We start from the raw sequence: 128,137 nt of genomic DNA, 5'->3' as shown, positions 1-128,137 counted from the left end.
CGCTGGGAGCTGTAGTCCGTACCCCGGAGCCGGAGAGGAGGGCGGCCGGGAGGGGACACACTTAGTGAGCTCCCGAGCGCTTGTTGCGCTTTTCCGGGTGCAGGTGTGCGGAGCGGGTGGGGCGCTGCGTGTAGCTGCGGCGCCCACACGTGCGCTCCTGTGCCGTCCCCGCTCTGCTCAGCCCGGCGTGAACGCTGAGGCAAGGCTGCCCTGTGTCACCGGCAGGCACCCGCGGAAGGACGCTGCTCACAGGGGCCCGGTGCTGCCACCGGACCTTGTCCCGGCACTGGCGGCCACCTCCTCACAAAGCTGCCTGGCTCAGCTCAACAGGTTGTCCCCGAAAGGGACACGGCAGGTGGCCAGGGCATGGTATGGCAGCCAGGCCCCATCCTGCACCTCACTGCTGTTGCGCAGCGTGGGTCTAAAGTGCGGTGAGCCCCGAGGGCTTCCTGGGCATGGAGGTTTCCAAACACCATAAGCCTGTCTTCCCAGCCAGCAAGCCCCTGCAGACGTGGGCACATGGGCTCTGGCTTCAAGCATGAGTCACTGTAGCCAAGCCTGGGTTGGTGGCAGTGCTCTGTCTGCTCTTGGAACTTCCTGGGCCTTGTGGAGCTCGATGTACCCTCAACAGGCTTTCACTTCTCGAGCAGCTATGCCTGTCTGCCTCTCCAAGAGGTGAGCTATCTAAAGAGAGGTGTTCCCCAGCTGCCAGCTGCTGATAGCACAGAAACAAGACGTGAGGAGACACCAGAGCGAGTTCTTAACCCAAATGGTCCCTCCTGCTGGTGCTACGTAAGGAGATAATGAAGGAACGGCGCAGGCACTGGCATTATCTCCAGTGGCCATCTGAAATGATACTTCACCGAAATGAAGGGAATAAGGTTCACAACTTCCAGCCTAATGACAGTGGGCTGCAGGCAGTTCCGTGCAGACAGCTCAAGGAGAGTTCCTGTCAGCGTGCAGGCTTTAAAAGTTCTCTGGAAGCCATTCCAGATAGTTATCCTTTAATAAAGGAAACCAAAAGCTGGAGTCTCCTTCTCTGGAGACATTCCAAACCTGCCTGGTCATTGTGATCCCGGGCAGCCTGCAGTGGGCGCCCCTGCTTTAACAGGGGTTGGGCTGGATGATCTCCAGAGGTCCCTTCCAGCCCTACCATGCTGGGATTCTGGGAACTTCTAGAGGACAAGGTAGCACCTCACTGGGTATTACCAAGTACCAGAGCAGTCCAACCCTACAAATACAGGGGGGAAAATGACAACTTCCTCCCTCCTCTGTCATCCCAGTCCCACCAACCAACCACCTGCCACTGACCTGTTCTGTGGGCACCCAAACAATTTAAAGTTAGAATTAAAATCACAGAGTGCCCTGTGCTTGCACTTGCCAATACAAAGGGCACGTTCCACTCTCATTAATCCATGAAAAGTCCTTTAGGAAGCAGTTTAATAAACTCTGACATTTCAATTACAAATACTCAAATGATTAATGCATACAAAATAGTTTCTTTTCTATGCTTTATTACAGGTTTAAGGAAGAAAAATGCCTGCAGGCCTGGCAGAGTGACAGCAGTGCCACCTTCCAGTGACGGCGGCGGAGCTGTGCATGCTCAGTCCCTCTCAGAACAGTAATTTGTATAGCAAAGCTCTGTGTGTGTGTGTGTGAATGTGTGCATTGCCCAGCAGAACCTCAGATCTGATCTTTCCAGATCCAGGGCAGGATTGAAGAGGAAAGGGTGAAACCAATGAGAGAGATTTTCATTCTTGCCTGCTGCTAGTTCGGTTGTGTGTGTATGACAGTAAGGTAACAGCAGCAGCAGCTCCATAATCCTGCCAGTGTGCCCTGTTCCGGGGCTAGAGCAGCAGCCTGTGCTCATTCATTTCTTAGGCTTCCCTTCATAAGCAGCAGGAAGGCAGTCAAAATGCAAATAGGGAAGCCTCTGTGCTCTGAAACTGTGGCAGCTATTGAGAGCAGGCACCATTCAGGCAGCGGGCGGTGGCAATCCTGTGCTAACCCAGCCTGCATTTGGAAGGAATGGCAGAGAATTTGAATGGCAAAGAACTTTTCTGGAACGTTGCTGGCCTCTGGAGCAACCCATTTCATCCTGTGGGAAATGAACACTCCTGTCTGAGTTTGATAGGGCTTTGTGTTCAGAAACAGGTAGCAGCCTGCTGAAATACTTGGCTTTTGCTGTCAAAGCCAATGGAAACGTTTTGTTTACTTATCTAGCCAGGTGTGTTTATGAAATCACTTGATAAACCATGAGTGCAAAGGCAAAAGCATTCCTCCTGCCTGCTCCCAAGCTAACTTCATTGAGAAATGATTGTCAGTAGAGGAATCTATCTGTTATAGTGACTTGACCCGAATTAACATGCTTCTGATGAATGCCATTTGTAAGTATTCCAGCTCAGTGCAGGCTGATCATCACGACTGATGGCCCAAGCAATCTCTGCAATAATCAACTTTCATTACAGAATCTTTGACAAAAATCACAATGCTCTGGTGAGCCAATCACTCATGCAAATTAAATACATCTTTATTTACAAGCTTTATGCACTGTATCTGCCCAAGAAGAGAAGGAAGTTGTGTGTGGCATCACTGGATCCTGCCAGAGATCACAGCAATAGCCACACCATTTTCACAGGCAGTGCAAAGAGCAGCATCAGAGGAAAGCAAGGAATGCTTTCAGATCTGCCACATCCTCCAAGATCTCACTGACTGCAAAGTTAAATCTCATTATAACAGGTCAGCAGAGTGATTAATTGTCAGCAACATGATCTGTTTGAACCCTGCTTTGGTGGTGAGACCCAAGCACTGCCAGGCATTCGTTTCACATCTAAGATGTCAAGTTGATCTTCACCCAGTGCTATTCCCTCTCTTCTTTGTCATTTGCCCTCAGGAAATGGGTCATTCCCAGGGGAAAGCAATTACTTCCCACAGGGACTTGTTTCTTTGGGAGAGCAATGGCAGAGGTTTCCAGCTGAACACAAACAAAGGGCTTGTGCAGCGTGCCAGAGTGTGATGAACTAGGAGATGCTCTGCTTTGTCAAACTGTGGAAGTTATCACCAACCTTCAGCTACAACTTGTGTGCTCTCCACACCATGCATCACAGAGAAAGGGGAGCTGAAAGGCTGCTGTTATCTTCATTGCATCCCCAGCAGAACTCATCCTGCCCAGCCTGCGAGGGCAGCAGTTTTGCCTGACCTGGCCCTAACAGCAGTCTGCATTTCAGACTGAAGCTGAGAAAGAGGAGAGGGAACACAAGTCTGAGCTGGAGGGAAGATGGCCACATCATCACAAACCAGAACGAATGCAGCTCTTTATTTAGCTCACAGATTCCCAGCATGGTGGGGGACTGGAAGGGACCTCTGGGGATCATCTGGTACACCTAAAGCAGGGCTGCCCAGAGCAGGTTGCCCAGCATCACATCCAGGTTTGCAGTCTCTCCAGAGAAGGAGATATGACACCAAACTGCTGCTGAACTGCATCTGCATTGCTGTCCTTCTCTTGAGCAGGCATTGCTGGAAGCCTAGGCACCAACCACCACACACACTGGGATGATGAAGGGGTGCTGGTCACAGGCTTCCTCACCTCCTTGGCCTCAGAAGCAGCACACAGCCAAACACAGAGTTCTGGAAGGACAGGAAGCACCACTGAGCAACTCCAGCTTTCATAAACTCCTGGGTTAATTAACACTTAGTCAATGGTGGTTAGAAAACAGCATCTGGCTTTATTTTGAGGACCTGGACTGGTATCTCTTGTCCTGGGTATGTCCAACTGGACCACTTCCATATCCCTCCTCTGCTGCTTTCCAATCATCTCCAGGATGTTTTTCTCCAGTGTTTTCACAGTCAGAGCATGAACTGCTGCCACTGCAACAGGTTCTGCATCTCACTCCACTCACAGCTCCCCTGGGGAGCACTGATGTTCCTGCACACGAGACCAGAGTGGGGCTGCTCCAGATGTGGGCTGTGTGTTAGCAAAACATCAGCACCTTCAAGGGAAATTCTGGGCTGAGGCTCCTCTACTAATTACAACATTCTAAATGACCTGCTCAGAGGCTTTGCTGCTGCAGAGTCAATGTTCCAGTGCTGGCTCAGGGACAGCCTTGTTGGGTAAGCTCCACATCCCACTCCATGCAGGGATAATCTCAGCATCCAAGACAAGCTGCTCAGTAGCTACACTGGGATTTCATTCACCTATGCATTCCTTTCTTGGCTCACAATCTAGTTCTGAGGCCCCATTTTTCAAGACAATTAAATGCAAACTCCTTTGCAAAATTAAGGCCCTGCAATTTTTACTCTGAATGTCTCTTTGCAGAACTGGCAGGCAAAATGGATTCATCAGGGCAGCCAGTGTCCAGCAGCTGTCAATAGAAAATCAATCTTCAGGGCAGTCATCCATTAAAAAAGAGGAGAATGTAAGTGTTGTGAGCTTAGATGTGTAACCTGATTACATGGAAGTCTCAGTGGCAATTACTGGGAGTGTTTATCTGCTTCCATAGTGCTCTCTCAAATCCCAGTTGCTGGAAGGGTGCAATCCTATTACACTGCAAGATAAATACCTCCAGAGGCTGGCAGCTGACACCCTCACTGCCATATTGATCCCTGTGTACACAGGCACTGAGCTCAGCAGCTCTTAAAGCTCCACTTAAACCCACAGGACATTTATGTGTGTTTAAGTGTCCCAGTTTATGGGCTGGTCCCTAGTGGAATTCTCTCTGCAAATAGCCAGGTTAGTAAAGAACCCACAGACACTGCCAGTGCAGAAGAGTCCCAAGTCAAGGATTTAAGTGGGTGACAGGGAGCACAGAGCAGCACTGCCTGGCTTGTGATTGTGTTTGACTTTGAAAGCATTGGACAGGTGGAAGGCCTGTCTGTGCCAGAGGTGAAGACACAGGACGTGAAGTGGTGGGAGTGGATCGATGGGCTGAAAAACAACAAAGTCTGCCCTCAGAGTTTCTCCTGAGGCCTTTAACCTCAGCATTATTACAGCTCAAAGATAAACTGGATGAACCCTTCAGACTGGTTTGTTGCCCTGTCCTCCAGCAACTGAGCTGGAATCATTAAACACCATCACCACCAGCAGCCTGATGTTGTCCTAGCTGCTAGTTCTCTGATAGCTCAGGAGGTTCTTAGTCTTTTATATACCCACAAAGGTCTGAACTGTCTGCAGGAATTTGTTGAATTCATTAAACCTAACAGCCTGTCAGTCTGGGGGATCTTCTGGCCCCCTTCCTTGTCCTGGAGGGGATTTCTGGTGCTGGCAGGTACTGAGATAGGTGAGAAGGAGGTCTGCAAAACCAAAGAAACAGGTCCCTGCTGCTGGGCAGGGGCTGCAGTGAGGAGAATTGGTGTCAAACCATGCACATTACCAGTGAAGATGTGTCCTCTGTTGGGGGGGGAGGGAGGGAAAGTTACATCCTTCTTGTCTTTGAGATGTTTTTACTCCCAGCCATAAATTCATTAACTTCTCTCATGGAAAATGCACAAAGTGACTTTAATTAGCTCTTGTCCTTCACTCATTTCACAAGCAAGCAACAAAACGTCCCAGACTTCTGGATATTTGCCATTTCTGGTCTGTATTACTCCTATTTCTGTAAAACTCGGGACGGTGTTTATCTCTTCAAGCACAGCACTGCCTGTCCCAACCCTGAGCTGCACACCGGGAATGCTGTGGGGCAGCGTCAAAGCCTTCTCCGTTCCTTTGCTGCGTTCAGCTCTGGCAGTAGGTGTCAGCAGAAGCCAAACGAGGGAACCTTCTACTGATTCCCGGAACTGCCTCAGTGCTGAAGGCTCAGCGACTTTGTCCTTTATCTGACTAATCACATAAAGAGAACCAGAGGGTCCAGCTGCTGAACGTCCTAGGGCAAGGTGGGGACTGGTCTCTTCTCCCAAGGAAAAGGGACCGGACAAGAGGAAACAGCCTCACGTTGCACCAGGGCAAGTTTAAGTTGCCCATGAAGAACAATTTCTTCCCCTTGAGGATTGTCAAGGCATGGCCCAGGCTGCCCAGGGCAGTGGTGGAGTCCCCATCCCTGGAGGGGATTCCAGGCCGTAGAGTGGTGGTGCTGAGGGACATGGGTTTGGAGTGCTTGGAGGAGAGCAGAGGAGCCACCTAATCTGGCACGTCTTTCCTCACAGGCTCTCGCTTTCTGTCATCTTTCTTTACTGAGATCCTGACTCCTGCTCCCAGCCCATGAGGACATCCATTCTCCCTCTCACACCTATGTTCTTTTTCCCAGACCATGGTTTTCTTTTGTTCCTCCAGCTCGTTCCCCTCCCCGGTGGCTCACAGGCTTGGTGAAGTCAGGCCGCAGCTCAGGCTGTGCCTGCTGCCAGCTGCCTTTTGTCTTACCTGTGACGCTCAGGCTCTGACTCCTTCCCAGGGCTTTGCTTTTGCAGCACATGACTCAGGTGGTGATTCACTGTGTGCCCCAAACCTCTCTGAAGATTGTTTCCAATAAATGTGCTCCCTTGTCTCATGACTATATATGGGACTAAGGGATTGTCTGTGCCCGTTTCCAGTCCCATTTATTTCCCAGCTCTTCCAGGTGATTGTGAGCTATAAAATTCTCCCTCTGAGTGCTCGCAACTCTGTTAGCTTAGTGTGTCCCGTAAGTTTAATCATCTTGCAGATGAGGAGGCTGAGGGCAGAAGCCTGTGTGACCCCATCTGGATGTGCTTGCCCAGTGTGCTGGTGCCCAGCTGCTCTGCATATGCCATGCTTACATAAGCCCGTGCTAATCCGGCGGGCACAGCAGTGTCTGGCCAGCACGTTTCCCGCTGCCTCGGCTGAGACGTGCTGTGGGAGGACACTCAAACCCACACCAAGAGAAGAACACCATCACTTCTTCTCACCCCTGTGGCCTGCTCTCACTGAGAGAAAGCAGGTGACCATACTGGGCTGGCACTGTCACCATTCCTCACAGTCCTTGTGCTTGTACCTTGTACCCCCCGAATCGTGCCTTGCTTTCCGCTGGGGCACCCTTGGGGGTCCTGACCATATTGTTTTCTCTTTGGGACTTTGATTTACTTTATTCTTTTTTGCTTCTTTTTTAGTTTTGGGGTCACTGACATTTTTTAACCAAGGTGATTTTTCTGCACTTTCTGACTCCCTGGCCACAGGTAACCTCTGATTTTTGCAGAATGACTTCTGGCTTTTACTTTCTTCCCATGAGATCTTATCCAGCAATGTGGAGAGCTTCCAGGGTGCTTCATTAAAGTCCATTGTCTTTCTTTATCTCTCTTGCCATTTCATGAACAGTTGTGCAACTCATTTGCTGCTTTTGTTCACTCAGCTCAGCTTGCTCAGGCTCAGATCTTAGAAAGCCATCTTTACATCCTCTGTATCAACAGAATCTCTCTCAAGCTTTCTGCTCGTTAGCCAACTTCCTCCCACTGTCCTCATTTACCAGCAGATTTCAGTAGTGAACCTGGTGGTAATGAAGGACCTTAGCAGGGGTTTATTTGAAATCCTCCCCTTAAATGACACCCCCTCCCTTATGCAGTACTCCCTAGTAAAGCCATAGCATACTGAGATCATTTCTCTTTCTCTTCCCCCCCATGTCATTGCAGTTATTTGAGGTCCTGAGGAGTTCTAGACCTCAGAAGAGGATTCAGCTTCTCAAGGTGCAAATCACAGTTTCCTGCCAGTCTCCAGCACACAAAGTTCTTCTGTATCAGAGTGTGTCTTGTGAACTGCCTTACCATGTCAAGAGGCAAGACTTGGCAGGTGTAAGCTTTACTGACCCCTCCACTTCACTTGGAACTGGGGAACTTTGATTCCTCACAGCCTTCTGCTCCTGCCTGCCCCAAAGCCTTGTTCTCTTTAAAAGCCTTTACACCCCAGTTCCTGTACTGAGACAAACCAGAACATCTCCATCCCTTTGTGCAAGGTTTTGAGAGGTTCTTTCTGGGAAAGCTGTTGCCTCATCTTTGGTACTTCCTGATCACTGATGGGAAACATCTGAGGCAGGAACTGTCTTGTTCCCCAAAACAGCAACCACAGCTGGAATGAAAACAAAAAGAGAGAAGGAACAGCCCCCCCACTTCATTCAAAAAATCTCTTTCCTAAGCAGGTCTCCTTGCACTGAAGCTTTGGTGAAGTTCATTCCATTTCAGCTTCTTGGAGACTCTTTCTTATATCACATGATGGGTTTTTTCTGCACCACTTAGATTTAATCCCAGCTTGCTCTATAAAACTATTTTAAGATGCAAAAGTAGACTTGGAGTTTGGCTTAGGGCCTCTCACTAAAATGCTAGGGCCTCTAACATCTCCTTAATTATTATGTGTTGCAGTGAGCAAGATAACTATTCATCCTCTGCTGTAAGATGACTGCATGTCTCCTGTTTTCTTTCCTGTATCCTTTGGTGTTCCCTTTGAAGGGTACCCAGACAGAATCATTCTGTAGCCCCTTGCCAAACATGCCTTAATTACTTAGTTATTTTCCCCTCCTTGTACCTTTTTGTAGAGAAATAGCTTCGAATTCTTGGCTGGGTGTCTGAGAAGTAGCTTCATTATTGTTCAAGCAGTTTCTTACAGCTGTGAAGCATACCCTGCCCTCCATCCCTGGAGTTAATTCTACTTGCAGAGGAGATGCTGCAGCCAGTGTGAGCAGTGCCTCACATGACACAGTGCACAGCAGCAGGATCCTGAATGCAAAACCTGAGCTCTGCTTTGTCTGCAGGAATACAGCAGGCTGGCGGTGTGAATGGGTGAGCTTACAGCATGCCCAGGAACAAAAGCTGCAGGGCACTGAACCTTCTGGTCTAATTAACCTTCAGCTTTATACAGAACAAACTTAAATGCTGAATAATCCCACAGCAGCTGAGTAAGAGGAGATGATAAAAGAGTAACAACTTGATGCTTCGGAGGAGGGAGAGGAAATGAAGCGTCTCTACCAGCGGCCTAGACAGAGGATCCTGTGCTCAGCTTCTTCTCTCTCACATTTCAGGACAAGAAAGGAAAGCTGCTCCTCATTAGGGGCAAAGAGGCAGTGCTCACATGCCCTGAAATATCACCCACAGACTTGGGCACGCCTCCTCCCACTCAGCTCAGCAGTGTGGTCTTGCCTCATGAGCACAGTCAGTGGCAGCTGAGCGTCCTGTCACAACAAGCCTTCCTCGCCACGGAACCACTGAGTTATCTCCTCGCTGGGACGTGGCTGTGGGGGAGACAACTCGCCTGAGCGTGTCCTGTCAGGTGTGCTGAGCAGATGATCTGTGGAGAGAGGCCACCTGCTACAGCCTTCAAAACTTCCTGAACTTTTTGTATTCCCTTTGTCCTTACTCTGTTTCTTCTCTCCCAGCTTTGGCTCGCAGCCCATGGCACGAGGAAGCTGTCTGCCGGTCCACATCAGATAATGACCCTATGTGGCTGCCACTTTCCCTCCTGCACTCTTAGGCAGCTTCTTGGTGTGGGAGGAGGTGAAAGTAGGATGTATGGAGGCAGAGTTGCCATGGGGAAGAAGAGCAAAGGGAAGAAAGGTGGAGACATGCAAATCGGTGAAGCAACAAAGAGAATGAAAGAAGGAACGGTGAGAAGCAGAGTGGTGGCCTCAGAGATGTTCTTTTGGAGACATTCAAGGTCAGCGTTGATGGGGCCCTGAGCAGCCTGATCTGGTTGGAAATGTCCCTGCTGACTGCAGGGGAAATGGACAAGATGACTTTCAAGGGTCCCTTCCAGTCTGATACAAGCTGTGGTTCTATGGTTCTGTGTGATCTTCTTGGTGATTTGATCTCTCCCAGTGAGGAGAATACATCATCTGCACAGCTCCTCAGTGACTGCACAAAGGGTGCCCTGACCTCAGTCAGCACCAGGCTGCTGATGGAGTTCTGTTATGCTTTAGAAGCAGGAGGTCATCCTCACCTGTTTTCCCCCATTTTCTCTTTCTGCATTGCTTCTGGGTGAGCTGTTCAGACATTGACCTGTGTGTGGCCACACAGCCAAGCCTGTCTGCAAAGGGCCTGTGTAGGGACAGCAAACAAGCCAGGGAGCAGAGGATGGAGGAAATGAGGCTCATCTCTTGGCTGTGTTTGCTCAGCAGCAGGGCTAAGAACAACCTTTGAAAGAGTCTCTGGGTTTAGTGCTTCCTAGGGGAGCGTGAGGGACCTTGAGCCTGCACTTATGTCCTCGTGGAGGAACACCAGAGCAAGAGGAAAACAAGAGGATGCAAGAAGAGAAAAAGCTGACTGGAGGAAAACCAAATTGTCCTCTTTTTTTTGGAGAGGATTTAACCTTGGGTGAAATTTGCTTATACTGAAGGGGAGTTGGTTGAGACCCTCAGGTTCTGTGCTGTGGCTGTTCAGGAGTGTGACAGCTCAAGCAGCCACAGGAGAGGCTCTAGGGGAGAGAAGTGAATGTGAGAAAAGTGTGGAGTTACAGCCAGCTAGGGGCTGCGCCCCCACAGCAGCATCACGGAGGGGTCAGGAGGCTGTCAGCAAACCAGCCCAGCACGGAATGGTAGGGCTTGGAAGGGCCCTCTGGAAATCACCCAGTCCAACCCCCTGCTCAAGCAAGGCACCCACAGCAGCTTGCCCAGGAGCACAATGGCTGGGGGGGCTTGCAAGCTCTCTGGAGGAGACCCCACAGCCTCTCTGGGCAGCCTGCTCCAGGGCTCCAGCAGCCTCACACCAAGAAGCAAGACCATGCAGTAGGACCATGTCCTCCTCAAGCCACCTGGTTTGTAGCAAACTGCATGGAAAGCAGGAAAAATGGATTCTGCCAGACTGAAGAAAGATTTGGAGTGGTTTTCACACATGGGGAAAAAAAAGAAGAGCCTTGCAGTGAAAGGGTTATTTATCCTGCAGAAGAAGAGCCTGGGGGGAGACCTCATGGCCCTCTACAGCTCCCTGAAAGGAGGCTGGAGCCAGCTGGGGCTTGGTCTCTTCTGCCAAGGAACAAGTGACAGGGCAGGAGGAAACGGCCTCGGGCTGCTCCAGGGCAGGTTTATGTTGGACATGAGGAACAATTTCTTCCCACAAAGGCCTGGCCCAGGCCGCCCAGGGCAGTGCTGGAGTCTCCATCCCCGCAAGGGCTTCCAAGCCGTGCCGGAGCTGGCGGGCCGGGATTCCGCACCGGTGCGAGAGAGCAGCCGGTACCCCGGCCCCGAGCGGCACCGCCGGGCTCGGGAGCAGCGGGAGCAGCCCGGCCCGTGCCCGGCGCTCGGGGCCCGCCCGGGGCGGAGCGGGGCGGGGCCGAGTCCCCGCCTGACCCCGCGGCGGCCGGCCCGGGAAGGCGCTGCCGGGAGCGGGCGGGAGAGGCGAGGGAGGCTGCGGCACCGGCACCGGTACCGACACCGACCATAGCACCAACATCGGCACCAGCAGCGGCACCACTACCGACACCGGCGCTGACATCGACACCGAGGCAGCTACCGCCACCGGCCCCGCCACCGGCCCCGCCACCGGCCCCGCCACCGGCCCCGCCACCGGCCCCGCCACCGGCCCCGCCACCGGCCCCGCCACCGGCCCCGCCTGCGCCGGCAGCGCGGGGGAGCCTGTCAGCCCGGGGCGGCGGCGGCAGGAGCGCGGCTGACGCGGCGGGGGAGAGGAGGAAGAGCCCAGCGGAGAGCACGGACGGACGGACGGACGGACACCCCCTGGGCCGCCCCGGGAGGGAAGCAGGTACGCGGGGTCCCGCGGACCGGGCACGATGGCCGCTTGCAGGAGGCCCGGCCGGGCGGTCACCGGGGGCACGACCCGGGGCACGGGGCCGTTTTGCCTCCCTTTTTTTGCAGCCCGAAAATGGCTTTTTTCCTCGGCGGGTTCCAGGGGGGCGTTCAGTGAGACCCCCTCCAGCCTTCTGCGGGAGGTGCGTGGGTCCAGGGTCCCAGTTAGGGACTGGGAATGAAGTGCTCCCAGAGAAACGAACAAACATGGAGCAACTTCTGCTTTTTGTTGTTGTTGTTGTTCTGCCTCCCCCCCCCTCCCCCGCTCCAGTTGTAGATAATTCCCTTTGCAAAGTCATTCTGGGTGTCACACTCTCCTCTCGTCTGCTTTTCACCCCCACCCCCCCCAACAGCGGACCTGCTCCTACCCGCATGGGGGTTTGCTCATGCCCTAGCATTTTGGTGCCTCGCTCGGTGTCTCCGTGGTTTTACAGACGATGCTTTATTTCGGCTGGCTGTGGGAGGGTTTGGTTTATGGGTTGTGACTGTGGACACCACCAAACTCATTTCAGCTCACCACCCAGTCCCACATGCTGGGAAGGTGACATTTAATAGGTAAGGGCTTGGTGCTTGCATTGATCAGGTGGAAGAGCCCTTTCCAGAGAGCCTGTTCTCTGTGCCCCGGTAGGATGGGGACACGCTGGCTTGCTTTGCTTTGTGCCCCGCAGAGGAGAAATTAACACTGCCCAGGTCAGCACTGTCTCTTTCTGGCGGTCTCTGTGCCAGAGAGACAAGGACTAGAGTTGCCTCTTACCCCTTAATACCTTCAGTATCAGAGAGGGATGGAGTCAGGGAGAAGAGGAGAGTGGTGTTTTCTCCTCCTGTGCAAAAGGAGCTGCAGAGTGTGGGTGCTTCCTGCACGGATCTCCTGCAGGAAGGTAAAATCCTGACACAGTCTTGGAGGATTTGCATCAGGGGGAGAACTGGTGGAGCCTGAAAGAGCTCCCGCAGCATTCACCTGCATGACTGGACATGCTGTTCCAGAGTACTGGGTCCAGGTCTGGGCTCCCCGGTTCAAGAGAGACAGGGAACTGCTGGGGGAGTCTACAAAGATGCTGAAGCATCTCTGAGAGGGGGAAAGGCTGCGAGCCCTGGGGATGCTGAACCTGGAGAGCAGCCCCTGAAGGGATATGAGCAATGCTCAGCAAGTCATAAAAGGTAGGGTGCAAGAGGATGGGGCCAGGCTCTTGTCAGTGACAGGACAAGGGGCAGAGGGCACAAACGAGCCGGGGAGGTTCTATCTGAATGGGAGGAGAAACCTCTTCGGTGTGAGGGTGCTGGAGCCCTGGAGCAGGCTGCCCAGAGAGGTGGTGAAGTCTCCTGCAGAGAGCTTCCAACCCCCCCTGCCATTGTGATCCTGGGCAAGCTGCTGTGGGTGGCCGTGCTGGTGCAGGAAGGTTGGACTGGTTGATCTCCAGAGGTCCCTTCCAGCCCCCCAACCATGCTGGGATTCTGTGACTATTTGCAGGATGTTTTTGGCTCAGTTCCTTCATGAGTGTTGGTCAGCACTCCCTGGCTTCCCCTTGCTGAGACTTCAGAGCTCCTGCAGAGCTGGTTTTGTGTCGGAGTTCTGCCTGGCTCTTCCCCTTAATTTTTGGGAGGTTAGAGAGCAGAGCACTAGCTGGCAGCAAGCATCAGTTTGTGATCTCTGTCTTTCTCTCTAGTAAGTGCCACAGCCTCTTTGTTAGGTGCTCCGAGCATTGCCGTTTCTGTTGAGCACTCCGAGGAGATGCTGACAGCCCTGGTGCTTCGTTGCTTTCATGCTAATCTAATAAATTCCGTGTCTTTTGTTATCTTCAAAGAGGATTAAGCATCTCCTGAGGGGAAGGAGAGTTAGGTGGATGGCTGCGTGCAGGGGCTGCATCCAGCGTGCCGCGGGACTTGGAGTTCATTGGCTGTGTTGTTCTGAGGGATCTTCATTCTGGCAATCGGCAGCTGGTGGGAGCTGCTGCTTTTTCCTTGTGCTCTCTGCATTTTCGCTCTCTGAGGACAGGTTTCTCCCTGAGGAGCCTGACAAACCTGGATGTTCGTCTCACCCAGCAGAGATCTGCGAAGAACCTTGGGGGGACGTGAGCTGGGCAGCTCCCAGCCCACTCTGCCTGTAAAATGATGTAGGGAGCCAGTAGTTCAGGTTTTAAGATGTGGGCACTTTAAAATTACTACTGTCTTACTTTTTCAACTTGTCTAAAGTCAATCCAGAAGTAGGAGGATAATTTGCCTGTGTTTAAAATAGGGATTGCTGGAGTTTAATGTGCAGAATCACTTCAGCCTAGCTCGCTGGAGTAGCTGCAAGCCTCCAGAGCTGCCCTGACCTAGCAACGAGATATTTCAATAGAGTATGCTGAGAGCCAGAAGTAAGTGTAGGGGATGAAGTCTCACGGGTACTGGCAAACAAACAAACAAAAAGATGCAAAGCAGCTCCTGCCTCCCCTGGGGCCTAGGATTTAGGGGGGGAAATCATCTGCCCTTTTATCATGCTAATTGCCGGTTGGTGTTATTCACCCCCGGTGTGAGGGGGTTTGTCACATCTTGTTTTCCATCCCATCCCCAAAGGATAAGCTTCTAATGAGCTGTGATCCTTCAGCCACATCCACACACGAGCTCAGTCCTGGGTTCCCTGCCTGGATCCTTTTCCAGATGGTTTCAGTTTTATGATGTGCATGCAAGTCCCAGGGCATTTCTGTCCCACAGCTGTAACCCATTTCAGACACAAATGCCCTGCGTCTCTGGGCCTAAACTGAGATCAGGTTCCACACATTTGGAGTTGTAAATGATTCTTTATTTTGGGCTAATTGGTCCTGTAGGAAAATGTTATCTTTGGGGAGTGGACACTTCCCCAAAGGCAAGTCAGGAGTGGCTGGCTTGGGCCTTTGCTTTTGGACATTCTTATGCCACCAAAGACTTACACTGCTGTAAATGATTTTTGATTGTAGACCTAGGAAGTGGCATAAGTAATCTGTGCAATCATATAGCCTGAGCTGCAGTACAGCAATATGTTGTTTTTATTTGAAGCTAGCACTTGGAGTGTTTGCACTGCAGGATCCATTTTGCTCTCCTTTAAGTAGTATCCATATGCCAAAATAACCTGCAAGGCAAACACTTGGGCTTTCCAGTGCAGAACTGAAGGGCTTCAGCACCCTGTGAGAACGTTTGGCCACCGTGTCCCTGCCTGCATTGCTAATTCTCAAACAGAACTGACCCCCCCCAATGTTCCAAACCACCTAACACAGTGTCTGCCTGACTCTGAAAGTGTCCTAAACCTGTCGGCTCTCCCTCTTTAAGCAGAAAGTTCTTAAGCGCCTTATCCGGAGCTGCTGTCGTTGAGCATCAAAGCCCTGAGGAGATCAGGAAAGTAGGACACCTGGCAGGCAGGCTGTCGGCACCCCTGCTGGTGGGCCTGCTGCTGGCCCAAGCAGCTCTATGGGGCTTGCTTTTTGAAACATGGCCAGAAAGGGAGCCAGAGCTCACCCCTCCCTCAGAGCTGCTGCTGCTGGGACTCATCCAAATTGTCTTCCAGCAGCTGAAACCTGCCACCCTGGTGCCTGTGCCCAAGGACTCCAAGCCCACAACCCCCCCACCTCTGCAGCTGTTGTGTAGGCTGGAGTGAGTGAGTGCTTCACCTGGGCCATCTCCTGGAAGATGCATCAGGTTGGCCGAGACTGAGGTGAGGGAGCACCAGAACCTGACCCTGTTGCAGCAGTTTGGGTGTTCCCCTGGGAGGAGGGAGCTGGGATCTAGTGCTTGGTTGCTGATGAGGAGGCTGTTCCTAGAGGTAAGGATTTCCATGACATCCTCCATGTTCAAGAGAGGAGCAACACTTGACTCCTTGCTCTAGAAGACTGGGCCCAGGAGAAGAATGAGCTCTGGGAGCTGGAGTGAGTGCTGCTGGCTGTTTGTAGTCCTGGCTTAGGAGCTTAAGCTCTAAAGTTGGAGTGGGGAGAGTGTCCAGTCCTTGCTACCAGAAAGCCCCCATTCCCAGTGCAGAATCTCCACCCTGGACCACCTCTCTGGTGGTGTATCTGTGTGATAGGTGCCAGCCTGGCGGGTTTGCACCCCACAGGCTTTCAGGTGTTGTAACTGATCCATGGCACAGATTCAGGTGGCCATGACCTGACCTGTGGCTCCATTCCCTCACCCAGTTCCGTGTTGAGAGTCTTCCTCCCTAGCCTTCAGCCAGGGAAGAGGTAGGGCTGAACCTTCGTGTGATGGTGCAAGCACCCTCTGAGGAGGGGAATTCCTCATTCCCTCCTATCTGGAATGCTTTGCTTTGCCACTCCAGTGTTTCTTTGTTGTAGGGCAGGAAAGCACCTGGGGGGGGCAGGGGGCTGTGTGGAGAAGCAAGATTGGTGTCTGCCTGGATTGCAGAGCTCCTTTGTTCAGAGAGCTGTCACCTCTTGTTTCCTGGCAGTCCTGTTTCACACTCTGAGGGCGACTGGCAAGCTGCTGGTGCTGAGAGCCTTGCCAAATGCTGTTGCCAAACGCTGCCAGTGCTGGAGTTGTGCAACTTTAGAGACCGTTAGGTTTCCCTGCAGCAAACCGGAGGCTTAGCAGCTTCTGATCCTTGGCCTCCACAGAGAACAAAGACCAACACCTTCCCATCTGCTTCCGAGGCACCAGCACCAGCTTTACTGCTGCTGCCTCCTCCAGTTCTTGCAGTCAGTGCTCCTTCAGTGGCATTTCTCCATCCCTGCTTCACTGGTGTGGAACAGCTGAGAAAACAGAAGTGCTTTAAATCTTTTCGTTGTATTCTCAGTTGCAAAACCTTTTGGAGCAGCCATCAGACCCAGGCTCTGATTCTAGACTCAACGTTGCTTGTGTAGCAGGTGCCTCAGAAGAGATCAGCAGTGCCCCAGGGAGTGACAGCTCACCTCTGAGTGTTTGTTGAACAGCTCTGCAACGGAAGTCACTCCCAGGTGTTTATGTTTGTCACTGTAAAGCAGGATGCAGCAGCTGATACCCAAATACATGCAAACCCTGCTGATTTCTGAGCTCCCCTAACTTGCTGTTTGCTGTTAAACCAAGGCACTGGTTAGAAACACAGGTCTGATTCTACAGAAACTGTCTTGGCAGCTCCTTCAGGGCTTTGCATTGTTAACCTTTGCTCTAATTGGTATTAAGTGAGAAACTGTAAGTGTCTGGGGGACTTGTAAGGCTTCTTATCCTGTGATGTTGTCCCTGCAATGCAATGCTGTGTGCATTTCTGGACTCAGCTAGGAGGATGTGCCGAGGGGGTGAGTGCTGCTCAGGGCTAAACCTTTTCAATCATGCAGCTATTGCAGTTAGAAGGAACGCTGGGAGGTGTCAAGTGTGGCCTCCTGCTCCAAGCAGGGTTGTCCTAGGTTCAGGCAAGGTTCCTCAGGGCTTTGTCTAGCTGAGGTTTGGAAACAGTGCACAGACTCCCTGGGCAACCTATCCCAGTGATGATCCTCACAGTGATTCCCCTGCTTGTGCCATGAAACACAGCACAGAGTCTGCCTTGGGAACCTTCTCAAAGACACTGGCAGGCTGCTGCTAGGTGCCTCTGAAGCCTCCTCCTCACAGGTGAGTTCAGTTACCTCTGACTCACCTCCTAGGACACATACTGCAGCCTTAGACCATCTGTGCCCTGTGCAGCTCCTGCTGAAGTGCAGGAGTGCCAGACACATGCAGTGAGATGCCAGTGGACTCAGTCTGCAGGGCTCTGGCAGAACTGCTGGATTTAGATCTTGATAGTTTAGGGTTAGGCTTTGGTTTTGGCAACTCAGTGTTAGGTATTTATGACCTGGTATCACTGTCAAGCCCTGAAGTATGTTGCATCCTAAGTTTAGCAACTAAGTAGGGACTGAGCACTCAGAAAATGAATGCTTTGAGTTAAACACTGTGGAATTTCCAGCCTATGGTGTGTGTGTTTTGTTCATGCTGGGAAGAGCCTGGAAGAGGGATAGGAGGTAATTAAATGAAAAAAAAGACAACTTTTGTTCTGTTTTTGGATGAGCTCTAGCCACCATACCTTGCAGAGTGGCTGTTGAGCAGATGCATTAAAGCTATGAGTTTGGAATGCTACCAACAGCTACAGAATGGAGAGAATTTAGAGCAGTGCAGAACTAGAAAGCTGCCTGGCAGAGGGACCCAGATTGTCAAACGCCTGAAGACAAAGGCATCAAAGATCTGGGAGATTGCTGCTGCCTTGCTGCAGGGCTGAAGGTGCAGTTTGATTACACTGAGAAAAAGGGAAAGAAAAAGGCTGTGCTTTCAAAGCAGGTAAGCAAAAGGAGCTTGCAGCATTAAAGACATACAGCAGCGTTTTATGGGAAGCAAGACTTGAACCAGGAGGGGGTTCTGTAGAGTCACAGTAGCTGCTGACAGATCAGAATCCAATTTGCCTCCTGATTTCTTTCCCCTCCTGTTTCATTTCAGTAATGAATCTAATGGTGTTCATGTAATCTGCTGGTGCTCACAGCAAATGTCTTGTACATAACCACATTATGTGGTCGATTGCTCTTGCAGGGGGTGCTGGGCTTTCAGGCTGGCATGGAAACAGCCCAGCAGCATGTTCAGATTTAACCATCTGCATTTCAGCCTCCCAATCAGCCCTTGCTAAAAGAATGGCTGGCATCTCTGGGGTTGTTGGGTCCATCAACTCTTTCTGGCCATCACAGAATGGTTTAGGTTGGAAAAGCCCTTTCAGCTCATCCAATCCAACCATTCTCTGACTCCATGAAGGCTGGGGCTAAACCATGGTGCTCAGAGCACATCTCTGCCTCTTTTCAACACCTCCAGGGATGGGAATCCAACCACCTCCCTGGGCAGCCTGTGGCAGTCTTTGAGGACCCTTCCAGTGAAGCAGTTTCTTCTAGTAAGTGAAGGAGTTGCATTCTATTCTCAGAGCCCTGACTGAAACCACGCAGGCTTTCTCTGTCAGGGTCCCCAAAACTCTCCCTTGGTGGTGTCCCTTGAACATCATGAGGTATTTGCAGTGGCTCTGCTGGGAGCAAGCATGGCCAGCGTGCTCTGCATGTTCAGCTGCCCTGGTGTCAGGTGTTTGTACCAAGAGCAAAGGGTGCTGTTGCCAGTGAGGTTTAGCATCCTGTGTGTGTGCACACATCTATGGAACTCCACAGGCATATGCTGCTAGATGGGTTCAACCTCACTGTGCTTCAGGGTTTTTTGGAGGTTGGCTGCCTCTCTGGTGCTCTTTTCATGTTAACTAGTAGGTTCTGTGACAGATGAATAGGATTCTTTACAGAATTATCTAAAACTAGGCACTGATTTACTTGAAAACAAAGGGTTTCTTCAGAGCTAAGTTTAAGCTGGCAGTGCCATGAATCCTAGAATTATTCTACATTTAAATGAGAGAACAGTGATGCACTTGTACTTGGGCTTTGAACAGCACAGAGCTGTTGACCAGAGGCTCACAGACCACCAAGCAAACCTTTCTAGGTTCACTGGCCCAAGTTTCCGAGGCTGCCCATGCAAAGCAAAGCTAAAGTCAGTCCCCCTGGTCAGTTTGTTTGGAAGTTGGTGAGTTGTTCTGTGGTGTGTGATCAAAAAGCCAGGCAAGAGCTGAGTGCTCCCTAGCAGTCTGCACACAGACTCGTGCTCTGTTTCGGCCCGGGGTGCGTGGGGTGCAGTGCACAGCAGCTGAACAATCCCTCACTTGTTTATGAAAGTCCTTGGGAAGAAGGGGTGAGAAAGAAGAAAATATTTACAGTAGTTTTCTACCCAATTAAAATCAGAAGGCAGACTGAAAAGGCAGGAGCTCTTCTGCTGTCCAAACCAATTAAAAGAAAGCGTGGCTGCTTGGATGTTAATTTACACAAGCAAGGCAGTGTAAATTTAACCCAGAAGCTTGACTTAACCTCACCAGCTCAGGCAAACTTCAGCTTTCTGATGCATTTGGGGTTGGGTGGTGAAGCCCATTTGGTGTGCCTTGACAGAGAAATTCATCAGTTGCCTTAAAATGTTCAATGTGTGAAGTGCTTCACCAGAAGGTGTAAATAATGCCTGTCTTGCAAGCACAGCTCTGCAGCAGGAGCTGCCTGGGATCCTCAGCTGAGATGGTCTCCTGTTTGATGCCCTCAGCCATTTCCCCCTTTGTTTATCTGGGAATAAACCCAGAACTCTGAGAGCCCAGCTAAAGGAGAGCTGTGCTGGCTGGGACTTCCCTCCTACCTGTCTGTCAGGGCTGTCAGAGGAAGTTAGCAATGATTTCACTGATCTCTTTTGGCTGCTAGTGGAGAATATCTTCCCAGTGCTGCCAATAAGATGTTCTGGATTGCTTTCCCCTGGGATTTGGAGTTACACTGCCTCACTGGCTCTCTGACATTGGGGCTTGTTGCTTATTTTGGGGTAGTTTGTTTTTTTCCCATGTGCACACACTTCCACTCACATTCTCCCTGTGATAGGATGAGAGGGGATGGATTGAAGCTTGAGGAGGAGAAATTGAGACTGGTGATGAGGAAGAGATTCTTGACAGTGAGGGTGGGGAGACCCTGGCACAGGTTGCCCAGGAAGGCTGTGGCTGCCTCCTCCCTGGAGGTGTTCAAGGCCAGGTTGCATGAGGCCTTGAGCAGCCTGGGCTGGTGAGAGGTGTCCCTGCCCATGGCAGGGGGGTTGGAGCTGAATGGTCTTTGAGGTCCTTTCCAACCCAATCCATGCTATGGATCTATGAATCTTAGCTGTCCTTGCTATTATTGAAGCTAATCACAGCTTGCATTTCACTCTCCTGGTGAAGACTGATGTCCTAAAGGTGATAGCCTTCTGGATGTCATCTCTCATCAATTGTTCTCTCTGTTGACTATGGCAGCAAGGTTTTTCTTGTGTAAAAAGATGGCTTTGTCCTCAGCACTTCCACATCTCTGAGAAGGAGGCATTGATCTCCACAGTGAGGAACAAGCAGTGCTCATCTTTTGTGCTGCTGAAGACTCCTCTGAATCAACCTGATGGGTGAGGGATGGCAACACCTGTAATTACCCTGACCTTATTGACAGAGCTGTGTGGTGAGGGCCCCTTGGCTGGACATTTGGCTCCCTGGGGCAGAGGATGGTGCCAGCGGCGTGGGTGTGCCTGCGGCGCTGCTGCACCAACCACCGCCTGCGGGTGGGAGCGAATTGGTGGCAAACAAGGCAAGGAAATGAGCAGCGTAGGCCTGGGAGAGCTGCAGTGATGTGAAGGTGAAGGCTGAAGGGTTGTTTGTGAAGTGGGGAGTTTGCAGGGCTGCTACCACAACAGTTTTTATCTAAATGAAAAGTACATTGGAATCGGAAGCAATTTGGTGTAGAGCTGCTGGTGACTCATGCCAGAGCTGAGGGGAAGCAGAGCTAGTGTGGAGCTGGGAGGTTTCTGAGCACTCACAGGGGATCTGCTTCAGAATGAAGTTTCCAGCAGTTGGCCCCAGAGTGGAAGGCAGTAACCCTTCCCCAGCCCTGGTCCTACTGACATCTTTGGGCATGGTGCGTGTTCCAGTCTGGGTTTCCTCACCACCACTGCAGCTGCACCCAAGCAGAGGTTGACTCTTGGCAGTTCCCTGAACGTTGTACAGCTCCCACATGTGGCTACCTGTGCAGTGACGACCTGAGCAGCCAGGGCTTCACTTCATGAGAGGTGCAACATCTGGAGTGCTCACATCTTTACAGAATTCTTTTATCTTCTTTCTAGAATCTTCTTTTACCTTCCTTCTTGTCAGGGATTGGCACAGGCTGCCCAGGGAGGTGGTGGAGTCCCCATCCCTGGAGGTGTTCAAGAAAGCTGTGGCCATGGCGCTTGGGGACAGGGTTTGATGGCCATGGTGGGGTTGGGTTGATGGTGATCTTAAAGGTCTTTTCCAAATGAAACAATTCTGTGATTCCTTGAATGCTTTTCCCCCTTTGCTTAATTCACAGGTTTATAAAAACACCCAGTGAATCAGGCTGACACAAGAGTGCCACCTAATCATTCCAAACCCCTGGCATTTTGCTCTTTTGTGTTCTTGCAGTTGTGCTCTCTACAACAATCAGTTTGTGCAGCACTGCTGGAGAAATCTGTCCTTGGAATAATGATCTCAAGCCTCACAGAAGGAAAACAGAGGAGCTTGCATTTGTGTAGAACCCTGCCCCTGGGGAGGAAAAACCCCTGCACCAGTGCAGGTGAGGGCTTGACCTGCTGGGGAAGGACCTGGGAGAGCTGGTGGACAAGTTCAGTGTGAGCCAGCCTTTTGTGAGTGGGTGACAGTCCCCAGCTCACCACCTTTGGTTAGTCTCATTTGAGCAGAATACAGTGAAGAGCTTGAAAATGCAAGTGTGGTTCTTGTGCTCCTGCTGACCTGGGTCTGAGGAAGAACTCTTGATGTTCTGGGTAGAGCCCACCTACACCCCACTGTGTGCCTGAGCACTTGTTTACCAGAGCCTGTGTGCTCACCTCAGCCTGCATGTGCAGCTCCAGCAGAACGTGCTGTAGCTGGGATTCAGGAGGCTGAATTAAGAAACATCCATGCAGAATTACTTCTTGGAGAGCTTTTTGTCCTCTAGACTCAGCATGGCTGTGGTGGACCTGCCTGCACAGACTGCTCACATCTCCTGCAGACTCAGATGCTTGACCTGCTTTGTGGAACTGTATTTATAAACCCAAATTCCACAGAGGCTTTGTTCAGAGCAAAATGCAGGTCTTGCAGTGCTGTCAGCTAGGAGGGGGGTGAGCAACTTTATAAGCTGTGGTGGATAACTTCAGCTTCCCAGGAGAGCTGGAGAGGGTCTTGTAACAGCCAGGAACAGGTTGCCCAAAGAAGCTGTGGAGGCTTCAAGCCTGGAAGTGTTCAAAGCCAGGTTGGATGTGGCCTTGAGCAAGCAGGTCTAGTAGGAGGTGTCCCTGCCCATGGTAGGGGGATTTGATTTAGGTGATCTTTACAGACCCTTTCGACCTAAGCCATTCTATGTCCATGTGTCCTCAGTCAGTGGTGCTTCTCCTAGCATGTTGTATGCTCCAAAGGGACTGATAGGGCAATACTAATGTTTTGGTGTGTGCATGAAGGGAGCAAAGGACTTGAGGAAGATGAAGTGAGGCAAAGAGAGATGCATGTGCTGAAGATGCAGATGTGGTGTTGCACTGCTGCTTTTTTATCTTGAAGTTCCACTGTGTGTTTATTTCTTCCCACCCAAGGCTGCTTGCCTCCCTATGTACCCAGGGGGTGGTACAAAAGGAACCTGCTGGAGCTGGGGTTGCAGCAACGCACCGAAGGTACCTTGCATTTCTGTGACCTCTTGTGTTTGCAGTGGGTTGAGAGGGGCTCTTCTCTCCACCCCCACCAGCCAGGCAGTGGTGCTCTCAGCACAGATTTACACAGTTGGGCTGACAGTGCAGTGCATGGAGTGCTGGCATTCCTCAGGAGCCAAGCACTGCAAAGCCGTGGAAGCAAGATTCTGTGTGTGTGTCACTTGCCCAGGAAACACAAATGGGGAATGCAAGGGAGTTCCTGGGGACAAAAATGTCAGAATGAATGCTGACCTTTACCTTCACTCCAAAGGCAGGTTGAGTTCCCCGTGTTCCTGTGTGCGCTAGCCAGTGAGCCACCAGCCATCCACATCAACATGAGAGTCCTGGCCTTTAGAAATTCATCAAGCAAGCCTGGACATTAGGATTTATTTACATTTTAGGAGCTTGACAGCCTTGTGCAGAGTCTGATGCACTAGGCAGATGAGCATGCTGTGGAATTCATTCAGGCAGATCACAGTTTAAGGGTGCGTGTCACGCTGCTGCTCTCTAATTACTTAAGAGCAAGTACAGCTCCACAGCAGTGAGAGGCACTGAGTAAACTTAACTGGTTGACAGCCCAGTTTTAACTGTCAGGAAGGCCAAATAGCTGCTCTTCAGTCAAAGGCTTAAGGCTTAGACTGCTTGGCTGGGTAGACAAGGTTAAATTATCTCTTCTAGACCAGGGTCATCTTCTCTGCTTTCCCAGGCTGAGGCCCCTTTGCTTACTGTAAATCAGCCCAGTGGCTCCATGCAGCTGACCTGCTGACAAGTGAATGATTAACTGAAAGCCACCAGCCAGGCAGGTGAGCACTGCTAAACAACTGCAGAGTCAAAGAACTGCAACACAGATTGCCTGATGAAATTATTTGCCGGTAAATTACTCTGAAGTTCAAAAGCGTTCTGCTCTGGGGCTCCCAAGGAGTGCTAACAAAGTGTCTTTCACACCTCCGGTAAGGTCAGACTTGATAGGGCTCTGGGCAGCCTGATTGAGTTGATGTCCCTGCTGACTGCAGGGGGCTGACAGGATGACCTTTGAGGGTCCCTTCCAGCCTGATGGAATCTGTGAATCTGTAAGGCAAAGACCTTGCAGCCATCTGAAGAAGCAGGAGGCTGTTGCCGAGTGCAGGGTCTCTGGCTCTAGCAGTGCTTGCCCGAAAGAAAACTCCAGAATCAGGAAAGGGCAGGTTAGGGTGGGAAAATTCCTCAGCTCTTCCTGTGTGGACTCGACTGCAATGGAAGCTTGTGGTGCAGCTGACTCGGAGCTGGTGTGTGCACAGTTCCAGCAGGCCAAGCCAAACACTGACGTCTGTTAAACGATGCCAGGCTGCTGCTGGGGTTGGGCTGTGGCGAGTGCCTGGCTGGCTGGTGGCGTCTGACACAGAGCAGCGTGATGGAGGAACTGCAGCAGTGCCCAGGAACAGGATCTCCCCAGCCACTCTGTGCCAGGTACCTGCTAATGCCTGTGCCTGCTGCAGTCTGGCATTGCCATGTCTCGTCAGGCCCCAGCACGCGTCCTGTGAAGACATGCTGCTCCCTCATCAATAGAACCATCTCCTGGGGAAAAGCTGGGGGGCTTGGGGGCACCCAGATGTTAGGTCAGTGGGGTGGGCTACGCTGTGCTCCCACTTGCTCAGTCTTTCAACAGCAGCTGAAATCCAGAGAATCATTTTGGGTATATGGAGGAAGCTAAACTGGCAGAGGCTTTGGCCTGTGGTTGGATCCTTGGGGTCTCTCCCAACCTGGAATTCTGTGGTGCTGTGTGATTCTGCTACCTCATACTGAGTGTTATGATTGCTTTGGATACTCCTTGCCTCTTAGTCTTTGTCTGAATGATGAAGATCCAGGTGTAGAGACCACAACAGATCCTCAACAGAGAGGTTTAGCTGAACGATGGTAGTCTGTTCTGTTAAACCGAGAGCTGCAGGCTCCTGGCTGCCCTGGGCATTTAGGTCTAGCTAAGGAAGTACAGCAGAAGTGGTGATGCCACTGTCCTAGCAGGTTTGTTTGTGTTTGTGTTTTTTTCTCCCTGGAATGTGTATTTCTATGTCTGCTCTATGGCCTCAACCTACTAAGGGAAAAAGAAGTTTGTTTGAAGAGGTCTAGGTGGATTTTAAGTGAGGTATTGAAACATACCCTCTAATTTCAGAGGGTGCAGAAATAGCTCCCTAAGCGCTCCTGGGTGTTATTTAGCCTGCCTCGTTTTTCCATGTTACTCCTGCCTGTAAGGAAGAATGGGGAGGGAGTTCCCGGTGCAGCAGCTGGCTTGGTTCAGTGATTGCCTTGCCAGGGGACTGTGGCACCCCTAAACGCTCCGAGGAGTTCAATTTAAGAGTTAATTTTATTTGTGTTATTTTTACCAGAGTGGCAGCTGCTGCTTTTGAGGCGTTTCTGGGAGGAGCTGCCCCGCAGCAGCAGGAGAATCCCGCGGGGGTGTGAGCAGGGTCGGGGATCATAGGATCACAGGATGTTAAGGGTTGGAAGGGACCTCTGAAGATCATCCAGTGCAAGCCCCCTGCCAGAGCAGGACCGTAGCATCCCGCACAGAACACATCCAGATGGGGTTAAGCGGGGACTTAGCACAAACCTCTTAACTTTATAGAGACTAAAAAGAAGGGGAGGGGGGCACCGGCCCGGGTCGGGTCGGGCCGTGCTCCGCGGAGGGCTGCGGTGCGGTGCGGTGCGGGCACGCCGAGCCCCCCCGGGCCGCAGCCCGGCGCCGCGGGGGCGGAGGAGGGAGAAAAAGGAAGGGAAGGGAGCGCGGGCGGGCGTTGTCCCCTCCGTGGGCGGGCCGGGGCGGTTCGCTCGCCTCGGGCACGGCCCCGGGCTGCCTCTGCCTCGCAGGAGGTTAGTGTGGGTTAACGTGGCTCCCGCCATAGCCGCGGGTGCGTGGGCGGGCGGAGGGAGCGTGCGCGGCCGCGGGGAGGTGCGGAGGCTTTTCCCGCCCTTCTCGGCGAGGCGGAGCCGCCGCCGCTCGGGCCCCTGTGCGGGCGGGGGCTGGCCGCGGGGAGGTGAGGTCGGTAACTTCCGAGCGGCAGCTGCCGGGGCAAGGTGAGCGGCGGGCGGGCGGAGCCGGCGGGCTCCGGTGCGGGGCGGTGGTGCCTCCTGCGCTTCCGAGGCTTCGTGGGCAAGGCTGGGCTGCGCGGATTCGGGGAGCCTTGGGGAAGTTAAGTTTGCGGAGGTTAATGAAAAGGTAGTTGTGAAGTACTGAGCCGTGAGCCGTTTTGACAGCTCCTCTTTTGTTAGCGTCGGTGTGAATTCTCCTGCCGAAGGGGCAGCTGCTCCGCCGCCGCCAGCAGCGAGCTCGCCGGCTGGAAGCTGCCTTTAGTCCCCTTCAAACTTGGGTCGCGTTTCGCTCCAGCACCGCAGTGCCGCTCCGGCGCTGCTGCGGTTCGTGCGGCTCTTAGGCGCTGGAGGTGCCTGGCGCTTGCTGCGGTGTTCTTCTGGCGAAGTGTTTTACAGCTCCTTCCAAATGTCCTTTAAGGCTCACGCAGAATGGATCTGAATTTGTAAAGGCTGCTTGTTATTCCTTCTTTGGTTCTTGTAATGATAGAATCGCAGATTGGGTTGGGGTGGAAAGGACCTTCAAGATCATCCAGTTCCAACCCCCTGCCATGGGCAGGGACACCTCCCACCAGCCCAGGCCGCTCAAGGGCTCATCCAGCCTGGCCGTGAACACCTTCGGGGAGGGGGCAGCCACTGCCTTCCTGTGCAGCCTGCTCCAGTGTCTCCCCACCCTCACTGTCAATAATTTCTTCCTAATCTCCAGTCTCAATCTCCCCTCTTCCAGCTCAAAGCCATTGCTCCTCCTCCTCCTCCTATCACTACAAGCCCTCGTAAAAAGTCCCTCCAATGTCAGTGTTGTTTCAGAGTGTCCTGGGCTGCACATCTCACCATCGACTGTCACATGAACTAATGACAAAACAAGGAAGGTGTGGATGGAGGGATACTTTCCCCAAGACTTTAAGGTGCTTTAGGAAAGAATGTTACTAGCATTTGGAAAGCATTTTGGAAAGCTGACTGTGAGTATTGTCAAGGTATTCTCCATGCCTGCCATTTGTAATAGCTTAAAGCTAGAAAAGGCACCTGTTTCTTGAAAGGTCTCTTGGGACACCTGTTTGGGTTAGGAATGCAGCTTGTTTAACTTGCACATGGCAGGGAGTGGGGCTGGTGATTTTGACAACCCTGGCCATTGTTGAGCTGAGGAAGTATTCACTGTGGTTACATCATGATGGTGAATTGTGATAAAACTGCTTTCCAGCCTTAATTCCCACCTTCGATTGTAAGCTGCAGCCTCCCCACATCTGCACTGGGTTCTGTTCTACACATGAACAACTGTTCTCTGGAGCCTTATGAAATCAAAAGGGCTTCTTACTGAAACACAGCAGAGGTCAGGGTGTGCTCTTACCTGCAGCAGTTACCTGGCCTTGAAGAAGGGACACAACATAGCAGCCGTAGTTGTGCTGCTGTGGCGTGGGGAATGCGGCGGTGGTGACCGGGGCACGCAGTCTGGGTATTGCTAAAAGCTCTTTCTCTTGCTTGCCATTTATAGTCTAGTATTTAAGTTGCTGCCTTTTCATTATCCAACAGCTTTATGGCTGCAGGCAGCTGTGAGTTCTGCAGGGCACAGACTTCACAAGTGTGTTTCCTGGATTGTGAGCCCAGATTCCCATCTATTATTAATGACTCTTTTAAAGCCCAGTTGTGTTGTATGGATTTTACCCTTTTGCCAGTTCTAGTCCATAAAATCCAGTCACTTTCTCCATTAGCAATATTGATTTTAAATAGACCAGAATTCTCCTGTGTTCATGGGGTGAAACAGCAGGAGACTTTTGCTGAAGGTAATGGTACAACAAGAGCAGTGTATCTGGGACTGAAATGCTTAATTTTCCTCAGGAGGGGCCATAGGAGGCTGGGATTGTTTGCGGTGTGCTCGCTGGAGTCTGACTGCCCTCTCATGTAGGACTGGCTGTGCTGGAGTAACTGTCTGTGTAGAACCTCTTCAACTAGCTCCCAGTGCTGTTGTTGCAACTCTTTATCTGTGCTATCCTTGGCCACCTACGTTTAACTGAAGCTGGTGTGTAGGAAGGCTGAGGAAGCAGGCCAAGAACTGTGCAGGTAGCCAGGGTAATGCAAACTCGGGTTTTTTGTATGCTCTGCTCTTTGGCTAACTCACTCTGACCAAGGCACATAGTGACTTTTCCAGATGCTGCAGGCACAGGCTGAGGATGAAATTACCGTGGACCTGGGTTCAGGATTAAAAGACATCTACCTCTTAATGTCAGTATTTGTTCTCCAGGCCCACTCCATTACTTGGGTTCTGCTTGCCACAGCAAAGAACCTGTGTTCTGTCACGGCATGAAGATGAATGCAGACAGATCCAGCCCGAGCCATGGATCCTGTTAAAAGGCAGAGTAATTCACAGGAGCTTATTCTGGGAGGTGGGGCCAGAAGGGATGTTCTTGGGTGCAGCAGAATCGTGGGAAGGAAACGTTTGCCTGGCTTCTCCAAAGGAAATTTGACAGAGCCAAAACCAGGAGTTGCTTGTGCCTTTCCCTTGGTTGAGTTTCTCGCTCTCTTTTTTTCCCTTTTTCTACAAGCAGAATCAGTGGGATTGGACTTTGCCCACAGTGCTGCAGAGTAGGGGTTTGCTTTCCATAGTGGTGCTACTAGAAGTTTGAAACATGCAGGGTGGTGGGTGGGTGTGTAAACAGGGAACAGGCTTTTTCCTTTATGCTGAAGGCTGAATGTTCTCTCCAGTTGTCGTTGGAAGGGAGTGTGGAGATAAGCTGAGGATTACCCAGAGTATTTTGGTTAGTGCTCTCCTTTGTCTTCAGCTGGAATATTTCTTGCAGTCTACACGAGTGTTTAGTGTTCCTGCGTTAGAAATCCTGTGTGTGGTGTTTGAAAGGATGGCCTCTGTGAGACCTGCTTTCTTCAGAACCTCATTATTCAACAGCTTCTGCCCATCCCTCTCTCTTTACAGCTCAGTGATCTGTGCTTGGCTTAGGACTCTCTCTGAAGCATGTGATGGCTCCGGTCCCTGGCTCTCCTCATCCTGTAATTTCCATGGCATTGGGTTCTCGACGTCGTGCCTCCCATTTCCCCTGTGTCAGCTGCTTGTCTGGTAACAAGAGAGTGGGACTTAGTGTTTCATCACACAGTGGTTGAGAAAAAGTTGGCTTGTGGGGCTTTCTCCAAGGTTGTGAAATGTCCAGTGATCCGTTGAGTCATTATCAGGGTATTTGTGGAGGGGACTGAGGAAGTGTTGAGAAGTGTGCCAAAGATGAGGCTTTCCCTGAAGGCAGAGGAAACAGCAAAGCAGCAGCCTGGGTCTTGCTTGCAGCCCTGCACTTGCAGGCTCCTGATGTAATGGGAATCACGCTCAGGTGGGATATCAGCTGGTGGTTTTGCTGGTGACTCAGTTCTACAGTAAATCTTTCTAGTGTGAAGGGAAATGCCTGTTCTCTTCCAATGGACAAGTGTGGATCCTGCTGAGCCTCCCAAGTATGCTTGCAGGGGGACTGTCTTTTGGGCTTTTTGACTGTTCTTCTTTCTGCTCCCCAAAGCAGAGCTGGAGTGAGAATGATAAGTGGTTTGCACTGGCCTTAGAGGCATTTAAGGCAGTTTGGCTACAGCTAGAGAGGCAGCAGGGGAGTACAGAGCTTCCTAAAGTGGTTTTGAACATCGTTGACAGAGTCTGACTTGTAAGCATGCAGAACAAGGGTCTGTGGTTATACAGTGGTGTTCAGGCCATTTACAAAGAAAATGTGTTAGTACAGAATAAACCAGTCTGATTCAGCCTCAGAACTCCTTTCTCATGCAGTTTGAGCCTAGCTGCTGCAGGAAGGAGCAAAAGGAGGTTGCCATGCATCATTAACTGCATCACCTTTACCTGTTGCATCTGGCTGTGAAGAGGTTGCACAAAGCATTTCATTGTGGGGCACTCAGAGAACTCTTGCTCTCTTTTGCTCTGTCCCTGTTCCCTCAGTGTCAGGGCTCTGTTATTGCCGTGCTCTCGCTTCACCAGAGGCAAGGGTCAGCCTGAAATTGGACATTGTTGTGGCTTCCCGCAGGAAACAGTGAAAACACTGCTTGTTTTCTGCCGGCCCCCGTGGAGAGCAGGGACAGCGTAGCTGCTGCTAGGCTTGAAGCCTTGCCAGGAGGACGTGTGACTCCTGTTCCCCAGCACATCTGTGCCTTCCCCTGCTCCAGGCTGAGATGCTGGAGCAAAAGTTCCAGCTGCTTCTGGACACGCTGCTCTTGTTGTTAACCTGTGTTGTCTGCCTTTAACTGGTGCCCAGGTATGATTTTTAAGGGGCATTTATTTTGCTGCCTGGTCTTCTAAAGCTCCTTCTCCTTTCTGCCTGTTAGTTGAGGCCTGCTGCTTCTTCTTAGCGACAGGAAAAGCTGCAAGCAGAGGCTTCTGCACTGATGGTGTCTGCCTGGCAGCCCTCAAGGCACTGCTGCCTGCCCTTCTGAAGCTGTGGAGGCAGACAGACTCTGCTGTTTGCTCTGTGTTGTGGCCGCGTGGAGTTAGCACAGCGTTAGAGGCTTTACCTGCTGCTGAAGCGACAGCTGTGTTCCTAAACTGCAGCAGGACAAAGATTAAGGCAAATCTAGCCCCATTTCTGCAGTCAGACCTACAGATAAGAAGCTCTCAAGCGCTGATATGCTCGTGGCAAATAGAAATTGAAAGAAAGCTCTGATCCTCTGGAGCTTAGTGGCAAACTGAAAACACATTTCTTCCGAGTCTGTCAGTTCAGCTTAGTGTTGGTGACCCAGGCACGACTCAGAGGAGATGCCGCAGGGAAGGAGAATAATCACAGCCAGTGATCTCCCAGGCAGCTCCACGAAAGAAATACCAACATTGCAGTTTCAGCTCCATGATGATTTATTCTTCTCCTCAGTAAAGTGAATAAAACTCTTCCTGAATTAATCTGGGTGACACTTCCTCCTTTTGTTTTCTGTAGATCTTTCAGCTTCAGGTCTGGAATGAAGCTCAGTCTTCCCAGTCATACTCTTCGGACTGCAGCTTTGAATCCATAGTGCTCCCGGCCTGGTATTTAAAACAATCACACATGAAAGGGGTGAGGGAAGCAGAGCCTTTCTTGTGAGAACGAGCGCAGGCTGTTAGGAAGCTTTGTAATGCATGTCAGCTTACAAGAGGACAAAGACAGTGAGTGATATTAGGCAGGAACTCCTAATCTGCTGTAAAGCTCTCCTTGTTTTCCTCTGATGAGCAGGAAGACAGATAAGCACATGGACTTGTGCTCAGCTCCTGGCGCCGGACCCGAGGTGGCTAAAGATTGACATAAGTGCTCAGTAAAGTCTAAGCTTAGTGACACACTTGCTGCAAGTGGTGCCTGTTGACTGTTTCAGTGGGCCTCCGACCATGGAGAAGAGCACAGTTAACCTTTAGATCTTCATTGGAGTGGGTGGCAGTGGCTGAAGAGCAGGTTGGGACAGAATCGTGAAAAAGGGATCTGTTAATCATGAAGCTTTTAACAGTGGCTTGTCAAAGGGAAAGAGAAAGCCATTTGAAGCTCCAGGTCTGTGTACCTGGCTTGCATGAGCTGTGTTGTAATCAAATAAAGGTGGAGGGGGGAAGCTTAACCCTGCTCATCCCTGTAAATACCTCATCAACCAAGTAGGGAGCAATCAAATGAAGGGAAGTGCAGATCAGCTAAGAAGAATCTCCTGGCTATGTGGCAGTGTGGATGTTCACCTGGCTGTCACTGCAGGGCTTTCAATCACTCGGTTTTGTTTGGAGTCACCAGGCAGCTCTTTGGAAATTGATTTTTTTAAATGGCTGTAGGAGGAGCAATAACATGGAGTGTGAACCAGAGGGATGATCTGGTGATTCTTCAGGACAAGAAGAGCCAAGTGACTGGCTGAGGCTAGTTGAATATCAAGGATGTTTCCCTGGCATCCGGGGGCTTTGGCCTTTGTGCCAACATCACTCTAGGTGTCTGTGTAATAGCAGGATTGTGCTGTTTGGGAGCTGATGATGTGAAATATTTTCTCCCTGCTTGGGGAAAATAGAGAGGTCAGTGTTGATCTGGGCACTCCTTTTTCCTCTGGCTGTTTTGAAGAGAGCCGAGGTCTCCCCTTGCTAACGTTTTTGTTTCCCCAGTTGTAAGCTGCTCAGACGCTGTTCTGAGCTGAGCTGCCTTTGCGATGGCTTTTCTCACCTCGCTGCCTTTGTGACGGCTTCATCCTCCCTCTTGCCTTGTGGCCTTCTCAAGTTCCACAGGGGAGCTGCCTGCTCCTGAAGGGAGTGGACAACCTTACCGTTCAGTTCTGCCAGCACTCCAGTGTGTCACGTCTGGGGGAGGGGGAGCAGGGGGTGCATCTTCAGCCACATGATGCTCCCCATGTCGCTTGCTAAAATCCACAGGGGAAAAAAGCTTTTTCCCCTGATGTTGTCTTTCATCTCTGCCGTGCTGATTGAACACACTCAGCGTGTTCTGACAAATCTGAATGCCCTCTGGTACTGACTCAGGCAGCTGGAGAGCTTTGGTTTTGAAATGAGCTGTTGTGAGTGTACCTGTTGGTGGCTGTTCTCAGATACCAGCTCGTCCTCTGTAATTATTTCTCCGTGCTCTTATCTTTGTTCCTTCAGAGTGCCGTGGGCCCAAGGCCGTTCCAGTGTGTCTGCACACGGGGGTGACACTTGGGGTGCACTTGGGGAATGTGAGCTCACTGAAACAACAAAGGGCCCCAAGCTTGGAGCAGCTTGCAGAGTCCTGAGCGTGCTGGCTGTGTGTGTGCACATTAAAGTGCATTGCCTGCCAGGGAGACTTCTTGCCGCACAGGTTTTAGCCCTCCGAGTTCAGTGTTCCCTTACCCGATTGTCCTTTCCCGTTCACTTCCAGGTTCCATGATGGAATTCTCCTTCTCTCCAGAAAAGCTCTGTGTGTTGGATCAGTACCGTTGAGGATAGCTTCTGATCGGCACCCTCGGGGCAGGGCCCTGCCGCAGCGCTGTCCAAACAGCTACAATGGATCTCAAAGAGAGCTGCCCGAGTGTCAGCATTCCCAGCTCCGATGAGCACCGAGAGAAGAAGAAAAGGTTCACTGTAAGTGTGGGAGAGAGAGAGTGCCTGCAGGGGTGCTGTCTGCTGTTCACTGCTCACCTCGGGGCTCTTGTCAGCAGGCTGGTGGCAATCTCTGTGCTGGCCATAGTCCAGAGTGAGAAGTTGTGAATGTTTGACAGCGTTTATCTGTGGTGCTTGCTGCACAAAGAGTTTGGCTCTCCAAGCTCCTGATGGTTTTACCCCCAGGGAAAATACAGAAGAGTCCAAATGCAAGGGTAACATGTTGGTAGCAAATGATAGCAAGGGTTAGCATCCTCCCTGGTTGTTTCTAATGAGAACGTTTCTTTTGAAGAGGAGTGACTGGTGGGGTTGGGTTTGCTGGGGTTTCTTTGCTCTAAGCTGGCCAGTTGTTGGCAGTTACACTTCTGTAAGAGTTTGTGTTAGAGCAAATTAGTTAATATGATTAATATAAAACTTTTTTGTTGACAGCCCTTTTCTCTGCCTTCCTTCCTGTTTTCTGATTGTAAGGCCTAGGAGTTTTTTCCTCTCCTGTTCCCATTCCCACCCCTCACCATTTCCCTCCCTCTTCCGTTTTCAGCCTCCCGGTTTGTGTCTCTGGAAGCGAACTCTGGGCAAGCTCTCCGCAGTGCATACTGAGCCATAACGCAGTGTGCCATGGATTTTGGTTGTGCTTGTGTGCATGCTGGGAGATAAAGACAGCAGCAGTACTTCCTTTAAAAAGCTCAGACTGCTCTTGTGCAACTTCCTCTTCAGCTTTCTTTTTTTCCCCTCCCTGAGTGAATTAGTCACTCTTCAGACGTGGAATGCAAACACCCTTGTGCTGGGTTGCTGTCTGCAGATCACAACAGAACAAACATTTACTTGGAGCTCTCTTTCTGCCTTTCCTCCTCACCTCCCTTCCTTGCACAGTAATAGTGCTGCTTGGTTCTGCACTGTAGTGAGATGTGATTTGGAGAGGGAGTTTGCTGGTAGAGGGAAGAGGCAGGAAAGGAGAAACTTGCTGGAAGTCTGAACTTGAGCAAACCAGGTTTGTTTTACTGCCTCAGCGCTGGCAGCTCTGCTGTTCAGATGTGCCAGTGGGGGATGTTTGTGGTGCATACCAGCATTGTGGTTTCCAGGCCCCTTTACCTAAAGGGCTGTGTGACAACCATAGCAATTCACAGGCACTTTCCTCACAGAAGTGTGGAAGCAGGAGCAGGAAGCTTCAGAAACTGGGAGCTGAGAGGGGGAAAGAGGAAGCCAGCCCAGCCTGCTCTGTATGGAGATAGCTACAGTTGTCTTGGTGGCTTCTGCTTCCTGCAGCAGGGAATAATTAGCAGCTTGACAAGAGCTGCTTTTCACAGCCAAGCTTTTGAGTATTATCACATCTATTTTAGGGTTTGATAACAGAAATGAGGGTCATGCTGAACCTCCTGGAGGAGCTGCCTTTGTCTCTGCTTTCACTGGCTCCTCTTGTAGCTGGGTTGTAATGGTTGGAGCCTGCCAGGGCTGCTTTTGGTGGGGAGTGAGGAAGGGTACAGAGGGACACAGTTCCTAACACACTGGTGGTAGGTGCAGCTGTCTGTGATGCTTTGGTGCCATTTCCATAAGGAGCAGCAAGAGCCCCAGGGTGAAAGGAAAGGTCAAAGTGAGACAGGCTCAGAAAGGCCTCAGGTGGCTGTTTTGCATAGTCTTCACCTTGCTGTCACTTACAGCATCCTCCCTCCTGCTTCTGAGACTATTCTAGAGGCTTACTGATCTGAACAAAGTGAATGCCAGCTCGAACCCTGAGTGGCTCACTTCCTGCTGGCATGGAAACAAGATGAGTGTGTGCCACTTAGCTCCTGTAGCTCCTCTCTCTCCCCTCACGCTTGCTCGGAGCGTTTTTACCAACAGTTGTGTGTCTGTGCTGCCCTCACACTGGTAAATAGCTCAAGCTTTTCAGTGGTGTCTTTGGCAGGGAGCTCTTCCTGAGCACTTTCAGAACCTTTGATGGAATATTGAATTACTTAACTGCATAACAGTTTTGGGTTGGGCTTTTTCTTTACAATTTCACATTTTTTGGGTGCTCTGGCAGGGAAGGTTTTTTGCTTCCACTTAATTCATGGTCAGCAGCCTCTGTATCCACTCTGGTTCCCTGCCCTGCCTCTTCCTGAGGATTCAGCATTCACTTTCCTCACAAAAAGAGCAAAATACTTGCCAGTTTTGGGCCATATCTAGGCCATGCTGATTGCTATTCTGTCCCTGCTGCTTAGTGGGCCCTTCTTTTGCCTGTTTTGCCAAAGAGCTTTGGTTTGGATTTCTTGCTTTTATCCCTATGCTGTTTGAAGTCTGAAGCTTAATTTTCTCTCCTGACCTGCTCTTGTCTCCCTTCACACCCCCATCATACACAGGCTTATTAAGAAATCTCTTTCAAGGGTTTTGATTCAATCTGGAAGCTCTGTCTCAGCCTTGTGATGTCTAATCCTCATCCCCAGCCCTGTGGAAATTGTGGACTTGTTTTTTCCCTTTCTGTTGACAATAAGTAGTTGCCTTACTCTCTCAGTGCTTGCTCTCTTGCAATTGGAACCAGCCTGCCTTTTTACTTGCCTCTCTCTTACTCACATTGAGTGTTCAAACCAGGAGCATGAGCTACCAAAACAGAGATGAAGCATTTTCATTTCAGTGACTGTGCAGAGATCCATCCCATCCAGGAACAGCCAGCCCCTGTCCTGTCTGTAGCTGGCAGCCTGGTTGATGGTGCTGATGGTGATGGGTGTGTTTGCAGGAATGCTGCTGCTTTTTCTTCCTTTTCTGGGCATTGGGAGGAAGTTCTTCCAAGAGGTTTATAAAGAAGTTGTGGAGGCTCCAAGCCAGGTTAGAAGAGACCTTGAGCAACCAGGTCTTGTAGAAGGTGTCCCTGCCCATGGCAGGAGGTTGGAACTAGGTGATCTTCAAGGTCTCTTCCAGCCCAAACCATTCTGTGATTCTGTGACAGTACTTCAGTCTCTGCAGCTGAAGCTTTCGTAGGTCCCAGTCTCAGGAGGCTCTAGAGGGTAGGTGAGTTTGATGCTAATGCTTGTTTTGCCCTGTAAAGGAAAGGTAGTTTTCTGAGAAGAATCTCATCACCATCCCACTGGGTGCTTGCACCCAGGCTCCCCTGTCCCCCAGGGAAGGCTGGGAGCAGCTGATCTGAGCAGTTGTGTAGCAGGAATGCAGAATGGTGGCTGCCAGTTCTGCTGAGGGAGTTAAAAAGAGGAAAGCTGCTGGTGCAGGACAGAAGGGAGACTGGGACATTACTCCAGATTCCTCCAGCAGGAATTAGCAGCCTTCTACACTCAGTTCCCTCCCCTGAGGGAACGGCCAGTCTCCTTCTGGAAGCACGAGGAGGTGGAGAGGGGAGGTGGACCAGTTGCATAAGAGACAGGAGAAGCCTGCTGGACACTCAGCTGTCAGGCAGACCTGTGAAGCCAGGGCTTGACAGTCTGTCTAGTTCCTGGAGTCCTCTGCTGCTGTGGGACTGGAATGGCCACAGCTGTGCAGCTGAGCTCCAGCTGTGGGTTGTGTAACCTGTGCTGCAGTTCAGCTGCATCAGTGTTTTCTCCCCCTGAACACTCGTGTCACCTGCCAGGATCCTGACTAGAACATGTGCTCAGGATGTTGCCAGTTGGTGACTGCCTGCCAGGTGAGCTTTCTCTTCAGTGGGGGAATGATTTACTCCCTTAGCATGAGTCTTTGTTATGGATTATCAAGTTGTTAACAGATGTCATAGCCAGTTTTTATAGCCTCATGTCTGGTAGCCAGATGCTCTTCCTGGGTATGAACTAATTCATGAAAGTCCATGAAAGGAGCTTTGGGCTTGATGTGTGCTTACCTGATGCTTTGAGAAGGCTGTGAAGTACCAAACTCTGCTGGTTCCAGTCGTCTGTGTTGCTGTCTGTGCCACTTGGCTGTAAGAAGCATGTAGCTCAACAAGTACATTTAACAACCTGCTCTGACTGCCACCTCAGGATTAAACCTGGGAGGTTTTGTTGCAGTCTGCAGCTGGCACTGACTGTGTCTTTGCTCCTGCAGGTTTACAAAGTGCTGGTCTCGGTGGGCAGGAGCGAGTGGTTCGTCTTCAGGCGCTATGCAGAGTTTGATAAACTCTACAACACGGTAAGCAAAGGGCAGGCTGTGAAGTCAGGCCTCAGCAGCACTTGTCTGCAGTGCTAGGGGTTGAGTTAGTGTCACCTCGACGGGGTTGGGCTCACATTCAGTACCCACAGGGGCTTGCTTGAAGCAAATGACAGGGTGGGCTTTTTGAAATGGAGTTGTTTGAATTTCAGACTCAAAATCCACTTCCTTCTCACCCTGCTGTTTCACTGTGGCATCAGAGAAAAGGCTGCTTTAATGACTGTCAGAGCATTTGGAACCTGTATTTGTGCCTGGTGGTGAAACTGACTGCAAAGCTCTGCTCTGCAGAGGGAGAAAGTTCTCCTGGTAGAAGTGTTTTACTTTGAAATACCAATCCTTGTTCCCTGGCACAAACTTTCTGGGCAGCCCTGGCAGTCCCTACCTGCAGCTTCATAGCCAGGTTTCATGGCAGTGTGGATTGCTGGAGTTTGTTGGCTTTTGCCCCTATTTTGTGTCCTGTGACCATATGTCTAGAGCCCCCAGTTTTTTGCTTCTTCTTGTCTTCTTAACAGAAGAAATTATTCCTCAGTGATCCCCATAAGAAAATAGGACCAGCTGCCTGTCTGTGCCTCCATGGCCTTCTGCTGCCCCTGTCAGGCTTCTCTCCTTTCCACCCCAAACCATCCTAAGTTCCCCAGAAAGCTTGGGCTGCCAACTGGAAGAGAAGCTGATCTCTGTAAGGCATCAAGGATTGCAAAACACAAGCCTGAGAGGTAGAGAATTGGTGGAGAAAGGAAGTAAAGAGGAGAAGAAATTTCTGGTGTGTTTTGGTTTGTTTAAGCTGGGCCAAGTGGGAAATCACTTTGGCAATGCTGCAGAAAACAGCTGCAGTAGTCCATGGCCTTCTGAATCGAGATGCCCTTGGAATTGAGAAGGGGGTGAGTGGTGCACAGCAGCTGAGTGCAGGTTGGTTTGAGTTTGTTTTATTTCCCCGAGTGGCTGAGCAGAGAGGAGCAGAGCTACTAATCAGCAGGTGTTCAGCTGTTTGTCAGGAAACAAACAAGGCAATTGTTTCTGGGTACTGTGACACAAGCCACTGTACAATTTCATTTTCACCAGTCCAATTGTCTGTGTTTTGCTTTCAGCTAAAGAAGCAATTTCCCACCATGAACCTGAAGATTCCAGCTAAAAGAATATTTGGAGATAATTTTGATCCTGGTAAGCTGGCATCTGGTTACTCATCCTGTCAGTTTCTATATCTGAAAATTGATCAATTTCCAGCCTACAAGAGGCTGCCTCAGATGAGTTTTACCCAGTCCTCAGAGTGACTAAAGCAGAGTGTAGTCATGCTGCAGCTGAGAACAGGAGTTAGTGTAGCTGCCTTGCTGCTGTAGCTTCACCTCCTCCTGCACCTGCTTCAAGCATTTCCTTTTCTCTTGCTGAAGAAGAAATGGACCCAAAGGACAATTGGTTCAGTGTTGAACTCTTGGGATGTGTTGTTTGGGTTTCTTAGAGCTCCTTCAAACTAATTTTCGGCAGTGGCAGTTAATCTTCTGGATCCTGCCTGAAACTCCTTGTTGTTTCTCGTGAAAATAATCAAATGCAACTCTCCAAGCTGTGGTGTCCTCTTCTGATGAAGAGGTAGATGATGGCCAGAGGTCCTACATGTGTTCTGGCTACAGGGACTTCCTGGTTTGCTTTGGTTTCTTCCCTTTTCTCTGACCTTGGGGTCTTCAGATCTGGCTGAAGTTCCTGTCATGCCATGCAGTCAGGTCTGCTCAGGTGTTCTTGGAGTCTCCTTTAGGAAAGTGGAGTTCAAATGGGGAGGGGGAGCCCTAAAACTCGATTGCAACTTGGTATGTGAAACAGAGTCCTCGGACGTGCTGTAGGTCTGTGAGCTGTGCTGAAATCCTTGAAGCATGAGAAACTTGCTAGTTCTCAAGATGTTCTTGCTGGGGGGCAGGCTGCAGCTGGAGCCTTGATGCTCATTTCAATAGTGCTTTCTCTTAACACTGACTTCTTGAGGCTTTGATGTCATGTTTCTGCTGGCTTCTGAAAGAACTCCCAGACTCTACACGTGGCTGTCGAGATGCTTTGCTGCTGTCGATCCCTGTTCGGATCCATTGGTCTGCTGGTTTGGGCTGTAGGCGAGGGAGGCTTAGGTACCCCTGTGCCCAAAACCTGCCAAAAGAGAATCACAGAATTGTTTAGGCTGGAAGGTCCTCGAGTCCAACTGCCAGGGCACCACTGGATTGTCAGATAATGCCAGGGAGAGTGACATTTGTTCTCTCACCTCAGTGTTTGAAGCTGCTGAGTTTCACATGTAGAAGCAGTCCTGTTCTGGGCCAGCTGTGAAGCAGTCTCTCTCTCTCACTCCTCTTCAACTCCTAAACCCCCTACATTTGAAAATCCCATTTCCCAAGCTGACTGAGCATTCTGCTAAAGCTCTCTCTTTCTTTTCCAGATTTTATCAAACAGAGAAGAGCAGGACTGAATGAATTCATTCAGAATTTAGTTAGACAGCCAGAGCTATGCAACCAGTAAGTTCCTGTGCTTCTGTTTTATAAGGACTATGGAGAAGATGTGAGATGGCAAATGCAAAGCTGCAAATGAAGTACTTTTAACCAGAACATTTATTTTACCTCTTTGGTGCCCTGAAGTATAATAAATGACCTTTAATATGCAAGAATGTACAGCCTGATGAGCAGCCTTTCAGTCACAATTCGGTGCAAAAGCTTTGACTTCTGTAGCAATTTCTGGGTTGTTTTCCTTTGTGTAACAAAAGAGGAGCTGAGTGATGACCGCATCTATCCCCCCTCTCGGCACCACTCGGTGTTGCAAGTGAAGGAATGCTTTAGCACCTTGGTTCTTGGGCTTTTGCAGTGAAATCTGCTACAAACTGCTTGAGGAGCACTGGAGCTCGGAGAGGTTGTGGAGTCTCCTTCTGGGTGGTGACCGAGCCTCCACATCCTTGCTTTCTTAGGCTGTTCTGCTTTCGTGTGCTAACTAAATGGGATATTAAGCCAAGTAAGTTATGTGAAGTTGGTCACCCACAAGGAAGGCCCAGGGGGTTGTGCATTCCCAAAGAGCTTTGAGGAAGTCCTTCCTCTGGGTATTTCAGGTGCTAAACCTAGTCTTGGGCTGTGGTGGTGTTAAGTCCTGCCTAGGAAAAGCGTTCCACCAAAAGCTTAAAGATGGTTCTTGGTGATGCCCTCGTGCCTGGATGGGAGGACACCACCTGAATGTCTGCTCTAGAAAGCAGAAATGGCAGCTTCAGTGTGACCAGGCTGGAAATACTGACCTTGTGCTCTGAAACATGCAGCACACTCTGCAGCTTTTTTAATACATTTTTTTCCTCTTTGTTTTTTCCCTTTCCCCTCCTTCAGTGGTCTTTGTTCTTGGGTGTGACACACTTGTGCAGTGTCATGTCAAGGCCAAACCTTTCTGCTCAGTCGTAGACCTGATGTGTGTTGGAGTGATCAGAGGGCCCCTGCAGTCAGTGGGAGAGGTGGGCCATTGGCTGAGATCAGAGTGGCAGTTGGGTGGACTGGCTTCAGGCTGCATTCCTCAGCTGTCTGTGTTTGATGGAGAGCTTGCTCTCATGGACAGAATGCCAAAACAGTGTCAGAAGGGCCAGAGATAAGATACAGGTCTCCCTTTCCTGTCCTGAATCGGAGCTGGGAGCTTGTGAGCACTGAAGCTTCTCAACTGCTGGGAGCTCCTCATACTGGGCTGCTTGCCTCCTCCAGTGTGGGGCTTGAGGAACATGAATGCATTTAATTGTCTGTCAGAATGCATCCAGAGAAAATCTGTTTGAATCCAAGAGTCTAACAGAGGATGCATTAAAGATGTAAGGTGGCTATTTTTAAATACTCCAAAGTAGATCCTTAATGAGGAGGAGAACATTTGCATAACACTTGAAGAGCTGGAGGATGACAGCCTCTGTGGGGAGAGGAGTTATCAGCTCTGAGTGAGAGGCAGGGGTCTGGGCTGCTTCCCTGGGAGGAAATCAGAGAGAGTGGGTTCTTCTGCTTTCAGAGGCTGAGTGATGTAAAAATGGATGTGAAGCCCCTGGGCTGTAGAGTGATGCAGCCCTCCTAGGGGCAAGCAAACCTTGTGTGACACCAGTGGTGCTCTTTTTGTGCACTGTGGGCTTTAGAGCCTTTGGTCCCTGTAAGGCAGACAGCAGTGGTTTAATTCTCTTCTGCATGTGTGGAGAAGAAAGATGCTGGGCACATGACTGAAGTGTGGCTTAAACCTCCAGGTTCAGCCCCTGGCCGTTTTATGCTTCCAAATCTGAGGGACTTCCTGGGCTTGTTGATATCTGAGCATGTCCAAACTCTGTGTGGCTTCACAGGTTTCTGCAGGAGTATCCCAGAAGGAGCTGACAGCCCTTCCTGCATTTCAGAGCTAATCCAACCACACCAGTCCAGGCAAACCCACTTCTGCTGGGGTTGAGCATCCCTGGGATATTGAGTATCCCTTCTGAAGCGGTGGTCTTGATCCTTTTCATACCTCAGGCTATTTTAGGAGCAGCTTCAGTGTGGTTTAAGACGTGGAATTCATCCACCTGAGCTGCCACAGCTCAGAAGTCCTTCCAGGCATTTTGCTTAACGTGCTGCAATCCTGGCTAAGAGCTGGGTACACTAAACTTCTTCTTTTTCATCACTCCTTTTTTTGCAGTGCTTTTAAAGTGACAAATGTGACCAGTGTACCATTGAGCACTTCCACTTCTGGCTGCCATGCAGTGAGTCTGATGAATGCCCTGCAACTGCACAGCCTCCTTTTACTGGGAACTGATTGTCTGAAGTTATTCTTTCCTTGCTGTGAATTCAGTCGTGGACAAAGTTACTATAGTAACTCTTTGAGATGTGTTACAACATGCTCTATTTAATCAGCCAGTTGTCCAGAATAATTAATGCTGAAAGGTGATTAAGGTCTGGTTCTGTTGTTCTGACTAGTGACAAGCATTAACCAGAACCCTTTATTGTAGATACTGTGATATCCAAAGATGCTTAAATGTAAATGGTTGGATCATGAGCCAGTATCTCTACAGTGTTCAAACCAGAGTGGGACTCAGGATAGAAGACTGACCCTGAAATAGATCAGAATTTGGAGTTCACATAGGATGGGAAGAAAGAAACTGGGGATGATGGTGGGAAATTGTGTGAAGAGTCCTGATGCTGTGCATTAGACCTGAAAGGCAGAGGGTGACTGAAACATTTGATAGAGGGACTAGGAGTACAGAGTGTAACTGATGGAGAGTGGGAGCCTCAGGTGGCACAGAACACGAGTGAGGGTCAGCAATGAAACACAGGAGCTGGAGAAATGGCAGGAATGGCTCCTCTCTCACTTCTGATCCTCACTTTGCAGCAGGGTGGATGGGGGAGATGGATTGAAATGAGCAAAGCAAATCCATCAGCTGCTGCTGTGAACTCCCCTCTTTACTATAGCCTGGGGTAAGAGAGCTCCACGGGGAGTTAGTGCTGCTCTTGTACTGAACAGCCTAGGAAGAGACCTTCCCAGAGCACTTTCTCTCTGACATGTGGGTGAGATTTCTTCAGCTTGACCTTGTCCTGTCAGCATCCAGCCAGAACACGTTCTAGATGCAAGATCACCATCTTCTGCTGGCGATGGAAGTTGTTTTGAGTGGGGACAGGATTGTCGCTGCCCTGCATCCCTTGGGTCACACATCTCTCCTGATGATGCAGGCTGTGTGTTTGCTTCTGTGTTGTGCTGCACTACCTCATTAATACTGGAAAACAAAAAAGGGTTTGAAACTCCCCAGTTTTCTGAACTAAAGTTGGTCTCCTAGTGGTTGCTAGCTAATTATTAGAAGAAAGCATGAATTCTAATTGCCTCCCAATGCAGTTCTGCAGAGCGTTTCCTTGGGAAGCCTTCACCTACATGCACTTGAACACATCAGGTTTTTGCAAGGAGAAAATGTCATGTCCTGTGTGTGACACTCAGCAGCTGAATTGTGTTGCTGTTGAAGTGTTTCCTGTACACAGCCCTTAAGGACCACAACTTGAATAGAAAACTCTGTGGCGAGCAGCTCATCTGAGCGCTGCTGCCTAATCCTCTGCTTCCTGTGGTTGTGGCTGGAAAGCCCAGAGGTGCTGGGGGTGCTAATGAAGTTCCCTGTGTTTCTAGCCCAGATGTCAGAGCCTTCCTTCAGATGGATAACCCCAAACACCAGTCGGATCCATCCGAGGATGAAGATGAAAGGAGTGGTCGGAAGGTAATAAAAACAAAGGTCTGCCGAATTGCAGCTGCTTGAGGGCAGTCTTTGGTTTGTTATCTACTGAGAGTTGCTGCTTGGTTTCACAGTGAATCCCCTCCATGCCCCTCTGAGCAGGCCTGTTCCACTGTGGGCTGTGAGATGTCAACTGCAGAGGGGTAAAAGCCGTTGTTGACTTCTGTCTTGTGTCTTCCCTCCGTGCTACACGGGTTCAAGAAACAGCCTCAGGCAGAGCTTAGCTGTCACAGCTTTTGCAGTCTTTCCAAAGAGCCTCACTAAGAACATCTGGGCAGGAGCAGAGGAGATTGAATGTTTGATTGTCTTTTTGTTTGCTTGTGTGTGGGGGGTGCTGTTTGTTTTTTTAACAAGGGGGAGAAACAATTCTCTCAGGGGGGGAAATGCAGCTTTCTGAAAGTCACTTGGGAGCAAGGGTGGGTTTGATTTCATTTCACTTACAACACCGTGTGAGGTCTGAAGCCTCCTCTGTCACAAAAGCCACTCCATGGCTTTTCCAGCCTCCAGAAGCAGTGCTGTGTGAAAAAGGGGAGGCAGGCAGCAGTGCCACGTTGAACTCTGTTGCTCTATGGCTTATTTGTTGTACAAGTGTGACCTTAGTGCCTCTTACTCAGCCCCTGTTAAAAACTTCAGAGCTGTCATTTTGGTTTGCGTGACCCAGAGCAGGCTGAGGGTCTCTGACAGTTTCCCTTCCAAAGATGCCAGTCTTGGATTCATTTATTTTCAATTGTTCTGTTTGTTGAAGTGTTTAACAGCACTCTGAGCTTACAGCACAACTCTAAACTGAAATACCACTTTCCTCCTCCTTTGAAAGGTATTTTAAGTAATGAGGAATGATCTAAACCTCCTGTGTAAAATTAACGATGTGTCATGCTCCGACAAAATCCAAAGTGGGAGGAGAGCTAATGTGTAGTGGACCAGCCTGCTTGGTGGAAAACTCACTTTCTCCTAGTTACTGTAAACGGTAAAGCTAAGCAATAAGGAACAAAAGCAAGCCTTAAAACAGAAAAAGAAACCTTTTCTGCAGTGGCTCTTTCAAAACTGGCCAGTGCTGCTGTGTGGGTGGCTCTCAGAGTGAACAGTAGCAGCCATTCTCTGCTGCTGCAGGAGTGCTGGCTCTGTGCTGCCTGCTGGCCTGTCCCCAGCTAACCTGTGCTCAAGTGCAGCCTGTCCTCCTCTGATCAAACCCAGCCCCCCCGTCAGGGAACAAATACTGCTTGTATTCATCAGAGAGAAAATGGAGACAATTACCTCCATGGCAGTGGCTTCCTCCTCTCCCTGTCGTTTCCAGGCTCTGGCTGGGTGTGTGCTGGTGAGATTGGTGTCATTCCTGGAACTGAGTTATTGCCATTCAAGCTGAACTGTTTCTCTTGGGGCGGAGAGAATGCTCTCTGCTTGCTTTTCACAAACACCATGTCGTACAGTAACCACTCTTGCATAAACACTGGGGGGTTAGGGGTGCTCTGCTGGTAGGAGCCTGGAGGATTCAGAATAAAGGCAGAAAATGTATTTGTAGAATGGCTGAGGTTGGAAGGGACCTTAAAGATCATCTGTTCCTGGAGCCAGTGCAGCAAGGGTTAAGTCCTGGACAAGGAGCAAGCTGCTTGATCTTAAATGTGTGTCCCTAATCTTGTCCTCTGTGTCTGGACACAATTATTTTATCACCTTTGTTGCCCAGTGTGCTGGGTGGAGAAGTGATTTGTGATGAGGTGATGATGGCCACAGACTTGGACTTGCAGAGTTCCCAGTCTGGGTGTTAGATCTCTTCAGAAATCTAATGTCACACATTGGACTTGAGGATCTGAAAGGTGTCCTTCAGCCAGAGTGATTCTGTGAGTGTAGAGATACGGGCTGAGCAAATGAGAGTGTTTGGTGGTGCTGCTGGTTGAAATAGAAGGAAGTAATCCTAATCAAAAGTATTACAAATAAACTTCTCTTTCTCTCCCCACAGTTAAACTCTACCTCACAGAATATCAACTTGGGACCATCTGGAAATCCTCAGTAGGTTTCTAATAAATTGAATTAAAATGTAATTCAATTTAATGTTTTGGGGGTTGGGTGGTTTTTTTTAATTACATTTAATTCAAGTGGATTTTAAACCCTGGGAAGTTAGCCTGAGTGTAATTGGTAATAGGATGAGGAATTCTTTGGATGTCAGCCTGTATTTGTTGATTAGCACTGCCTGGGAGGAGGCAAAACATTGACTCCTGGGCTACATGAATGACTCTCTTAAAAGCTATTTTCCCTTTCAAGCTCCAGATGTTGTTAGCTTGCTGTACTTAAAGATGTTTCTGACCACGAGTTTGGTTTAGTGCTCAGCAGAGGAGCAGCTGGGCTGTGGGTGCTGCAAACTTGGTTACTGCAGTCAGAGCCTGTTCTCTGCTGTCTGCTGCAGAGCTGCTGCTCTCGGCTCTGTGCACATCTGCTTCCCTTGTCTGGGAGGGGACTGCTGCTTTGGCTTGGTTTGCCTCACTGATTTGCCCTGGGCTGACAGAGGAAGTGTTTAAGAGGTGGCAGCACAAAATGGGATGTACGAGTGCTCCCTTCAGGGGCAGGGTGATGGAGCTGCTGTTTGGGAATCTGAAAACATGGAAAACTGCTGACAAAAATATCTCTGAATTGTGTTTAGGGAAAAGAAGAGAGTGCTGGGGAAAAAAGTGAAAGGAGAGGTGATGTGGGAGTGGAAAAACTGAGAGTACACAGAAGAGAAAGGTGGTGTGGCCTCCCTTCTTGCTGCGATTTAACAGGGGGGAAGGATGATAGATGACAAACTCGGTCCTTCCTTCCCTCCTGTGTGCTTGAGAATTCATTTGGCCCTCTGGAAAGGAGAAATTCGCTCCAGGAAAAGTCATGGGGAAGTGGAGGCTTAAAAATGGCAAGAAAATAGATTATGGAGAGTAAAAAAATCACTCTTGCTCCTCCTTTACATCTTAAACCTACAAACCAAACTCAAAGGAAAGTGGAACTGCAGAATGGAGAGGGAAGGTCTGTGGAAAGCCAGGTGCCAGGAGGAACAAAGGAGGGTGCCAGCAGACTGTTCTCTGTACAACTCAACCCTCAACTCAATCTCCTTCCTACATGTCTTGCAGTGCTAAACCAACAGACTTTGATTTCCTGAAGGTGATTGGGAAGGGCAGCTTTGGCAAGGTGAGTTCTCATTGCTCTGTCCTACCCTGGTGTGCTGAGCATAGTGACTGTCGGCCGCCGGCTTTGCAAGCGGTGTCAGTGGTGGGTGGCATATCAAGAGTCCTGCTGGGTCCCTGTGCCTGCCCTGCCATGGTTTCCCTGCTGTAGCAGTTGTTGGCTGCCTCAGTCACTGGCTGGGAGTAAGGAAAGGGAGCATTGCCCTTGCTGAGAGCCACAGGGATCCTCTGTCTCCCCAGGGAGGGAGGCAGGCAGCCCAGTTCCTGGGCTGGAGCACAAATTGCGTTCCCTTTGGCACAGGCTGTTGTGTCAAACCCCTGATGCTATGGAGCAGCGTGAGCAATGGTGACTGAAATACTGATGGCCCACAAGGATGCAGCAGAGGATCCCTCCTGAAATCTTTGGGCTTGGGTTATTTTGTTTTCATTCCATGTGCTTTAACTTATTGAAATGGCTGAAAATGACCTTGATAGAGATTCAGCAGGGCATGGAAGGGAGTTCAGCCTTTCATCAGGTCACTGTTGTGACAGATTGTCACTGAGCTGTAAGCTCACTGTGTTGGTGATCGCATTGCTGACTCAGGACCTGTACTGGGAAAACCAGCACAGAACCTTCCTGCCGTGGCCCGCTGCAGCTGGGCCCCTTCGCTTCCCTTCGCTTCGCTCTGCGGCCTGCCGCGGCCGGGCCCCTTTGCTTCCCTTCGCTTCGCTCTGCGGCCTGCCGCGGCCGGGCCCCTTCGCTTCCCTTCGCTTCCCTTCGCTTCCCTTCGCTTCCCTTCGCTTCCCTTCGCTTCCCTTCGCTTCCCTTCGCTTCCCTTCCCTTCCCTTCGCTTCCCTTCCCTTCCCTTCCCTTCCCTTCCCTTCCCTTCCCTTCCCTTCCCTTCCCTTCCCTTCCCTTCCCTTCCCGGCCCCTTCGCTTCGCTTTGTGGCCTGCCATGGCCGGGCCACGACTGGGCTGCTTCACCTCTTTCCATTCCACAGGTTCTTCTTGCAAAACGGAAACTGGATGGGAAATACTACGCTGTCAAAGTGCTGCAGAAGAAGGTTGTTCTTAACAGGAAAGAGGTGAAGAGAAACATTCTTTCTGCACCCTCCTCCCTTCCTTTTCCCCCTCAGTTAAAGCTATTCCTATTTGCCGACTGCTGCTCTCTTCCTTGCAGCAAAAGCACATCATGGCTGAGCGCAATGTGCTGCTGAAGAATGTGAAACACCCCTTTTTGGTTGGCTTACATTACTCCTTCCAAACCACAGAGAAGCTTTACTTTGTCCTGGATTTTGTTAATGGGGGAGAGGTACGTGGTGGTGTCTGCATTTGAGTCTGTCCTGCGCATTCTAGGTGGGAGGGATGAACTGATCCTTCCCGATGGCTGCGATAAGCTGTTGCAAGTGTGTGCGGAACACAGGCGTGTACAGAATGGGAGGTGACTTATGTGACACCAGCTTAAATCCTGCTAGGAAGCTGTCTTGTGTGATTTAATCTTGCCAGCTTCACAGCTTAGTGATTTTTCTCTGCTTCCTTTTGACTAGTCTTGGCTTTAGGGGAATGTCCTTACGTGTTTGAGTTACCTCTCCGCTTCTGAGCTATGAGAGAAAGGAAGGGAGTAAGGGAAGGACAAAGTCATGCAGCAAACCCAATTCTATTGCATTCTCTTGTTTTTAAACAAAGAAGTGGAAGGGGTGAATAAATGAGGATGTAATTTTAATAGTAACAAGTCATGAACCTGATGTTTGTGTACAATGTTCTCATTTCCTCTTTCCATGTTTCCAGCTGTTCTTTCACTTGCAAAGAGAACGTTCCTTTCCTGAGCACAGAGCCAGATTTTATGCTGCTGAAATAGCCAGTGCACTGGGCTACCTACACTCCATAAACATTGTCTACAGGTAAGCCTGGAGCCTCTCCTTCTCCTGCAGAAGTTCAAAATAGGACAAACTCCTGAATAAGCCCCACTTCATGAAGTCATCTTACAGGAAATTTGTGCAGACTGTCACTGCCAGGTGAAGCTTTCAGCTGAAGTCAAGTCCCTGTGTCAGTGACTGCTGGCTTAAGTTGATACAATCATTTTTTCTTTCATCAGGGATCTAAAACCAGAGAACATCCTCCTAGACTCACTAGTAAGTGTGCAGCATTGCTTTTGGTGCTCTGCCTTCTCTCTCTCCCCACCCACACTGACCTGAGGTGTGCCCACGTGGGGAGCACGTTCTGGTTTTGAAGTACCTCTCTTTGCTGAGCAGGGTCACGTTGTGCTGACAGACTTTGGCCTCTGCAAAGAAGGGATTGCAAGTTCTGACACCACTGCAACTTTCTGTGGGACACCAGAAGTATGTTGACAGCTCCTGTGTTTTTCTTTTTCCACTACTGGTTCATGACTGTTGACTGTTGTTAATGCTGGTGTGACTGGAAGATCAAATCCTGTCTTTTGTATTGCTGTGACTCCTGTTGGACAAGAATGTCTGATGCAGCAGCTCACGGCTCAAGCCCTTGTGGAGATTTACAGTGAAACTCAGTGCAGGTCCTACAGTTTCTCTGTGATGAGACCCTTGAGGCAGAATTAATGTCTTCCCCTTGCATTTTCCTGCACTGGATGGGGAGCACAGGCTTAGGATGGCAGAGACGCAGTTAGGGGCCAGCTTGCTGGGAGGTGTTCCCTCTGCAACAGTGCAGCAACCTACTGGAAATGCAAAACAAGTCTCCTAGTAGAGGGGACAAAGTGGTTTGGGAAAACAATGGTGTGGGAAGTAATGTTCCAATGGGAAAGGCACTGTCCTGCTTGGTCAGTGGCCAGATGGTGAGGAAGTGTTTGGTATGTTTGAAGGAGAAGAGAGAGTCCTAGCAGTCTGTGCATGAAGCAGCTTCTCCTGAAGGTGCTTACTGTGATGTGACTAAAGCCTGATGCCCTAACTTTCTTTCTTTCTTTCTTTCTTTTAGTATCTTGCACCAGAAGTCATTAAAAAGCAGCCCTATGACAACACAGTAGACTGGTGGTGCCTGGGTGCAGTTCTTTATGAAATGCTTTATGGGCTGGTATGTACTTAATGTATGGGGGCAATGGGGGCCTCCCTCCCCTGTCCTCCTCTATGTGAAGTGACCCTGGAGTGTTGTTAAAGATGCTGAAGTACTCCACTCAAGTGCATGGGCAGTTTGTCCTGTGCCTAACACAGCAGCTGCTTGGGTTTTACGTTGCCTCTTGACATCTGAGCTTTGCTTTGCACTGAACTGCTGGACATAACACTGCTGAGGAGCAGTAGTCATCACTTTGAGGGCACATGAGAGTAACCTGGATCAGCAGTGATCATGCCCTATAAACCCCCCAGTTTAGAAGCAGAATTTTGCCAAATAGTGGAAAAAGTAAAATTTAAAGATGCTCTCTTTCACTTTTCCACTTCCTGATGCAGCATCAGAAGGACAAAGTCTTACTCTGCTGCCTCTGGCCACATGCAATTACTGCAGTAAGGATCTGTTCTGTTAGTTCTCTTCAGCTTTACCCCCTCCCAGAGGGAGACAGGTTTGGTTTTCCACTCTCATGTTCTTTTAGGCAGGTTCAATGGGAGCTGTGAAGCTGGATGAGATCTGTGGCTCCTTAGGAGTGTGAGAGCATGTTGGGAAGGGAGGAGGTGGGTGAGGAAGCTATCAAGTGTAAAGCTCCAGCAGTGCTGATGGCTGAATTCGAAGCTAGCAGAGCGAGCACAGAAGAGTCAGATAGATGTCTTGTGCCCTGTCAGCAGCTTGTGATCTCAGCAATCATTTCCTGATCACACATCAAACAGAACACTGCATGTGGCTGCAGACTTAGGTGTGGCTTTGCTTTTTCAGCCCCCTTTCTACTGCCGGGATGTGGCTGAGATGTATGAGAACATCCTCCACAAGCCCCTCGTGCTGCGGCCGGGGATCAGCCTCACAGCCTGGGCCATCCTGGAGGAGCTGCTGGAGAAGGATCGGCAGAGCAGGCTCGGAGCAAGGGAAGACTTTGTACGTGGGGTCCTCACTTAGCCAGCCCTGCTCTCTCCAGAGGGACACCACCAGCTGATGTGCACAGTTTCCACAGCTGGAGATAGAGATCGCTCTGTCTGTACTGCTCTGAGACACCAGCCTGGTCTGTCCCTGAAAGCTGGGATGGGAGAGATGATTGTTGTGGGCTATCAATGTTTAGAGCCTGGCTGCTGCTGTACCTGCCAGCAAAGGAAGCAGTTCTGGTGTGGTAGTCACTAGGGTGTACCAAGGTAGGTTTCACTGTTAATGGTGGAACTGGGAAATAAGCAGAAGACAAGGCCATCTTCTGGTCACCCCAGTTTCAGTTCCTGCAGGAAGAGCACTCTTTAGGTAAAGAGGAAGAGCAGCACCATGAAAAGAGCACATTTGGGGTGGTATTGAGCCTTAAAATGATGGCAAGCGTTTTCCTGGTGTAGCAACAAAACTATTTGAACAATATTCTGCTTTACAAAAGCTAACAAAACTTGAAGACAAAAGCAGAGATGCCACCAGGAAAAGTTCTACCTCTGTGGCAGGCTTCAAGGTGGTTAATTTTGAGGCTCAAAAATAGAAAACATCTTGAAAGGAAACCAGTTTGTATGGCAGGCTAACAAGTGAATGGCTGTTTTTACATCAGTAATACTTGAGAGCAATAACATTGACAGCAGTACAGCTTGTACTGCACAACAAACTGTGAGTAAGAACCTGAGGGAGCTGGGTTCCCTCCATGCATGCAGTCTGAAGCAGGATGGATGACTGAAGTACCTAAAATCTGTGTTCCTCTCTGCAGCTTGAAATCCAGAAGCACCCATTCTTTGAATCCCTCAGCTGGACTGACCTCCTTCAGAAGAAGATTCCACCACCATTTAATCCCAACGTGGTAGGTGCCTGGTGCTGCTCCGAGCTCCTGCCTGCCAGATTTCTGTGTGTCAGGGCTCACCTACTGGCAGAGAATGTTTGTATCGGAGTGGTGAGGAATGGGAGCCCAGCAGCGCTCCCAGTGGTTTTTCTTGGCTGGCTGGGTTGTGTTTTGGGGTGGTTTAGTGGGTTTGGTGGCTTTTGTTGGGTTGGCCTTTTTAGGGAGTGTGTGTGCTAGTTTCTGCATCTTCCTAAAAGTCATTTTTTAAAAGGCTGCTCCTGCACATTTCTTAGGCTGGTCAGATCACAAACGTGGGCAGGCTCTGGCCTGACCTCCAGCCTCAAAGAAGCAGGCAGGCTTTTAATAGCTCTTCTCAGGGATGCTGTGGTGCGCTGCCCTAAATTCCTGCCCCGCCTAGGAAAGAGCAACGTGAAGCAGAGCGCCTCAAGTGTTAAAGGTGACCTCTAAAGGAGAAGCACAAGTTTGAGGCGCAGTGTTGAGATGCCAGCTGATGGAGCTTTCTGGTTTCTAGGTTGGACCAGATGATATTGGGAATTTCGATGCGGTGTTTACAGAGGAAATGGTCCCGTACTCGGTCTGCGTCTCTTCCGATTACAGCATCGTCAACGCCAGTGTCCTGGAGGCTGATGATGCCTTTGTTGGATTCTCCTATGCCCCACCTTCTGAGGACATGTTTTCTTAGGAGCTGAGAAGGCAACAGTGTCTGGGAAGTCTTGAGGTGAACCGAACCTTTAGGGTTGTGGACACATTCCAAACTAGCATAACTAGTGCCTCGTTTTGTATGTAGGTTTGAAACCTATGAGCAAACCTGCTCTGCTGTATAGGAGGAACTTGGGCATTCTGGATGGCTTCCTGTTTGTTCCTGCTGCAGAAAGTATTTTTTAAATCCTTGGAAAAGCATTCTCTCTGTATTTTTTAAGCAAAAACACTGACTGTTCTCCTCAGTCCCTTCAAGTTTACATTCCTACCTGCCTGAGATCCGGCTGGCACCAACAGCAGCAAATTTAGTAACCTTAAACACGCTTTTGTACCTATTTACAGTGACTTTGTGCTTGAATTGTAACTATGCAAATTGTCTTTTGTATATCCTGGTTTAGAAAAGGTCAGTGTTCTTCCCTGTTCTATCAGTCTGAAGCGTATGTTGATTTACCTGTCAGCACTTAAAGGAGGGGTTAATGTAAGTTAAGACTGAGATTCTAAAAGGACTTCTACAGAAGGAAGAGCTGGTGAGATCAAACTGGATTCTTGCTCTTGCTGAAGCACCATTGTGCTCAGCTGGACGACCTGAGGTGTGGGGGTTGCTCAAAGCAAGGGTGGAACAAATTACCTGATTGGATGGTGTTGCTGATGGAGTGTTTGCCTTTTCCTCCCTCCCTCAGATCAATACATCTCTCTCTCAACCGCATTAAACATATTTTTGGTTAAAACTCTGCTTTTCCAAAGAGGTAATATGCAATAATCACTGTTGCTTTAAGAGCCTCTCTTTCTCTGACCTTTTGGGGGTGGCTGGTGAGGGGATCATGCCAAATAGTTGGGATTTTTCTCACAGATTTATGGTTTGAAACACTAATCTGTTCCAAAGGGATCCTTAGTTCAGCACTCATAGCTACTTGTCTTTGTGCTCCAGCTTGCACCAGTTTAAACTCTTCACTGGGGGGAAATAAACCTGTAAATGAGGCTGATCAGTCTGAAAATGTGAAATCTAATGTCTCTCTCATACACTTGTGTGGACAAACTGCTACATCTGAGCATTGCTGCTTAAGGAAGTCTTTCTTTTTAACCAATGCAAACACTGACTGCAGTTCCAGTGTATAAAGGTCTCTCCTGGTAGTAGTTTTGTAATATATATATATATAACTTGTAAATAACAACTTATTTTTGTCTGTTACTTCAAAATGTTCTGTGTGTTTTGTTCCCAAATACATTGCTGAAAGGCCTTGATAGAAGTCTGATAAGGCACTGATGAGTAGCCATCCATAGCTGTTAGACAAACATCAATATGTAAATCATCTCATCTTTGACTAAAGAAGATAAATGCTCTCTGGAGCAAGAGCAGTTGAAAAATGAGAAGATTGGATAAAAGAGTCTATCCAATCCTAACTCTTTTGAAATGAATGTTATAGAGCTTGCTTTCCATAGTGCTGCTCTGTGAAACTGAGAGGTAGCTTTGGAGCTGTCGAGGACAGCCATCACTTTATTTCTTCTGCTGCAAGTTTGCCTTGTGAATTGCCTCGGTCAGGGCTTCCAGAGATGACAGACTCTGTCTCCATCATCAGGCAGTAAGCCTCACAGTACTTCTGTCTTGTTCTGCATCTCTCTGCATTTCATGATGAGTGGTTTCAGAGTAAGATGGTGAGGTTCAGGGGGTGGTACCCCCTCAGCCAGCGCTGAACTGAAAAGTGGAAGCTGAAGCACTGGCTCTGGTAGAGCCTGGATGGGAGATGGTTGAAGAACCTACACAGCAACCATCTGTGGCATTCCCTTCCTGTTTTGGCAGATAGGCAAATAAAGGGAGGTAAAACCTCTCCTTTTGTGACCAATGCAGGTTTCTTTCCTGTTGAGTGAAAGGGGATTGTTCCCTTCCAGAGGTGCATCTGAAGCCCATGAGGAGCAGGCGTTCTCTCCTGGGGCTGTGGAAGCAAAGGGAATGGTGAACTGAAGCACAACAGAAAGAGTTAGTTAGGTGGTGCTGCCCTGGGAGGGAAGTTTGCAGATGGCTGGCATGCTAAAGGCAGCAGCTCAACCTGCACTATTTATTCATGAAAGGGAGAAAATGGGTTTATGTTGTCTTTCAGTGCTTACTGCAGTCTAAGTACATGACCTTTTCCTAGGAAGGTGGAGGCAGGGGACCCACAGGCTCTGTGCTTACTGGGGCACCACCCAGCAGGGTCCCCCAGGAGGGTCCTGTCCTTGGTGTGCAAAGGCAGTTGAGACACAGACGCCAGATACCTGCTTTTAGTTCTGCAGAGACAGAGCCTAGGGGAGAAACTGAAAATCCAGCACCGTTGGCTCAACCAGCAGCAGGTTCTGAACAGTACAAACTACGGGGGTGATTTTCACCTCACATGAACGTTAGCATGTGTGCTCCATTGTTCACTATACTGTTACCCAATTCCTTCTACTGAGGTGCTCCTGCATTTAGATTTAAGCTTTCCTCCTCAAGCTGTGGTTTTTAGTATTAAAATCACTGTGGCTCATATAGGGGACAGCCCTGAGGCATTACCTACAAGGCTGACAAAATGTTGCCATCAGAGATACTGCTCTTAAGTGCTTTGTTTCCAACGATTTTGAACTTCCAAGTACTTTCTTTAATCTTGGCGACCTTCCCTTCTGATTGTCCTGCTTTCAGACCACTTCATCAGGTGCTTATTCAGCCTTGAACAGTCTTTTAACTCCCTCCTGATATGGAGGTGGTGGCAGATGTGCTTGTGCAGCCGTGGGCTAATGGATGGCCTTGGGTTTTGCTTTTTGGGGAGGCAGAGGCCCTTCAGGGCCTGGCAGCAGCGTCCCGCAGGGGCAGCTCTGGGGCCTTTCCCGCCTCTGGCACGTTCCCGCCTCGGGCCCTGCCCCTGCCTCCCGCCTGGGCTGAGGTACCCCGGGGGCTGTCGTGGGTGGGGACCGTGGGGGCCAGGGACGTACCGGGCAGCTGTGGGTGGTGGTGTGTTTCTTTCCTCCCCCTCTGCTGGGACTGAGGGATGCAGCAGTGATGGTGTAGAGAAACTGCAACAAAAAAATTCCTACTGAAATTTTTCTTTCAACTTGTGCTTCAACTTTGATGCTTAAGGCCACAGCAAGTTCTGCAACGCTGTTGCACTGTTTCCTTACTCCTCTCTCAGCTGGGGGCTGGCCCTCTCAACCCCTGTTCTGTGAATGCCTGCAAGGGATCCTTCATCTGCTGCGCGCTCTGCTCACTCATCAGCCCACGAATTGTCTGTCTGGTCCTTTACCAGGTAGCTAAATCTGGTTCTGGAGATTGGTATTGGTCACCTACACAGAGGACAAAGGAGGCTTTGTAGCAGATGGTAAACTAGATACTTGTCTACAAAATAGCGTTTTTGGCCTTGGTAATTCTCCTCCTAAGTTCAGCAAAAGAGTGCTTCAAGGTGGAAGATTTCACTTTAAATGCAAGCTTGAATTTCATGGGTTAGGGAGCTGGGCAGTGAAATAATCCACTGAGAAAACACCAGAGCATTCCTCAGGAATTTACTTTGGGAATGTAGTATGAGTCAGCCCGTGGAAAGAACTGCCCTTGGAAGAGTGATGCTTTAAAACCCCCAAAGAATTGCATGGTTTGAAAGACAGACAATTTATTTTGTACAGCTTTGTTAATAGGTACTTTGGTTATTAGTGTAACAGGGCCACTTCTAACATCATTTCATCACAGTTGAGTCAAACATACTGCTGGAGCACGGAGATCTCTCTTGGAAGATGCACGGTGGAACACAGCAGATGAGGGAAATTGCTCTGGTTTACCTTGACAGAAGTGGTGGCCTCCAGCAATTCGTGCAGGATTGCAGAAAATACAATGGTATTACTCACTCAGATTTCCTGTCACCTTGGTGAGTACTGGTGCACCACCAGTGCAGTTATTTAGGATGCTTTTTGCTCCTCCAGACTCCAAACAGAGTTATGCTGTTTATCGTTTCACCATCTCAGTAAACCCCTCTGATATTGCTGAATTAGATGCAACCCTTGGAAACTACATCCTTCATCATCCCCTCCAAGCTGCACGGGTTTTTCAGTCAGTGAGTATATGCTGATCCACAAGAGCAGGCAAATGCCTCTTCCGTCTTTCAGCTAGGCTCTCTGTTCTAAGAGGAGGCTATTTTGCCATCACAGGTCTGTTTCATAGCTATTAAGACATTGTCATTAATTGAACAGTTGCAGACAGAGGCCCAGGTGAGTCTGCCTTCCTGCCCTTTAGACCTTAACTCTTAAGTAGTGTGAAGTAGTTAACATTTTTGCATTAACTTTTGCCTTTGATTGTAGCAATATTTCTAATCAAAAATAGCTCCAAGCCTCACCCAACCCTGTTGCAAGGGTTTGGAGGTAATTAACGTGAAACTTTTGTTTGCTAATAGCTCTCTCTCATGTGTTTGTCCATGAAAGCAAAGCTGGTTTAGGGGCATTAAAAGCATAAAGATATTGATTTGTGTCTCCTGTCAGATCAGCATCCTGCTGAAACCAACACACTTGCCCCCTTTACCAAGCTACCTTCTGAGCCTCTCTGCATTTCCCCTCAACTACACCTCCCAGAGATTCTACGTGGCTGAAGGAATTGCCCTCGCGATGGGAACTGTAACAAAATACACACAGGGAGCAAGATTCCTTTGTTCTGAGGAAACCTGTCCCTTTTCTGAAGGTACTTAAAGAAGCCATACTGTTTCCAAAGCTTTTCCTCCGTGGTCCCATTGTGATTATTTTTATTGATGGAAAGCAGTGGAGCTTGCCAGTGGCTGCTCAGTGCCATGAAGTGTTTTAGGAGCACAGCTATGCCAGCAGTCAGTTTTCCTACTGCTGATGTGAGAAGAGAGAGATTGCCAATTTCACCAGTTACCTGGAAGGGAAAAAGCTCAACTAGCAGAATACACTTTCCTGGAAACTCTTTCTATAAAGGCAGCACACAAGGGTATGTTGAAGTGACTGGCAAAGGCCTCTAGCACCGAGCAGGTTTGCTTTCAGGAGTAGCTGGCTTCTGTGGAACTACTTCTGCGTAGCTGCTAGATTCATTGCAGGGTTAAGCCTTAAGTACTTTTAAGGCTGTTTTGTTTTCTTCTTCCTGTAACAGAGACCAGAAATTTATCAGAGAGAAATGAAATCCCCAAGCTTGGAGCCTGCAGAATAAATCACAGCCACGTCTTTATGAGGGCACATACCTCTAGTCTTGAATGTCCACATCCTCTCTCATCTCCAGGCCAGGCAGAAGCAGCAGTGGCTCATTCCTGCTGCTGAGCCAGGCCAAGTGTTCCACCTGGGAATGTGCAGGGGGAAATCCTGACGTCTTCTGGTGGCCCTACAATAAATTACACAGAGCATGTGGGAGACACACAGGATAAAGAGGGAATGTCACTGTGCCAGTAGTTTAACCACTTCTCCATGGGAAACTCCAAGTGAAAGCCATGTCCTTATGCCAAACAGTTGATAAATTCTTTTCACTGAATTTTTCTTTTAGGGTTTAGGTACATAAGAATGCATCTGCCTGGAGCTACAGAATCTGCCACAGTGAGGAGTGATTTCGTGTGCTATTTGTGTTCTTCACCACTGCAGGAAGACATGAAATTCAGAGTCCTTGGTGGTAGGATCCGTGTGCTTCTATTTGGAGATCTGGTGGCAGGATCTGTGTAGCTTGAATTTTAGATGTGTTACTTTCCTACTTGCTACACAAGTAACCAAAGTGGTTAAGAGGGGAAAGCCCCAGAACGCAGCAGTCCTTTTAACAACAACCCCCAGCCCTGTGCTGTTTTCACAACTGACCTTTTCTCTGCCTTTGTTTTGAAAGATAAACAAATAGTTGAAATGATTGATGCAAAAGCTCTTACTGCTCTGAAGGGATACTCCACTGATCAGTCACACTTCAGGGTTCAGACATTTGCAGTTTTCTTGAGAGGTAAGCAGAACTTGGGAGTTTTGTCAACAAGCTTTAGAGCTGAACTGTAATAACCTCTTGCTTTGTCTTTACAGATCTGTTTCTCTGGATAAAATGGTGAAAGTCATCATTTACAGTGCAGTTCTTTATTAAAATTGGGGGAAAACACAAGAAGTTAGCTAAGAACTGAAGTTAGCACGGGCCTGAAGTGTGCACATGGCAAAGATGTTTTATACCCTCATGGGAATGAAGGGCCCTGGGCAGCTCTGCAGTGCCCCATTCTAACTGTACCTTGTTTTCTTCCTCCTTTCTACTTCCTTTGGTTAAAGTGTTTCATACCAGCTTCATGCATTTTAAACACCCTTCCTCCATCCAGCTGTTTCTACATTCCAGCAGGGTTTTTGCCTTCTGCACTACCTTCCACTGCTAACATTAAATGATTTCTAATAGGAATATCCCACTACAATCACAACTAACATCTTTCCATTCATGCTCTTAAAAGCAGTTCCAAAAGCCTATGGCATTATGGTTCATTTCTTGACAACTGCAGTTAAAGTTAAATAATAATACATGTATAAACCAGAATCTAAGGGGGAGATACTGCAACTGACACTTTAGGCCATCATGGTGACCCTGGCCTGGCACCCAGCTGTTGTTTTCTGCAGTTACAGAATACAATGGAACTGTTCATAATGTGAGCTTTCCTGTCTGTGTCTTTGAAACTGATCTGATGCCCCAACACCTCTGCAGGCTCCTCACTGCCCACCACCATTTTAATTTCTAGATGAGCTGGCCAACAAAATGAAAATAGGAAGCCAGTACAAGATCATAGGAATCCCAGCTTGTGTGCAGAATGGCTTGCAGGTGACAGCATGCATAGAAGTCAACAGTGTACAGCTCTGTGAACCAAGGGGTAAGGAAGCTCCTTTAAATATTAACTGAAGTAGTTGGAAAGCCCTCTAGAAGAGAAGCTTGAGAACTGGTCTTTCTGTGAGCTAGGGACCCAGACTACAAAACCACTCTGGGGCCTGCCTCTGTCTGAAATGGCTATTACTGTTACTGGAGACTATCTTCTGCTCCCCACTTCCCCTGCACTGGGAAACCACACAATTCTTTACTGCAGTCCTTCCACTTCTCCTGCCCAGGGACAAGGGCTCTGAAATGTTATTTAAATGAGCCTGGTACGTCAGCTTTCCTTCCTTACAGTTTCAGCAGATCATGTCTGCTATCTTTAGAAGGGTCAGGTGTCTGCACCCTCAATTTCTGCCTAACACAAACTTCTTTTAAGTTCCATCTCAAGACTAGAAGCTTGAGCTGCTCTAATGTACCTGCAGAGCTCTCTTGTGAAGTGTCTTAACCTGCACCTTGTCTTCATTAGGTCCTGCTTTTGTCAGTGACGGCTTTCAGCATCTGCTCTGGCTGACTTCAGGTTCCTGCTGGAGCTTTTCTGCTGTCCTTGCCAGTGTCTTTGCCTCTCAAGTTGTTCCTCCAGGCACTCACAACACTCTGAAGCTCGCCATACTGCTGAGCCTAGTGCAGACATGTGAAAAAGACAATGCAGATTACCTGGATCTGCTGATTGTGACAAGTGACACACTAGTAATTGATAGGTAAAGAGATGCCTTATTTTCACATCAAGGAGAAGAGCAGATTGTAAAAGATACTGGGATCTGTCTTACAGGAAAAGCTAAAGACTACATTTGAAAAATAATATTCAGGGCTCCTAGTAAATACACCCAGTTTTTATCCCTGGGACATTTCTATTGCTCTCCAGTGATAAATCTACACCAGAACTTCACTAACAATGAACCTCCTTAACACTCTGGTACTGATCTCAGTGGGGTTGTGACACCAGCACTGCTTAGCAGAGCTCCAACAAAACATTCTTCTACCATCACAACTGCAGCCAGTCCCAGAAGCTGCTAATGACAAAAGCTAAAGGCTCTGCTTGTCCACTCTTCTGGCACTTGCAGTTAATAAGCAGTGTGTAATTGCTTACATTTGTATCACTCTCAAACTGGACTGATAAGGTATCAAGAGTCATGCACATCTTTAGGCATGGCTTACAAATCCAGCTGTTGGTGCCTTTTTGATTCAGTCTCAGTACACAGGGATGTCACTATCAAGTAGTAAGCACAGCCTCAAGCTTTGCAAAGGCCAATGGAACAGTTTCTGAGAGTGATTTAATCCTCCAGGCTGCTGAATTACAGCATCTGCCTCCTGCCTCGCGGCGTGCGGCACCCACCAGCGAGCGACATCTTCCCTTCTGTGTGCAAAGACAAGCATGGGACTGGAGGCGCCAGCATCCAGGCCAGCAGCGCTGTGCTGGCCCAGGGTGGGGTCTGTTACATAGGAGACCTGTCCTCCTACAGGAAGGATAAACTGGAACTTCTGCAGGCTGGTAATCTCACACCTAACAACAGATGAGGGGACAGAACACAGCTGGGGTTGGGCCCCAGCTTATGTGAAAATCTCTAGGTTATTTTTCCATGAGTGTGTAAGAAAGAAGCCCAGGTCCTGTAAGCTGGTATTGCCAGAGGCTCCACTGCAGAGCTCCATTATTGTCACAATTCAGTGAATACCTAAGTGGTGACTGGCTTCAGGTAGTGTGAGAGACTAGAATTTGTAGAACTAAAGATGTAACTGATGTGTCTTGTCCTGTCCTAGTGCTGGAGAGCAGAAGCACAACAGTGTTCATTCCTGGGAAGAAGTATGGAGAAGAAGCTGACCAGCAAGTTACTATCCCCATTCAGACCAATTTCTGGTCCTTTGTAGATGTGGATTCTTCCTCAAAGAAGCACACCCCAAAGGATAACTTGTTCCTTGGACAGATGGTAAAGCACACACCTTGTGAGGGCAGTACCTCTGCTGCAGCAGACACTTGTGTTTGTGGTCACTTCAAGTTGGAAAAGAATGGAAACAATCCAATTTGTTAGTGCTGCCCCAAAGTCACAACTTCAGTGACTTTAAATCAAACTACTTTCCCCAGAGAGGGATCACGTGCTTCAGAACAGCTTTGGGCAATTACTGCTGAACCAGTCTCACTGCATCTGTTACAGGCAGTTCACGAGGCAGCCTTGCAGGACTCACTCCCTGGCTGCTGAACATTTCTGCCATGGTTCTGCAAGTCCAAAGCCCAAAGTAATTTGTTCTCTCTGGGTCTTCTCTTTAGGACATAAGTTTGGTTCCATCTAACCTTGTAGATGTTTTTGGGCTTTTGATACATGATGAGTTTCCTGTGTGCCAAGTGTCTGCTGCTCTTATGCACCATACTCTGAAGAGAGCCATGAATCCTGGAGCCATGTTGTACAAAGTCTCACAGCACTTCAGGACACAGGACTATGAGGAGGTAACAGGCAGCACCCCATCAGCTGGGGATGTGGCACACTTGGGAAGGTCATGCTGCTCTGGCATCAGGAGGTTCTCTGCAGTACCCAGTTCTAAGAACACTTTGCCATCAGCAGCAAAAGTTTAATATTCCACTCTAAGCTCAGTGTTCTCTAGGATCATTAACAGATGATTCTGAACAGCATCTGAGATCTACCCCTACACACAGCTGAGTGCTGACAGCTCTCCTTCACTGGTAGAAAATACTGTCCACACAACACTCCTGTGCCACTGCTGTGTTAAAAGGTGTGGAAAACATAAGCTCTTTGTTTTAAATGTTTAACTGGAAAAATATCTTCCCTTCTCTAGTTCATTTTGTTTGCCAAGAATCTTCAAGTGGAACTGAGCCCAGAAGCAGAAAACCTCATTCAGGGCTACTACCTTGCCAGTCGCAGAGTGAGGAGAGATTCTGTCCATGGAGCCACCTTATCAGCATCTGCACTGAAAATGCTGTATGTGCTGCTCTACACAGCAAACAGCTGCTTGGCAAACAGACTGTAGTTTAAAAGAACTCTGCCAGGCAACAAAGTCATTGAAAAATCACTACTAAAGCTATCTAGGAAAAAAGAGATTAAAGTTACAGAGCTTTGTATTATCCATGCAAAAAAGCACTAGCAACAGATAGTGCACCAAGGTCCACTGCCCAGTATGTGTGGGAGATTCACAAGTATGGAAATCCCCCACTCCAGTGTAGCTCTGGATTCAAAGAAACCAAGTTCCAGATGGAATTCCATACTGCATTCACAGCTGCAGTGTTTTCTTTCTGACATGCTTCTGTTCATCTCTAGGATTTCACTGTCTAAGGCTCACACTAAGCTCAGTCTGAGAAGGAAGGTTCTTGAGGAAGATGCATTGATTGCCATCTTGCTACTGGAGTCATCTCTTACCCTCAAACATGGTAAGTACCAGACCTCAGCCTTCACTCATGGGTACCTTGTGTTCACACTCTGTCAGTCTGACAAGTGCCTGTCAGCTGATTGCAGTAATAGTTCATCTCCAAAGAGAGTTCAGAATTTCCCCTGCTGAAACCACCAACAGCAGAAAATCAGCTGCCTTACCCACACAGCCTCCATGCTGTCTGTAGAGCGTGAGGCCAACACCAGGGCTCCATCCTTTCTGCTCAAGGCACTGCTCCTCTCACCTCAGCCCAGGTGAAGCTACAGCCAGATTTCTCTCCCTGGGGAACAAAGACAAGGCTTGGGGGTGTCACAGTCACTTTGTTCACACGCAATCCGGCAGCCAGGCAAGAATCAGGATGCAACACTTACAGACGGCAGTGTACAGGATTGTGTCACAGCTTTTGTCCTGGCAACGTCAAGCCTTCAGCACGTCTCAATTTCTCCTTTGCCCAGGCAAGTCTGCACTGTGCTTAGCTCCAAATCCTGTCTTTCCCTGTGACCTCAGCAATGACAGCTCCCTGCACCAGAGGGACATGTACCTCACGCAGTGCCACCACCAGCTGCGCCAGTTCATTGCTGCCTACGGCCCAGGGATTCACCTCAGTGCTAATGAGGAGTGACAGCTCCACCCTGTGAGTCAAGCCCGAGGCCTCAGTTGTGAGAGACTGCAGTTACTAGTTGTGTACTTGTGGAGTCTTTAGGGTTTTTAAGACAGTTCAGTGCTATTTTGCTGAGGAACAAAGCAAAGCTGACGTGACTTAGCTGAAAGTTCTGTGACCCTGCTCTCTGCAGTGATGTCTTCACCCTGGGAAGCCACAGCCTGAGCACACAACTCTTCTGGCTTCACCCACAGTGAAGTGAGGAGTGAAGCAGGCTTTTAGTAAGACTACAACTACCAATTAAACCAGGGATTTAGAATCTAATGTTTCATTTCAGCTACTTGAACTCTGCAGCTGCTCCTGTTGCTCCTTTTCAACTGCATCACCTGGGGAGGGCTGTGTAGTTTCAAGTACATTGAAGCTGTTTTGCTGGTGGAAGTTTGAAAAGGTATTAAAGTATCACCACACTGCTTGATGTTGTGTGTCTTATCACAGCAACACCATGCTAAATGCATGCTGAAAACCCCCACTACTGCCATATGACTTTCTACCACCCACAGGGGATGGCAATTCCACAGCAAGGGACAACCTGGTAGGTAGGCAAAATCCCCCAAAGCCTTGATAAATAGAGAAGCTGCCAGCAGTAGCACTGCAGGCACTCACTGAGACAAGATAACACAAGTTCTCCTGCCTTAGAATCCTGAGCTACTCAGTTTGGGCCAATTCATTTGACACGTTTAAATATTCATAATTAGTTCTAGGAGGGTCCCTAAGGCCACTTCTCTTCCCAGACTGGCACTCACCTGAGCTTCCTCTGAGGGCGATTCACACACTTTCAAACAGCCTTGCACCGAATCGAGCGGTGCTGGGAGCAGGAAGGGCCGTGGCCAAGTGCATCACAGCTCCACATTTCAGGCTGGTGCTTTCCAGCTGGCAACAAAAAATAATTTAAAAAAATCCAAAAAGAAGTTAGTTTTCTCTACCCTTCACCAACCTTATGCAAAGCTATTTACTGGCACCTCAGAGTCAAAGATGCTCATCAAAACCCAGTCAGATGGGTAAACGGCAAAGCTCTCATCATCGTGCCAGCAGTCGCTCCTGGACAGACCTAACCAGAGCCAGTGATTTGTGAAGAGCTCTGATGAGCCACACGAGGGAAACATGGCCTCAGAAAGAAACATTTTCTGCCAAAAGAGCACAGCTTTTTATCCCAAGCTCTCCCCAGCTCCTCCCGGGGCATTTTAAGCAAGCATCACTAGACCAGTAGCAGCACAAGTGAAGGACAGCAGAGACAGAAGTGTCTCTGAGTAACAGGTCCCACCTCAGCTGAAGCAAGCCCAGCTGCAGGCAGCAGCAGAGGTGGCCAGCAGAGGTGGCCAGCAGAGGTGGCCAGCACAGCCCCTCCCCAGCCAGCCCCATGGCTTACTGGAGTGTCAGAGTTCAACTTACCCTCTCCAACGCCCAGGCTTCTCGGATGGCATCTGCTGCTGGGCCGGAGGGCAGTGGAGAAGGTCGGCTGGTGTCATGGCACCTTTAAAAGAGTGGATACCATCAGAACTGCTGGTGGCAAACCAAACTGGAGCAAATCCACTCTAGCTGGCACATCAGATACGAGATTGCTCATCACAAAATTCAGCTGGGTAAACGGCAAACGGTTATCATCATGATGCCAGCAGTCAGGGTCCTGCCTGTGCCAGGGCTGGTGTGGTTCTGTCCAGGATCCAGACACCAGCGGAATCCTCCCCTTTGGGCGCAAAGACACAGGTCACCTCCTCAGTGTTCGATTCAAGCCCTAGCTGCTTTCCGGAGGTCAGGCTCACTGCCACCCTTCCCTTTGGAATGTGTTCGCACTGACATCCGGCCAGTGCCAGCAGCGGTGGTGACGGGAAACCAGCTGTGATCTCTTAACTCCTCAAAGCAATACTTTGGTCTCTGATCTCTGGAAAGGGAGCAGGGAAACCGCTCTGCCCTTTCGGCGAGATGCATTGGGACCGAGCAGCCGCTCCGGGGGAAGCTGCGGCAGCACCCGAGGCGGGAAAGGAGCAGGCACGCTGCTGCCGGAGGGCCCGCCCGCCCGCCCCAGCCTGCCGCCGCATACCACAGCCAGAGCTATGCACGGCAGAGCTCACACACCACGGAGCTACCGGGCACCGGAGCGCCCGCAGCTCGGCCTCCACGGGAGCCCCACCGACGAACGCCTGCTGAGAGCGGCTCCCACAAACAGCGGCCGGGTCCCGCCGCGCAGCCGTAAGCCGCCCCATCACCTACCCCCGAAAGGCGGCCGGCCGCAGCTCGGCCCCGCGGCCCCAGCGCGCACGGAAGGAGCGAGCCCTCGGCGGGACGCCGTTAAATAGGCAGCGCGACACTTCCCGGCGCCGCGCTTTACGGCGGGGCAGGGCCAGCTCGCGCTCGGGCGTGGCTACGCGTGCACGCGCACGCAGGGCGGCCGCCCGTGCTGGTGCCCGCCCTGTGCCCGGTGCCCGGCCCCGGTGCCCGGCCCCGGTGCCCGGCGTGGCGGCCGGAGGCCTGCGCAGAGAGGCAGGAGGGTGTCACCGCCCGCCCTGCCGGGCTCACGCGCGGCCCCGCTTCCCGCCCCCCGGCCGCCTCAGCAGCGCGGGAGCCTCCACGGCCGCGTCACGGTGCCTTGCCTGGAGCCGGGGCAGGAGAGCCGGTGGGATTCCGGTAGGAGAACCCGCACCGAGTCCGTCAGCCGCGCGAACGCGGAGCGCGGCCGAGCGGGCTGAGGGCAGGGGCGGGCGGGGGCTGAGGCCCGGAGCCTGCGGCCCGCCTCCTGCTGCGCCCTCCTGGGAGGCGAGGCGCGGGTCGGGGTTTGTGGGACAGCTGCTGGGGTCGCGGCTTCGCTGGGGAAACTGCAGAGTTTGAGTGCGCCCTGCGCTGGGAAAAGAGTGCAGTGACGCGGGCACCACCGCTCCTGGCGTTCTCCCCGCACCAGCTCACGTCTGCTTTGGTTTTGCTGTCAGCCCACTGCTGCAGGCAGCAGCTCGGGGTTTGGCTTCGCCTTTGAAATCGGGCTGGGGTGTCACTTGATTTTCCCCCGGCTTGATGCTGTCCATACAAAACCAGGCTGAATTCTCCGCGCTTCGGCATTGCTCCTGGGCGTTTCATTGGTCTGCAGTGCAGCCTGCGTCTCCCAGCCTCATCTTCACAGCAAAGGAGCACAGCATGTCAGGGGCTGGGAGGGACCCAAAGAGATCATCGAGTCCAAAGCATTCCTGGAAATCCTTGCTGTGCTGTCACTCCCACCTTACTCGGCAACCACCCCCTTTCCACCTCCTTCACATCATCTCCTTTCTTCCTAAATGTAATTTTAAAACTTAACTGGTGAGGTCTTCAGGAAGAAGTTACCAGGAATGCAGGTCCTTAGCCTTAGAAACTGTCAGCCCTGCACAGTGAGAAACTGCCAGAGCTCTTGCAGCTCAGTAAAGACATGAAGCCCACAGAATGAGATTTAATAGCATGTTTACCTCAGCAGTAACAGGCTCCAGGAGCAGTACAGAGCTTACAGAACAGACACAGCTGTGTGTTTAGCTTCAGCTTTTCTTGTGCAGCTACAGAAGATGCTTAAGTGAAAAACATGCCATGAGCAAGCCAGCTGCTGGGGCTGGGGTGCTGCGGTGCAGGAAGCTGCCAACAGAGCAGAGAACTGCACCGTGGTGCCTGAGCAGACAAGGGGTCACTCACACACATTGAAACCTCATAACATGCACCACAACCCCATGGGTCCCCACCAGCAGAACTCGGTGTGCAGAGCAGCCTGGGGCTGTGCCTGCAGGACAGGTTTCAGCACACTCTCACCAGAGCTGACCGTGCCTTGATGTTCTCAGGAGCAGCCACCTGCACTGCCAGTCACACAGAGGACAAAGCCCTGACCTGGTGGTCAGTGGGATTTCCACCACCATGTCCATGCAGTTAGGGAACCACATGCAGGACCTTGTGGTTGTTTCCTTGTGGATGTCCACTGCTATTCTCAGACCTGCCCTTGGCTTTCTGCCCCAGCCTTGCTGCGCTGTGCTCAGCCAGCACTGCGTCACCCCTTCCCTGCTTCTCCACAGCGTCCTGGGTCACCACCAGTCCCAGAAGGCATCAGGTCGCCTGCTCTGTGGTGCCTGCCCCTGCTTTCTGCTCATTCCCCAGTGCAGCTCCCAGCAGTGTGCTCTAGACAGAAAGCGATGGGATGTCACGTTAGCTTCATGAGGTATTAATGCATTTCACAATCAGTTCCTTCTGCCCTACAAACAGCATTCCAGGAATTACAGTCTGTCTGGAGATATGGGGTTTAACTTAAATATATATAAGGTGTAATAAATAAGAATGTTTTTAAAGCTGGAAGGGAGCTTAGATTTGTGGGGCTGCTGAGGTCTCCCCTTGGGCTGCGCCGTCGCCGGGTGCCGAGGGCGTCAGGAACTGTCCTGTAGCTCCGATGTACAGCCTGGAGCGCATCGGCCACTTCTGCAGGGGGAGAGACAAGGGCAGTGCTGAGGCACCAGGGCCCTCAGCATTGCTTCAGCTGCTGGTGGAGCCCCAACAGCCCTGTGTGTACCGCCCTTTGTGCTGCCCAGCCTCACAAGACCCAACCCCACGCAAGGGCTGCTAAAAACTCTGTTAAAAGGCATCTAATGTCATTGCTGTTTGGTGGCCTCCAGCACGGACAGCTTCTTTTGCTTTGTCAGTGGTGTCAGATGAGACAGCTCATCTCTCCATTCTCTGGTCATTGCAATCACCAGATGCGTTGGGGTTAATGATCTATTCTTAGAGCTCGAGGTTCTTACCCCAGCAAACAGTGCTGCGGTGAGGGCGAGTGCAGGCTGTGCCCCGCTCTTGGGAGGCAGCACTCAGCTCCAGTCTGGTGTGCTCAGTTCATTACTGAAGAAGTGGAGATTTACTGGGTGCAGAAATACCTGAAACTGCCAGCACTGTGTTCCTAAAGAAAGAGGCACTTGGGGCAGCAGGCTGGCACCTTTTCTCGGAGTAAGCAGAGAGAGCTCTGAAAACTCGAGGGGTTTTACGCTGCCGGTGCCTCTCAGCGCTGCTACTTACAGACAGAAAGCAGCAGCATGCTCTGGCTTGGCAAGCCTGGCCCATCTCTTGCAGGAGTTTTACTCCAGGAGTGATGTTGTGAATTCATCACCAGACATCTGAGTTTAAAATCATTAGCTGCACTCCTTTTTCACACACAACTGCAGTTGGATATTTTACTCTCCTTGCTATTTGTACTTCCTGTGCTTGATGGATGAGTGTGGTTAAAGCCCTTATCTACTCTGGTTGCCTCATATCCTGAATTTGAAGTTTGGGGGTTTTTTTGAGGCATGTGCTATGAGTTGTCTGTGACACTTTTGTTCCAGTGCCAACTGAAAACATTATTTACTACCAGGAGTATTAGAAAGCTTGGTTAGCTTCACAGACTCTTCACAAAGCAAACACAGATAAATGGCACCTAACTAAGGTTATAAAAATGACTTCTACATCAGTCCAGCACTGCCACATTGCAGTAGCCTGGGAAATGTGCATCTGGATCAGCTAACTGGGGCAGCAGCCATTGGAAAGCGTTTTCCTGCCACAAGCAGCTGGCAAGAAGTGCCGTAGGAGACGTCTGTCCGGTTGCTCCAACCAAGGAAATGAACAGGAGCTACTTAGAACTTGCTTTGAAATCCATCACTATTTTTCCCCTTAAATTACAGCCCCACTTACACATCCATATGGATGTAAAGGGTTTGTGCTCTTAACCAGCCTGCTAATGATTTCACTGGCCACAGAACCTGCTCTGGCACAGCGCTTTCTGTAGCGACCAGCGCTGTGAACAAGCAGCTCTCTGTGAATTAGTCACTTTATAGCAGTTGGAGATTACTTCACAAATTAATCTTAATTAAATCATCGTGGTTCCAGAAAACCCAACCCCCCCCTCCCCCCAGTGCTGTAACTCACTCCCTGAGAGCAGAGCCAAAGAAAACAGCCTGTGGTGTTGGAGTCCCGTCAGTCACTGGGCAGCGCAGCTGAAACCCGTTTCCAGCCCCAGGTCCTCCCCAGGAGCCGGCCCCTGCGCGTCCCCCTCTGCCCTGCTGTGATTCGTTTTGGATGGAGGGCAGAGCAGGCAGCAAGTAGACAGAATGCCTGCCTCAGGAAAGCACTTTCATAGAGGGCATTAACACTTAGCCAGCCATTAATGTCACCTTGCCTTCGTGCCTCAGCAGGAGAGATGGTGCAGGTGCTGCTGTGGCTGTGGTGGCTGCCGTGGGACGTCCCTTCAGCCACACACATCCCCCGGCTGGCTCTAATGGGTTTGAGGGGAACACCAGGGCTGCCAGGCTGGTACCTCTCTGGTGCTGCCCTCTGCCTTCAGTCCCAAGGGACCAATCCCGTGAGGACTGGACCTGCACTGCTAGTGTGAAGGCACTGAAGATGGAGGGACAAAGCCAGTGAGCTCCAGAACATTTCCTTCAGTGGCTTCAAATCTTTAGTTTCATCTTTTAACATCAGGTGGGTTCTTCACTAAGGGAAGGTCAGATTGGCTGGGGCTCTGAGCTGCCTGCTGTAGTTGCAGATGTCCCTGCTCACTGCAGGAGTATTGGACTAGATGACCTTTAAAGGTCTCTCCCAACCCAAACCAGTCTGTGATGCTAGAAGGTCTTAGAGGAGTCTATAAGCTCGCCTACCTTGACGGGGTGCAGGTACCCATCCCCTCGGAGGGCACCCAAGCCCTCTCCCGGCGACTCTTCCTCATCCTGAAGGCTGCGAGTGAGGTGTGCGATGTAGGTGGTGGCCAGGAGCAGCACGTCCAGCTTGGAGAGCTTGGTGTCGGGGGGCACGGAGGGGAGAGTCTTCTGCAGCTCGAGGAAGGCGTGGCGCAGGGTCTGCACCCGGCTGCGCTCCCGAGCCGCGTTGGCAGCCGCGGGCCTGCCCGCAGGGGCCCCGGGCCGCTGCCCCGCCGAGGGCAGGCAGGGACTGCTGCCGGCAGCAGAAGGCGGCAGGGCGTCGGGCTCCGTGCCCTCGCCGCTCTCAGCTGCGTGCCCGCGCTCCATCGGGGACTGCCCGGCAGGGAGGCTCCTGCAGCCGACAAGGGAGAGCTGAGCTGCTTGCGAGTGTGGTACCACTCGGGCACAGACACGGGTTAAACCTTCACAGAGACTGGCATCTGCTGTGGGGGTCTGGGACAGTGCTGCACAGAGCACATTTTTGTGTCACTCAGAACCTCGAGATCCCTCTGAGGAACCCAAGTCTCGGTGCTGAGCTGTGCTGCCACAGTGGTGCCCGCTGACAAGCAGCTGCAAATCAGGCTCAGCATGACATTCTCTGATTTGCAGGCTGTGGGCTGCCCGTGGATCTGCTGGTTAGCTGCAGCCTGATCTCAGCCGTCTCTAGGTGCTCAGTGCTCCGTGGGTTACAGAACAAAACCCCTTCTTGCAGGTGCAGCAGGGAGAGGAGCTGCAGGGTGAGGGTGAGACTCGGCTCATGATTTTCAAGAGCCAGCAACTGACTTCTCCTGACTCCCACCCCTCACATAACTCAGCAGTGGCTATGCTTATCCTTTATCTTCTACATTTTCAGACTTCAAAATAATCTTGTACACTGGATTTGGGTCACTGGGGGGCAAGAAAAGCTCTTGGAAACAACATCAAAAGGCTTCTTTTGAGCAAAGCTGAAAGTAACGACCACAAGGTCTTTGCCCAGCTGTCAGAGGCAGTCAGCTCTGCCTGTGCCAAAACTCCCACTCCCCTAATTCCTGCAGTCCCACAGTAAAATGCCCCTCAACCCACACTCTCCACAGAGCAGCACTCCTCAGCTAGAGCAGTACCTGATCCTGCTGGCCTCAGTCAAGCAGCGCTTCCAGGGGTCTCGGATCCTGGCTTTCACAGGTGGGAAGCAGCCCAGCTAGACAACAAGGGCAGGACAAGCCATTAAATCTTTCCATTTCATTCAGATACTGGATAATTTTCAAAAAAGATTAAAAAAGAAGGAATTGACACATGTAAAGGGCTGAAGATCTGAGTGTGCACAAACCATGCACAGCTTCCAGCCACCCGCCCAAGTCCAACCCATGTGCCTCTGTGCCCGAGTCTGGTCGAGGCAGAACCCCGAGGACGAGGAGGCAAATGAGAGATTTCTAGCAGAGTCGTGAGGAAGTGTTCCTGAGCAAGCCTTTTGGCAGTGCCTGGTCTGGTGGCAGTTAGCAGATGTGACCATGTGGGGTGTTTTGGAGTGGTTTCTGTGCTGTTTATCTGGCTCGCAGTTCTCTGCTCTCTTAGGCGGCACAGTCCAGACTGGAGTTCCCTGTGAAACTCTCTGTCACCAAAGGGAGAAGCTCAGTGTTATTTTCTTACTGTGAGATTATGACTAGTGTAACACATCCCATCACAATGAGCTGGTCTTGAGCACGGGCTGGAAACTGGTCCCTAACTGGGCTGCTTAACTGAGGATGATAAAGGTCCTCTGTGCTTTTTAACCCTGGCATTTTCTCATTAAGACACAGTCAGATCTGGGGGCATTTTAGTGGGATAAAGAATCATTGCTACAGGAAATCATGACAGGCCAGCAGAAGAGTCTGTTGGTTTGTGTTTCTGAGAAGGATTGCTCTTCTGCCATCCCATCAGATCCCACTGAAACCAGGGATTCTTCCCTGGTCTCTGGAAAAGCCCAAATTATCCCGGGACCCAGGTCAGTGTAAAGCCTGAAGCACAGGGGCAGGGCTGGTTGCACTCAGTTCTGAGTTTTGCCTCCTTGGTTTACAAGCAGACTGAGAACTGGGGTGACTGTGTGTGACATGCACCACACAGAAACACACCTACCTGAAAGCCTCATTTCCTTGGGCACCACTTGGAGCTGGAGTTTCTGTTTTGGGAGCTTCACATCGACAGCAGACGAAATGCTGGGCCTGAGGAGGGGGGAAGCAGCAACATTTCAGCCGTGGAAAGGAGGGATTTTGCCCGGAATTTCTTCACTGTCAGATTTCCCATCAGCCAACCAAGATCTCTGCAAACTTCAGGGTCACCCAAACTTCAAACTCGCCCAAAACTGTGGCTGAAAACTCAACTAAGTAAAATGTGTCAGGGCAACAGCAGCCTCCTCTACAATGTTAGAAGGAGGAGGTTTGGTTTTTGAGCTCTCTGGTGAGATGACCACAGCCGAGAGCACAAGGCTTATTCGAGTCCTGTGTTCTGTGTGGATGAAGCAGGGATGAAGGGACCTGCCCACGGGGGCAAGGGAAGGATGGCAAAGGCCAGAGGAGAGCTCCCAGGCTGGAGAGAAATAGGTGTGAACCGCGGGTGAACTTGCCCGCAGCCGTGTCGGTTGTTCCTGGAGGGAAATCCTGAACCTCTGTTACTTCGCATCGTATTTCCAATGCCCCTGTCCTGTGCACAGCTCCGGGAGCAGTTCGGGAGAACGATTCTCCGGAGTGGGGGATCAGGAGCAATCCGGTGATGTGAGAAGGCGGCCCCGGAGCTGCGGTAACCCCCTGGAGGCTCCACAGCGATGCGGCTGCTGTCCCTCCGTCCCGTCCCGTCCCGCACCCCCGGCTCCCCGCCGCCACCCGCGGGGACCCCGCTCTCCCGGCCCGGGGATGAACTTACCGGAGCGGCTCTGCCCGGCGCAGCCCCCTCGCCTTCCCGGCCGGTCGCTTATAGCCGGCGCGGCCGGTGGGTGGGTGCGGCGGGGCCGGGTCGCACCTGCCCGCAGGGCCCCCCCGCCAGCCCGGGCGGCACCGACCGCCCCTTCCCGAGCGGGTGGGTCATTAATCACGGAGCTGTCGGGGGCGGCATCGCCTCGCGATCTCCCCTCCCAGCCCGGCACCAGCATTGCCCTGGGGCCGCCCCGGGGCCGGGCGGAGGAGCCCCCCGGTACCCCGTACCCGCTATTTTTCTTGGGATAAAGTAGCGGGGTTTCCCGGAGGAGAGAAATCCAATCGCTCGGGCGCCGGGCTGTTAAACCGAGTCTTTTCTGTCCGCCGAGGTTCCCGGGGCCGTCGGGGGCTCCCCGGGGCGAGGCGCGGTCCCGCAGCCGCGCGGGGAGCGGGGTCATGGCCCTGGGGACACCTATGGGTCCGAACGGGATGAGGGGTGGCTTAAGAGTGAAGGGGGACTAATCGAAAAGTAGTAACGTTAATGAGAGGGGACAGTCAAAACAAATAGCGAGGGTGTGGAGCTGGCCCAGACAAGCCCTGCGAGCGGGGCGCGATGGCGCGATAACGGGAACGCGATAAATCATAGCCGGAGCGGCTCGCTGCTGGGGCTGCAGCCAAGGAAATGGGGGACTTCATCTGTGCCCATGACTGGGAGTCCCGGGAAGGGACACTGTAGGGCCGGGAGGGACGACCCTGGCGGCTGGGGAGCCGGCGCCTGCCCCCGGCCCGTCCAGCGGGGCCGCTGCCTGCTACCCACAGCCCCGCCGTGGCCCCGCTGCCCGAACTGCCCCGGGGCCGGTACCCACAGCCCCGCCGTGGCCCCGCTGCCCGAACTGCCCCGGGGCCGGTACCCACAGCCCCGCCGTGGCCCCGCTGCCCGAACTGCCCCGGGGCCGGTACCCACAGCCCCGCCGTGGCCCCGCTGCCCGAACTGCCCCGGGGCCGGTACCCACAGCCCCGCCGTGGCCCCGCTGCCCGAACTGCCCCGGGGCCGGTACCCACAGCCCTGCCCTGGCCCCGCTGCCCGAACTGCCCCGGGGCCGGTAGCCACAGCCCCCCCCAGGCGGCTCTGCTGGGCACGGGCGGCTGGACGGCAAGGAAGGCTACCGGGCTGAGAGGGCAAGGTGAAACAGCCTCGGGTGTAAGCACTGCTCCTCAATGGACAGGCAGTGCCTGGGGTTTCTGACCGCTCCTCAGCAGTGTGAAGTTGAGCACACTTCATTCTGTGTGCCTGTGAGACGCCAGAGACTGCTGACAGCCAGAGAGACACCAGGCCCTTTACTTGCAAGGCTGGAGGGAAAAATAATGTAAAAAGCCCAGTAAGAGGCAAACGTTCAGGTCCTGCAGCTTGTGGCTTTTGGGGTTCAGTTTACTTCTGCCATGGCTTCAGATTCCTCCTCAGCCTACATCAGAGGGATCAGAGAAGAGAGAAGAGATCTTTGTGTCAGAAGCAAGCCTCTATTGCTCCCATGTTCATTTATGCTCATCGACAGATAAAGGGCTGGGGGCAAAAGGATGGGGCCAGACTCTGCAGTGGTTCCCAGTGACAGGACAAAGGGCAAGAGGCACAAACTGGAATCCAGCAGGTTCCATCTGAACAGGAGGAGAAGCTTCTGTGACTCTGTGTACTTACACACATCCTCATATTGTGGTCAGGGTAGTACCAAGGGGAGGTATTTGGGCACTGATGTTTAGTTTTTCCCCTTTTGGTACTTTGAGCACACCAAAAAGCTGCAGCAGGACTGCAGATGGCTCTGAGAGCTCAGCATCTCTACTGATCTCACACCTCCTAGGTCTTAGGAACAGGTTTTGGTGGGGAGAAATGCTACTAAGAGTAGATGATGATTAACTTTGGAACTTGGAGAGTGGCTTATGATTAGCTGGCACAACCCAGTGTGCTTATTACATACTGACTCTATCATTTAAAGGTATTGCTGCATTGCTAATCACATAACTTGCACTGGGGGGACAAAAGGTGACTTTCCCACCCAGTTCTGAATGGCTGCAATATTGCTATGGATACCTACAGTGATATTTAATTCCACAAGTAAGGAAATGTGGGCAGAAACTGCTGGTTACAGGTTAAGTTTACAACATCAAAATGTCAGCAACTTCTCTGCTCAGGGAGAATTAATTATGGTGTATCCCACTGGAAGGTATTAGGTATCTTTAACATGGTTAAGGGGTTTGTTTGCTTTTAATTACTTCCTGCCAATATCCATAATTCTCTCTGAATGTTCCAAGCTCACTTAAAATCCAAGATAAAAATGCTATTGTTTTTAATACCATCAAAAAGAGAGATTAAGCCATATTTCAGTAATCTAGGACTAACTGGCTTGTCTCATTTGGTCCAGGCTGTGTGTAATCCTCAGTGGATCTGAGATGCAGGCTAAAAAGGTATTTAATGTCTGTTTTCCAGTTGCCAAGGTCAAACATCACCTAGTGTGCACAGGGAAAGAGGAAACATCTGTTGGAATAATTTAGTTGGCTAGCAGAGAGGGCAGAATGAAAATTCCCTGATTTCTTTGGTCTGATACTCAATTTCAATTAAACAATGCAGGTATTTGTTCACTTGGACAAGATTTCCTCACTTGCCATGTGGGCACATTTATGCATATCCCTAATTACTGGATCAGCTTTTCCTTGCTGTTGGCAGTAGCTGCACTTCCAACGATCAACTCCAAGATTATCTTGCTGTTGGGGAAGAGTGCAGTCAAATACACACAACAGAAACTAGCAGCACTGCAGCCCAGTTACTACTGCCAGCTACTCCACTGCTTTGTACCAGGAACTGCCTTTCAAAGAAATAAAGTCATATTAATGTAACATGGTTAACCCCCCCTGAAACTGATTCCAGGTTGAATTCCACCTTCATGTGCTTGCTGGTTCAGTAAGGGCTGTACAAGCAACACCCAACAGCTGAGGCCTTGAACAACCTGGGCTAGTGGAAGGCGTCCCTGGCCATGGCAGGGGGGTTGGAACTGGATGGTCTTCAAGGTCCCTTCCAAGCCAAACCATTGTGTGAGTCTCTGAACAGAACTAAGAGCAATGTCTGAGGAACATACCTGACATTTTGTCTGACTGATTTGTTTCCAGGATTCCTGGCAGAGTCTCTCTTTTAACTTTGTGCATCTCAGGCAAAACTAAAGCACTTGGTTTTCCTTTTGCAGAGGGAAAGGGAGCAGCAGGATAAGTGGTTTCAGAGTCAGCTGCAGAAAACAAAGGAAAAAGGATTAATCCACAATCCCAAGGCAAACCACATCCATTTGATGTTCATTGTGACTGACCACAGGTTCCAGTGTATCTTGTTACAGCTTTCGGGTGAAATGCCTCAGATTTGATAAGTTGAGAAGGGAAACTCTGACTGAAGCTATGGGAAGTGCTACAAACAGGGATGGAGGTGACTTGAGGCAGGTATTGCAGGCAGGCAGAGCTGTGTGAGAGGGAGCAGCATCCCCAGTCACACAGCTCCTCCTGGCAGTCGTTATCAGAAGACAGAACATTGCTGTTCCCTGCAGCAGCCCTGGGGCTGAGGCTGACAGCTGAGTGCTTCCCAATTCATAGCTTCCCAAATAACTATCTTCTGGAGAGCTCAGGAGTTAGTCATGTGAGGTAAAGGGCTCCAAAGATCGTGCTCTCTGCCCAAGTCACTGCAGCACAGTTTCTGCTCTATGCTCATTCCACCCCTTTTGAGTCCTCTGCATAACAGGGGGAACCAGCACAGGGGCTAGTGCTAAAATGAGGTTTTTCTATAGGAAAGGTTCAATTTCTGCCTCTGTGTCTCTCAGACTCAGCAGCAGCAGCAGTCTGCTTACGGTGAGATGATTGTTCTCTTGTTCCTGTAACACTGCAAGTGAGGTGAGGTCATGGATTTGTTTGCTTACAGAAATGCTGACAGGCTGTACTTCCATTTGTCATTCTCTCCTTGGGTTTTCTCCTGGCAGCTCTGGAGGCTTTCCAATTCATTAGGAACTGTCTTTCCACTTCTTTTATTTCTTTCCCATCGAGGGATTCTGTCAAAGAGAACATTTTCTGTGATACCTGCAGCTAACTCAAAGGTTGTCCAAAGCTATGTGTGGTGTGTGCTGGCTCGGGATTGGCTCTCCTCAAATCCTCCTGAGTCTTTTGGTGAAAAAAGGCCCCCAGTGTTCACATCTTAGCTGCAGGAGAGGCTTGACACATCTTCATTGCAGAAAGAAGCAGCTATTATTTTGATAACTTTCAAGGGCAGTGGATATATTTCATATCCACTTATGTGCAACAGCTTACACAGAGAGATCTACAGATGCAGAGATCCAGGTTAGAAGCTGCTTGTCTCAGCAGCCAAGGAATCTCACTGATCATGAGGACAGGTTTGTCTCTTCAGTTCTACTCACCTAGGTGCCATAAACTTGTGCTCTGTGTTTCCTTGGCTGCATCTGCATTTTTGAGTTGCCAATGAAATGTTGGCCCCAAACTGCAGATGGGTTAGAGCTGTCCCAAGGCACTCTGATCTCCATTGTGCACACAGGCTTTTGCTTTCTCTCAGTGCCCAGTATTGTGTACTCTCAGAGAAGAGAAGAACAACTTCTATAGTAATAGCTTTTAAAAGATATTTGTTACCTTCATCCAAAACAATAAAGGCTCAGCAGCAGCTTTGGCTCCATTAGCTGCACATAAATGAAACATGCCTCATTTGCCATAGACCTCCATGGCAGTGCTGGTGTGGGCACACAAGAAGGAGCAGTGTTACCAGCTGGGGTGGCTCTGGGGCTGGTTGCTGCTTTCCTTTTTTACCTAAAGCTGGTGACTGTACCACAATCCTGTCCCTGTACTTGGGTTCCTGGCAGATGGGGTTCCCTGTAAGGTCCATTCTGCAGAGCTTTGTCCATTTGTTTAATGCCACCTCCAAGTCCTGCAATTGATACAAAACCAGAACATTGTGATTGCTTTTCCCCACCCTCTGGAGTAAAATCCAATAGGAATGTGATGTGTTGAGCCAGGCCCAGATCCTGCAGGCAGAAGCAAGCTCAGTGAGGCTGTTCCTGTGTTACTATGCACATGAAGAATGGACATTTTCACAGGGGGGTGGGCAGCACTCCCTGAGTCCATCATAACTGCACAGAAGGAATGGTGGTGCAGTTGGGAAACTGCGTCTTTAAGGATGCTGGATAATGACCACTGCACCTAAAGCTGAGGAATTCCCAGCTCAAATGTCTGCTAATGCACCCCCATGGTCCCAGTGAGCCCCCAAGGTAAGTGTCTGATGGAGGCTGACAGTCTGGGGAAGAATAAATACTTTGCAGAGCAAGAGCAGACTACAAAGGCTGAAACCAGAGCAAAGCTCCACAGACTGCCTCTCTCTCCAGCAAACCTGCACTCCCCAGGGGAAGCAGAACCCCCCCTGCAGGTCTGTGGGTGGTCAGTTGGAGCACTGGCTCAAGCAGTGACACTTTTGACATACACCTTTCTCCATCTGAGTCTCTGCTTACCCAAGGGCAGTGTGACCTCAAGCAAACCAATTCTGTCTTTTCAATACAATAAATTCAAGGTAAAAGGATGCAAAGCTGAGCAGATTGGTCCTTTCCACTCACATACCCAACTTTCTGCTCCAAATTTCACTGAACTCCTTGACAGGCTTCCTTCTATGTCTGGAAAGCTTAAGGAGGGGTTCAAAATCTGTGTGAACAGGGGAGGAGAGAGAGCTTGTGTTCCACAGTTGTAATCATTTGGAACAGATCTGCTCCTCCTGATGTGGCAGTTTCTCAACAGCACAAGGCTGTGGAATGCTGTAGCTGGAAGCCAATCCAGCAGCATGCAGTGATGTAGGTACCTCTTGGCTCCTTCAGACTCAGGAAAGCACCTGGGCAATGCAAGCAGGGAGAACTCTGCTGTTGCAGGCTCTGCTCCCTTGGTAGACAGTCCTCCTGGGAGTACTCCCTGGGTTACTTGCACACGTTTAGAACAATCAGGTGGAAGAGGAAGCGGCAGCACAGCCTCACCCCTCCAAACCATACCGGGTTTGATCTACTGAAGGGGAGGGTGATAGCAGCCATTGTTACCCAGTGACTGTAAGGTCTTTGCAGAAGAATGGAGAGAGCAAGTCTGGTTCCTTGAGGAGCAGCACTGATAAAACAGTGGTCTGAGGACCACTCCACATGAGGAAGCGTTGATCCTTCTCATGATGGGACAAAAGCTTTGCCAGCAGGTACCAGTATGGAAACCCCTCCAGTTTAGGTGCTAGCAGTCACAAGCACAACAGTTTAGGGGAGAGGGATTTCAGGCTGGGCTGGTTAACAAAGAAATGGCATCGAGGAAGTGGATTGATTTGTTCTTTGTGCATTCAGGCTTTGCCACTGAGATCTGTGCTGTGTTCTAGACTTCACTAGAAAGAATTTTTCACAGAGTAGTTGTGCAACACGCAGTTGCTGAAATGAAATGTCTGGTGGAGCTGTGATGAATGTACAGAGGGCGTCCTGTAGGTTTTCCTTAGCTGTTGCTCACTTGCTAAATGACCCAGAACATGCTTACTCCAGAGCATGTTTAGCTAAGAGCACTCTGATGCTGTGCTGAAATCTGATTACCCTTCGGACACGCTCGAGTTGCTCATTGCCTTCCTGTCTCTGCGAACGCGCCTCCGCTTCCCAGCCTCTCCGCGCGCTGTGCTGGAGGGACCGGGCCCTCTTCTGGGCAGTCTCCAGTTGATAAATGATCATGTCAGGCTATCACTGTGAGGGCTGTTACAAAATACTGACCAGCAAATTATATTCCATGGGGGGGAAGGAGGGCGAGTGCCTTCGCAGGCAGCTGGAGCGCCGGCAGCGATGTTCCTGCCAATTAGCGCTGGCCATTTAAGAGCTGGTGTGTGACCAGCCTGCTCCGGTTTGATGGGAGATGTCCAGCCCAGCTGCCCTAACTACATCTGCAGACAGCCATTTGTCACCAGTTTGATTCCCTGTCATAATCTACTGGAGAAAATCTATAATTTTCCTCTTGTTCCTGACTCAATTCTGAAGGGAACGAATTCATCTTTTGTGATGTCCTCTTGTCACAATCAATAGCGGGCAGAGGTTGGATCAATTAAAGGCTTGGGAAATACTGATTTTTATAGCTATTTCTAGCTAGGTTTTCTCACACAAGTCATCATTTTCCTCAAACTAATGTCATAAATGATACTCTGCCTTTTGGGGGGGCTTTTGTTGCTGTGGTGGTTTTTAAACATTCCTTTAGTATTCTAACCCAAATTGCAGCCTCAAAGTTCTCATGAACCCGACTAAAGCGAAGCAGAAGCTCAAAAGGATAAACACATGAAGTAGCAGGCAATAGAAAATAAATTCCAATCAATAGCTGCCCTAAGAAAGGCTTTATCCTTGTGGGAGCTATTCACACTGCTGAGCAGAATGACTTCATTTGGTCCTGTCTCCTGTTCAGACTATGTTGTGTAAACTTCAGTCCTGTGAAACAAGGTTGTTGCCCGGATGTCTGTTGATTATGCTAACAATGCCCTGAATTAGCCAGAGCCTCAAGTGCTTGAATTTACTAGCCCTAATTCTCAGGGCTGCTGAAAAGCCAGGGAGGATGGGTTTGGTAATAGGAATAAATGTTTAGATCTGAAATAATTGCACTAATTACACAGAAGTGAGAAAAGAAAGTTGTGGTTCCTGCATTCCTTATGCCTCTCTCTTTTACAGGGATCCTGTGTTCTTGCTGCTGCCATCTCCTGCCCCACAGATGAGTGCTGGTGGCCAGCCCTGCCCAGACTGGATGACTCCTCCAGAGCCCAGTGGGTGAGCTAAACAGAGCAAGTGTTTATTGGAATACCTTCATGCACCGAAGCTGATTGTCAGCTGCTGTGAGATAAGAAAGATTTTCCAGCACTGCCAGCTCTTCCAATTCATCAATGTTGTTATTGCTGATATTCAACACAGTCAGAGATTTCTGCAGGAAGAAGAGCAGAAAAGGAAAACAATTATGAGTGAAGCTGTAAATTCTTACAAGAAGAGCAAGCACAGGAAGCAGAGCATGCAGATAAAACCACCCCAGAGACTGGTTTCTGTTGGCTTTCCGTTCTGTCCTAGATGCTGGCTGGTTGGGATTGAAGCCATTGCAGAGTAAGATTATTTAAGATTTCTTAGTCAGCCAGGAATTGTTGGTTTTCTTTACACATGTCCCACATTTGACAGAGCTCTGCAAGTGCTGCTGACTCTGCATTTGAAGTGCCAAATGGACACAGCCAGTGACCGCTGCTTTCCAGGGTTCCATCTTGGTACACACAGTGAATAAACCTCATCTCCTCAGTCAAAAGATTCATGATGTTGTCACCAAAACATTTGCTTGTGGTACACAGGGAGCTCTGTGGTCCCATGGTCTTGGCTTTTTCATCTCTGACAGCATTAAGAGCCAGAAACAGATAGAAGATGAAGCCTTAAAGAAGGACCAAACACCTAGCACTGGCAGGATAAAAATAGGATGCTTTCACGTGTAACTTGCACAAAGGTGTTAGATGGTCAAGAATACAAAACAAGACCCATGCCAAAAGACCTTAAATAAAAGCCAGGAAGAACAAAATGTGAGTGACTGTAGGCCAGGATGCTGCAAAGCACCGAAGTCCAGGAGTTAGCATGCTGGGAAGGTACAGCTGTACAGCCTCTCTCTGCTTTCATCATTCCTCCAATACAGAAGGACAAAGTAAGAGTGCTCCCCCAGGAAGATGGCAATGCTGATTAATGGCTCATTGATATTCTCCAAGTGCACTTACTGCCAGGGACCTGAGAGATCGTGGATCAAACACCAGCTTCTCACCCAGGGGCAGGCGTTGGCTTTCGATGTGTAACTCTCTTATTTTGTCAGTTTTATCCAAACCCTCTACCACAGCGATGCAGTTGCCCCCCAGGTACCTGCAGAACAGAACACAAAACAGATTGAAAGCCTTTGAAAGCATAAGCAAACAGCAGGCATCAATGTGTTAAACAATAAACCAACATTCAGAGGTGTTCTCGAACAATAACTGGGAACTGTAACAGGAAAAACAGTAAGTTACCTAAGGTGAGTAGAACATGCAGCTGACAAAGTATCTCAGTAGTCTTATTTTTTATTGTTATTCCTATCATTATTTTTATTAGGCTGGAAAGGAAAATAATCCAGAAGCAAGTCAATATATTAAGATTATGATTATTGTTATTACTGAATGGCTGCACAGGAATATAATTCAGAAATAACTAAGGTGATGATGATGATGAAATGGCTCAACAGGAAAAGCACCCAGAAGCAAATCAATATATTAAGCTGATGTGTTGTTACTTAAAAAATAAAACTCATCAGTAATTGCTTCTGTTGGCAAAGCAAAATTGAAGAGCTGAAAGGACCTTAATGGCTACTGAATTTTTCTCCATTTCTTAGTGCAGTAATTAGTCTTTCAGCAAGGCAATAAATGAATTCTCCTCCACTTACAGTTTTTCAAGGTTCTTCAGCGAGGAGAGGTTGTCCATGGCTGCAATGCAGTTGTTCTGCAGGTAAAGGTGGGTCATGTTGGAAGCAAAGTCCAGGTTCTGGATTTGCCTGATGTGGTTATCGTACAGATACAGAACTCTAAGGTTTTTGCACAGGGAGAAGTCACCCTGAAACAAACAACAGCAAATTCATGCTGCACAGAGCTCACTCACTGCAGGCTGCTGCTTTCCATGCCACGACTTCCACATTTTTGCCCTTAACAAACACTCTTAACAATGATTTTTCCCAGGCAAGCTGAATTATGATCAGTCATAAACTCAGGGCTTGCAGAAACCTGCGTGAGTTCCCTATTACTGAGCTCCAAGGAAGGGTGACAGGGTTAGGTTTGCAGGTTTAGGCTTTGGAAATGAAAAGTTCTGGATTATATTTTTAATTAATAAGCCCCAGGGAACATTTTGTAGTTTTGGGGTTTTTTTAAAGTAGATTTTAACCTGGCTAATTCAAAAAAGCCACTACAGCAGTCCCAATTTGTTAGCCTCACTTGGCTTATTTCCTGTTCCTGAACCCCCCCTTTCCTCCCTCAGATTTCCTCTGAAAGCTAAGGAATAAACCACAGAGTGAGCAGATTGTGCTGCCAGTTAACAACTCTGTCAAACTCCCTAGGCTGGGGAAGGAGGGCGACATTAGCGGGACTGAAACAAGGAGTCTGTAACAGCAGTCCTGCTGCCTTAACAGAACAAAACACCATCTGCAAAATTACCAATTCCTGACATCTTCTGCTCCACAGGTTGCATTTTTAGAAGGGCAATCATCAATAAATACAAATTTATAAATAAAAGCCCAAACTGTTGCAGAAAAGAGGAGTTTTGCAGACTCAGTGCCAAGAGACTGGAGAGGAACGTAGGTCTCACTGATTAACTTGAAATTGATTTTATATATACACACCTAGATAGCTTTTATATGAATTTACTGTATCATATTTATGAGGTTAAATACATTGATTTGAAATACAGGCAAGTGGAATTATCATTTCCATTCTGGTGCCTTCCTGAAAGCTCCTTTACAATGCAGCCGCTGTGAAATAATCAAAGCTGTTTAGATTCCTTTTCAGAGCTGCAGATTTCCCTTACCACTTTCTGTGAAATAATGCAAAAATGACTTCCCTCTGACACTTTCTCTCTCATGGAATTCCCTACAAGGGTTTTCTATTTAAATTAATTAATGGCAAAAATAGTGAGCTGATAATACCTTCTTGTCTCCTACACAGATGGTAAAGGTTCCAGGTAAGTAAAGTCAGATTTTTGCCACGCAAAGAAGGAAGAATTTGGTCTGTTGTAAGACCCCCTGCAGCCTGGTGCAGTTACACTCCCCCACTTTGGTGTTTTGTGTGGAAAGTCAGAGCTGAAAGATTATTTTCGTGTTTCAGAAGCCACCCATTTAAAGTCCATCTGAACACTTTCACAGTATCACAGAGCAGTGCAGGCTGAAGCATGGTTCCAAGCACTAAGGCTTAGTTGCAGGTCAGGGTAAACGTTAAAATTACAGCTTTTATAGAGCAGAAACTTGGCTTTGCTTGTCCCCCTCCCCCAAACCAAACAACTCATCACAAGAACAGCAAAGCACCTGAGCAGCCAGGCTAAGAGCAATAAAGAAAACCAATCTCACAATCACATCTATGTTTTTGTCAGATAAATTCAGGTGAGTTATTTTCCGCAGACGCTGCCCGAGGCTCTCCTGGCTGCGGTTCCTCTGAGCCACGCTTCTGGCAATCAGCTCTGCTGTCAGTCGAACCATCCCTCTGCACAGCACAGACTGCTCTGCTGCTTCTCGTGGGGGTGTATTCCACCTCAAGCACTCTGAAAACAAAACAGGAGAACGTTCTGCTTGTCCCTCACAGCCCTTCAAACAACATAGGAAGATGCTCTACTACTTGTACCCTAGTGCTTCGACTCTGGTGTTTCCCCAGCCCCCTTTTTGCTTACTGTGACACTTTTCCGTATCATCTTGGCTGCTTTTGAAACCCTACCCCATTAGTCTTGCTCTTTCAGTGTATTAAATGACATTTAAAACACAGTGCTACAGCTGATTTGTTGTTGGTGAGCCTAACAAAGATCGTGCTGGAGTCTTTTTCCTCTAGAAACCCGAGCACAGCAGCCTGCTGCACGCCCACCGCAGTTCCACCTTGCCCAGGTGGGGCTTGCGTTTTGCCCTTTTGCTTTAAGGTGGGCAGAAGGAAAGCCGAAAGGGCTTTTTGTTATCGTTATTATTTTTTCCCGAGAAGTGCCATTCCTGCCGTTTAACTAAACGGCCGTCGGAGCCCTTGCTTAGACCTTCCAAAGCAAGCAGTAAGCACAGGGGCGAAGCCGGGCTGCCGGCCCCGCTCCTGGAGCTGGCCCCGCGTCCCTCGTCCGCCACCCCTCACAACCCCTGGGAAGCTGCTGCCCTTCGAGGGGTCAGGGTCCGCTCCCAAGGCCAGCTCAGCCCCGCTGCCCCTCACCTCCCGGCCGCGGCGGGCAGGGAACAGCGGCCGGCGCCTCCTGCCCCTTCGGTTGCCAGGACAACCGCGTGACAACAGGCGGGGCGGCCCCGCCCGAGCGGCGCTGCGCCTGCGCACTGGGGCCGGCAGCGGCGGGCCCGGCAGCGGCGGGCCCGGCGCCATCTTGGCCGTCAATGGCCCGGGGCGGGCAGCGAGGCGCCGCCGAGGTGCTGAGGGGCCTGGAGCATCTCTGTGCGAAGGAAAGGCTGAGCCCGGGGGCTGGAGAGGAGCATCTTGTCAGTGCTCACCAATAAGCACAGGGCAGCAGGATGCAGCCGGGCTGCTGCTCGGCGATTGCCAGTGACAGCACGTGGGCCCGTGGGCACCAGCTGAAAGGCAGGAGAGACTTTTTAATTGCGAGAGTGACCAGGCACTGGCACAGGCCGACCAGAGAGGATGTGCATGCTCCAGCCCTGGGGATCTTGGAAAGCTGCCTGGAGACTGCGGCCCTGGGCAGCCTGCTGCAGGTGGCCCAGGTGCACGGCTGCCTTGGGCCAGATGACCTCCAGCAGTCCCTTCCCAGCTCCACCCTCCTGTGAGTCAATCGATTGAGCACATTAATAACTTGCTGAAGGCAACAGAGGCTTATGTTATGTGCTTGGTGTGTTGGAACATCAAAGTGCATCAGCTGGTCAGTGACATGTGTTGGTCCTGATGAAAACAGATTAGGACTTTATTTCTCTTAAGGACAGATACAAGCAGGTGTGTTCCACTGTGAGCTCTGTTACAAATGCATACAGAGTCCCAGCCTCCCAGCCTCTTCTGTCCTCTGTCCTTCTCTCTGAGGATACCAAGATGGTAAAGTGCCTTATTTCGGTGGTGGAGTCCAAAGTGAGCATGGCCTGGAGCTGCTTCTTCTGGGAAATGTTTCTGTAAAGCAAGCCTGGTAATATCTGAAAGTTAATTTTGGCCTGAAGTTTGCCCTCCCTCATGGCTGTAGATTCTGCAGGTGTCTAGGGCTGCCTGTTAGTAATCTGATTTATCAAGGCAGAAAGAGCTCTGAAAAGTTTCAGAGAGAATATTTATTAAGCTCTGAAGCAGGATTCTCCTCTGGTGGCACAGAGTATGTGGAACAATCATCTGTGTACTCCCCAGCATGGCAGTAATTTGGCTGAGTACAAAAAGTCCTTGTCTGGATAAAAGCTTTTGGACATACCTGTGTAAAATCCTGGATCTGTCTGTTTCTTACAGTTCCAGATTGTGAGAGGGAACTGAGATTTACTTCTAAGGACAGAAAACAACTGAAGAGCCTCCCTTGCATATGCACTGTCTTGCATTTCGCATCAGTGTGTGTGGGTTGTGTCATGTAATGAGCAAGACAAATACCCCTAGAAAACGCTCACACTTGTAGCTGTGAAACGTTGACTCCAAGCCTAACCATTTCTGACACACTTCTCCAGGGCCAGCTTTCAAACTTTTTATTCAGTCAGACCTTTTTTTGGTTGTGTGGCTAGGCAGCTGTTTAAAATGCAGTCAGCACAGTTGCTTCAGTAGAGTTGACTTGGTGTGTCAAAAGTGGCTAAAAAGACTACTTTCACTCAATTTAAATCTCGTTGGGTTTGGATGTTTCTAAAGGCAGCCAATACACTGTTCTCAGAAACACAGGGCAGAGCAAACAGGGCTTCAGTTTCACTCAACCTGCAGAGAGCTGGAGTGAACTGTGAAAAACTGAAGCTCTGGGTGGTTGTGTGTGACATTTGCAGCCTGGTTTAACCACCTGGTGCTCATCCTCTCTTGCAGTCCCTGCCTGCATACACTGCAGAGTAACTTCTAACCCCATCAAACGATACAGCGAGGGAACGCAACTGGCCTTCAGTTCAGGTGGTTGTAATTACCACCGATTGTTTGCCATTAGATGCAGGCACATAAATTAATTTCCTTTTGTAATGAAGGCATACACAAGCCCTGAGGAAAGCGGGACTAAAGCAAACAGAGGCTCACAGAGGAAATGATGGACAAATTACACAGGAGTTGAATGCATATTTCAGCTGAAAATGAAGAGTTCCTAAAGCAATCTGTTTATAATCCCCTCAAAGGGCCCAGGCATTTCCTATCCCTGATGGTCCAAACAAGCTATGCAAAACAGAGCAAACCTTCTCTGCTAACAGTGCTGTTAAGGATGTCTGTGGAAGGTGGCGGTGCCTGACAAGCTGGAGATTGTGGAGACAGCAATGACCTCCATGTACAGAAATGCTGGTGCTTGCATAGCCTTTTTCATCTGTCTTCTTAAAAGGCTGATGATTGAGCTTACTATTTCACAGAGGAAAACAGACACCAGTTCTGGCAAAACAGCCTTGCTGAGGTTTATTCACTCCTGGCTTGTGGAAAGTCAGGAAGAAACCCCAGTCCTCTGGAGATGCAGTCCTGTGACCTATCCACTGGACCATGCTACTTCCCAGAGTACTGTAGCTTTCAGAAAGCCCTGTATGGAGCAATTTTTCATAATGAAAAACAAACCAAATGTCACAGTGAATATTTTCATGTGGTAGAAGTTTCATCTGAGGGTCAAGATTAACTTGCCTAAATTACACATTTCCTCATGGATATTATTCCTAGGCTCTGAAAAGGAAAACTACAGCTCATAAAAAACCCACCAAACAACACCCTGAGGAACAAGATACTTCATTCATTCCTTAAAGGTCCAGCATAATTGTTTTTAACTCCAGAAAAATCCTTCAGCTAGCTGGAGGCTCTGATGGCAGTGCTTTGTGGCACAAGGAAAAAAAACCACAAAGCCCTTAGTGCATGCAATTAATCTTAGGTATTATCACCCCATATTTAATCATGTTCATCTCAGGGGGGCTGTGACCTTAAAATGATAGAAACTTAACTCAGTCATGTTTAAATTTTGTCTGGTTTTGTACCTTGGAAAGTACTTGCTGTTTTATCTTAGGTCTAGTTTATGGTATGATGCACAGAATCTTTGCACTGGGGTTTCAAGAACCACTTTAATGAGTGTGTATGAATGTGAGGGTCCTAAGCACACAGCATCAGGAGAGCCCAGTTCTGATGGGGACTTCTGGGGCCACAGCAATCGCCTCAAGTGTCAGGAAGTACCAGACAGGATGAGGTGTAAACATATGGTGGAGTCACCATCATTGGAGGTGTTCAGGAGGAGACTTGATGGGGTGCCCATGGGTTAGCTGATTAGGTGGGTTGGATTGGTTGATGGGTTGGACACGATGTTGAAGGTCTCTTCCAACCTGGTTTATTCTATGTATTCTATATCCCAAACCAGGTGCAGTTAAAGCTTTATCAATGCACAAGTTACAGAAGTGCAAGAAAGTGAAGCTTTATTTACTGACTAGCAGGTCTGGAAGAGCTCATTCCATTCAGTCTGAGCTATTGTGCACACAGTGCCACTGAGGCAAGGAAAGCAGAGTGCCCTGTAAAGCAGGATCTGAGCAGAGACAGTGTGGAGTGAGGGCAATCCCAGAGACGGCGAGCAGAGCTTTGTAGCCAGCTCACAGCTGCTTGCTGGTCCTGTACCAGAATCAAAGATGTAGGAAAAGTTGACAGGCAAGTTCCCCATGAGCCAGCAGTGTGCTCCTGTGGCCAAGGCCAATGATCTCCTGGGGTGTGTTAAGGAGAGTGATCAGCAGGTCAAGGGAGGTTCTGCCCTAGTGAGGCCACATCTGGAGTACGGGGTCCAATTCTGGGCTTCCCAGTTCAAGAGACACAGGTACTGCTGGGTGCTTAGGTCCTGTGCCTGCTTGTACATAAGAGTAGTGCTGCCATTTCCAAGGAAATGCACAGCCTGCTTCTGCCTTCCTGACCACTGCCATGCTGCAAGAGGCTCAGATTGTTCTGAAAAGCTGCACATCTGATACCATCCCACCTCTACTGGCCTCGGCTATTTTCCTATGCTTAGATGCTGCTGCTTTAAAACTCTGGAGGAATGTCTGCTTCAGGGTGTCTGCATTTCCCTGCTGAATGACAGCTTGCCCTGTTAGCTGGGGTCCATGTGGATAAAAAGCCCCCAAGGAGTAATTGCTATTAAAATTCCCAGACTAAACCAGAACCAAACCCCACATCAAGGCAGAGCTGAGGATTTTCAGTTCCTTAAGGCACAAAGTGTAACGGCCTCACATATAAAGCATAAATGATCCCCAAAGTAAACATTCCCCAAACCCCAGGAAACTCAGGATTAAGGATAAAAACTTAAAAGAAGCCCAAACATCTTGAATTATTGAAACACAGCACAAGAGCCTCCAAAGCAAACTGGGCTCAGCCCTGCAGCAGCACCAGCTTCTAAGCCAGTGATGATGATTCATGTGGGTTAGGATCTGTGGCCCTAAATGAGCCCATTTCAGAGATATTAACTATTTATTTTGTCCTTCTGCATGCAGCAAGTGACTGGGACAAGAAAGAGGAAGTGAGCAGGAGGAGAATAATGCTGCAGAACCATAATACTCCTTTCACTCCAGAGCTGGTTGTCACCTAGATAGACAATGAGGCCAGCGTGAAGCTACAAGCAAAACACTGCTGCACCATGCAGGAATGTTGCAGTGCTGGGAGAAGTTCTGGCTGGCCCACAAAGTCAGGAAAGGCTCCATCAGCTGTAAGAGCTTGTTAACAGAGAAGCAAATGGGATTTCAGCTCCTAAAATTAAAGGCAGAGATGAAATTCCAAGTAACAACAGCTCCCGCTGCAGAGGGTCCCTTCCAGATGGGAGGGCCCGGGACTCCTCTGCAGAGCACCAGGAACAAGAGTAAAGGGAGGAGAAGCTTTGCCAAAAACTGCAAGGCCCAAAGCACTCATTTCCCAAATGGTTTTATTGCAGTTGGATAATGGAGATAAATACTGCAGAGCAAAAGCCAGTGAGTGACAGTTCATTTTCTTTTGGAACAACGCTCTGAACTGGTGGTGTTCTGTGATAAAGAACAAAAGGCTGCACTACACTTGAGAACATTCTGTGCTTTAAAGCCAGTCAGACAGGTGGGGAATATGAAAGGACTACAAATTACATGAATCATTTTCCACTCCAGCTTCACTTCCCACACTGAACAAGTCCAGGCGAAGAAATTCGTGCCTCCTGCCTCGGAGATGCCTATCACCTGGGGCTGCACTTCAAGCTATATTAATTTGATTAAAGAGTTTATCTTTAATAACCTGAGACATCAGTCCGTGGATAGCTTCTATGGTGGTCTTGCAGCTGAAAAACAAGCAGAAAGTCAAGGTTGGCCAAAGCCTGAACTGTCATTTAATCTGAACATAGCCAGCTGGGCTGGAAGTTCAGGGTGCCCATAACCCCATGAATCTTAGCAGCTGTCCAGAGAGAAGAGGAGAAGTCACACAGAGCGGTTTAGCCATGGTTGCCAATTCTTTTTGTTGCTTAAAAAGTAAAGTGAGGAGCAGCATGCACAGGAAACAAAGCCAGAAAATCCTTTGGCAGTTCAGGACACCTCATGTTAACAGTAGAGTGAGCAATGTGGGCATCTGACCCTAAGAAAAATCAACCACAGTCCTGGGGACTGGGGCTGGAGGATGAATTTTAGCAGGGAGTCTTTGTTTATGAAACCAGAGAGGAGTGTATTGCAGAAACAAAGCCTCCAATGGCTCTCCAAAGGCAAGGCTTTCTGAGACTCCCAGAAGCACCCAGTGCCATCTGGAGTCTCCCATTCCTCTCGCTCATCATTCTCCTCTATAACCTTGGGAGGTTACGATTAAAGGCAGGATAAAAGCGCAGAAGAACCCCCCACTTTTCAGAGGGAAGAAGACACTGTGTGTTCTCTCACCTGTCTCTTGTGGCTTTTGCAAGCTTGTCTTCTGATTTCTTATCGTGAGTCTCTAACCCCAGCATGAAACTGCCCCTTCCAAGCTGAGCTTCTGACTGCTCCAGTTTTTCAGACAAATCAAAGACCTGGCCAGTGGTGTAGTCAGCATTCTTGGGAGAAAGAAGGCAGCACACATTCAGCTCTCAGCGACAAAAATTCAAGCAGCGTACTCAAAATGCGAGAAGAGCTTTTAAGCCACTGCAGATGTTAGGACAGCCTGGTTGGGTGGTTCTGACTGTGCAAAAGGTCCACAGTGGACTTGCACAGAAGGAAGGGTTTGCTGCTGAGCTGCTACACTGAAGGTCTACCTGCAGTGTGTCTGTTGCAAGCCCTCTTGAACAGTGCCCATGCAGCACGTCCGGGTCAGAGCAGCCCCGGTGCTTACCGTGAGCAAGCTGGAGGAGCTGAGAGTGTTCACCCAGTACTTGTTCCACAGGAGCTCCAGCAGCTTGCGGTCCAGAGAGGACTTGAAGTAGGAGACTTCTAAAGCATAATACCTTTAAAAACAAACATGCAAACCAAGCAAGCTGCCATCCAAATCTGTTGTTTGTTTGGCTGGGACACCTGAAGTGCCATCCCAAATCAACAGTGCTAAAGCCACAAAACTCCAGGAGTTCAAACACTCCAAGAAATGCTCTTCTCTGTCCTGAGTCACTCACCTAGACACCACAATCAAGGACCTGTGCTAGAGTCAGTCATTTTTGTTACTTACTGTTTACAGTGCACACCAAAGTCTTCTATTTTATTAAGTGGGATAGTCTGGTATTCAGAGGGACCTTCATCAGGAGGTTTATAGCCCTAAAAATTCAACAGAGGGCAAAGGTAACACAGCAGTCTGGGGACTTTCAAAAATGCCTAAGGTCTTTGAAAGCACTTCACAAAAGTTCTAATGTCTGCAATTCTCCTTTATTTTTCCTAGGGAAAATGAAATTTTCCCCAGTAGCCTGCAAGGTGGAATTTTCTTGGCTCTGAGATTCACATCTGGCTTTGCTGGCAGTCATTATGTTTGCAGGTCTGTCAAAGAGCAAGTTGGGCAGAGCTGAGAGAGTTCACACAGGATGGTAAGCTGGGATTAGATCAAAGAGCAAGCTGCTTCTGAGACATTTTCCTACCTATTCTTGGCAGCTATTTGGTTTCAGGTGCAGGATTCTCCCTGCTCAGATTCTGAAGGAATGCTGAAGTGGTTTTACCTACAGAAGCCAATCCTCAATCACCAACTCCCAGATCTCCTGTGCATTTGCCAACACAAAAGTAATGCTCACAACTGGGAACCCCTCAGGAACATTTTTGCTGCTTGCAGTTTTCCTGGACATTGGCCTGAAGTGCTCAATGAGTAACTGGAACTTTGCAGGATATACCTGAGCTTTATTAGACTGATTTTGATGCATGCTGCCTACAGCTCTGTCCATTGAAAATGGTGCTATGGAGCTGTGCAATTTTAGCACAGATCCACTCTCTAGATTGAACACTGTCAAAAAGCAATGAAAAACAAACTAGAAGTCAAGCTCTGTAAACATAATCGATAGCCAAAGACAGACAATAGCAGTGTATCAGCAGGGCTGGCTTCCAGCATGAAGGATGAGGCACAGCAGAGATCAAACTGGCAGATGGTCAAACTGCAGCAATCTCAACCAAGTCATAGATTGGCTCTAAAGACAGTTCAGTCATCACACACTAGAATGTTAACTACTTACCTTAGGGTATGTCCTGAATGCTCCAAGATTGACTTTTCCTGCAGATATTGTTCTTGTTGGATCGATCTGTAGGAGACAGGCAGTGCTTATGGTGATCTGCATTTCAGTAACTGGCAGAGAATTAAAGTAACTTTGAGGCACCATCTCACACTGCCCTCATGCAACACACACTGCTGGAATGTTAGCAGGCAGAAACCTAAACCTCCTTCCCTACACGATGATCTCAAAGGTCTCTTCCTGCCTGGACAGTTCTATGACTCTATGGTTTGCTTTGCAGCTTTGTGCTTACCACCACTGCTACAAAGGGTTCCTGGAACTGCTGGTTGAGCATCTGGGTGCTGACGTCGATGCCCGAGAGCCAGCAGCCGTAGCCGGGGTGGCTGTGGTACCAGCCGATGGCGTTTTCCAGCCGCCCGACCTAAGAGCAGTAAAAGGAAACAGACCCCCAATTAACGCCCATTCGAGAGGCTCAGCTGCCCTCTGCGGGGCCTTCCCGCCTACTGCAGCGCCGTGAGGGGCTACAAACCCACACAGACAGCAGCTCACTCGCTCTGAACTAAATGCTAACCACACCCCCCCGCTCTGGCACACTGTTTCCGAGCAGCTGTGCAGTCTGCACTGTCAGCAGCCTCTGCTACAGAGCAGAGAACATGAAGGAGCCTGGAGCAGCTTCTTCTCGACAGCTGAAGTACTGAGGAGACTGCACAAGGTGAGCTGGTCAGGAAGCTGGGGCTCTTCTGTGTGGAGTGGATAGGACACAAGCACATCAGATCTCCCCCGGTGTATGGTATGACAGTGGAGAACCAGTGCTCATGAGTGCTGCAAGACATCTCAGAAGCATCCAGAGAGACTATCACTAGGTTTAAAACAACTTCAGAGAGGCATGGTTTCAAGCAGTGACAGAAATGATCTCCAGAGCAGGCTGTGAAAGCCAAAAGATGGATTCCTGACATTTTTAGGATTAGAAAAGCTTAGACTGGGAGTTTCCAAACAGTGCCCTCAACTCTCTCTACAAATACTGGGAGAAAACAACCAAAACAAGCACCTACCACACCTGACTGTGTAATCCTCGCTCAGGAACTGCTTACTGGCTGCTCCACACTGCACTTTAGGTATGGCCCTGCACAGCTGTTCTTAACAGAGCTGTGCCTGGGGATGCACCACCTGCTCGTTTCTGCCCAGTACTGAACGTGTCAGGAAGGTTACAACCCACCTCCCCTCCTTGTTTCATCTGCAAGGAACCTGCTACAGCCACAGAAATACTTCTTGAGCAATGAAAATCGTTTATACAGGGCAATTCAGTAGTACTTGAGGGCCTACTGTAAGACATAGAAATGTAGGGGTGAAAATGTTTACAGGGCTCTGAGTTATTCACTGCCAACTCTCCTGCTGTTGCTGGGAGAGAATCCTGAGCCAGGCATTTTGCAATCTGCAATCAGGGCAGCTGAGCTAAACTGGCTTCAGGTGAAGCCCATCACATAAAAATTACTCTCAGTATAAAGGGGGGAGAAGACGTTTGGTGAGGGTAGGGCTTCTCTCGATCCTGCTGCTCTTAAGAACTACTTTCCTGTTTATTGTGACTGCTGTACCTTTCCTGGGCCGAGGATAACTTTAGATACTTAATACCAGGGTGAGTTTAACTGTTTCTTTAAATCCATTTTTGTTGCAACCCGGAGGGTCTCCTCTCCTTTTCCCCCTCCCCTTCTTTGGTGGGGAAGTGTCCTGGGGTGATGGAGCTACTGCTGTAGGTTAGACCCAGACAAGGGCTGAACGTGTTGCTGTGTGATGAGCTGAGATCCACAGCCACACCACGGAGCGCCGATCTCCCACCTCCTCTGCTCACCTGCTTTGCGTTCTCGATGTAGGCAGCCATGTACTCGTAGGCGGCTGCCTGCGCGTTGACGCGGGTCTCGGTGCCCTCCACCGGCAAAGCGAAGCTGTCCATGATGATCATGGTTTCCCCGTCCACCTTTCCCAGCATGAGCCCCATCACCTCCAGGTTGCCCCCCGACCGGGCGTGCATCACCATCTTCAGGAGGGCCAGGGCCGAGATCTTGCAGTACTTGAAGTAATGGTGGCTGCCGGGGAGAGGCCGCGGGAGCCATCAGGGCCCGCGCCGCAGCCCTCCCCGCCCGCCCTCCGGCCCCGCGGCCCGGCCCCGCGGCCCGGCCCCGCTCTCACTCACTCCTTGGTCCAGGGCTTGGCCGCCAGGATCTCCTGCTGCTGCTTGCGGTCGTATTTGTAGATCTCGTCGATGCTCTGCGCCTCCTGCATGTTGTTGGCCAGCTCCCACGTCTTCTGCGCCATGCTGCTGCCGGCGCCGCCGCTCCCCGCCGCCGCCATCGCCCCCCGCACCGGGCCCGGGCCTAGCCCTGGCCCCGTCCGGCCGCACCGGCAGAGCCAAGCGAGGCGGGGGAGTGGCGGGAGGCGGTGGCAGGGGCCGCGCAGGCGCGGCGCCGCTCGGCTGGCCGCTGTGGGGGTGCTCGCCGCTGCGGGGGTGCTCGCCGCAGCGGTTACGGCATGTCGCGGCACGGCACACGCGTTCGGGGGGTCACGGTTCCCTCTTCCCGCTCGCCATCGGCCAAGCGGCGTCTCGGAGGGGGCGGCCCGCGAAGGCCCCTGTGGAGGGGAGACCGCTGCCTTCCCCCGGTTACAGCCCCGCTGCGGGACAGAGGGCTCCTCCGGGGCGGCAGGGGGCGCTGCGTGGCGCCCATTTCCGGGCAGGCGGCGTCGGGAGCGGGACGCGGGGAGAGCGGCGGCCGCCGGCGCCGGTGAGCGGAGCGGTCGGGACAGCGCACGCCGCGCACACGCACTCCCCGCCTCAGCCCGGTCTGCCGACCCCGAGCAGCCGGTCCTGCTCGAGCCCTCCCGGCTCGCCTCTGCAGCGGGAGGGACGGGGGCGGCTCGCTGGGGAGCAGCGTAGGAAGCGGGCCCTGCCGGGGGGGACACCAAACGGGGCCCCGAGCCATGGGGGTCCCCCCAGGGGGGCAGCGGGGGGCTCTCCAGACCTTTCCGTGGGGAGTCGGTGTGTTGTGCGGCTGTTGCCTAACAACGGTGCCGCGCTCCTTAAAGGGCCCGAGCCCGGAGCACCGGCTGCCGCCCGGCCCTCAGCCGCCGTCGTGGCACACCTGGCCCGGGGGTCCCGGGCGGTGCTCCCGGGGTGCTCGAGGAAGGAGTCTGGGATGGGGGCCGGCCGGTGCTGCGGGCTGGAGAGCGGCGCTTCGCCAAGCTCTCGGCTTGGAGAAATACATTTCCTTGGCTCGGAAGGTTTCCCGAAGTCCATGGGGTCTGGGTTAAAGCGCGCATCCATCTCTGGAGAGGCGGATGAGTCCGTCTGGCGAGGGGAGGAATCCCGCCGGGCTGTTTTACTGAATTAACTTTCATATCGAGCCGGCGGTCTCCTCTCCTTTCCCTGCTCCCCTTCTCTGCCGGGTGAGGGAGCAGCTGCTGTAGCTCAGCCGCAGGTACGGGCTGGCCGCGGGCAAGTGTGGCACACGCCGGGCGCTCACCTGGGAAAGGCTGCACTCGTGCGTAATTGAAGATGATCAGCTCAGGCAGAAGGGTGTGGGAGATAGAATGTCTCGCTGTTTTCTGGGAGGCATGTGGCCCCTTTCCCTGCCTCTTCAGGTGTATTAAAGGCGTGCTGCCTCAGCTGTGCCGTAGCTGTAGTTAGCTTAGTGTGCTCCAAGGCCTGCAGCTGTGAGTTTTCCTCACACCGACTGAGCTGCCTGTGGAGTTGGGCTGGAACTGATTGGACTCTTATTATAGCTCTTTGGAGTAGGAGTGCAGGATGCTGGAGCAGTTCCTCATGCTACATGGAAAATATGCTGCAACAATTCTGTTGCTTAATGGCTCTCTCAGAATTGGATTGGTACCATTCCAACAATGATTTGGAAACAGTTCTGGAGTTCACAAGTGTTATTGTAAATCGAGGTCAGAAATGCAGATACTGCAGTGAAAGAGCTTTTGGAACAGCTTCTCCCAGTGCAGAGGCTTTCCTCTTGGGGGGTATCCCTGGGTGATGAGACCAATGTCTGAATTCTTCAGCATGAAAGTTGTTTCTCCCATTCAGAACACATTCTGCAGTAGTTATATATAACCTAATAGGGTACATAAAAGTGCTCAGCCGCTGGAAACTTCCTCACTCTTAGCTTTCTCTTATCCAGTATCAGTGTGCAAAGCTGATGAGATTAAAGATTCAGGGCAAATCGGATGGAGTGAGATATATTTTTGGCATTGGTTGTCCTGTATTGTCAGTGGGAGTTGGAAATAGGTTGTCCCAGTTCTGCCTCCTTCTGCAATAGTATGATATACATGAAGGCCATTGTTTAATTCCTGTGCAGTATCTTGTTCCACTGGTCTTTGAGATGGGTTGTTTTGGTTTTAAATTCTTTGATCTTCCTGAAACTGTTTCCTGTCAAGGGTCAGGGCTGGCCTGGCCACGGCAGGAGTAACAGAGGCTCTCTATGAACCCTTCTCCCTTTCAAAAGGGAAGAGAAAAGGACAGACTGATAGGTTTGGAAAGAAACTAAAGCATCTGGGTTGGAAATACTAACAATAAAATGGTTTAGAATTGCCTCTTCTGCCCAGTTCCCCCCACAGGTGCCCTTCAAGGTGTGGCACAAGCTGTGGCAGTGTCCTTGGTGTGCAGAGGAGCAAGTCTCAGGCAGAGGCTTTCAGCAACCCAGCCCTTGTCAGGAGCTGTCCCCATCAGCTTCTCCCCACCAGAAGCAGCCCCTGGCTGAGCAAAGCTGCCCTGAACTGCTCACAGCAGGACGTTTTCTAATGCTCTTACTGCTGCCCATTGTTGGCCTCACACGGTGTGTGCAGACTTTGGAGAGGTGCTGAATTAACCCTCCACAACTGCTGTGCAATCTGAGTTTAGGTAGTGGGTGGAAAGGGATTGCTTGGGGACCTGCATGAGCAATCCTGCTGCTGAAGTTGTGGGGTGCTGTTTAGAGGCTCATCATTTGCTTCTCCATTTGTTGCTGCCATTAAGCATGGATAGAATGTCCAGACTCCTCTGCAGCCTTGGCTTTGCAAAGCTCCTCCAGTGGAGTTGGTGAGCATGCTGGGTGGAGATGAGGATGAGGAGGATTGTGTGTACTCATTCTTTGGGGATTGCTTCCTGCTTTTCATGTACTCTGGCGAGGGTTTGCAGGATTCTCTTGCTCTGCTCAGATCATCCTAACAAGAAATACTCATCCTGAGCACGTGCCTGAACTTCTCTGCGGTTCCCTTGCTCAAATGTGACTCACTTGCATTTTCATTGTGTTATCTGTGAGCAGCAGTGTACAGCAGCTTGCACAATTGAGAGCCTGAATTCTCTGCTCTGAAGGGCTTTCAGTTCAGGACTTCTTGTGATAGTGAGTTGAGCACAGAATTGCTTGTATGATCTCTTAAAGTTTAGTTTGGAGTATGTGGCTCTTACCCTTTCTGTACTTTTTTGGGGGGTGTGTCTCTAATGGTACCTTTATCCTGTTTCTTTTAAATTGTCTAACTGTGCTGCTAAGGTTCCCTAACAACCTTGTGCTAGTGTGTAGTGAAGGGCCAGTGGCAGAGCTGCAGTTAGACTACTTCAGAATGCTTTAACCAAGCTGGGGAAAAAGATGAGAGAAATATTTTCAGCCTCCTCACCTGGAATCTTTGTTTTCTCTCTGACATCAACTAACCTCCTCCATGGGTGGGTTTCCCGAGTCAGATGTTTTGGTGACTCAGCAAACATCTTAGGCCTGTAGTTCTGAGGAGACAAAAAAGAACCCAAACAAACGTAACTGAAGTGCTGTGACTGAGGTTTAAGCTGCTGAGGTTCTGATGTTGGGGCAACGTTCTGTGTCTCTCCTGTCACCTCAGACATGATGGCGGACGATTTAGAGCAGTTTATTGAGGAGCAGAAGGCCAAGCTGGCACGGGATAAGGCCGAGCTGGAGGAAGATCCACCCTACATGGAGCTGAGGGTAAGAGCTTTGCGGCTTCCCTGAGCCCGAGGGCGCCGTCCTGGGCTCGGCCACGATGGGGTTAAGCGGCTGGGCGGGGCCGCGCCAGATTGGCAGCCGCGCCAGCCAATGGGGCCTTGGATACCGTGACGTCATACGGGCCGCGGGCGCTGGGCAGGAGCGGCCGGTGGGCAGCAGTCGGCGGTGCCTGCGGCGCGCTCGGTCCCTGCCGCTGCTCCCCGCTCCCGGTACGCGCTCCTCCCCGTCCCAGCCCGGCCGCAGGCTCTGTGCCCCCCACTGTCCTCCTTCCCAACCATTCAGGACTTCTCTGTGCCCTCCATTCCCCTCCCCATCCACCGCGGGTGAGGGTCTCGGCCGTGGCTGGCTCTGAGCCACAAACGCTCCCGTTGCTAGGGTCTCCGTTTTAGCTTGGTTTTGCTGTGCCCTCGGAGCTGGAGCTGTTACTGGATTGTGTGCGAGACTCATCTGTTCCGGGGATAGTTTATGTTTGTGTAGTGTTTAGAAACATCGTTGCCACTGCACACGGCAGCATTTGTGTCCTACGAGCTTGTCAGTGGATACTGTTTCTTCCACTTCCCCTGGGAAACTGACTAGCGGGGAGACAAGTTGGGAGAGGAGGCATAAACATCCTCAAAACTTCTGTTACAGACACTAACAAATACAAACAGCAAAGTACTTAATCCAGGAGATGCAAAACACAAAGTGCTTAATCCAGGCGCTTAAAGGAAATCCATCCTTCTCCCCATTCTCCTAGAAGTTGGAGTGCTTAACTCTAAAGCTATAAAGCTTTTGTAGTGTACAGGTCACCATGGAGCTGTGTGCCAGCAGCTGGCAAAAAAGCTGTATCTAAATTATGCAAACTGAAGTCCTTGCTAAAACGTGAGAGTTTTGCTCTGTCCTTTTGACTTCCAAAGCCCCAAACAGCTCGAGCTTTTAACAGCAGTTACAACCTGCTTGATGTGTGAATCCAGCAGCACTTTGAATCTCCCCATTCTCCAGGGTGAAGAACTCTGTCAATAACTTTGATCTTACTTGGGATTAATAATGTTGTTCTTCCTTGGGATATCTGTTTCACCTTGTGATGCAGCAGAGTGTTGTGTTTTGTTTTGCTTTCAGAATAAGGAGTCAGAGAAGCTTTCAGAGGCTAGCAAAATGTTAATCTCCATGGCTAAAGAAAACATACCTCCAAACAGGCAACAGAACTATGCTTCAGGTACAGTATATATAGATTTGAATGTCTTCTAGATTGAAGTAACATTTCATTACCTTTGAGAAGTTTTGGGCAGGGAATGAGTACTTTGGCTTTTCAGTGATGATTTTTCTAAGTCAATTGCACACCACTTCTGAAGCCTTCCAAACATCTTGGGCTTGTGTGGAATTTCTTCTCTTTATGCTTTGTTATGGGTAAGGATAATGTGCCAAGCACTTCCTTTTACTCCTTGTAAAGGTAGCTTCCTTTAAAACAAACAAACAAGCATCCCCAAAGGAAAAACCCCTGAAACAAACACACCAAACAAACAAAGGAAAAAGCCCAAACCAGCAAAACCAACCCCAAACAGCCCTCTTGACCAACACAAGCCCTAAACAAATGAAAAACCTCAAGGAAAAGCTGCTTGCTGGTCCCTGATAGCTAATCTCTTTTCCTGGTGTATTTGGGTGCAGCAAAAGCCCTGAAAGTTCATCTTTTGTCTGCACTTGACTCCAAAAGGATGCATTCCCCATGCTGGGGGGGAAAGCAGTGTCCAGTCCTTTTTTTCTGTGCTTGCCACCCAGCTCCTCACACAGAGAAGGTGATTCTCCTAGATTCATGAGTCACAGAATGGTTTGGGACCTTAAAGATCATCCAGTTCCAGCCCCATGCCATGGGCAGGGATGTCTCCCACCAGCCCAGGTTGCCTGAGCTCTCATCCAACTCAGTGTTGAACATCTCCAGGGAGGCAACATCTGCAAACTCCCTGGGCAACCTGTTCCTGACTCTCCCCACCCTTTCTCTCTCCTGTTTTGGTGCAGAGTTCATTTTTTCTTGCCAGTATCTAATGAACATCCAGCTGTAGCTTTTTATTGGTGCAAAAGAACAACAATATTTGTGCAACTTGCAGGTGACTGTGGCTTGAGTTTGCCTCTTGGTGAGGAGTATGAACGAAAGAAGCACAAGCTGAAAGAGGAGCTTCGCCAGGATTATAAGAGGTACCTCTCTCAGGTGAGGCTTCTTGTCTGCTTCACTCAGCTTAGGGAGTCTCTTAGAAGGCCTCTCATTTAAGTGGACCTGCAGAGGGACTGCTCCCAAGGGCCTGCAGGGACAGGACGAGAGGCCATGGTTTGAAATGAGAGCAGAGCGGATTGAGATTGGATGTGAGGAACAAGTTCTGCACCAGCAGGGTGCCAGAACTCTGCAGCAGGTTGCCCAGGGAGGTGGTTGAGGCTCCACCCCTGAAGGGTCAGGTTTGCCAAGGCTCTGGGCAGCCTGCTCTGATGGAGGATGTCCCTGCTGACTGCAGGGGGGTTGGACTGGATGACCTTTGCAGGTCCCTTCCAAGCCAAACCATTCTGTGGTGCTCATTCTTCCTTAGTTTCTCATTAGACTGTTTCCTGAAGCCCCCAGTGTTCTGTGGTCATTCAGGTAAGGATGCTCCTGTAATGGCTGTGACTCCCTCGATGGCTTCTTTCCAATGTTATCAATCAAACCCCTTTGTTCTGCTCAGCAGGAACAGCCATGTAACATGGAAATGGTTTGTATGATGAGGTGCCATCACGTTGGCAATATCCTGTGTCCCTTCTTAGCCAAACAGGAAAGAAACAAATCAGGAGCCAAATAATTCCTTTTGGCTGGAAGTACTGAGTGTCAGTGTCTTAACATGAAGGCATGAACTGGCTTTGAGCAGAGACCTCTGAAGTCAAAATATATCTGAGTTTCTCTTTGTGAACAGTATGTTTTCCCTGACTTTTAGGGTATTTCACAGGCAAAAAGAAAGGTATGGTGCCTGCAGTGTAATCTAATTCTCCCCTTCAAATTAGTGCCTTTTGCTTTGTCTGAAAGCTTTGCCTTTGAATGAAAAGATAAATGGTTGCTGTGTTGTGCCTGGGTGTGCCTGTGCATGCCGTGGTGATCAGTTGTGATTAACAGCAGTGGTTGCTTTGTGCAAGGGATGGCTGACAGTTAGCATTTTCCATTAATCAGCTTTGTAAGCACTTGTTGATTGTTTGTTTCCCACTGCTGTTGCTGCTCATGCTGATGCTACAAAAGCTTTTCTTTCAGCAGGCACTTGCTTCAAGGCTTGTCAGTTACATCCATGTTGAGAGTTCAGAGTTCTATGTTTTTTCTTCATAGACATACTTTATAAGGCTGGAATAAAATCATAAGCTCTGAAGTATGGCACTGGAAGCAGTCAGGGCTTCTCTCTTCCCTGTCTCTCTGAAGTCTCCTCAACAGTGCTCAGGAAAGCAGCAGAGCCTAGCACCCAGTGGGCAGAGAGCAGGAATGGAGGTGATGTGAGGGGGAAAAACCAGTTTTTGCAGGCTTTGCTGCTTGCAGGAGGCTGTAATGATTTGTGTCCTGATACTGCCATGTCTATGTGACAGGGGATGCTGGGGGTCACTTGCAACCCAAACCACTCTGTCAAACACTGTTGTTCAAATGAAGCAACTTCAGTCAAGGACCAGGAGGTAACGTGGCAGAAGCTCAAGCTTCTGGCTTTGGATAACAAGCAGGTGGTAGAAATGAACTCTGTTAGCATGCCCTGGCATTCCTAACCAGCAGCACAGCTAACTAACTGCCCTCTCAACCTCTGAGCAGGGTGATCCTTCTTGATTAAGATTAAACTTCAAAACAGAGTTAGACTCTTTGAGACCTGGGAAACAGTTAACCTAAGCAGGCAAAGAATTTTTACACTTAGTGTTTTAGTCTCAGCTGAGCTTTGCTCTTCCAAACCTCAGGTCACAGAGTGTGTGTTTGTGTGGTTTTTTCCTCTGGTGCAATACACATCAGCTCAGGGAAGAGCCAGGACAATGATCTCTGGTTTGTTTTCCCCACACAAAGAGATGAAGCAGCTTTCAGCAGCTGTCCTGGTGAAGATGCTTTGATTGATAACTTGTTTAGTCTCACTAATGTAGAGAAGGCAATTTCCACATCAGCCTCTGGTTTTGGCAGCTAGCCTCTGAAGATCAGAGGTAATCTCTGCAGATGTGTTCAAAGTGGGGGAAAAAGAATTAACCTAATGAGGATTACAATTGATTTGCTTCTATTAAAAATACCTGAGATCTCCATGGTACTGCAGCTGTCCCAGTGCTTGAATGCTCCTGTGGTTATTAAATCCCTTGCATCTGGTGATGTGCAGTTGTGAAATAGACCTCTAATGATGTGGGTTTGTGCTGGGAAGGGCAGGGCTGTTCCTGGCTGACATGCCTCTAAGCTTTTAAGCTATGTTATGACACAGATGATGGAAGGGAACAATGCTGGTGACATCCATGTCTAACCCATTCCCCTCATCAGTCCTGCCACTCAGAGATGAGCTTTTCATTAAGGATAATAGGATTTATGAAACAGATGAGTGACTGAGAGTGGCCTGGGGGTGCTTTTAGTGACTGAGTGATGGGTGAAGCAGCCACTAGCTGAGGCCCTGTTCCAGCTCTGGTGGTTGATTTGAAATGCTGGAAAGTGACTGATGGCCCCGAAGGAATGGCAGAATTTGGTGGTGGGTCATTACCCCCAAAAGTCTGGGGACTGCAGTTAGTGTTGAGGTGCAGAGTGATGCCTGTGCTGGTGCTAGGAGGGATTCCATCAGTTTGCTGCAGATAGAAAAGGCAACTTTCCACCTTAAGGCAGCCTTGGAAAATGCCTCCTGCTTGTGGCTATGCTGCGGCTCCGAGGAGAGCTGAGTAATGGTGTGGGGTTTGAGCTACCACAGAGATTTTGTAACTGTACAGGGACTAACTTAGGTAATCCTTGAAACTGTGTGACAGGGAAGAAGTGACAAAGACTTGCAAGCTCCAGCTGAAAGCCTGGCAAAGCCCCTTCTGCATTCCCTCATTCCTTCATTTGTGTGTTCCAAGCACATCCTACATTTTCACAGCGTGAAGGTTGGCTTCAGTCTTTCAGTAACTCAATCATGAAAATGAAAGCATTTTGTCATGTAAGATTTGGTGGTTTGGAATGGGCTGAATGGTTTTCATTTGTGTTTAATGTAGAAGAATTACCTGACCTCTGGTGAAGTGGATCCATACACTCAGGGATTATCTCTTCCTATTGACGAGCGACGATCTGCACAGGTAAAGATCTGGGGGACCTGAGGTGAGTGGCTGCTAAGCTGGGTGGTTAACCCTTCATGGGAAGCTCCATGCCAGCCCAGCTTGATGCCAAGTGCAAGACTTGTGCTATGAAATGTGTTGGCTTTGCCCTTGCTGTGCTTACTTGTGCTGGAGCCAGGTGAGAACTCAAAACAAGTGAAAACTGCTGCTAGGCAAAAGCCCCAAACTCCAAATGGAGCCAGGGACTGAAGAAAAGGAAGGCAGCAGGAGTGAAATGCCCAGGAAGGGGCAAGGCCACAAGGACTCCTCAGTGCCAGTCTGCATCTGTGCTGAGTTTGTTAGCCACAAGTTTTGCACTTCAGCACAGTGTGCGTGCTGAAACAGTGAAAGGTGAAGAATCTCTGACAAATTCTGTGGAAATTAGAGCTGTCTGAGCTGGGCATGTGCTGGTCGTGGGTGGGTTGATATCCCAGCAGCTCGAGCAGTTCACCCTAGCCTCTGAACTCGTGTTCACTGCTGCTGCAGAGCCGAGGAGCTGCCAGGAGATGTCACACTGTGCCCTGCGAAGCACTCGGCCTCGGGGCACATCGTGCTTCGAGGTTAACATCTGCACTTGGGTTTCCTCTCTGAGGTAAACAGTGCAGGCAGGCAGCAGATTGAATGCTCTGCTGAGGGGTTTGCCACCTGTAAAAGACCCCCCCTGGCTTCTCAGCTTTGGGAAGCGCCCCTCAGGCAGCTTCCAGAGCTGTCTGCAGGTTTGGTGGTGTCTGCCAGAAAACCTGCAGCTGGCAGTTGTAGAGCACTGGTCTCACTTGCTAACCTATCACTAGTTGGTGCTTCTGTGCTGACTGAAGTGTGAATGAATGATTTGGTGTTTGACAGTTGTTTGTGGGCAGGCATCTAGATGTGATAGCCAGGTATCATCGTGGAAAATACTGCAGTGGAAAGAGTGTGACACAACTTGCTTGTCATCTGGGTGATGGGTGGAATGAGGAGGTGTGAGAGATGCCTATGGGCAGAGTGAAGTGCTAAAATCAGGAAATAAGGCAAATCAGAGCTTGCTTTGCCTGGAGCCTTTAGCATTTCATGATGTACAATCCTGGAATACTTTTAGAGCTGAGCCAAGCTCAGTGTAAATGTCAGCACCTTGCAAAACAGCTGGGACAAGGAGCAGAGAGCAGGTTGCTCTGATTTGCCTTGCATTCTCACAAAGAAGGGGAGGGCCAGCACACAGCTCATGTCTGTTCCTTTAGCAGCTTCTAACCCCTCAGAACTGCAGCATTAATGTCCTCTTCACTGCCTGTTGTAGGAGAAGCTACGGCTGGAAAGAAACAGAGAGTACAATCAGTACCTCAGGGATAAAGAGCAGTGGAATGAAAGACTCAGGATCTTGGGGAAGAAGAACACAGAGGTAATGCAGTTTTACTGCAGCTGATGCAGAACAGAACTGATCTTGCCAGTTGGTGCATCATGGACTAAGACATACAAAATAAGCAAAGGATGTTTCATGAGGCCCCTGTTTCATCAGTGTACCTAGCAAGCCCTGTTACGAGTCATACAGCAGAGCTCTTGATCCCTGCTTCACTGAGGTCTATCCAGTAGAATCATTCTTCTGTCTGAAACAAGGCCCTGGATTGGTCAAAGTGGTGTTTGATTCTTTGCACCTCTTCATCTGAAGGTCAGGCTGGAGTCTGTAAGAGGCCCAGCCAGCACTGAGAGCCATTCTGCTGAGAACCAGTAGAGAGGAGGAGGAGTGCTGCTGCTTCTCCTCAGGAAAAACCCCAGAGCTCCTGGCTTTTAATCCCTCATTGAAGTATTTCTCTGGCTTACCATTACTCCAGCACCTAAAGTGGCATAGGGATTTAGGGGTTGTCTGAAGAAACACAAACCCCTTTGGCTGCTCAGTGTGGTTTGTTCAGTTCTTTTTGATGTGTTTCTTTCCCCCCCCTAAAGCGGAATGAGATGGACAGGAATAGAAACCCCACTGCTGTTAGCAGGCTCCAGCCAGACCACCCTCCAGGAGCAGAGCCCAGTCATACAGGTGCAGAACCTCCCAAGAAGGATGCCTTCACCTCTACAGAAGGCTATGAGGAGCTGCAAAGCAAGAGGTGGCTGGAGGAAGACAGGTACCACAGGCAGGGTGGGGAGCTGGAACTGAGGAGTCGGCTGCTCGGCAGGAGACTTGATGAGGACATGGACGTTCCCGATCGAAGATGGCGTGGGTTTGCCAGCCAGTCTGGGATTCCCATCAGGAAGCATCACAGACTTGATGAAGGTTATGATTTTGGGAGAAGGCTCTACAGAGTGGACTATGATCCTGAGATGGGTGAAGAAGTGGAGCCTAGGCTGAGATGTGAAAGTGCTTACGGCAGAAAAACTCCCTGGGCGTCTTATGCTGAGAGGTATTCTGCTCTCTGTCTCCTCCTTGATTCCTGTGCTGCTTGCTGGCAGCTGTGCCTTGCCCTCATGGAAAAATAGCCAAGATTCCCATGGGAAAGCAGGATTTTTGCACTTGAAAAATGAGCTTTGTAATAAGTTCTGGAAAAACTGCTTTGAAATCAGGCCAGTGCCTAAAGCTCTGCATCATGTATCAGGGGGCAGAGGGTGCTTGGAGGGGGAAGCCCAATACCAGGGAGTGCTCAGGTTCAGCAGTCTGTATTGTGTGAACTGGTACAGCACTTTGGTTCCTAGACTCCAACTTAGCTGATTCATCTAGTCCCAAACCTGGTCCAGATCTGGCTTTTTGCAGCTACATTTGAATGAAATAAAGGAGTAAAGCTTCTTGTAGACAAGTTGTAAGAAGGTGCTACAAGAGTGCTGGCTTGTTCACTTCACAGATCTTGGAAACAGGACCTGGGGCTTGCTTTGGGTTGCTTTAGCTTTTATTTTCCTTTAAGCCTGTTGGCAGAATGACTTCCCTGCAGTGATGGAAACACCACTCTCTGCCCTTTGATAGGCAACACAACCACCTTTTTGTTTGCCCCCCTGAAGTTAACACCTCCAGAAGGGAAATTGCAGCACAGTTATGATCATGTGTTGTTGTTAGCTGCTGAACTTTTAAGTCATTGTTTACAGGCAGAATTTTCTGGACATTAGATTAATAGCTGGGAAAAACAGCCCCTGAAATAACTCTCCCAGTACAGAAGTGTTTTCTAATCTGACTGAAGTCACACTCTGCAAATGCCAACAAAGTTGAAACAACTCCTCTGCAGAAACAGCTTTGGAAAGCTCTTCTGAGCCTTTAAAGTAGCATTGTAAAAGCAATTAAGTGTGGAGAAAGTGGAATGTCTGGAAGCCTTTGGGAGGCTCAATGAATGAGTTGTGTCAGATCCTGTGTTTGGAGGTGCAGGAACTTATCCATGCCATGGTGCTGGAAAAAACTAGCAAACAATCTGTGTTCAGGAGGCAGCAGCAACCAGGCTGCTGGATGAGATGGGAAGGAGAGGATGCAGAAGGCATTGATCCACCCTTAGTGGAGTGATGCTGGAAAGGAGCAAAGCAGGTTTCAGGACAGGGAGGGGGAGCTGCTGGAGCTTTCACTTCAGATGGGATCTTTTCTCTTTCTTGAAGGCCCCAGCAGGATGCACTAGCAGGAGATGTGCCTGCAGGCCATGAAGATGAGCTAAAGGAGAGGGCACATGTGCAGCAGACCTCCAGAGCTGGAAACTCCAGGTGTGGCACACAGTGATGTTTTCCTCCTGACAATTGTGCTTCAAAGCTGTGGGGGAAGGGGAATTTCTTTAAAGCCCCTCATATCTTGTCTGCAGTGGCTGAGGGCTTTTCCTGCAGCTAGGATGCAGTAGACAAGGAAAACATGTTTCCTCTGAGAGCAGCTCCAGCAGCCTGCATGCCAGCTCTCTTCTTGAAACAACAAATCCTCTGCTCTGCAGCTGAGGGCTTTTAATGATTGCAACAAGTTGCAGTCCTTTTTGGCTGGTTACTCCAAAATCCCTTTTTTACCTCTTGCCTTGGTTCTGCAAGCCCTGAAGTGATCTAAGTGGGTGAGGCAGAAGCAGAGCACTTGTAAAGCCCTTCCATAAACTCCTGACTGGCACCACTCAGTCTGTCAACATTGCTCACATGCTCAGCTGAGTGCTGCTGCTGGCCTCAGAAGCCACAGGCAAACAAGAGCTGGGAAACACCTTTTTATTCCTTTTTTCTCCAGGCAGTTCCTTCTTTTGCTTTGGATTTGGGGAAAGGTTTGTCATAAACTTACCACTTCATGATGCAAGTGCCTCTGTCACCTTTTGCACAGCCTGCTGGTAAACTGCAGTTTGATCTTCCCATTTTCTCTCTTGTTTTTGCCAGAAGTCAGCTACAGATCAGGTCTGCAGCTAATGACCAGGCCAGGTCTGCAGCTAAAGTGCCATATGCCACAGGCCTCCTTCTTGGTGAGTATGAACAGCTCCTCCCTGGCACTCAGGCAGGCTGCTTTGCAGGTTTCAGTTATCTCTGGGAATAATTAAGGCAGGGAAAAAACATGTAATTTTCCTTCTCTTTGCTAGTTGCCCTCAGACTTTAGCTAGAGAAAAAGCAAACCATGTCCCTTTCCCCCTTCAGGTAAGAAGGGCTTCAAATTAATTGTGAAGAGTCCAAGCTTCTGCTTAGAGTCCATGAACAGCTCAAGGCCCAGAGAGATGGAGTTGTTCTTTTCACACAGTGAAGCACAGGAGGAATATTAACCTTTGTGCTGTGGCAGACACAGCTGTGTGTTGCACTTCAGTTGCAGCAATGTGGGAAATGGTCCTGTCCTGTGCAAGGGCAAATGGTCCTGATCATCCTCCTGCCTAAATGAGGCCACAGCATGTAGCAGGAAGTGGTTTTGCTGAGCATAGTAGGGTGAAGTGGTTGCAAACAGCATTCCTGGCTCAATTCAGAGCATCAAGGCACAAGAATGAAGGAGCTGTTGTAGTTCCTCAGATGGGAGCCTTTGAATTGTGGGGGGGAAAGGCTAAGAGTTGTCAGAATCCTTCCATCACCCAGCCAAGCTGCATGGCAGCAGCAGGGTTAAGGCAGGCAAGATCTCTCTGCTGAGGTGTCTTGGTGTTGACTGAAATGCACTGGTTCTGGCCACTGGAAAAGTGTGTGTTTTGTGGGGCACTTACACAAATCCATGGTCATTCCCCTCAGGAGACCAGGACCAAGCACTTCTCCAGAGGAAAAAAGAGAAGTACAGGCAAGAGCTGATGGAGCAGATAGCTGAGCAGCAGCGGAACAAGCGGCGGTGAGCGCAGGGTGGCACGGGGGGGATGCCAGGAATCCAGTGTGCTAACAGCAGTGTTCATGGCTAGGGAATTCCAGCTAGCTAGGCCATCTTGCATCCACTTGAACTGCTTGGCAGGAGACCTTTAGTTTCTCATTCACCAACTTTCAGAGGAGCAAAGGGAAAACTGCTTTGGGCTTGGTTTTATTTCATTTTACAAAAGGATTTGAGTTCCCTTTGAAGGCTGAAGGAGCTCCAGCTAAACATAACCTTCCTTGCTCCTAGAGGCTTAGCTAATTACTTGGCAAATCTTGGTTTGCCCTCCACTTCAGGAAAGCTACCTTCCAAAGCACTTGTTTATGCAGGATAGTAAGATACAAATGCCTTGCCTGCCTGGCAGCAGCTGAATGGTGGCATGGATGCATAAAGCCACACAGGGCTGCTACTGCAGGGATAAGGAATTAAACCCCAGATCCTGCCGACTGTTTCACTGGAAAACTCTGCATGCTGGAGAAGCCTGAGCCCTGAGATGGCCACACAGGGCTGCTCGCTGCACTCTCAGGCACTAATTTCAATGTATTTGTTAGAAACTCTGAATGAAGAGGACTGCTTTCAGCAATGTCCTGAAAGGCTGTGGTGAAGATCAGGGGGGTGGTTTGCCCTGTTATGGCAGCTGGGTTTTTATTAGGTGGAGTAGATGAATGAGCTTTGTGTTTTTCTTGGTTTTCCTACAACTGAAACAGTGAGAAGGAACTTGAGCTCCTGGTCGCTGCCTCTGGAGCTCAAGACCCAGAAAAGCAGGTAAGGAATGTGGCTTTGCTTTCACCTCTGCAGGCTTGCCTGTTACATACACACTGGTGTCTCAGGCATAAAGCTCTGCAGGGCTTGTGCAGAATGAGAGGTGCTGTGGGCTTGTTCTAGCAGGGCACTGGCCTGGGATAAAATTGAGGCCAAGGCTGTAACTCAAGGCACTGCCTTCAGCTTTGGAGGAAAATATCTTCATGGAAGATATCAAACACTTCCTTTTCTGTGACCCACTGGAAGTTTTGTACAAGCAGTGCACAAAATGCTTTCACAGGGGAAGTGCACAGGAAAGACTTTTGTGTCCAGTGGCAGGCTGAGAACAATAACTCGCTTCTCAAGCAAGAGCAGAGTGGTTATTAATTTAACTGGTCACCAGTTTAAATTATCAGTGGTGCTGCCTTCCCTTGGAGGCTGCAACAGAAACTTGTGGCCCTTCTGGAGAGCTCAGCAGAGCTGAGAGGAGCTCTTGTTTCTAGAAAATGAAGATGAGTAGCTGTGAGATGCTGTCAGGCAGGGCTGAAATAGAAGCTGAAACAAATCTTACTCCTAACTGGAGAGGAAGAGCTCTGGCTGCATGTTGCTGTCCTCCCTGCTTCAAGTCTCCCTGGTGCTTGTTTGATCCCTTCTGCAAACTGATGCAGCTGGGGTAGCTGGCAAAAGGCTGCAGCTGTTTTGCTGCTCTGGGTGGCTTAGAGAGGCCATCTGGCTGGTGAGGGGCTCAGATGGGCAGAGGAAGAGGGCTGGAGTGCACAGCTGGGAGCTAGGCAGCAGCAGAGGGAGGAGGGAGCAGAGATCCTAGCTCCTTTGGCACTGCAGGGTGTGAGGGCAGCATAAACAGCTCTGTCTCATCAAAGCTGACCAGCAGGAGCAGGCTGTGCTGCAGCACCCTCTGTACCTTGTGAACCTCAGACTGGAAAGTGCCTGTGGCAGGAACAGGATTGTCTCCAGAGCTAGTCCAGGGCATGTAGAATGCTTTAAGCCCCTTAATTTAGCTGAAAGCCTTCAATTAAGTAGAATTGCTGCACTCATTAAGCATCAGTCACTGTTAGCTTTAAATTGCCTCTTGGGGAGAGATTCTAATTAGGTGGATTTCTTGGTTAATTACAGGTTGCTTAAATAGCAATGCCTGATTAAGGATCTATAAATGCAGCCTGTTGTATGTACTGCTTGTTGAACAGAAAACAATCCCCAGGATGAGCTGAGTGCCAGAGTCACCTCTGAAATGAGCTGAAGTCTGGGGCACTCTGAGAGCAGTTCCTTAAACTTGCTAGTGTCAGAGCCTGCTTTAAAGGTTCTGCTCCAGACACTGCACTGGAAAAGATCAGTCAGAAAACTCCAAACTGCTTTACAATGCTCACAGAATCACAGACTGCTGCTGGTGGGAAGGGCCTCCCTGGAGCCTTCTCTTCTCCAGGCTGAATAACCCCAACTCCCCCAGCCTGCCCACACAGCAGAGATGCTGCAGCCTCTGATCATCTTTGTGGCCTCCCATCAGGTCCATGTCCCTCTTGTGCTGGGGCCCCAGAGCTGGAGCCAGCACTGCAGGTGAGGTCTCAGCAGAGCACAGGGGCAGGATCAGCTCTCTGGGCCTGCTGGCCACATTGCTGTTGCTGCAGCCTAGGCTTTGTTCATCCAATTTCTTGTTCACATCTAGAAACACGAAGTTAAATGTTACAAACAAATGTTCATGTGCAGTAGATGTTGAGAACTTTAATCCTGAGGCTGTAGGTGGTGGCTGGTGAGCACTAACTGCCTTTGTCCACTGTCTTGCAGCAGAGCAGTGAGGAGGTAAAGAACCTTTTGCTGTGCTGGAGGCTGTGGTGTGCTAGGAGACATTAAGAACTTGGTTGCTGCTGTTCCTTTGCATGTTAGTTGGAGCACCACAATGCTAGGAGCACTACACCTGGAAACAAAATCTGTTTTATGTTATGATTGATTTCCTTTTCCTTTCTCCCTTGATCTTCTCTGAGGCTGTCTCCTTTAGCCAAACACTGACAGCTCTGCACAGGGCTTGCTGGGCTGAGAGGGTACCTCTGCATCTGACCTGCGTGCCTGCACCTTAGCTGCATGTTGCCTTTGGCTGTCTTCTGAGGCTGCCCCTTACCACTAACCATTTGGTACTTGTAGCTTGAAAAGAAAACCCTCAAAAGAGTAATTGTGGGTGACAAAAGGGAGAAAATCCAAGGAACTTAAATATCTTGCAAGGAAATGTTTACTGAGCAGAGTCTTCTGTTTGCTTTTAGTTTTGACTAAGCATCAGCTCCTTCGTCCTGGGGAAGGGTTGCAGAAACCTTCCCTGTGCATCCTGAGAGGATCTGGGTAGGAAACTGGCAGCTCTGGAAATGCTGTTGCTGCTCTCTGGCCAGTCACTGGACCCACAGTGGTGGTTTTGGTGAAGCTGTGAGCAAGAGGTAGTGTTGGGTTGCCAGGAGTTCCTTGGGAAGGGAAAACGCCATTACTGGAAGTCTGAACAGCTGGTGGGATCCAGTGGTGCAACCTCAGTGGAGCTTTGAGTATTTCCTACTGATAAGAAGAGAACTGTTTTGTGTGTGTTTGTCCTCTTCCCTCTCTGTTTTCCTTCCATTCAGCCAAACAGGTTGAAGCAGTTTGGCTTCTCAGCAGCAGCTGCTGAAGAGAAGGTACCTCCTGAGAAGCCTCGGGTGGCCTTCCAAACCCCAGTGCCTGCCTCTTCAGCCTCCCCACTGAATGAAGACTTCCACAGGGGCCTTGCCAGCACCCTTGGTGAAACAGCAGCTTCCAGGTGCTTCCCCATCCCACTTGTTTTGCACCCTGAGTAAGGTGGTTGTTAAGCCATGGAACTGCTGCTCAGGCAGAGCTGGGTGGGCTGTGGGGTCCTGCTCCAGGTACAAACACTGCTGTGCCAATTGATGGAAAACTGCACTGCTTTGCTCTGAAATCAGCTGTGCAAGGTAGGCATTCAAACTCCTTTTGGAACCAGCCAGGGAGGCTGGATTACCTGGGAAGCTGCTCTGCAGGGCTAGGATCAAGAGCACAGTGGAGGCAAGGGCAGCTTCCACTCGATGCTGTGATGGAGACCAAGCAGTTGAGGGAGAGGAAAGGACCTTTAGGCTTGTGGCTGAAGCTGTGCTGTGCCCTTAGACCAGGGCCTAATCCTTGGCTTATTTTTTTACTGTTACTGCTGTAACCAGGAAGTGCCATGGGCTGCACCAGCTGAAGGAATGCTTGGCTTATGTTCTGTAGGCCTCTGGGATAGTGGGGTGCAGGTACTGCTCCTGAGGAGGTCCCTGCCCTGCTGAGGGAGGCTTGGTGTGTCCTGTTCATGCCCTGCACTCAGGGGAGCCCTTGGGCTGAGCTCAGGTCAAGCTGTTCCTTGGTGAATTCCTTGGTTTGCCTTTCTTTTGATGATCTTCTTTCACTTTCACACCAGAACAAAGAATTGTGTTCCTTTTTCTTCCAGGCTCACCCTGATGCCACCACCTCCCCCAGCACCAGTGCTGGCAGAGAGCTTCAGAACCCCCTATGATGATGCCTATTACTTCTATGGGGCACACAACCCTCTGGACCCCAACCTGGCATACTGTGAGTTAAGGAGGTTGGGCTGGTTCTTGGAGGGCTTCAGTTGTCTGCTTTTGATCTGGTTGAATAAGGAACAGCACAGAGAGCCCATTTCTTAGGTGTGTTTTGAATGGAAAAGGCTTTTTTCCAGTGCTGGTTTGGAATGAAGCAGTTTCCTCCTACTGCAGAAAGGATTTTGGCTTCCAGAGCTTGTCCACAGCTTGAACAAGCTCTAGCCTCAGCTCCTTGGCCATTACACCTCCCAGATCATTTTCTTCATAGTCTGGATAATCAACCCATTGTTACTTTGAATCATTTAAATCCTCATTGCTCCCTGTTTGGGTGGTGGCAACACTTCAGATCTGTTTGGAAATGCTTTGGAAGGAGCTGTGTGAAGAAACCAGCCTTTAAGAACTCCTTTTTTATCTACCTTTTGACTGCTTCACCATGAGCTCATGAGTGAAATGATTCCTGTGTGTGGGGAGGGACTGGAGCTGAGTGTGAAATTGCCTTGGAGATGCCTCTCTGGCTGCCTGGAAGACAAGCAGTGGTATGCACAGGGGTCCCAGCCCTGCTGTGGCAGTGCTGCAGGTCCTGTTTCAGCACAGATGCCTCCTGTCCTGCACTGGATGAGGCACTCAGTGCCATGGTTTAGTTGATTAGCAGGTATTGGGTGGCAGGCTGGGCTGGATGATCTCAAAGGTCTTTTCCAGCCTGGTGGATTCTGTGAGTTCTGCAGGAGGCAAGGAGGCTTCATGAAGAACTTGCACATTTTGAAGGGATTTAGTTGAATTTTAAGACCCAGCTTTGCACCTTACACTGTACTTCTTGCTGCCCTGAGTGTTGAGGATGAGCTCAGTTTGTTAGAGAAGCTGAGAGCCCTGTTTGTGGTTCTGCTCTTTTGAGCAGCAGCAAATGTTTGTAGCTGAGCATTGACAGTGGTGCTTTGTCCACTCTGTAGATGGTGCAGGGGTGATGGGAAGGCAGCCCACACCTGCTCTGGATCCTCCTGTGGGCCCAGCCCCAGCAGAGCAGCCTGGGTAAGTGTTGTCTGATTGCCTTTCCTCCTCTGGAGTGTTCTGCTGCCAACAGGTCTATGGCTTTGGAATGAAGTGTTAAGGACAGCTCTTCAAACCTCTAGTGAAGAGTCTCCATCTAAACAACAGCTGGGTGAACTCCTGCTCTTGAAAACATTTGAGGTTCTAAGCTGCCAGGCTGTGGCAGCTCTGAAGGACTGCAGGAAAGGGCTTTGAGGATTTTCTTTCTTTAGTTCTCCCCCTGGCCCCTGTGATGTTTTCATTTTCTCTCTGTGTTTTTCTGCTGCAGAAGTCACACTGGGCAGAGGAGCACAGGAGACAGGCAGAGGAGCTCAGGAGTCCTTTCTGAAGAAAAACCAAAGCCTTCCAAAGAGACAACTTTGTCTTATCAACAGGAGTTACAGCAGCAGGTACTGAGAGAGAAAGCTGCTGCTGCTTTCCTCTTGTACTCCTTCACACACAATGGTTGGACCTGGAGCACTCTTTCAAACCTATTTCATTGGCTTACAAGGAGAAGGTTTTCTCCCTCCTTTGCTTCCTCCCATTCCTCTGACCCTGCCTTAGCTCCTGTTAGCTTTCCAGGTGGACAGCAATGTGTTTTGTCAGGCAAGGAGAATGTTCAGACTGACAGCAGTGTGTCCTGGCTGTGTTACAGCCTGTATCATGAGGCAGTGCAGCATTATCTTCACACCCATGAGAGCCTGCATCTTAAAGGCAGGGAGCTGCTTAGCTCTGATGTGCCTGAGCATGGCTGCAGGAATGATTAGGAGCACTCTAATTTCACTGAGTTCTTCATGATCTCTTGGGTGCTTATTCAAAAGCTTCCCCAATGTGACCTTCCAGAGTGTTTGGAGGTGGTGTCTTATCCCTGTTCAGCTCCTTGACAGGGTAGACACATCCCTTGAGCCTCCTACCTTCGGCAGGCATCCTGGCCCCCTGCTCCAGGGCTTTAAGTGCAAACACCTTGCAGGGGTTTGCTCATGTTTTGACCATGGTAAAGCCTCTTCTTTCAGCAGAGGTTTTGCTAGAAGCCAGCTGAGTGGCACTGACATGTCCTTATCTTCTTTTCCTGCCTGTGTGCTGGTGTTCTTTCTCCCTTGGCTGGTTTGGGTCTAGATACGAGAGAGGGAGGAGCGCCGCAGGCAGGAGAGGGAGGAGAAGGAACGCTACGAAGCCAAGCTGGAAGCAGAGAGAAGGAACTACAACCCCTGGGGAAGAGGAGGTGGTGGTGCTGCTCTCAGAGATGCACAAGGAAACCTGATAAGTACGTCTGCCAAAGCCTGGGGGCTGCCTTGGCAGGGGGATACGCTCTTGCTCTAGTAAGGGCTCTGTTCAGATGTGCTCAGCCACGCTGGAGGCTCTGCCTTGACAAACTGACTTGTTCTGAGCAGATGCACTCCAGGAGTGTTGGAGTGAGGAACTGGTTTGGTTTCTGGAGAATCACAACTTGAGCAAAGTGGGAAATGGGGCTGTAGGGAAACACAGCACATGTCAGCTCTAAATGAGGACAGCAAACAGAATCAGCTGCAAACAAATGTGCTGCAGGGTGTTGTGAAGACTTACAATGACCATTCTCCAGGAACCAGGGGGGCAGTGGTTAGCTTGGGCTTAAACAACTTCTAGGCCTAGAAAGCTCTACTTGTGACAGGCATGGTTTGAATAGATACACAAAGCTAAGTGGAATACTTGCATTTCCCCAAGTAACAGTGCTGGTAAATAGCTGCACAAAGAGCAGCCAGCAGGGATTGCCTTGCCAGGTTTGTATTCCTGCAAGTGCTGTTCCATACAAGATGGGAGCAGTGAGCTGGGGGACAGCCACCATCAGGGCAAGTTGCTCATCCACCTCTCCAGTAAATTAGATGGCTGCAAGATTGGAGTTCACATCCTGGAGTGAACCCTACAGAAATGTTTTTCTGAAGCACAAAGTCTTCATCAGGCAGAATGTGTTTGGTGTGGCCCAAGTCCTGCCCTGTGCTGGCTCTCCTCATTCTTGCCTTTAGCATCTGAGTGAGAGGCTTGCAGCTCTACAGCTCTTGATTCCTAATGTGAAACAAACTGATGTTGCTGTCCTGGGGATGTGGTGTGGGATTCTGAGGAGGCTTTTCAAATGTCTCCTGCTAATAAAACGTGAGAGCTCTCCAAGCATGGGGCACTTGGGGGGGCAGTTTCTCTCTAAATAAGATGGCCCTTGAGTGATGCCTGGCTCCATTCACAGTGCACCTTGAGCCTGCGGGTAAAGTCTAAGTGCTTTTTAAAGGTTGTGTGCCCAAAGAGTAAGTTCAGAAGCTTGTGCTGAGGCTCCAAGCTTGTGTTCATCCCAAGAGCTGGTGGATGTGTTCACACTGCCTCATGCTGGGCACTGCCTCTGGGTGCTACAATGCTGTGAGGGAAATGCAGGGCTTGTGTTAGCCTGGGCTCTGCCTGCAGCTGCTGAAAAGCTTCTCTCTGTCCTTAAGTGAGGAACCAGGGGTTCCTTAGCCTGTCCTGCTGAATGACACATGTAAAACCTTTCATGCAGTGTGACCAGGCTTGCTTAACTTTTGACAGTGTCTGTAAACAGCTTTGGAGACTCCAGTCTGTGTTTTCCTGAGAGGGATGTGATGCCTGGCCACAGCAATTCCCAGTTATCAGAAAGGCTGTTCTAAAAGGTCTTCTGAATGCTGTGCAGTGCTTTTTCTGGCTTGAAATGAGCCTTCCACTTCTGGTGGGGACTTCAATAACCAATCTTAGATTGTTTGGGGTAACTGAGAGGCACCAGGTACATCTTGGTGAAAATCATTTTGCTTACCTACAGAAATCTACATCTGGGTTATAAGGAAGACCAAAATCCACCTCTGTGGCTCCACTCCCACCCCTAAGAGCAGTCAAGGAGAGATTCAGGGCTCAAGAGAGCAGCACTGAGCTCAAAGGATTGTACAGCTGTAGGGAGCTAGAAGGAGGGCTGGTTTGTAAATGTACCTGTCAGGCACTTTTGCCTTTGAGCTCTTCCTTCCCCCCCCCCAGCATTTGTGGGCAGGGGAGAGGGGAGGCTTGCTCTGGAGAATCCTGCCTGGTGAAAGAAACCATCAGCAAAACCCTGTGAATGGGTGAATCCCTAAGGACTGGTGTTTCACCTACAGAGAGCTTCAGTGCTGCTGTCTTTGCTTGCATTTCCTGCTCCCAGGAGAGGTGGAGTCAAAGCCCTGGGGGCTGTGCCTTGGGTGAGAACAAACCAAGCTAAAGTGATTTCCCCTTTCCTTTAGCCGACTTGAACATGATGCACAAGCGAAACGAAGAGGCCTATCACAACCCAGAGGCAAGGCTCTACCAAGACAAAAGGGCTCTTGTGGCTGACCCAGGTTTGGCCTCCCCAAGACCTGAGAACACAGAAGCACCTCCAAATAAACCAGCAGGTTATTAAGAATACTCTATTAGACTTAATTAGAGCTGTTAGTGATCAACACTCTCTAGTTCCTTTACTCCTTTCCAGCAGCCCTATGATGGTGTTGGTGCTCTTCTGCCTGGAAGCCAGCATCATGCCTCCTTCCTGAACTTCCTCTTTGCTGTCTCTGTGTGCTCTGAGAATAGCCTCTCAGTACTGGCACCTAATAACTCTTTGAGCACTGAACAGCTGGGACCAGTACAGTAGTTTGCCAAGTTCAGCTAATCAAATCTTCCTACATCTTGGCTTCACTTCTGAATGGCAGTAGAACACACTTGTACAGGGGAGAGAAGGGGGGATGAGAGGAGGAGGAGGGTCTGCTCCAGCTGATGGAAGTTAACCTGAAGGCAGGTTAAGGTGCAATTGGTAGAGTAGCAAAGTGAGCAAGTTGTAGAAAGCTCCAAGTAGCTCTGGAGCATGTGCAGCCCTGGGCACTGCTTCCAAGGCTTAGGGGCTATTTTGGTGTCCTACTTCCTAATGCTTCTTTCTTTTGTCTGTTCTGAGATGTCTGACTCTCCAGACTTGTCCCTAGCCTGGGATGGGCAAAGGCCAGGGTGGGCTCAGGCCATCTCAGACACTGCTTTTTCCTTCTGTCTGAACAGTTTCTCAAGACCACAGTCAGCAGTGTCCTCACCCCTGGCTGTAGAACCAATTATTTGGTTCCTCTGTGCCCTCTTGCTCTTCCTCCCTAGTGCAGTGTGTGTTTGAACCACCTGGGAAGAAGTGGAACAGGCCAGTGAAGGCAGACTGGCAAAGATGCCCCAGGTCAGACACTCCCTCTGGGATCAGGAGGTGCTGCCATCAGTGATGGGAGCTTCATAGTCTTGCACCTTCCTAGGCAGGTGGCTTTGTGTAGGTCTGGGTGGGTTTGGTTGTGTGGTAGGTGCTAGTTCTGCTTCCATCTGTCCACACAGGGAAGGTCAGGGGGAGCAGGAGGACAGCTGCAGCTCTGCTCAGCGGAGCTGTGGTCCTTGCACCTCCTTTGGTGCAGGCAGGATATGAATGAAGATGCTGTGTCAGCTGAAAAAACAACACAAGTTACTCTGATTCCTTCCCTCCCTTCCTCCCCTTCTCTCTGCTTCCTGGAGGGATCCTGTTCTGCAAAGCCTGTTCTGTGTGGGCTCTGAGTTAATCTTCCTGTCTAGAGCTTTTGGGGCTGTGTGGTTGTGATGTGTTTGGGGCTAAAGGAGACCTGGCACCCCAAGCTTCCTGGTGTGGCAGGCACCTGATACTGGCAAAACAAAATCTTCTGACTGCTTAGAGTTTTATTTGCCAGTCTGGGGCTTTGTTTGCTGTTGCATCTATTCCCATTTTACCTAAACAGTTGCCCTAAGAGTGGGGAAGTCCTGAGGAGCAGAACTGGCTGTGCTAAGTCAGAGCCATTGCAAACAGGGAGATCTTGAGGTGCAAACTGCTGTTCCAATTAAATGCAGATGGCATTTTCAGATGCTGAGCTGCAGACTGGAGAGTAGAATAAATGACCCTTCTAGGTGCTCTGGTGTCGAGAGGGAGCTCTGCTGGGTTGTTTACCTGGGCAGTTACACCTGGCAGTGCTCTCAGCACATAACAGAGCTGTTAGTCCCAGCTGTTGCTTTCATTGAGTTATGACTGCTGCAAACCCCCTTTTGAAAGAAGTGTCTGAGAGTCCTGCTCCTTCCCTCTGCCTTGCTCTCTTCAACTGGCTTTGATGTGGCTCCCTCACCCCCCAGGCTCTTCTGCCCAGACCTCTCCTTTCGCTCGAGGCAACGTCTTCGGGGAGTCCCCCTCGGCGCAGCAGCTCCAGCAGCAGCAGTCCTACAGGAACTTCCTCCGCCTGCAGGTGAGGGCACACAGCAGGCTCAGCCACTTCCACCTGCCTGGAAAGAGGGGCTGCAGGCAGTGGAGGTCATTGGAGAGGGCTCTGGGGGGACCTTAGAGCTGCCTTCCAATAGCTGGAGGGATCCTACTGGAAGGCTGCAGAGGGACTTTTCATCAGGGTGCCTAGAGACAGGACAAGGGGAAACAGTTTGAAGCTAAGGGAGGGCAGGGTTAGACTGCAGCTGAGGAAGAAGTTCTTCAGTAGGAGGGTGGAGAGACTCTGGCACAGGCTGCCCAGGGAGGCTGTGGTTGCCTCCTGCCTGGGGGTGTTGGAGGCCAGGCTGGGTAAGGCCTCAAGCAGCTGATCCTAGTTGCGAGGTATCCCCATGCCCATGGCAGGGAGGTTGGAGATGATCTCTGAGGTCCCTTCCAACCTGAGCCAGTCTGTGATCAGATACTGCTGCCCCAATCCATTAACCACTCACAGCCAGGTCTGTGCCCCAGAGCTGTGCCAAGAGCTGCTGAGTCTCTCAGACTTTGCTTTGCTTAAGAAATGCCCAGAGGAGTGCTGGCATTCAGAATTGGCTTCCTTCATCCAGATCCTGTCTCTCTTCCTGAGCACAGCTCTCTCCAGACAGAATTCTGTTCTCAAAAGCTTGCAGACACCTCCATGGCAAGAAATGGAGCTGCTTGTCCTGGCACTTGTGCAGGCTTCCACGTGCATCAGCAGTGGGCAGGGAGGCAAGAGTTGGTGCTGGGTGTACAGAACAGGACTGTTGTAGCAGCTGGTTTTCTGCCCAGAGCACATCACCCAGAGCCTTCTGCCACAAGGATTGAGTAGCAGTTTAATGAAGTAGCAGTAGAAAGCAGCTCTCAGTAAAGAGTGACCCAAAAGAACTGCTAAGGGAATCCCGAGCTGTGAGACCAGCCCTGCTCGGCCTTCAGTCCCTCCACACAACCTTTGGTGGCACAAGCAGGTGCTGCACAAGTCCAGAGAAGATCAGGGTGGTGCATGTTGGCCACCAGCCTGCTGCTGGGAGCCCAATGCCTCTCTGCTCTCTAGATTGAAGAGAAGAGACGCAGGGAGGAGGCGGAGCGCGAAAGGCTGCGGCTGGAAGAGGAAAGAGAGGAGAAGCGACTGGCTGAGCAGAGGCTGAGGATCCAGAGGGCTTACCAAGAGGAACAAGAAAAGAGGAGGAGGAAAGAAGAGAAGGTGCAGTACTTTGATACCTTGGTTTTCAGAGTTCTCCACCCATCCTAATCTGACTCTTTGTCCTCTAGCTCAGAAGGGTAGACCAAGGGATGTCCTGTGAACTGCCTTTGCTTTCAGAAGGGTCTGGTGTGGAGCCTAAAGCTCCCTGGTAGAAAGGCTTGTCACACACGGAGCTGGAACTGGGCCTGGGTGGTCTTCTCCTCTGTGGTGCCTGAGTGCAGCATGTTTGGTTGGAGTCTGCAGTGTTGGGAAGGACTCCAGAGGTGAGGCTGAGCTGGCAGCAGAGCTGGGTGTTTGTGGAGGTCAGGCTAGCAGAGCTGGAGCTGCAGCTGTTTCCTATTTGCATGGCAGTGTCTTTAATGAGAGTGTTTGAACTCAGCCTAATGAAACACACTTTGCCTTTCACCCTGATCACTTTGATGTGTGATTTTTAACTCCTCAAACAGCAACAAAGCAAAGCTTTAACAGCCTGCAGTCCTTTTTTTAACGCATTAACCACATTTGTGTTGCAGCAGAGACCGGAAAGCAAAGAAGCCCTTCGGCTGGAGGAGGAGAGGCAAGAAGCAGCAAGGAAAAGAAGACAAGAAAAAGAAAAGCAAGAGAGAGAGAAACAAGATGAACAACTTAGACAACAGCTGGAGAAAGAAAAGGTGGATGAGGAGAAGAAGATGGTATGCCAGTGACCCCAGGGAGGCAATCCTTTGTGCTGGTGACACTCAGTGACTTGTAAAGGATTTACAGCCCTCTACCTTCAGTGCTCTCCCCCTCCTAATTTATCAACTTGGGACACACACAGAGGGCAGCTGATGGGCAAATCAGGCACACTGCAGTGGGAGCTTCACTGCTGGTCAATGCAGCATTAAACAAAAGGGCAACCCCAAGAGCAAACTACCTCATAGGGCAGAGCATTACATTAGTACAGGTACAACCCAAAACCTCCTTACATGGCTTTGGCAAGAACTTTCTGATTGAGACTTGAAAGCAAGTCAAACACAGAGACAATTCAGCACATTAGAGAAATAATTAGGCAAATGAAATGGATAAATAATCCAATTAAGTAAGTTAAATAGCAAAAGAGTTGAAGCAAGCCAAAGCATTCTTTCTGTTCCTGTCAGGTGAGAAAGTTTGGCCCAGCTCTTCCTGTACAAATACCTCAGGATCTGTAGGAATGTTGTTTCCATCTTGCAGATGCCAAGGGAGCCCTCTCCTGTCATTCCTGCTCCTCAGAGCAAAGCTCTAAGAAAAGAAGAAAGGATTCCTTCTGCTGGGAGCTCTTCAGCTCAGCACACACAGGTAAGAGTTTTGTTGTCCACATCTGCTGCTGAAGGTGAGATCCCACCAGGCCAGTCAGCCTGCCAGCTCTGGGGGGAATGGTCACTTGTATGCAGAGGACTGAGGACTTCTTTTTGGAGTTAGTTTTTTCCCTCTGCATGCACATCCTGTGTAGAGATGAGCCTCTCATGCTGAGTCCAGGCAGCTCTGCCCAGTGGTCTCAGGCTTTAGGGTAAGGAAGTTTACCTCCAGGCTGGCAACTGAGAGCCTGGCTCAGGTGTGAAGCTTCAGTGGTTCGTAGCTACAGCCATGGTTGGTTTGTCTTTGTGAAGAGACAGAGTCTCTCAGGCACTTTGCACCATGATGAGCTCCAGTAGTGGTCCTGAGACCATTAATTTCTTTCCCCTGGGACAATGTTTCTCCTGTGAAGAGCAGAGTCAGTCATCCCCTGTCAGCTTTGAATCCCAGGCTGCACTTCTAACTCTCTGCCTTTTGGATTGTTTTAAGCAATTGTCTGACCTGGGCTAAAACCTCAATGGATTGGCCAGGAAGGTGATCATCTGGCAAAGTACTTCATGGTGCACTTCCAGAGGCTGTCCTAAGGAAGGCTTTAAACCTGATTTCAAGCTGTTGCTCTCCCCAGATGACTGCTCTGGGGGAGGGTCGGCTGGTTTCTGTGTCCTTGCTTTGTCCTGAGCTCTGAGGGTTATCACAGGGCATGCACCAAGGATTTAACAGCTCCTAGCCATTAACAGCCTGCAAGGTTCTGACTTCCAGCTGTGGTGGTGAGCTGGACATAAAAGCAGGGAACAAAATGCACTTCTGTCTGCTGCTGCCCTTCCTTCCCTTGACACACTAACGTTTGGTGTTTGTTATGCTCACCAGGACCCTCCCAGGCCAAGGGCTCCTTCTCCACCTGTCCGTGCTAGAGGAAACCAGCTGCGTGCCTTTGGTAGGTGTGGAGACCTTCCCTGGCAGCTCCTTTCTGTTGCAGTCACTGTTCTTAGCTGTACTCCTTCAAGTGCAGCAGAGCACTTCCAGTGCAGCCTGGGTGCCTTCTGCTCCTCGGGGCTCTGCTCCCTGTGCTGTCTCTACAGGCAGGCTCTGCCCTGATTCCTGGGGTACCGAAGGCAGGGTGTGTGCAGTCCCTGTTTTAATTAACAGTTCATTAGCTCTCTTTTAATTTTCACCTTGCCTGTGGAAGGTAGGCAGAAAGGTGGCCCTGGCACTGTGTTTTTAATCCCTTGGTGTTAAATTGCAGAGGAAAGGAAGAATGTGATCAGTGAGCTCTCGGAGATGAGGAAGCAGCTCCGCAGCGAGGAGCGGCGGCTGCAGGAGCAGCTGCTGCATGTGGCTGCTGATGAGGAGGTGCCCAGGACACGGTAGGGAGGGCACCTCTGGGCTGCACAGCTGAGCTTGGGCACAGCAGCTCAGAGCTGCTGGGTGTGGGGAGCTGCTCTGAGCTGGCTAATACACCAGTGAAAGGAGAGTACACAGACCTCGGGTAGAAAGCTGTCTCCAATTTCACTCAGCTTGGTGGCTCTGCCCCAAGGATCTCAGTGCAGTGCAGCTCAGTGTGGGGAGCCGGGGGGCCGGGCCTGGGGGCAGGGCCCAAAGCAGGTACCTGGGGCAGGGTTTTCTCTCATTGCCTTTCTGGGGCATCCTTTGTGCCTGCAAACTGCAGTGAAGCTGCTGCTGACCAGCAGTGCTGTGGAGGCCCTTTCCTTACTGACTGCCGTACCCCTTTTACTTCCAAAAACTGGTTTGCTGCCAAAATGTCTTAGTTAATGATGCTAATTAGTTAGACTCCTCAGACAAGGGCTTAGTTCCACTCCATAAAGTAAGAGGGGGTTGATCTTAAGCAGATTATTCCCTTCTGGTAACACAATGCACAGTGTCATGACTTTATTGGAGAGCTTTATTGCAGGATAAAAGATGTGAGCTTTACCACTTGTGTTTGCACCCAGCTCATTAGCACTCCAATGTTAATTATGCTCTGCTTGCTTCACCAGCCTCTCAAGCAGGAGAGAGAAGAATCCAAAGGACATATTTGAGATGGCCAGGCGGCGTCAGCAGGCTCCAGTGAGGAGACCTTCACCTAAGGAGACTCAGGACCCTGTCAATGTGCAGAACATCTGGGACTTCAATGAGCTTAAGTACCAAGGCAGGTGGGCTGGGGCATCTCTTCTGCCCTGGCTGAAGGACAGGGGCTCCTCCTCTTGGCCATTGTCACCACTGGGTCTGAGGCCTTGTGTGACTTGGGGGCTGTGGCTTAGCTCTTCAGAAAGGTTTCTGACGCTGCCTCTCTCTGCTCTAGACTCTGAAACACGGCTGGGCCTGAGGCAGATGTATCCTGACCCCCCCAGGGATGACCAGACCCTGGAGATCCAGCAGCAGGCTCTGCTGAGGGAGCAGCAGAAGAGGCTCACCAGGATGAAGATGAGGAGGGAAGCAGGAGGTGAGCAGTGAGTGGTCTGTGTTGATTTCAGTGATTTTTGGTTTGTCTGATTGTTTAGCTACACCAAGGAGCCTGTTCCTGGCAGGCATTATGGGATAGATCTTTCTGGAGAGTCCAGGAGTTACAACTGCAAACCTCTTGTGATATTCAGCTTCCCCACAGGTCGATGAGACTCCTGACTGCCACAATAATGGCCAAAAGCAAGGTGGGGGTCAGGGGATCCCTGGTTCTGGAAGAAAAGCTTCACCTCTGGCTCTGTGTTCTGAGACTGAACACAGCATCGGTTTGGTTTCCCACTTGGCTCACAGCAAGTGCAAGCAGATTGGCACAGCAGTGTTATCTCCATGGGTGAGGGCTCTTGTGCCCTGGCTGAAGAGCAGAGGGAGTTCAAGGTGTTGCAGTTCAGCACCAGCAGCCACTGGGATGCTGAAATGCCATTAGCTTTAGCTCTTTGAGTAAGCAAAATGTGTTGTATGAAACCTGCTCTGTGGAGGGGCTGGCAGGGGGCTAGGGCAGGGAAGGCTTTGTTACAGCTGGCCCCTGCTGAGGCTGCTCAGCACTGAGTCCTGGTTGCTTTCTCTGCTTCTGCTTAAGCTGCTGTAAGGAAAGTGGAGTGAAGGCTGCACTCAGAGGCTGTGGGGCTTTACAGCAGCTGTGCAGTGACCTCTGTTGTGTGAGGCTGATAAAACTTTGCATGTTGTGGCTCATGTTTTGATACCACTGTTGTCATTCTGTCCCTTGACCCTGTGCCTTCTGTTGGTCCAGAAGATTCTGTGTCTGGTGGGAACCCACAACCCCTGGGACTGGTAAGGATGAACCAGGGTGTTCTTACTGCATTGCTTTGCCTTTTTCAAGTGTGGGAAATGTTGTCTTGCTCACTGGGGGGAAGGAATTGCACTCAAGTAACAAACCAGCAAGTTCTCACTGCAGTGAGCAGCAGTGGTGGAGGGAGAGGTTAATTCTTTACCTCCTCTTTATCTCCATTAGCAATTGTTCCATATTTATAGATGCTAGACAGCTGCTGGGAGGGGAGGGAGCAGGAACAGCCCAGCAGCAGTTGCTGTGGATTTAGTGGCTTAAGTGAGGGGCTGGATCTGTCTCCAGTGGGACATTTCTGACTGAGGTGTCTGACTTCTGTTTTCTGCTGTGCTTTGGTAGCTCAGGAACGAGTCCACTGAATTCCTGAAGAGCTCCCTGCTGGAGTCAGACAGTGCTTTTATTGGTGAGCTGGTACCTCCCCTCCCCACAGCTAGGGGCTGTCACAGGAAGGTGTGGCTCTGACATGCTGGCACCCACTGCAGCTTTCAAACAGGAGCTGTGGTGATGGTTTTGAAGTGCCAGCAAATCTCAGCTGCCAGGGCAGAGCTCCATGGAGCTAGCTGTGTGTGTCTGAAAAGGACCTCTCCTTTTTGACTCCAGGTGCTAATGGGGAAATGTTTTCTGCCTTGGGAGAAGTGAATTTGTCACCACAGCTTCCACCCTCTGCAAGGGAGAGGAGAAGGCTGAGGCAGAGAGCGCTGGAGCCTGCTGTGTGTATGGGACCCTGAAAGGGAGGGGGTGCAGCTCTGACCACTCCTGGGGGAGCTGACACAGCTGGCATAGCAGCCAGCCCTCTTCAGGGGATGCTGCTTAACTGACACTGGGGTTTGGCTTCCCTGCAGGAGGACACCCCAGCAGGCTGGACACCACCCCTGCACCCTGACAGCTTCTCCCTGCACTCCAACTGCAGCCTGGAGCAGCTGCGGGGCCGGAACGAGGAGCGGCTGCAGCGCCTGGCAGAGCTCCAGCAGCAGCCTGCTGCCAGGGGCAGGGCTGCAGGTGAGGAACAGAGCAGGGAGGGAACAGTGAGCAGTGGGGCACAGCTCTGGCTGGGGCAAGGGCTGCTTCAGCCCCCAACAGTGTTCCAGAGGCAGTCTAGCAGCCAATTCCTGTCTGCTCAGCCTCCTGTCCCCTTGTAGCACTGCTGTGGCACTGCCAGCAGCACGCTGTGGCTGCCCAGCTGCATGGGCTGTGAGCTACCACTCAGAGCCACTGCTCCTGGCCTGTGAATTCCCACATGGATCATGAGCCAGTTTCTGCCTTGATTTCCCAAAGCTGTATTTGTCCTCATGGCTTTCTACTGTGTCCAGCCATGGTTGCCAGCACTACCCCTTGTTATCTGGCACCAAAGGCTTGGAGCCTGTAGCTGGGCCCAGGACCCCAAACCCTGTGTTAAGCAGGAACAAAAGTGGTTCAAAAGCATCATTCTGGCAGCTACTGGAGCCCAGGAAGCCTGTTCAGGACAGGAAGCTGCTGCAAGCTGTGCTAAGCTGTATCACCTCCTCTCTCAGGTGACAACATTTCCTTGGGGGATGCAGATGACCTCCTGAAGCAGGCCCTGTCCCGTGCTGCCAGGCGGCCCAGCTCCGGGGACACGCTGGCGACAGAGCCCTGGCTGCGCCCAGGCACCTCAGAGACCCTCCAGAGACTGATGGCTGAGGAGCCCAGCCCGGGGAAGCTGTCACCAGAGCACACACTGCTGAGCTGGCAGGGCCTCTCCACCGCCCATGGGTGACACTGGCTCTGGCTCCTAGCTGTGCCCTGTGGTGCCAGGAGGCCCTCTGGGCACTGCTGTGCTACCGGGGCGGGGGTAGGGACTGCTCCCTGCTAGGAGCAAGAGAGCCACAGGAGCTGCAGTGGATGGAGAGGAGCACAGGGAAGGTCTGGAGCACAGGAGGTAGAGGAAGGGCTTGGTGGATTTTGCACTTTATCCAAGTGCCAGCCTCAGAGCTGGCCTCAGCCTGAAGCAGTGTGTGTGAGTTGGGTATGGCTCTGCTCTGGTGGCAGCCAACCTCCCCAGCTGCCTGGAAGAGGAGGCCAGCAGCAGAGGTGTGGTTTAAGCTGCCCCCAGGAGTCAATACCTTGGAGAAGGGCACAGGAGGGATGAGTCCTGCCCTGCACAGGAGCTCAGCAGTTCCATGGCTGTCAGCACCATACCTCCTGTCCCCTCCCGTGCTGTGTGCTGCAAGTAGAGAGTGTTGCATAGATTTAACTTATGAGTCTGCTTTAAGAGTTAATAAATTATTTTGTTATTAAAGCTGTGGCACCAGGCTTGCTTCACTTGCCCTCTGCTACAGCTTATGCCCCAGCCAGCAGGTAAAGGCTGCCTTCAAAGCAGCAGAGACCTAAGGAGAGGCACAGGAAAGCAACTAGGAGAGGAGCTCAGCACCCAGTGCACCCCAGGATGAAAGAGCTGCTGAGCCTTTTCCACCTGGGCACTGAACAAGGTAAGGCAGGCAGGAGGAGGTCATGCTGCAGAACTGCTCCTACCTTCATTCCCTCTGCCAGCTTCTCCTCTGCTACTCCATGGACCTGCTGCTTCCCTTGTCCCTGGAGCCTGCAGGGAGCAGCAGCAGGCCTCTCCCTCCTTGGCTCAGGCTTTTCTCCTTTGCTAGCTCAGTTTTGGGGGGACACTGGAGAACAGCCCAGCTCCCCCTGCAGTGGCTGGGACCACTCCAGCTGCCAGCACTTGCCTCCTTTTTCAGACTTACCCTTCCTCTTCCCCCTCTTTGCCCCCACTGGCACACTTTGGTCAGCCACAGGCCCCTTCCTGCCCCTGAGGGCTGGGGCTTGTTGCTTGAAAGCAGAGCAGGAGGCCAGGCAGCTGTAAAAGAAGGCTCTGGGGGTTAGGCTGGGGTTTGATTGCACTGCTGAAAGAGTTCAAAAACTTTATTGACCTCTAACCTGATTAGAATATGCCAGATGAGAACCAAATATTGTACAGAAAGTTGTACAGAATTTTTTACATAGAAAACTTTACAGGTCTGTACCATATACATTTGTGTCCATCTGAAAAAAGTTTCTACATCCATTGGAGTACAGAATGCTGGAGAAGCTTTGCCTGGTAACCATCAGCACAATTCACAGTATGAAGACATCGCCATAGACTCGCCCAGCCCCAACCCATGCCATGTGGTACTGCAGTATAGTCAACACTGAATTCTGTACAGGAGCAGTGAAATCTACATCAAACCAGGGGGAAGGAGAGAGGAACAGCTGACAGCAGACAACAACCGAGACTCGTTTGCAGTGATTCAAGTTCCAGTCCTTGAAGGATCATTTTGATGGCTCTGGTAAGAGTTAAAAGCCCTAAAGCAAGTATAGTACACAGGTAGTTGTGTCAGGGGTGGTGGTTCTGCCGCTGCTCTGACAGGAGTCAGCAACACTAACTGCTGGCTAACAAAGAAACCAAAACATACAACAAAACCAAGGGGGGGCAAAAAGAAAGAAAATCACAACCCCCACCCCCCAAAAAAAAATCCCCCCAACCTTCTTCTAGTGCATTTGGTAAAGGATGAAGTGTTCTGGGTTCTCAGCAACTCAGTAAGAGAGAAATCAAAGCATCTGGAAGAACCGTCTGGAGCTG

General features: G+C 50.2%; 6 protein-coding genes and 1 long non-coding RNA gene across 7 annotated transcripts; 3 read left to right on the top strand and 4 right to left on the bottom strand.

The window, feature by feature from the left end:
• Nucleotides 1-32,757: 32,757 nt before the first annotated feature.
• SGK3 (serum/glucocorticoid regulated kinase family member 3) lies at nt 32,758-52,368 on the top strand. The gene is made up of 16 exons (XM_009904090.2): nt 32,758-32,949; nt 36,961-37,044; nt 38,148-38,220; nt 39,467-39,542; nt 43,156-43,243; nt 45,210-45,259; nt 46,348-46,405; nt 47,383-47,466; nt 47,562-47,693; nt 48,170-48,282; nt 48,477-48,513; nt 48,634-48,720; nt 49,328-49,423; nt 50,213-50,368; nt 51,159-51,248; nt 51,760-52,368. The coding sequence occupies exons 1-16, from the start codon at nt 32,872-32,874 to the stop codon at nt 51,928-51,930; spliced, it is 1,473 nt and encodes a 490-aa protein (XP_009902392.1). The 5' UTR covers nt 32,758-32,871; the 3' UTR covers nt 51,931-52,368.
• A 3,245-nt stretch (nt 52,369-55,613) lies between these two features.
• Nucleotides 55,614-62,867, top strand: MCMDC2 (minichromosome maintenance domain containing 2). The gene is made up of 14 exons (XM_054178991.1): nt 55,614-55,776; nt 55,863-55,993; nt 56,088-56,147; nt 56,415-56,610; nt 57,421-57,543; nt 57,748-57,855; nt 58,619-58,747; nt 59,213-59,444; nt 60,030-60,235; nt 60,502-60,668; nt 61,007-61,183; nt 61,531-61,673; nt 62,010-62,119; nt 62,574-62,867. The coding sequence occupies exons 1-14, from the start codon at nt 55,677-55,679 to the stop codon at nt 62,738-62,740; spliced, it is 2,049 nt and encodes a 682-aa protein (XP_054034966.1). The 5' UTR covers nt 55,614-55,676; the 3' UTR covers nt 62,741-62,867.
• Nucleotides 56,829-62,395, bottom strand: LOC128899523 (uncharacterized). The gene is made up of 4 exons (XR_008463119.1): nt 62,280-62,395; nt 59,163-59,364; nt 57,125-57,261; nt 56,829-57,027 (listed from the first exon to the last, which is right to left on the bottom strand). It is a non-coding gene; the product is annotated as an uncharacterized LOC128899523 (long non-coding RNA).
• A 4,208-nt stretch (nt 62,868-67,075) lies between the features above and the next one.
• Nucleotides 67,076-69,756, bottom strand: TCF24 (transcription factor 24). Its single transcript, XM_009904135.2, has 2 exons — nt 69,391-69,756; nt 67,076-67,189 (listed from the first exon to the last, which is right to left on the bottom strand). The coding sequence occupies exons 1-2, from the start codon at nt 69,754-69,756 to the stop codon at nt 67,076-67,078; spliced, it is 480 nt and encodes a 159-aa protein (XP_009902437.2).
• A 3,092-nt stretch (nt 69,757-72,848) lies between these two features.
• On the bottom strand, nt 72,849-83,846 carry PPP1R42 (protein phosphatase 1 regulatory subunit 42). Its single transcript, XM_054180131.1, has 8 exons — nt 83,448-83,846; nt 81,783-81,949; nt 81,091-81,229; nt 80,154-80,270; nt 77,130-77,247; nt 76,238-76,366; nt 75,419-75,562; nt 72,849-73,456 (listed from the first exon to the last, which is right to left on the bottom strand). Exons 1-8 carry the CDS (start codon nt 83,574-83,576, stop codon nt 72,849-72,851), a joined length of 1,551 nt encoding a protein of 516 aa, XP_054036106.1. The 5' UTR covers nt 83,577-83,846.
• A 5,229-nt stretch (nt 83,847-89,075) lies between these two features.
• Nucleotides 89,076-94,225, bottom strand: COPS5 (COP9 signalosome subunit 5). Its single transcript, XM_054178986.1, has 8 exons — nt 93,975-94,225; nt 93,633-93,867; nt 92,079-92,207; nt 91,790-91,855; nt 90,808-90,893; nt 90,481-90,592; nt 90,057-90,205; nt 89,076-89,473 (listed from the first exon to the last, which is right to left on the bottom strand). The coding sequence occupies exons 1-8, from the start codon at nt 94,130-94,132 to the stop codon at nt 89,389-89,391; spliced, it is 1,020 nt and encodes a 339-aa protein (XP_054034961.1). The 5' UTR covers nt 94,133-94,225; the 3' UTR covers nt 89,076-89,388.
• A 224-nt stretch (nt 94,226-94,449) lies between these two features.
• CSPP1 (centrosome and spindle pole associated protein 1) lies at nt 94,450-126,341 on the top strand. Its single transcript, XM_054178977.1, has 31 exons — nt 94,450-94,560; nt 97,643-97,746; nt 98,863-98,959; nt 99,846-99,946; nt 100,695-100,718; nt 102,931-103,011; nt 104,300-104,401; nt 104,944-105,392; nt 106,561-106,662; nt 107,299-107,381; nt 108,121-108,214; nt 108,937-108,994; nt 111,586-111,758; nt 112,437-112,558; nt 113,496-113,574; nt 113,861-113,981; nt 114,688-114,835; nt 116,814-116,963; nt 118,702-118,811; nt 119,853-120,002; nt 120,515-120,673; nt 121,191-121,295; nt 122,160-122,226; nt 122,536-122,656; nt 123,287-123,438; nt 123,592-123,732; nt 124,498-124,538; nt 124,891-124,954; nt 125,152-125,261; nt 125,394-125,550; nt 126,063-126,341. The coding sequence occupies exons 2-31, from the start codon at nt 97,645-97,647 to the stop codon at nt 126,284-126,286; spliced, it is 3,687 nt and encodes a 1,228-aa protein (XP_054034952.1). The 5' UTR covers nt 94,450-94,560; nt 97,643-97,644; the 3' UTR covers nt 126,287-126,341.
• The last annotated feature ends 1,796 nt before the right edge of the window (nt 126,342-128,137 follow it).

This window comes from Dryobates pubescens, chromosome 3 (assembly GCF_014839835.1).
Source record: "Dryobates pubescens isolate bDryPub1 chromosome 3, bDryPub1.pri, whole genome shotgun sequence".
In the NCBI taxonomy this organism is placed as follows: Eukaryota; Metazoa; Chordata; class Aves; order Piciformes; family Picidae; genus Dryobates; species Dryobates pubescens.
The sequence above is the reverse complement of the archived record's forward strand: the minus strand, read 5'-3'. Positions and strand labels throughout refer to the sequence as shown.

Excerpts from the sequence above, each read along its gene's own strand:
- TCF24 (XM_009904135.2), bottom strand. The coding sequence starts at position 69,756 with ATGGAGCGCGGGCACGCAGCTGAGAGCGGCGAGGGCACGGAGCCCGAC. Across the intron at positions 67,190-69,390 it reads GGTACCTGCACCCCGTCAAG|AAGTGGCCGATGCGCTCCAG; the intron begins GTAGGCGAGCTT and ends CTCCCCCTGCAG.
- CSPP1 (XM_054178977.1), top strand. The coding sequence starts at position 97,645 with ATGATGGCGGACGATTTAGAGCAGTTTATTGAGGAGCAGAAGGCCAAG. Across the intron at positions 113,575-113,860 it reads GCCCCAGCAGAGCAGCCTGG|AAGTCACACTGGGCAGAGGA; the intron begins GTAAGTGTTGTC and ends TTTCTGCTGCAG. Across the intron at positions 116,964-118,701 it reads ACCTCCAAATAAACCAGCAG|GCTCTTCTGCCCAGACCTCT; the intron begins GTTATTAAGAAT and ends CTCACCCCCCAG.
- SGK3 (XM_009904090.2), top strand. The coding sequence starts at position 32,872 with ATGGATCTCAAAGAGAGCTGCCCGAGTGTCAGCATTCCCAGCTCCGAT. Across the intron at positions 37,045-38,147 it reads TTGATAAACTCTACAACACG|CTAAAGAAGCAATTTCCCAC; the intron begins GTAAGCAAAGGG and ends TTTTGCTTTCAG. Across the intron at positions 51,249-51,759 it reads CACCATTTAATCCCAACGTG|GTTGGACCAGATGATATTGG; the intron begins GTAGGTGCCTGG and ends TCTGGTTTCTAG.
- COPS5 (XM_054178986.1), bottom strand. The coding sequence starts at position 94,132 with ATGGCGGCGGCGGGGAGCGGCGGCGCCGGCAGCAGCATGGCGCAGAAG. Across the intron at positions 90,894-91,789 it reads CATTCAGGACATACCCTAAG|GGCTATAAACCTCCTGATGA; the intron begins GTAAGTAGTTAA and ends TTGAATTTTTAG. Across the intron at positions 90,206-90,480 it reads GCTCCTCCAGCTTGCTCACG|AATGCTGACTACACCACTGG; the intron begins GTAAGCACCGGG and ends CTTTCTCCCAAG.
- PPP1R42 (XM_054180131.1), bottom strand. The coding sequence starts at position 83,576 with ATGGTTCGACTGACAGCAGAGCTGATTGCCAGAAGCGTGGCTCAGAGG. Across the intron at positions 81,230-81,782 it reads CTGAAGAACCTTGAAAAACT|GTACCTGGGGGGCAACTGCA; the intron begins GTAAGTGGAGGA and ends TCTGTTCTGCAG. Across the intron at positions 75,563-76,237 it reads TACAGCCTGTCAGCATTTCT|CTGACTCTGAAACCACTTAT; the intron begins GTAAGCAAACAA and ends TGTTTTCTGCAG.
- MCMDC2 (XM_054178991.1), top strand. The coding sequence starts at position 55,677 with ATGCACGGTGGAACACAGCAGATGAGGGAAATTGCTCTGGTTTACCTT. Across the intron at positions 55,994-56,087 it reads CTGCACGGGTTTTTCAGTCA|GTCTGTTTCATAGCTATTAA; the intron begins GTGAGTATATGC and ends TTGCCATCACAG. Across the intron at positions 58,748-59,212 it reads ACAGCTCTGTGAACCAAGGG|GTCCTGCTTTTGTCAGTGAC; the intron begins GTAAGGAAGCTC and ends TGTCTTCATTAG.